The sequence below is a fragment of the Heptranchias perlo genome, chromosome 5, assembly GCF_035084215.1.
Source record: "Heptranchias perlo isolate sHepPer1 chromosome 5, sHepPer1.hap1, whole genome shotgun sequence".
NCBI classification, from domain to species: domain Eukaryota; kingdom Metazoa; phylum Chordata; class Chondrichthyes; order Hexanchiformes; family Hexanchidae; genus Heptranchias; species Heptranchias perlo.
This window is the reverse complement of record NC_090329.1, coordinates 46,170,285-46,297,628: the sequence shown is the minus strand read 5'-3', so window position 1 is coordinate 46,297,628 and position 127,344 is coordinate 46,170,285. Positions and strand designations below refer to the sequence as shown.

Genomic DNA, 127,344 nt, shown 5'->3' with positions numbered 1-127,344 from the left:
ATTTTTGAATGGAGAGAAAGCTGCTGCAAGGCTCTCTCCCTTCATGGCAGCCCCAGGAAGCAGCAGTAAGTGGGGTGAATGTGAGTGAAATCTTCTGGTGATTCAGACCCAGACCTTGACCCCTCATCATCTGTGGCTGTCCAGATGAGGGCAGGTTGAGGAAATCCCAGTTGGAGCGATGAGTTGGTGATAGGCCTCACGGTCCAAATTTCCATCATTCTCTGCCACAATCTGGCCCACAAATAGAGATGACGACGACGACGACGACAATGACGACGACAACAACAACAATAACTCGCATTTATATAGCACCTTTAATGTAGTAAAATGTCCCAAGGCGCTTCACTGGAGCGATTATCAAACCAAATTTGACACAGAGCCACATAAGAAGATATTAGGACAGGTGACCAAAAGCATGGTCAAAGAGGCAGGTTTTAAGGAGCGTCTTAAAGGAGGAGAGAGAGGTAGAGAGACGTAGAGGTTTAAGGCAGCTGGAGGCACGGCTGCCAATGGTGGAGCAATTAAAATCTGGGATGTGCAAGAGGCAAGAATTGGAGAAGCGCAGAGATCTTGGAGGATTGTAGGGCTGGAGGAGGTAACAGAGATAAGGAGGGGCGAGGCCATGGAGGGATTTGAAAACAAGGATGATAATTTCAAAATCGAGGCATTCCCGGACTGGGAGCCAATGTAGGTCAGTGAGCATAAGGGTGATGGGTGAACGGACTTGGTGCGAGTTAGAATATGGGCAGCAGAATTTTGGATGAGCTCAAGCTAATGGAAGGTGGAAGATGGGAGGCTGGCCAGGAGAGCATTTGAATAGTCAAGTCTAGACGTAACTAGGGCATGGATGAGGGTTTCAGCAGCAGATGAGCTGAAGTAGAGGCGGAGACAGGCGATGTTACGAAGGTGGAAGTTGGCAGTCTTGGGGATGGAGCGGGTATGTGGTCGTTAGCTCATCTCTGGGTCGAGTAGGATGTCAAAGTTGTGAATGGTCTAGTTCAGTCTCAAACAGTGGCCAGGGAGAGGGATGGAGACGATGGCTAGGGAACAGAGCTTGTGGCTGGGACCGACGATAATGGCTTCGGTCTTCCCAATATTTAGTTGGAGGAAATTTTTGCTCATCCTGTACTGGATGTCAGGCAAGCAGTGTGACAAATCAGAGACAGTGGAGGGGTCGAGAGAGGTGGTGGTGAGGTAGAGCTGGGCGTTGTCAGCGTACATGTGGAACCAGACATTGTGTTTTGGGATGATCTCGCCGAGGGGCAGCATATAGATGAGAAATAGAAGGGGGCCAAGGAATGATCCTTGGGGGACTCCAGAGGTAATGGTGCGGGAGCAGGACGAGGACATAACTACATAAGAAATAGGAGCAGGGGTAGGCCATATAGCCCCTCGAGCCTGCTCCGCCATTCAATAAGATCATGGATGATCTTCGACCTCAACTCCACTTTCCTGCCCGATCCCCATATTCCTTGATTCCCTTAGTGTCCAATAATTTATTGATCTCAGTCTTGAATACACTCAACGACTGAGCATCCACAGCCCTTTGGGGTAGAGAATTCCAAATACTCTCAACCCTCTGAGTGAAGAAATTCCTCCTCATCTCAGTCCGACCTCTTATCCTGAGACTATGTCTCCTAGTACTAGACTCTTCAGCCAGGGGAAACATCCTCTCAACATCTACCCTGTCAAGCCCTCTTAGAATCTTAATTCTTCTAAACTGCAGAGAGTATAGGCCCATTCTACTCAATCTTTCCTCATTGGACCACCCTCTCATCCCAGGAATTAATCTAGTGAACCTTTGTTGCACCGCCTCTAAGGCAAGTATATCCTTCCTTAGGTAAGGAAACCAAAATTGCACACAATACTCTAGGTGTGGTCTCACCAAAGCCCTGTACAATTGCAGCAAGACTTCCTTATTCTTGTACTCCAACCCCATTGCAATAAAGGCCAACATACCATTTGCCTTCCTAATTGCTTGCTGTACCTGCATGGTAACTTTCTGTGTTTCGTGTATAAGGACACCCAAATCTCTCTGAATACCAACATTTAATAGTTTTTCACCATTTAAAAAATATTCTGTTTTTCTATTTTTCCTACCAAAATGAATAACCTCACATTTCCCCACATTTTACTCCATCTGCCACTTTCTTGCCCACTCACTTAACCTGTCGATATCCCTTTGCAGACTCCTTGTGTCCTCACAGCTTACTTTCCCACCTAGCTTTGTATCATCAGCAAATCTGGATACATTATACTCGGTCCCTTCAATTAAGTCATTGATATAGATTGTAAATAGCTGAGGCCCAAGCACCGATCCCTGCAGCACCCCACTAGTTACAATCTGCCAACCTGAAAATGACCCATTTATTTCTACTCTCTTTTCTGACCGTTAACCAATCCTCAACCCATGTTAATATATTACCCCCAATCCCATGAGCTCTAATCTTGTGTAATCTTATGTGGCAACTTATCGAATGCCTTTTAAAAATCCAAATATACTACATCCACTAGTTCCCCCTTATCTACTCTGTTAGTTACACCCTCAAAAACTCGAATAGATTTGTCAAACATGATTTCCCTTTCATAAAACCGTGTTGACTCTGCCTAAGCATATTATGATTTTTTAAGTGCCCTGTTACTATGTCCTTAGTAATAGATTCTAGCATTTTTCCTACTACTGATATCAGGCTAACTGACCTCTCGTTCCCTGTTTTCTCTCTCCCTCCTTTCTTGAATAGTGGGGTTACATTTGCTACCTTCTAATCCATGGGGACTGTTCTAGAATCTAGGAAATTCTAGAAGATCAAAACCAATGCATCCACTATCTTTACAGCCACCTCTTTTAAAACCCTATGATTTTAAAAGAGGTGGCCATCAGGTCTGGGGGATTTGTTGGCTTTTAGTCCCATTAATTTCTCCAGTACTTTTTCTTTACTAATCTTAATTACTTTAAGTTGCTCCCTCTCATTAGACCCTTGGTTCCCACTGTTTTTTGTGTCTTCAACTGTGAAGACAGATACGAAATATTTGTTTAACATCTCTGCCATTTCCTTATTCCCCATTATAACTTCTCCTGTCTCTGCCTCTAAGGGACCCACAATCACTTTTGCTAATCTCTTCTTTTTTATATAATTGTAGATGCTCTTACAATCTGTTTTTATATATCTTGCTAGTTTACTCTCATATTCAATCTTCCCTCTCTTTCTCAATTTCTTGGTTATCCTTTGCTGATTTCTAAAACCCTCCCAATCCTCAAGCTTACTACTCTTTTTGGCAACATTGTATGCCTCTTCTTTTAATCTAACACTATCCCTAACTTCTCTAATTAGCCACAGTAGGATCACCTTTCCTGTAGAGTTTTTATTCATCAAGGGTATGTATATTCACTGTGAATTATGAATTATTTCTTTAAATGTTTGCCATTGCCTTTCTACCATCATATCTTTTAAACTAATTTCCTAATCTACCTAGCCAACTCGCCCCTCACACCTACATAATTGGCCTTGTTTAAATTTAAGACCCTAGTTGCGGACTTAACTACATCACTCTCAAAATCAATATGAAATTCTATCATATTATGATCACTCTTCCCCAGAGGATCCTTTATTATACAATTACTAATTAATCCTGTCTCATTACACAATACTAGATCTAAAATAGTCTGTTCCCTGGTTGGTTCCTTGACATATTGTTCTAGAAAACTGTCTCGGATGCATTCCATGAACTCATCCTCCAAACTACTTTTGCCAGTATGTAAAAAGAAAAAGATTAGTGAAGACAAATGTAGGTCCCTAATAGTCAGAAATGGGAGAATTTATAATGGGGAACAAGGAAATGGCAGAGCAATTAAATAAATACTTTGGTTCTGTCTTCACGGAAGAGAACACAAATAACATCCCAGAAATGCTAGGGAACCAAGGGACTAGTGAGAAGTAGGAATTAAAGGAAATTAACATTAGTAAAAAAAAGTGCTGGAGAAATTATTGGGACTGAAAGCCGATAAATCCCCAGGGCCTGATAATCTGCATCTCAGAGTACTAAAAAAGGTAGCCATGGAAATAGTGGATGCATTAGTTGTCATCTTCCAAAATTCTATAGATTATGCAACAGTTCCTACAGATTGGAGGGTGGCAAATGTAACCCCACTATTTAAAAAAGGAGGGAGAAAGAAAACAGGGAACTACAGACCGGTTAGCCTAACATCAGTAGCAGAGAAAATGCTAGAGTCTATTATAAAGAACATAAGAAATGGGAGCAGGAGTAGGCCAGTCGGCCCTTCGAGCCTGCTCCGCCATTTAATAAGATCATGGCTGATCTGATCCTAACCTCAAATCTAAATTATAAGAACATAAGAAATAGGAGCAGGATGTGATAACGGGACACTTAGAAAATATCAATGGGATTACACAAAGTTAACATGGATTTATGAAAGGGAAATCATGTTTGACAAACCTACTGGAGTTTTTTGAGGATGTAACTGGTAGAATAGATAAGGGAGAATCAGTGGTTGTGGTTTATTTGGATTTTCAGAAGGCCTTTGATGAAGTCCCACATAGGAGGTTAGTATGCAAAATTAAAATACATGGGATTGGGGGTAATATACTGGCATGGATTGAAAATTGGTTAACAGACAGGAAACAGAGAGTAGGAATAAATGGGTCTTAATGGGGTATCGCAGGGATCAGTGCTTGGGCCCCAGCTATTCACAATATATATCAATGATTTGGATGAGGGAACAAATGTATTATTTCCAAGTTTACTGACGACACAAAACTAGGTGGGATCGTGAGTTGTGAGGAGGATGCAAAGAGGCTTCAAGGCGATTCAGACAACTTGAGTGAGTGGGCAAATACATGGCAGATGCAGTATAATGTGGATAAATGTGAAGTTATCCACTTTGGAAGGAAAAACAGAAAGGCAGAGTATTATTTAAATGGTGATAGATTGGGGAATGTTGATGTACGAAGGGACCTGGTACACCAGTCACTGAAAGCAAACATGCAGGTGCAGCAAGCGGTTAGGAAGGCAAATGGTATGTTGCCTTCATTGCAAGAGGATTTGAGTATAGGAGCAAGGATGTCTTACTGCAGTTATACAGAGCCTTGGTGAGACCACACCTGGAGTGTTGTGTGCAGTTTTGGTCTCCTTACCTAAGAAAGGATATACTTGTCATAGAGGGAGTGCAGCGAAGGTTCACCAGACTCATTCCTGGGATGGCAGGACTGTAATATGAGGCGAGATTGGGGATTGGCCTATACTCTCTCGAGTTTAGAAGAATGAGAGGGGATCTCATTGAAACATTTAAAATTCTGACAGGGCTAGACAGACTAGATGCAGGGAGGATGTTTCCCCTGGCAGGAGGGTCCAGAACGAGGGGTCACAGTCTCAGGATACAGGGTAGGGCATTTAGGACTGAGATGAGGAGAAATTTCTTCACTCAGAGGGTGGTGAACCTGTGGAATTCTCTACCACAGAAGGCTGTGGAGGCCAAGTTACTGAATGTATTTAAGAGGGAGCTAGATAGATTTCTAGACATAAAAGGCATCAAGGGGTATGGGGAGAGAGTGGGAATATGGTATTGAGGTAGAGAATCAGCCATGATCATATTGAATGACGGAGCAAGCTCGAAGGGCTGAATGACCTACTCCCGCTCCTATTTTCTATGTTTCTATTACCTTTAAGGTTCTGCTTTTTAATCTGGTCCATAGCTCCTCAAATTCCCTCAGCAGAACCTCATTCCTAGTTTTACCTATCTTGTAGAGATAGCCATTGCAGGTGAAGAGAAGCAATTGTAGGTGATTAGCTATGACTGGATAGATAAGAATGGAACCAGGCGAGCACTGTCCCACCCACCTGGATGACGGAGGAGATGCGTTGGAGGAGGATGGTGTGGTCAACCATGTCAAAGGCTGCAGACAGGTCAAGAAGGATGAGGAGGGATAGTTTACCATGGTCACACTCACATAGGATGTCATTTGCGACTCTGCTAAGAGCAATTCCTCCGGAATATAATAATAGCAACTAATTTTATTAAATGGGTGCTCAACCCTTTTAAAATAGGCAACCAGAGAGAAAAATCAAAAAAATTTGTGTGTTTTTTTCATTTCCTTTGAATATTTTCATTTTTACTTATAAAAATATTGGAGATGGGGGAAAGGGCTGTTTGACTAACAGTGACGAATCATCCAATCGGGTAAAAAAGAGTTTGTTCTAATTAGTGTGGGAAGACGATGTGAATTGACGATGAATATGTCGGGCAACCAATGGCAGGAAGCGGTTGGAGGTGGGAGGTCATGTGATGAAAGTTCTTGAAATATGTCCAACCAGAGTTGACAACCCTGTTAGGGTGAAATGGAAGTAGTGCCCAAGTACTCTTGAAAGTAGTTAACGTAACACCAATCTTTAAAAAGAGGCAGAGCAACAACCCAAAGACTTAGAGGCCAGTGATCTTAATAACTGTTGTGGATAAAATATTAAAAGTTATTCTTAAAAGGGGATAATCAAATACCTAGATGGGAATGGCCTGGTAAGATGGAGTCAGCATGGGTTTATGGGAAGGCAATCTTGACTGATAAATTTACTAGAATTCTCAGAGGAAATAATGGACTCTTGATGACAACTGAAATTCTGCGGATGTGATATACGTTGGGGTCGATTTTAACCCTACCTTCCCAGTGGAAACCGGGCGTGTAAGCAGTTAAAATCAAGTGTGTGACTTACCCCCAAAAGGCTGTTGAGACTAGGCCAATTGAAGACTTCAAAACTGAGATTGATAGACTTTTGTTAGGCAAAGGTATTACGGGTTACGGAACCAAGGCAGGTAGAGTTAAGATACATTTAACCATGACCTAACTGAATGGTGGAACAGGCTCGAGAGGCTGAATGGTCTACTCCTGTTCCTATGTCCCACCTATGTCCCACCTGGTTCCAGCTGTTTTCAATTTTAACCTGCTCGTCTCAGCAGATGGCAAAGGCACATCAAATGTTAAGCCTTCCCTGCCCTGGCCTCCTCCCTCTCTTCGCGTACCGTGAGATCCCCGGAATCCTGGTCCCCACACTTAACCTGCTGCCTGAATTTCCACAGGCTGGCAGTCACTTCCCGTCTGTTCCGGCCAGGAAATAAGCCGGTGGCATGTTAATGAGGCCCGGCGGTTATAATCGACGTGGCCTTATTCTGCCGTGGGCAAGTGGGAATTTAAATGTAACCAGCAACTGGAAACCTGCTGGCTGTGAAAATCCTCCCCTTTGATTTCAGTAAGGCTTTTGATACTATGCCACACACATAATTAGTCCACAAAATAGAAAAGCACCAAATAGAAATTATGCTTTTGATATGGGTTAAAAATGGGCTAAACTAGAGTTTGGGTTTTATGCAAAGGATTAGCTCAGTTCTTAAAGTTGAAATCTTTTTATTATTTTGTCTACTTGAAGAGTTAGATAATAGACTTTCTACTGTAAATATATAACTATTACATGACTCTTACTTATTTGCTTGTTTATCTTTTGTTAAATAAATTTGCTAATGGTTTTAAACTTAAAAGAACATCTGAAGGTGTGATGCTCTATTTGTTTATTGAAGATGAGCAAGATCCTATAAAAACTGAGGCTAAATCCAGTAGCTAAAAGCAATTAACAGAGAAGGAGGCCGATAACCCTTGGGACTTTCATCTGCCTGTCAGTGCTGACTCACCTGTGGCCCCAACCTGGAAGTCGACGTGGAAGAAATCTTTAGGCCTACACAAGGTTGCCAAGATAAATGAGACTACATGTGTCAACATCTTCATTGGTTGTTCTGCCAAACTTGATTGCTGCACCTCACTGCAAACCTGGAACATCACAGGGGGAGAATTCAGGGCATGTTCATCCTCTTCTGTTTCACCAGACTATGTTGAAATATCACAGTGCTGTCCATGTTGGTCAATGCATGGGTCAAGTACCAAGCAGCAAGCACAACGTTCTTTACAGTTGAATGCTCAAATAAGATGTGCACTTTGTTCCAACTCTTCTCATAAAGCTCTCTCTTACATATGTCCTTTTATTTCTGCTTGTAAGAAGGCGCCTACACATAATAGGAGACAGTGCTAGCAGACAAGTGGGGAGGTCACCAAAGCTGTGACCCATGACGTCTTGTAAGCATGCAGGCAACTGCGGGGTGAGGGGCTGCATTTGGAAGTCTTCCACCAGCTCATAGCTAATATCCTTTGCTTTTTATTGCTTATCGCCTTACTTACATAACCATTCAGTCTCTCACACATAGATCCACATGTAGGGTGTTTCTGATCATGTGAGGGTCGTTCAGCCTTGCTGGTCACAACCACTTATTTATAGTTGAAGGTCTGGGCTTACCCTTATGAATCAAACTGAAGAATGATGAATAATGCAATTGACACAGGTTTCAGATTTTGAATAGTAAAAGTATGTTTAATATGTACAGCAAATCTCAATGTGGCAAAACTGATGTTAACGTTCCTATATGATTGTGAACAAATAGATTACTTCCCCTTGGACTTCTTAAACTAAGCCGCTCCGTGTTCCCTTACTCACAGCTGTTAACTCCCAACACTACACTGCTAAGGTTTGGTCGGGACATGCAGAGATAACTCTCCACCCGGCTGTGAGTTGAGTATTCTGCAGGCTGTGGTTGAAATGCTCACCCTGCTGACTTTGGCTGCCGGGTCGTGTCTTCTACGATCAAAGTCCTTGGGGCCGTATCCATTCCTTGGGCATGCGACTTCCTTCGGTCCTGGTTGTACAGAGAGCGGCCTGCTCTGATCTTCTGATGTTGTAGAGCTGTGTGGCTGGTGTCCATTTGACATCCACTGTTCGACCCCCTCCTTCCTGAGGCTGCAACAGTTATACTGTTTTCTGGCTGATCTAGTCAGACGGTGCAAAATGCTACGATTGATCCCTGGAGAGAAAGCTTTGTTTGAATGTGTATTATTTTCCCGCCTCCAGTTGGTTTTGGGGGACAATGGGAACTGCTGATCATGCGTACTATATGAGGTGTGAACTGTTTTCAGATGGGTTCAGATGGATAGTGAGGGAACACGGAGTAGTAGCTATCGACGGTGTCTGGTTACGACAGAGTCTATAATTGGGAATTTGGTGAGCGAGGGGATTCGGTGCAGTAAGGGGTGAGGTACATTTGATTAGTCATCGGAGAGGAGCGTACCGAGAGCGGAGAGGAACGTATCGAAAGCGGGTCACAGCAACAACAAAACAAAACTGCAGTGTGACGTCACAGGTAAGGCAGGTAGGTGGTTGGTGGTGAGTATCTCTTCTGTTTTCTTCTTTCTTAGGACTGTGGGCTAAGTAACTTATAGCATAAAACTACATTTTAAAAAAAAACTAAACTTAATTTAGATATAGCAAATAGTGTTTTTTAGTGAATCAAGGTCCCTAGTGTGGTTAACATTCTCTAAATTAAGAGTAATTTAAAGGAGTAAACTCCTTAAAGGGAGTAACTAACGAGCTTAATCTAAGGCAAGTCATGGCAGCAGAGCTCGCACCTGTGATATGCTCCTCCTGCACTAGGTGGGAAGTCATGGACACTACAGGTGTCCCTGGCGACCATGTGTGCAGGAAGTGAGTCCAGTTGCAGCTGCTGGCTAACCGCATTTCGGAGCTGGAGCTGCTGGCGGATTCACTGTGGAGCATCCGCGATACTGAGATTATCGTGGATAGCACGTTCAGTGAGGTGGTCACACCGCAGGTAAAGATTACGCAGGAAGAAAGGAAATGGGTGACCGCCAGGCAGAGTAAAAGGGCTAGGCAGGTAGTGCAGGAGTCCCCTGGGGCCATCTCCCTCTCAAACAGATATTCCGCTTTGGATATTGTTGGGGGAGATGACTTATCAGGGGAATGCAGCAAGAGCCAAGACCATGGCACCACAAGTGACTCAGCTGCACAGGAAGGGAGGAAAAAGAAAGGGAGAGCAATATTGATAGGGGATTCCATCATAGGGGGAACAGATAGGCGTTTCTGCAGCTGCAGATATGACTCCAGGATGGTATGTTGCCTCCCTGGTGTTAGGGTCAAGGATGTCATGGAGCGGCTGCAAGACATTCTGAAGGGGGAGGGTGAACCGCCAGAGGTCGTGGTCTATAACGGTACCAACGACATCAGTAAAAAATGGGATGAGGTCCTGCAAGCAAATATAGGAAGTTAGGAAATAAATTAAAAAGCAGGACCTCTAAGGTAGTAATCTCAGGATTACTCCCAGTGCTACGTGCTAGTGAGAGCAGAAATAGGAACATAGACCAGATGAATGCGTGGCTTGAGAGATGGTGTAGGAGGGAGGGGTTTAAATTTCTGAGGCATTGGGACCGATTCTGGGAAAGGCGGGACCTGTACAAGCTGGACGGGTTGCACCCAAGCAGAACCGGGATAAATATCCTCGCGGGGGCATTTGCTAGTTCTGTTGGGGAGAGTTTAAACTAGTATGGCAGGGGGATGGAAACCAAAGGGCAGGTACAGATAGGACAAATTTAGACCAGGAAACGGGAAGTAGAAAAGCAGTCAGTGAAGTAGTTAGCGATTCAGAAAGGCAAAAGAAACAAAGGTTAAATAGTGTTCAGCACAGGAATTTGATGGGGTTAAAGGATATATACTTCAATGCAAGGAGTATTACAAACAAAGCAGATGAGCTAAGGGCACAGATAGACACATAGCAGCATGATATCATTGTTGTAACGGAAACCTGGCTTAAAGAGGGGGATAATTGGCAGCTCACTATCCCTGGATATAGAGTTTTCAGGCAGGATAGAGTGGGTGATAAAAAAGGAGGGGGGGTAGCATTATTGGTTAAAGAATCAATTACAGTTATGAGAAGGGATGATATGCTAAATGGATCATCAATCGAGGCCATATGGCGTTGAGCTAAGAAATAAAAAAGGGGCAGTCACACCACTAGGAGTGTACTATAGACCCCCAAATAGCGAAAGGGAAGAACGAATATGTAGGCAAATTTCTGAGTGCAAAAATAAGAGGGCAATAATAGTAGGGGACTTCAACTACCCTAACATCAACTGGGATTCAAACAGTGTGTGGGGCACAGAGGGTGCAGAATTCTTGATCGGTGTCCAGGAGAACTTTTTTAGCCAGTACGTGACAAGCCCAACAAGTGGGGATGCAATTCTAGATTTAGTCCTGGGAAATGAAGATGGGCAAATGGGTGAAGAGACAGTGGGTGACCATATTGGGGATAGTGACCACAATTCAGTTAGTTTTAGCATTATTATGGAAAGGGACAGAGTTAAATCAGGAGTAAACATTTTAAATTGGGGGAAGGCAAATTTTACAGAAGTAAGAGGTGATTTGGCAGAAGTGGACCGGACACAACTACTTGAGGAGAAATCAGTGGCAAGCCAGTGGAAGGCACTAAAAAGTGAAATTCTACGGGTACAATGCAGACACATCCCTCAAAGAAAAAGGGTGGCATTGCCAAATTTAGAGCCCTCTGGTTGTCCAGAGAGTAGTAGGTGTATGGAATTTGCTGCCTGAATTGGTGGTATTGGGACCCTCAACTCTTTTAAAAAGTACCTGGACCTGCACCTAAAGTGCTGTAAGCTGCAGGGCTAAGGACCGGGTGCTGGAAGGTGGGATTAGAATGGGCACCTGGTTGCTCTTCGAGCCGGCGCGGACACGATGGGCCAAATGGCCCCCTTCTGTGCTGTATCTTTTCTATGGTTCTATGGTTCTATTGTCCTGACTGATTGACTTAATTATATCAACCTGTGGATTTCATTGTCTCCTTAGCCAACTTGGAGCCGGTGATGATGTAAGGCAATGTCTCTGTTGGGTGGGGTGAGTTTTAGTTCAAAAGCTTGTCCTTTCTGGTCTGTGAACTGTGTTTTAAACAGCCATTTTCCCAAAACTGGGGTTTTCCCCTGGCGAATAAAATCTTGGATTAAAAAGGATAATCCTACACACACTGCAGCATTTCAGTGCAGAACAGTGCGATCTCTTGCTATGTGCAGCTATGTCTCAAGGGGTGAATCACATCGTAAATTGTGTGCTTCTTCTGCTCCCAGCCTAGGCAACTGTGCTGCCTTAACGTAGCACCTCACAGAACCCAGTGTCATCCACTCCTCCAGTGGGTAGCACCAGCACAGATATGTCAGGGATGAAATTGGTTAAAGCGGGCTGATAGATAGAGGCCCATTCAGGTTGCTAGGGAGAAATAAGGCAGCATTCATGGATCCTGACATACACTGGACCCAATGGAGGAAAGCTTTATTTGGCATTGGGACTGAGTACATGTGGCGAACACTGTGATGTATTGTTGGGAAAAGGCTATAAATGAAATATTTATGTTATTGCATTGCAACAGTCTAAGCCATTCCTTCAGCAGGCAATTCTGCTCCGTTCTCCTCAGCCTTACCTTCTTCCTTTTTTCTCCTGTCTTTGCAGGCCAAAGCTGTGGAGGACATGGACAGTAACAATAACCTTACAGGCCTTTTGTAAACAATTTTACAACACCAAGTTATAGTCCAACAAATTTATTTTAAATTAAATTCCACAAGCTTTCGGAGGCTTCCTCCTTCGTCGGGCGGATGGTGGAAATGATATTTTCGAATCCTTCGCATTTGAAAAACATAGAACAATGCCTGGTGATTACTGCCCGTTGCCAAGGCAATCACAGTGAGCAGACAGAAAGGTGTCATCTAAAAGGCCACTGAATATACAACCCCCCAAAAAAAAGAGAGAGAGAGAGAGAGAAGGAAGACAGTCAATGACCCGTTATATTAAAAACAGATAACATTTGTTCGCTGGTGGGGTTACGTGTAGTGTGACATGAACCCAAGATCCCGGTTGAGGCCGTCCTCATGGGTGCGGAACTTGGCTATTAATTTCTGCTCGACGATTTTGCGTTGTCGTGTGTCTCAAAGGCCGCCTTGGAGTATGCTTACCCGAAGGTCGGTGGCTGAATGTCCATGACTGCTGAAGTGTTCCCCGACAGGGAGAGAACCCTCCTGTTTGGCGATTGTTGCGCGGTGTCCGTTCATCCGTTGTTGCAGCGTCTGCATGGTCTTGCCAATGTACCATGCTCTGGGGCATCCTTTCCTGCAACGTATGAGGTAGACAACGTTGGCCGAGTCACAGGAGTATGAACCGTGCACCTGGTGGGTGGTGTCCTCTCGTGTGATGGTGGTATCTGTGTCGATGATCTGGCATGTCTTGCACAGCAGACCAGCTGGTGTATAGTGCCGAGACGTCCATCGTGGTGAGAAGTGTTCCTGGTTCAACAGGTCCGTGGGTACTGAGTTTTTGTAGAAAGTCTGTAGTGTCACGACAGAAGCTGAGGGTTCCCTGCACGATGGGTTTCAGGATGCCCTCGATGTATCCAGAGAGGTTCTCACACAGGGTTCCGTTGCCTGATACGATAGGACGTCCGGGTGTGTTGGCTTTGTGTATCTTTGGGAGGCAGTAGAAGTCTCCCACGCGGGGAGTACGTGGGATGAGAGTGCGTAGGATGTTTTGAAGGTCTGGATCGAAGGTCTTGATCAGTTTGTTGAACTGATGGGTGCGTTCTTTTGTCGGGTCTGTGGGTAACCGTCTGTAGTGTTCCTGGTTGTCCAGTTGTCGGTATGCTTCTTTGCAATAGTCCGTTCTGTTCTGTATGACGATGGCTCCTCCTTTGTCCGCTGGTTTGATGACGATGTTGCGGTTGGTCTTGAGAGCTTTGATGGCGTTGCATTGTGCTCGGGTGACATTCTGGACTGTCTTCCGAGTGCGGCTGATGAATCTGGCATAGACGCATTTCCTGACAGCTTGAGCATACATGTCAAGCTGAGGGCAGCGACCCTCTGGAGGAGTCCAGTGAGACTCTTTCCTCTTCGGTTGCTGTACCGCGGATCCCTCTGTCTGCTGTTCCGGATCGTTGATTGTCTCATTGGGTTCGCTGCTGAAATCTTGGGGTTTGTGGTAGAATTCCCGGAGCCTCATTCTCCTGATGAATTCCTCTGTGTCTGCCGCGAGACTAGTGGGTTCCATTTTGGTAGTGGGGCAGAAATTGAGCCCTCGGCTGAGAACTTCGATTTCGTCTGGTTGAAGGGTGTGGTTCGACAAATTGACGATAGACTTCCCTGTGGTTGCAACCGTGGTACCAGGGGAAGCTTGGTCGATGCTGGTGGTGATGCCGAGTTTCTCAAGCTTCCTGCTCTTGGTTTTCATGTAGGCAGCGTAGTTCCGTTGCCTCGTCTGTTTTGCGGTATATCGTAGCTGGTCTGCTGTGCAAGACATGCCAGATCATCGACACAGATACCACCATCACACGAGAGGACACCACCCACCAGGTGCACAGTTCATACTCCTGTGACTCGGCCAACGTTGTCTACCTCATACGTTGCAGGAAAGGATGCCCCAGAGCATGGTACATTGGCGAGACCATGCAGACGCTGCGACAACGGATGAACGGACACCGCGCAACAATCGCCAAACAGGAGGGTTCTCTCCCTGTCGGGGAACACTTCAGCAGTCATGGACATTCAGCCACCGACCTTCGGGTAAGCATACTCCAAGGCGGCCTTCGAGATACACGACAACGCAAAATCGTCAAGCAGAAATTAATAGCCAAGTTCCGCACCCATGAGGACGGCCTCAACCGGGATCTTGGGTTCATGTCACACTACACGTAACCCCACCAGCGAACAAATGTTATCTGTTTTTAATATAACGGGTCATTGACTGTCTTCCTTCTCTCTCTCTCTCTTTTTTTTGGGGGGTTGTATATTCAGTGGCCTTTTAGATGACACCTTTCTGTCTGCTCACTGTGATTGCCTTGGCAACGGGCAGTAATCACCAGGCATTGTTCTATGTTTTTCAAATGCGAAGGATTCGAAAATATCATTTCCACCATCCGCCCGACGAAGGAGGAAGCCTCCGAAAGTTTGTGGAATTTAATTTAAAATAAATTTGTTGGACTATAACTTGGTGTTGTAAAATTGTTTACAATTGTCAACCCCAGTCCATCACCGGCATCTCCACATCATGACTTACAGGCCTTGACTGGGCTATAGCACAGAACTCCCTCTGAATGGTCCAAGCACTGGGATTACTGTTTGAGGAAGCTAAAGGTATGTCCCACTATGACCTTGATGGGCCGCAGTGGCCCTTCATGAGCTCTTGGGCCCAGGTAATACACTACTGTCATGAGCCACAGCTGCAGGACATATCCTTGGTCCCCCAAAAACCATGGCCTAAATTTTAACCCCATGAACTGGTGGGTTGGGGGTGGGTGGGAGGTAAAAATTGTATAAAACTAAAACCCGACTCCAACCCGCCTCCAACCCGTACATTTCGGGTTTTAATGGAGGCAGGTCGAGGGGCAGGCGAGCAACCCACTCTTAGGAGGCGGGTCGGTCAGTGAAAGCTTTTAAGGAGGCTGCGGGCCTCCATTTTTTATTTTTAACTCCTGGGGGCCGGGATTCCTGGGCCTTCTGCTTCACGCCATGTGAGAGGAAGCGAGAAGGCCCACAACTGCAGGTGAGTGTCTTTATTGCACTACTTGTGGGCCCGGAGGAGCAAGACTGCTTCCCCCAGGCTCAACAAGGCTACCTGCAGCAATCCCACACACGCGATCGACCAACCCCAACCCCCTCCATGATATCCAACCGTCCGACCTCCCCCACGATCTCCGACCTGCCCGGTGACCCCCGACCCCAATGACCCTCCGATGATCCCCAACCTCAACCCCTCCTCATGACTGACACCCACCCCACCACCCACCCCCACCCATCTAAGACTTACCTGCTCGCATCCACTTCCCACTGCTCTCCCGTCCGACTGACGGCCAGCCTGTCAATCTGGCTGGCCTGTCGGGCAGGAAACCGAAACAAATTTACCCCCATATCTCTGGAGTTTTGTCCTTTCAAATAATGCTGGCACGTACACTGACAACTCTCAGAAACTATTACAAACAAATGCTTTTACTCGGAACCATTTTCATTGAATGTATTTTATTTAGAAAGAATTTTCTGCAAAATGTATAATAAAAGAGGTGACAAATACCAGGTTATTACCTCATTGTTGTTAATCTGCTATTTAGAATATTAAATATCACAAGCATGAAAAATTATTTTTCATTCTAAATATCTGACTATTACTATATGGCTGAAGCACACACTTCTGCACGTACATGATATATCTAAGATAATTTCACTCTGTTTTATATGATATTTTAAAGCTTTTACTTCATTGATTTGAAAAGAGATAGGAACAGTAACAAAGAAAGACTGTTTTCACACCCCAAGTTGTTAAAATCTTCTAGGTTTTTTTTCATAATAGTAACTATATATCGTTTTTGTGTAATCTAAATTCTATACAATTGAAATACCGTGCCAAACTTTGATATGATTTTACTTCCACAATGATGTTTCAATTCAGGTCACGTTTCTTCATTCCGTGCTGCTGATTTGCACCCCTAGAGGGCTGTGGATACTCAGTCATCGAGTACATTCAAGGCTGAGATCGATGGATATTTGGACACTAAGGGAATCAAAGGATTTGGGGATAGGGCGGGAAAGTGGAGTTGAGGTAGAAGATCAGCCATGATCTTATTGAATGGCAGAGCAGGCTCGAGGGGCCATATGGCCTGCCCCTGCTCCTATTTCTTATATGTTGTTATTTGGTTTACTTGTCCCACATTTCACTCTGCTACGGTGACAGACAGATTGAAATTACATTGCTTGTGTGAATTGCAGGGTTGTAGTCAGACCATCCATTGGCACTAAAATAGGTAAAGAAGATTGAAGCTGTCTAGTTGTCTTTTTTACCCAAAACTGAGAAGAACCAATTCAGCGTAGGCTAAGTGGTGATTGAAGTTTTGTGGGCCTCAGATGCCCTCTAGAGACCAAGAATGGAAGTTTTTATTGAATTTTTGCTGAATTTGAGAATTAGCAGAGCTTTGAAAGGAAAATGTTTTATTTTCTATTTTTGTTTAGTTTTTCTTCACTGGTAATAGAATAAGATCCAGTGTTTACTCTTAACTCCATATAACTCCATAAAACTCAAGTCTAATCGTAATAGCTATGAAATCAAGGAGTGAAACAGATTTAATAGAGGGAAGATATTGGTGGATTTTTGTGGTATTATTGAATTGGTCACTGGTCCAACATCACACATTTCAATGCCCCCCCTCAATACCTTCTTTTCCCTCCAGTAAAATAGAACCAAAAATGCAATCCTTTTTCTTACAGTAACAAATAAAAAAACAAAAGTAAATAATTAGAATACAAATTTTAACTCTAACAGATGATTAGACATAGTATAGATAACATATTCTTTAACCCATCAAGAATGGTGTCAGCAGTTTTCCTTCAGTTTATACTTTTGTTTCCATTTACTATTATTAAAGACATTTTCTGTGTGCTCTTTATTCTCATTGAGTTCTAACAGTTAAATAATATGTGTAAGTTGATAAAATAAGTTCACTTCATGTAAAATGCACATGAAAATCCAGTACTCAAAGCTTAAAACTTTAAAATTGGAAACAATAATTATCAAAGAAACGACAAGTGAATTGTAGAATTTCTGGTTTTCCATTCTTAATAATCTGTGGGGAGAAGTGATATATTTAAAATGATGCAGATAATGCATTTTAAGCTATACAGTAATGCAACTCCCAAACCAAATAAAATCTCATTGAAAAAAATTATAGTTGCAAAGGTAAAATACATAAACTAGAAATAAGAATCCATTCTTATGGTACAATGTTACAGGAAGAATGGAATTTATAAAAACTGTACATTTATCCACAATTGCAGTTTATTTATTGCTAATTATTTTATATAAATATTGAATGATTATTTGAAATGTTATAAGGGTGTTGGCAAATTGAAATGTTCTAATTTTCTCAAACTATGACAGTCAAGCTGGAACCAGTTATAAATACTAGCAGAATCCAGAAAATGAATTTCAATCATAAATTCCTGCCACTTATTTGTTTTACACAACAAATAATATACAGGGCTTCAAATCACTGGTCTCTGAATTCCCAAGCACCCAAGTGGCATTGTTGGGCACCTAATTTGTTCAATTACTTGCTGGGCTGATTATTTCCATTCCCCCGAGTCTCCTATCTAATTGGCATACCTTTATGTCCCTCATCCTGACCAATGTGCATCAGGATCTTCTTTCCACTGTGCCTGCAATGAAATAGCTGCTGGTTTCAGAGTGCAAAAGAAGCTTAAGTAGACATATCTTCCACTAGTGAGATCAAGAACAGGAGGGAGCAATACTACTTTATTGGAGGCACCTAGGAAGGTCACATCTTTGGTAGGAGGAGATCTCAGGACTAGGCAGGATACACAAAGAAAAACATGTGAGGGAGTCTTAAAGGAGTGAGAAAGGAGAGAACTGAAGGCAAACAGAGAGAAAGAAAGTGAGGGAAAAATAATTATTCAATGCCATTGTCTATGATTCTCCCCAAGGAATTAAATCACGGGCTCTTTTATGTCTAGCACGTAGACAGGTAAATAATCCCCACTGCCTAAATAGAGCTGTAACAGTGGATCTCACAATATAGTTATGAATGAGAAAGACCATTCAGCCCCTCTAAATTCATCCATCCAGAAAGACCCTAAAGTTCCCCATTGCACATTCCAATTGGTTCTTAAATGCTTTCAAGTTTTTGCTTCTATTATTCTATCTGGAAGTGTTTATGCCATTTTTCCAGGATTACCGCAGATTTTCTAGCGAAGTTACGGTGGTCGAGTGGCAGAGCCCTTGCGGAAATTCACCCCCTAAATTCCCAGTCCTGTTGAAACCTCAGCCACGTCTCCGTTATAGCTACTATATCATTAACCGTCCATAGTTATTAATGCTTCTAACTGTCTAGCTTTATGCGTTCATCTACATACCACTCAATCCAGTTTTCTTCATTTAATTTTTTGGTATCGCTTGTCCCTTATATAACAGTGTTTTATCTCTCACTACCTCATAGCCTTTCTTTCCGTTTCTTTTCTGATAATATTTTCTCAGTATTTATTTCAGAGTAACTTTCTGCTTCTACAACTTTATTAATCTAGCTCTCCCTCTCTGTTCTCAAACCGACATTTTCCCCACCCCTTTCCATATTAGTTTAAATTCTCCCTCACTGCTCTGTCTACCCTCTCCATAAGTATGTTGGTGCTTTTTGGGTTTCCCTTCATTTTTGGGTTTTGCCTTCCTTTATTCCGTAGCTCACTCCTGTACACCAAGAATGTGAACCTTTCTTCCCACATCATGTGGGATGTATTGACTTGCAGCCATGTATTGACTTTCCTGATCTTCCTCTCCTTAGCATGTCCAGCACAGGGAATAGGAAGAAATTCAGACATTACCACCCTTGAGGTCTTCTTTTTAAATCTAGTCCCTAACTCCTTAAACTCTATCTTTAAGACCTCAAATCTATGCCATTGGTTCCAACACAGAGCATGACTTTTGGCTACTTTCCTTTCCTTCCCATTAGATTTCCCACCAATTGTATGATGCCCTTCACCCTGGCACCGGGGTGGCAACATACCATTTTGGATTCCTAGTCATGGCTGCAAAACAGGCTGTCTATTCTCCTGACTATAAATTCTCCCACTACTATTTTTGTCGTCTACCTGCTTCACAACCCCCGTGTAGTCCCTTGCTCCATGTAACATGTTGCTGAGGACCACCTTCCTCTGAGTCTCTGTCTCTGCCCACCTCACACTTGTCCAGCACTATGGGGTCGATCTTGACTTTGTGCAATAGTGTAAAACGGGTAATAGCGAGTCGGCAGTCCATTTTACATCTCTCCTAATTTGCATCTTTCCATTGAAGTTGATGGAAATAAAAATTGGGAGAGATGTAACACGGACTGTTGACACTATCACATAAAGTCACGATTGGACAGTTCCAGTAACTTGGAATTCCTTTCTTCCTTTGCTGCCCCTGCAGATGATCACTCCCATTTCTCTCTTTCTACACTATCCCTGTGTAGCATTCCCTCCTGGATGACCACATTGATAATCCTCTTATGATCTGGAAATCCTTCTTTTACTATAGAGCATGGCCAATTGCTCTTTGAGCACAGTCTCTGTTTCAGAGACTCAATTTTTTGACAAAGTGATACACTGAGGACCCATTATGGCCCACATTGTCACATTCCACAGACTTCTTGAGGGCTCCTTGCATGGCCATTCCTTTATATCTAACTTAAAAAAGTAGACAGAGTTAACCTGAACTACCCCAGCACCAAACTCTCAAGAATCAAACACTCTTTGTCACTTCATACAAGTATTAATTATAGGAAAAACCTGTTCAACTACACCTCAAAAATGAATTTCCTCTAGGGCTGAACTCTACTTTTGTCTGCCCATTAACAATCCACTGGCTTCTTTCAGCTCAAGACTGATCTCTCGCTACTCAGCTCAACTTTTTGCGGTCTTAACTTACACAATAGCCCAGCTGCCACAGAAACAAACTGCCAGTCAGAAAAAAAATAATCACACCTCTTTTGTAACCAATTAATTACCTATTACTGGCTCAAACTGGCCCACAGTTAAGGCACGAAGTAAACACATTTAAACAATTCCTAGCACTGAACAGAATGGGCACTAAATTGGGCTGCATAGCGCCTGTTGTTTCAGTGCTATGCAACGCTCCGGATATCCAAGATGGCGTCTTGGGTGTGCACGCATGCTTCCAGCGTGACGTGCGCCGGGCGCCATCTTAGTAAAGGGTTTAGCACATGCACAAATAACGAACGCCATCATCACATAAAGTGGGGAGAATATGTGTTCGATCAGTGTGCAAGGCTGATTTAAAATGATACACACCATTTTGGCACTTAACGCTTCACTCAACACACTGTCTTAACCGCGACCATCTAAACATGTCTTCGAGTGCATGGAGGACCCCCACCAGCGTTATTTAAAGGGACCATGCAGGATTTACAGGTTAGTTGCTGGATTATTGCTTCAGGCTGCTGATGCATTTGTAACTATTTTTGGAGGTCTCCTATACTTGAACACTAGGACGAGGGCACATAGCCTAACATTTAGAGCCAGGACATGCAGGAGTGAAGTTAGGAAACGTTTCTACATGCAAAGGGTGGGAGAAGTTTGGAACGCTCTTCTGCAAACGACAGTTGTTGCTAGCTCAATTGTGAATTTTAAATCTGAGATTGATAGATGTCTGTGAACCAAGGGTATTAAGGGATATGGGGCTAAGGTGGGTATATGGAGTTAGGTCACAGATCAACCATGCTCTCATTGAATGGCGGAACAGGCTTGAGGGGCCAAATGCCGCTGGCGCTTGCTGCCTCTTGTTAGGTGCCTCCTTCTCCTGCAAGAAAGCGGGACATGTGTCTGGCTGATGTGCCTATCATAGTTGAATAGCTGCCAGTCTGTGTAGCCCGTGAGTTGTGAGTGTGTGGCTTGTAACAGTGGTAATTTGTAAGAATGAGAGGAAGCATCTTATTGGAAGAGTTGCATAATGATGGAAAGAGTTTGTTGGTAGGTGGGTAATGGGGGGTGTAGTGTGTGGAGCAGTGGATGCGACTAATGGTGCAGTTGGTAGGAGACGCCACTTGACAGTTGACCTCACTCACTTTGACCACTCGTGTCAAAGCATTGAACTTCTTCCTGCACTGCATCCATGTCCGTGGTGCTATACGCCTGGCATTGACTTCATCCCCTACTGCCTCCCCCTGCCTTTTGAACATATGTCTGGAGGGCCTCTTGCCGCCACCACCACCCCCCCCACCCCCCCCACCCCCCCACTGCAGATATAGGATGTCCCTCCTTCTGTCCACCTCTTGCATCAAGGCCTCTAGTGCATCAGCAGAGAACCTTGATGCAAGCACTCTCGCAGGCTTGGTACAAACTCAGATCGGCAGATTGGTGAGTTCTGGCATGCAGATTGGAGGATGTGGGATTTAGTAGTGCGCAACCTTTATTCAGTGTTTTAAAATAACTCAACAGTTTTAAACATAGCAACGAGACCCGTACCTGTGTTTTATGTGTGCGATGTCTGGTCTCCGTTCGGACTCCGTGCAGACCCGTACCTTATTTTTAGCAAATAACAGGTCCCGGCTACCTTTAAGAGATGCAGCCTGCCTGTCAGAGGTACAGCCTGCCTTTAAGAGATTCGGGCTCCCCCTGCTTGTGGAAAGTGCGAATGTCATTGAATCCTCATGTCAATGCTGGTTTGGAAAGCATGGTTTAGGTGAGTGTTCAGGCAGGACGCATGCTTCGTCCTGCCTGCAATGGAAGCACCAGGTGCAGGTTAATCCTGAATCCGCGGTTAACCCGCGCCCGATTTTGGGGGTTAAACAATTTAAGTAACTTAAAGTAAATTGAACACAAAATACTGTAAAATAAATAAATGAAAATGTCAGTACCTATATCCCAATCACACTCTTCTGGCCTATCATACTCCATTGGCCTTCAACAGCCGGAAACCAGGAAATCACATAGGATAATTTATATGTAATTTAACTCAATTTCCATATTATAATAACGCTCTTGCACTGAATATTAAATTAATAACAGAATATGCAAGAGCATTTTAGGCCATCTGAAAAAAATGCATGCAGTACAGATCAAGTGGGCTCTGGCAAAACAGATCTCCATCCAATTTCCTTGCCCTTCCATGCCCATTCTGTCTTAGTGGGAGTGATCCTACCTGTTGGAAACTCCACCCCTATATCTGCATGATCCCTACAAACAGTGATCTCTAAAAGCGGAATCCACCCTAAATGGGTTTGATATGTGGGTTGTACGTGGGCCAGTTGGAGGAACAGGCCTGATGGGCCAAATGTCCTTTTCTCATTCTGTGCTTCTATCGTGTTCCTTATACTGAGGTGCTGTTCTCACCAGCATTACTCACCTCATTTTGTAAATGCATGAGTCGATGCTTTTGAGTAGGTGTTCTCAGACATAGTTTGCCAGGTCTGAAAAAAATGTAAAAGCACATAGCATCACTTACAATATGATCTTATTGATTGTTTTAAAAAGCATGGAAGAGTCATGTTTTAAAAGACAGGTCATCAGATGACTCCTCCAGATTTTTCTAGAGAGCCTATAGTTATTTTTTAAAAATCTCTGTGCTTTAATTTCTTTGCCACCATACCACTTAAAAACTCAAAATCTTTTCTATATTTCTTCTCCATTTATGACATTGTGCCATCTATTTTGTTTCCTAGGGGTTTGAAATTTGTCTTGGACAGTAGCACTAACTCCGCGGACCGTATGGCAGTAACCGCCTGTTATACGCCTCGCCCAATATTCTGTTCTGTTGAAGTCAGTGGAATTGAATATCGGACGGGGAGTACACTGGGCCGAAGATACGACACCGCTTGTTTTGTGCTACAAGCGAAGACGAATTTCTACCCCCTAGTTATTTAATGGCTTGTATCCAAAACGGTGTGAAGTGTGATATTCTAAGTCATATTTCAAAATGTTATAAGATAGGAAGTATTCAAATGAAATCTCTGGTAAAAGAATGCTAATTCCTATATTTAAAATAGTGCCTGTGTGACTGTTCTCAGAGGCACTGCTAAAATTCTCAGTGATGCCTACAGCAGGAAATTTGAAGACAACAGAGTGAAACATCCTATTTTTAAGCCAATGAGCACTAAATATCGTCAGGGCCAAGTTGTCAATGTCCACTTCTCAAAATGGTATCCATAGTATGAACTATTTGGAAATCTGTAAGTTGGAAGACACAAATCAAAGGAGTGTCCTTTGGGAAATCCTTATTAATAGACTTGATACATTCTGACTATATTGAAATTAAGACTTATTATACCGTCTCCTATTCCAACTCTTTCTTTGCCACATACTCTAAAGTGTGAAACTCTTTATCTCTATCAGTCTTCCCTTCCACCTACAATCTTTTAAACATAGAAACTTAAGAAATCTGAGAAACAGGCCATTGGATTCAACACACCCACCCCACGCTTGGCATCTTCCATCCATCAATTCTTCACTTGTCTTCTCTCCTACTGTCCCACACTATATGCCTCAGCCTTTCAGTCAGAAACATTAGCCTGTGATTTAGCATATAAATATTCCAACTGCACGGGGGGCGCAATTGTTCAGCATTAAACACAGTCAGAAATATTACACTATGAATAAACAGAGTGGGCCTGTATATCTTGATCCTTCACACCCACCAATGATCCATGAGCCTGACCCTGTCGCCTTTCCTGGGGTGAGGCAATTTGATGACTTATCAGCAGGACCCCACCAGTATCGGCACTGCTGGGCTGCCCGCTAGGTTTGGGGGGTGCCGCGGGCCTGAAAGAAATGTGGTGCTGGCCACCCCCTTGTCTGCAAAACCAGAATGTCCGGCTGGAAAATCTTTTTAAAAACTGGAAATAGGCTCGTTTACTGGATTTCTCCAGGGATTTGTGTGCTTCTTCAGTGTTCCAGGCCATGCAGTCAGCTTGGAAAACTTTTGCGGGCTCCACTTCTGCTTCAGGAAGCTAATGCATGCCTGCCTCTTACAAACATAGATTGGGGCCACAGAGAGCGGGAACTTCACCAGGACACTCCATTTGCCAGTACCATCTCCACAGGAAATTTCAGTTTCAGTTTCTTTGGGGTGAACATCTGGTGCTACTGGACCCTTTCCCATTTTCTATCCTTGCTTGTCCTTGCCCACCCCGATCCTCAAGGAAATTCGGGCCTACGTAATTTCCATTGAATATGTGTGAAATTATGCATTTATATCATTTTACTGATACTTCTGTTCCATGCCTTTTATCAAGGCAATAGTTCTACTAGTATATATTATTGCTTATGATATGATTTCAGGTTTTGAAATGAGACGTACCGTTGACTTAACCTGCTTTATGAAGGCTTTTCGTACCTACAATTCACAAAAAAGTGACATTTAAAATTAATTGTGGACTAAAGAAGCAACAATGCTGAAATTAACAAAATGCAGCTCAAATATTTTCACCTTGCTCTCCGTGAAAGTGGCCGTTATTAAAATAAACAAACCCTTGAAGAGAAATGGTAATATGTTACAATACATTGTCATCTTAAGTCAAAATTGATATCATTTTCAAACACTACAGTACTCTGCCATATATTTAGCTTACCTGAATTGAGTTTAAGGAAACAAATGCATAATGGACAAAATCAGGAGAACGCTCATCCATTGTAGCAAATCCAATGATCCAGGTCAATCCAAAAACAGGAGTGAGAATAAGGACGGCTTTAATGATTTTCTTAATTGTTTCTTTGTCCTCCTTCTTTTTTCCTTCTGAAACAGATGGTCTCATCAGTTTCACAATGACCACAGTCAGGATTAACATATTGATGCCAATAATGCATCCGAGTGGTACAACGAATGTATGAAATGCAGTGAATTCTCCAAGCGGCATGGCATTTAGCCAACAGTTATTTTTCCTCGTATAGTTGCCTTTGTTTACGAAGCTCGTGGTTGCACCAATTACTATTGCCAGGGGGCAAGCATAGCCAACGATAAGAGCAAATGACATAAAGACAGACTTTCTCAGATGATGGAAAACAAAAATAAGCTGGTGGAGGAGCGTTAGACTTTGGGTAAGTGTCCAGAAGAATACAGAAAGGAAGAAAAAATGAGTGAAAATCGTAGCAATTATGCACAACGTTTCATTGGTTTTAACAGAATGAATTGAACCAATTAGAAAGGAAGACTGGGCAAATAGCAAAGCAATAGCAGTATTGATCAGTGTAGTGTGACGGAAATGGGCGATGCTGCTTTTGACAACTGTGTTCCACACTATAATTTCAACAGTGATACAAAGTATCAATGATACAATGGAAATGCCTAATCCTATTTTGGTAATTTCCTCAAGATACGGAACATGTCTTGGCTTCCGTGACATTAGTACACCAAAGGATGTCAAGTGCTCACAAATGCAGATAGTTCCATTCTCATTGACAGTTGTTGTACAACCAGCAGTCGACCAGCCACCTTCTCCCTCAAAGAGTTCAAAATTCCAAAAAACGCATGTTGCAGTTTCCAGAATAGCTGATTGACTTTTTGAGGAGAAAACCATTGTGATGTTAATGTTTTGGTTCTTCTCTACGTTCTTATCATTGGCCACTTTCAATGAAGTTGATTGAACCAGGCTGTTTAGAAAGTAGTTTTCTTGGAATTCCTTTGATTCAATGTTTTTTTGGGGTAAAATGTCACCTATTTTTGAATACAGGATGCTTGATATTTTAAAAGTGTAGTTATTTTTCATCATAGCTTTCAAACTTTCACTGTCTATCTCTGCTGTAACGGTATAAGGCCCCGAAAAATTCTGAAAATAATCGATTGTGGAATTAGGATCAAACTCTTTTCCTTTTAGTTTAATAGTTGGAAATGCTACACTGAATTCTTTCCCAGGAGGCAGAAGTGCTTGGCTGAATTGTTCAACTGACTTCATTAATGTACTTGAATGGGAGTAGTCCGTTCTTCCTTTCTCTGAATTTGACTGTGTTACATTGCTTGCTATCGAAAGGAAATCCTGTAAGGAAATAAAAGTAATACAATAATATTACACAAGGAAAAGTCTTTATCAAATTAGGGGTAGAATGGTAAATCATAGAGTAAAAACATTATCTGTAATACTTCATCAAAGTGCCGTGTTTAAATAGGAAATCAACCCCAGTTAATACGGGCTATTTACCATTTTATGACTGAATACCTCTTGTATGGCTATTCCAATTTTAGTTAAAATTGTTCATTTTTTGGGAACCTTTGTCCTCATCGAGATAGGGTTATCAATGTTAGGGATGGAAAACTTTTACTTTTTTTTAAGCCCGCTGTCAGAACATTGCACTTCCAGGGCAGGTATAAACAGGTTAGAGGCAGGGTAAAGCTCCTTCTACTATTTGCCAGCAGCAAGCTTCAACCCTTGCCTCACAAGAGTCCTCCCATCACCCCATGGCAACATTTCCATTTACCATTTCCTTTTATCCTCTCTGAGTCAGATTTAGTATCATTTAGTACCAAATTAGAACAGTTCTGTGCTGTGTGACCATGGTCACTAAAAGACCGAGGTTAGGAATTGCCAAACTTATTTGATATAGACGATTGTACCCAAAAGACACCAGCCTAGTCTTAATTTGAATCTAGGCACTGGAGATGAAAGAACAGTGTGTTAAATCACTGCTTCACCTTGTTAAACTTGTTCATTTTTGATGGCAGCATAATTAAAATATTTCTAATGTCACATTTCTAAGATTAAGTAAATGTTTTTTCTGATAGTATTCCAAATGTACTTTTCTCTCTCAGTAAGAGGGGTTACAGTTGCATGTCATTTGATATCCACCCCTGACAGGTGCCACCAAAAAATGTATGTTTAAAAAAAATACTAACCTTAATCTGGAGCCAGGAAGAGCCAAGAGTGCTCCACCCAACTCCGCATCCCCTGCCCGATTGGCTCCCCCCTCCCAGACTCATCTTAGGCCCTGGGCCGCTGTCCCAGTGGATGATCTTGCTACCCAGCCCTCCTGTTCCCCCCCCCCCCCGCCCCACCCCGCCACAGCCATCCTCCACTCCCATCCCTGCTGTGACTGGCGAGTTGTGTCTGTTGTGTCTGGGGCTGTGGCTGGCAGCCGCATCTGCTGGTACTATCCTAATGAGGCCAGTGGACAAATTTTGTTGGTAATATGGACCTCCAGAAATCGTTTGATAAGGTTGCACACAAGAGAATATTAGCAAAAAATGAAAGCGCATGGAATTGGAGATAACCTTGCTGTACGGGTGGTAATTGGTTCAGAGGCAGGAGACAGAGAGTAGGGATATAGGGAATATACTCTGATTGGTGGGATGTGACAGGTGGTGTTCCCCAGGGATCTACACTGGGCCTCAGCTTTTCACCATCTATATCAATGACTTGGGTGAAGGAATAGAGAGTTGTATATCTAAGTTTGCAGATGACACTGCTAGGAGGCACAGTAAATTGTGTAGATGGAACCAGAAAGTTACAAATGGAAACAGACTAAGGCAAAATATGGCAGATTCAGGGTGAGGTAATCTACTTTGGATCCAAGAAAGAAAAAACAGATTATTTTTTTAATAGTGAGAGACTAGGAATTGTGGAGGAGCAAAGGCAGTTGAGCTACAATCAGCCATGATCTAATTGAATGGCAGAACAAGCTCGAAGGGATGAATAGCCTACTCCTGTTCCTATCTTCCTATGTACTGTGGCCTAGGAATAGGGCCGGGACCATTTTCGGGTGTGCTGGGGGGGGGGGGGGGGAGGAGGGAGGGCGTAGATCCCATCCCCCACTCCTGAATGATGAGGCCCAAAGCTCTCCAGATATGAGGCCTCGGGCCTCATTTCAATATTGACAGCAATGTGTGGGAGAGGTGGCGATCGGGGGGGACCGGGAGAGGTGGCGATCGGGGGGGACCGGGAGAGGTGGCGATCGGGGGGGACCGGGAGAGGTGGCGATCGGGGGGGACCGGGAGAGGTGGCGATCGGGGGGGACCGGGAGAGGTGGCGATCGGGGGGGACCGGGAGAGGTGGCGATCGGGGGGGACCGGGAGAGGTGGCGATCGGGGGGGACCGGGAGAGGTGGCGATCGGGGGGGACCGGGAGAGGTGGCGATCGGGGGGGACCGGGAGAGGTGGCGATCGGGGGGGACCGGGAGAGGTGGCGATCGGGGGGGACCGGGAGAGGTGGCGATCGGGGGGGACCGGGAGAGGTGGCGATCGGGGGGGACCGGGAGAGGTGGCGATCGGGGGGGACCGGGAGAGGTGGCGATCGGGGGGGACCGGGAGAGGTGGCGATCGGGGGGGACCGGGAGAGGTGGCGATCGGGGGGGACCGGGAGAGGTGGCGATCGGGGGGGGGACCGGGAGAGGTGGCGATCGGGGGGGGGACCGGGAGAGGTGGCGATCGGGGGGGACCGGGAGAGGTGGCGATCGGGGGGGACCGGGAGAGGTGGCGATCGGGGGGGACCGGGAGAGGTGGCGATCGGGGGGGACCGGGAGAGGTGGCGATCGGGGGGGACCGGGAGAGGTGGCGATCGGGGGGGACCGGGAGAGGTGGCGATCGGGGGGGACCGGGAGAGGTGGCGATCGGGGGGGACCGGGAGAGGTGGCGATCGGGGGGGATCGGGAGAGGTGGCGATCGGGGGGGACCGGGAGAGGTGGCGATCGGGGGGGACCGGGAGAGGTGGCGATCGGGGGGGACCGGGAGAGGTGGCGATCGGGGGGGACCGGGAGAGGTGGCGATCGGGGGGGACCGGGAGAGGTGGCGATCGGGGGGGATCGGGAGAGGTGGCGATCGGGGGGGATCGGGAGAGGTGGCGATCAGGGGGGATCGGGAGAGGTGGCGATCGGGGGGACCGGGAGAGGTGGCGATCGGGGGGATCGGGAGTGGAGATTGGGTCCTTCAATGTGGGATCGGGAAGATCACTCCTCCACCTCCCATCTTCTCACTTAGGTAAACTACTTACCTTCTTTGTTGCAGGCGACCCCTAGGGCTGGTTTCCTTGATTATAATTATTTTTTTAAAATTTCTTTACGGAGTACTAAATACCTCTATTTTCCTCCCATTCCTCTTGTAATAAGAACATAAGAAATAGAAGCAGGAGTAGGCCAATCGGCCCCTCGAGCCTGCTCCGCCATTCAATAAGATCATGGCTGATCTGATCCTAACCTCAAATCTAAATTCATGTCCAATTTCCTGCCCGCTCCCCGTAACCCCTAATTCCCTTTACTTCTAGGAAACTGTCTATTTCTGTTTTAAATTTATTTAATGATGTAGCTTCCACAGCTTCCTGGGGCAGCAAATTCCACAGACCTACCACCCTCTGAGTGAAGAAGTTTCTCCTCATCTCAGTTTTGAAGGAGCAGCCCCTTATTCTAAGATTATGCCCCCTAGTTCTAGTTTCACCCATCCTTGGGAACATCCTTACCGCATCCACCCGATCAAGCCCCTTCACAATCTTATATGTTTCAATAAGATCGCCTCTCATTCTTCTGAACTCCAATGAGTAGAGTCCCAATCTACTCAACCTCTCCTCATATGTCCGCCCCCTCATCCCCGCGATTAACCGAGCGAACCTTCTTTGTACTGCCTCGAGAGCAAGTATGTCTTTTCTTATCTATGGGACGTGCGCCAGTTGTGGATCAATTGCTTGAGAGTGACCGGGGATAACCCTTCCTCTAACTTTCCTTCCCCTCGGGTGTCTGAGATGAGGAACCCAGAGGTGTCAGTGATCAAGTCTTCACCCACCCTCGAGGGGTACTGAACCAACCCCCTACCCCAGGACACAGCTAAACTACATTAAATAATAAGATATGATCAGACACGATTGGCTAAAAATATTGGTGGAGCAATTATCCTAAAATAGAGATGTTGGGCCCGATTTTAGCACCCGCTACCGGGTGCGTTCTCGGCGGGGGGGGGGGCCCCGAAAATCCCGAAATCCAGGTGCGGGACCGGATCGGGCCTCGATCCCAACCACTTCCGGGTTCCCCGATGACGCGCCGGCGTGCGCGCGCAGCCCCCACTGGTGGGAATTCCGCAGGCAATTAAAGCCAGCGGGATGCCACTTGAGAGTATTTACTTTGCTTGTTCAGGTCATTAACTGACCTGATTAAGGGACTGTGTGTGATTTTGGATAAACATGGGACTGTTTCCCACACTGGGGGAAACACTCCCAGTTGAAATGGACGTGTTGCAGCTGTCAGCCTGTGGCAGCTGCAAAGGTCCATTTGACAGGTGGTGGTGGGGGAGGGGGGGGGGGGGGGGGGGAGACCCTCACTCATTGCAGGAGGCCACTCCGTCACTTGGGAAAAAAGTTTGGCCTCCACCACCCTCCTCCTGATGGTTGAAGTCCCCAACCTGCACACTTACCCCGGGGTCCAGACACATGTACCTACCTTGCGGACCCCCTCAGATGTACATCTTGCGGATGGGGGCCGCCGTAGCTGCAGTCATGACCTCCTCGGAGGGCGAACAGCATCACCAGCCTCACCAGCCTCGCCATCCACGCCGTCCACCTCTGACACGTGGAACTCCACAACACAGTGCTGCGACACATCCACCTGTACAGCAGGAGGGAGGGCTACCGCAGAGAGAGATGCGTCGCAGAGGGCACTACCCTCGCCACAGGGTCCACAGACCGAGGCTCAGCCTCCTGGACCTCTCTGAGCAGCAGTGCACACGGAGGCTCAGAGTCACTCGACATGTAGCCGTGGACATCTGCAGCCTCCTTCATGCCGACCTGCTCCTGGCTGGCCCGTGCACCATCTTCCTACCTGTCGCTGTCAAAGTCACCACTGCCCTCCCGAACTTCTGCTCCACAGCCTTCCAGGCTGCAACCGGGGACATCCCCGATGTCTCTCAGTCGTCTGCGCAGAAGAGCCCTGCAAATACACCTACACCCACTCTGCAGTGACACACTGAGTGGCATCAGTGGTGGGTCCTCATAGGGATACCCAGGAGCGGGCATTATTGCACAAACCGGACAGGATTCGCGAAGACATGGCAGTAGTGGTGCCAATATAATGTGTGATGTGAGTTGTTCTTTAATTCAATAGAAGTAAGAACCATGACAAACCCTCAAACACCCTTGTGCATCCCCTTCATGCTCACGACACGTTTGCCTTACGCTGCCTACTGCACATATGTGATGCATGCCCTGTGGCTGCAGCACAGGTGGTGGCAGGTTGAGTGAGGCTGGCCGTGAGAGAGATGCACGAGAGGGTGAGTATGGGATAGAGCCATGAGATTGTATGAGGATTGGGTTGCGTGGTAGTGGCGGGGTGAGTACTCGCGAGGTGAGTAGGTGCAGGTGAGATGAGGATGAGGTTTGAGTGGGTATGAGGGGTGATGTGACAGAGTAGTGTTGGCAGTGCCGAAGGAGATGTGGAGTGGGGGCAGTGTTGTGGCAGACGGAGTGTAGGGGAAAGACTACGTGTTCTCACTGTGGCTGACCTACTGAGGTCATTGGAGCGCCTCCTGCACTGTATGCAGGTGGGCGATATGTTGGTGGCGCTGGTGACCTCCTCTGCCACCTTGAGCCAGGCCTTCTTGGTGGCAGAGGCAGGCCGCTTCCTCCCGCCCGCCGGGTGGAAGATCTCTGTCCTCTCCCTCCTCCTCACCCCATCTAATGATACCTTGGGTGAGACATCATTAAACTGGGAGCAGCCTTCCCTCTGGGCTGCTCCATGCTGTAATTTTTGCTGTTTGTGGCAGTATCTGTCAGTGGAGGACTGCCCCTTTAAATAGAGCGCCTCCAGCTGACAGATCTTACTGCGCATGCGCAGCCCGCCCGACGCACAGATCAGCAGCGGGGAACCCGGAGGAGCAGGTAAGTGGATCCAATTAGTGCGTTGCGTGCTATGATCGCGCGGACAACCCACTAATTTCACTGGGCGTGTTTTCAACACGCCCGCTGGCCCACCCGCCGAGAACCCGCGCCCCTGGTAAAAACGGGCCCGTTAACTTAGAACCAAAATGCTTTTACTCAATGTACCACTATATCAAATCCAGAAGGGTTTAGATTAGCTTTGATCTCCTTGGAGATGAAGGAAAATGACTTACTGACACAATTGATGTATTAAATGAAGATTTTGAATTAATTGCAGCATTGGAAAGTGTTTCCAGAATATTAATTGAAGCATCAGTATCTGCAGTATTGCTGTCGCTCTCATACGCCTGGTTAAAGACAGATAGATTACGCAATACTGCAGGCAGCTTTTGGGACACTGCACCACGGCCTTCCACTAGTTCCTGAAAGACAACGTAAACCAGTTAAATCACAAAAACTCAGCTTCCTATAACCTTTTTATTCTTTTCTGACCGCCCTGCTATAGTCCACATCCAAGTTTAGGCTTTTTTCTTGGACGATCTCTTGTGACATTTCTCAGGGGTAGTTCTATAATAATAATGGTGTTTGGGTCAGGGTGGTAAGGGATGACATCAAGGCCACTGATTTACAGTGACTAAATAAGTCAAATTCCATTTTTATTAAATGGCATTCTGTCTTTTTTAACTCATGCTTTGGTGACTAAATTCCACAGCTCCGTACATTATTCCATGCAAACTGTAAATTAGTAGCCTTTATTAATATACCAGCTGATCTCTTGTGGCATTACACACATGGGGTATGATTTTATCTGGGAGCCGGGAAGGGGATGGTGGGGGGGGGGGGGTGGTAGTGGAATTCCTGACGGGAAACTCGGAAGTATGGGTTTCCTGGACGTCCTTATGATTTTGACGTAAGGACGTCTTTTTTGTGTATGTTTCTCACCCGATAGGCTAGCCTGATTGACAGGCTGGCTCTCAGTTGGACGGGAGAGCAGCCAGCAAGAGGACGTGAAAAGGTAAGTGTTAGATGGGGCGGGGGGTGTCGGGGGTCATCGGGGGGGGGGGGGGCCTCAGGCATCGGGGGCCATCAGGTCGGAGGTCACCAGGGGGTCAGTCATTGGAGGGGGGGGGGGGGGGGAGAGTCAGTCCTCGGAGGGGGTGTCAGTCATCGGGGGGGGAAGGGGTGTCAGTCATCAGTTGGGTTGGGGTCGAGGGTCATCGCGGGGTCAGAGATCGTGGGGGAGTCGGTCGATTGCGTTTGTAGGGTCGCTGCAAATAGGCTTGTTGGGCCTGGGGGAAGCAACTCCTGCTCTTCCGGGCCCACACCACTGTGCTATAAAAGCACATACCTGCAGTTTTGGGCCTTCTCGCCTTCTCTCATGTGGCATGAAGGAGAAGGCCCGGGAATCCCGGCCCCCAGGTGTTAAAAGCAAAAAAACTCTAAAAATGGAGGCCCGCAGCCTCCTTGAAAGCTTTCAGTGACCGACCCGCCTCCTAAGAGCAGGTTGGTCACCCACCCCTCCGTTAAAACCGGAAGTGGGTGGGTTGGGGGCAGGTTTTAGATTTTTAAAATTTTTACCGCCCACACCCACCTGTTTTTCCCATTTAAAATCATGCCCATGGAGTCAAGGTCAAGTGCTGTATTCAGGTTAAGGGGAGGTGGAGGGTGGAGATAATTGGACCCAAGCAGGGGAGGGGGTGAAGGTGCAATGGAAGGAGGGAGGGGAGGGTTGGGGGAGACGAGTATGAAAGGGCGATTGGGAGTGAAATGAGAAAGAGGATAAGAGAGTAAGAGGAGAAGAGTGGTTGAGGAGGAGAAACAGGAGTATCGGGGGGAGGGGGGGGGGGCAAATGAGAAGGACCGCAGGAAAAGAGGAGGATGTAGGGAAAGGAGAAGAGGCGGAGGATAGGCGGGAGGAAGTACAGAGCCTTGGTCAGATCCCATCTGGAGTTGGGCATTGAAACCCAGGAAAGATATATTGGCCTTGGAGGGGTAGAGTATAGATTCACCAGAATGAACCCGGGGCTTACTAGGCTATATTATGAGGACAGGTTGCATAAACTTGGTTTGTATTCCCTTGAGTTTAGACGATTGAGGGATGATCTAATCCAGGTGTTTATAATGATAAAGGGATTCGATAGGGTATATACAGAGAAACTATTTCCTTTGGTGGAGGAATCAGAAACAAGAGGGCATAATCTTAAAATTAGAGCTAGGCCATTTAGGAATGAAATCAGGAAGCCCTATTTCAAACAAAGGGTAGTGGAAATCTGGAACTCTCTCCCCCAAAAGGCTGTGGATGCTGGGTCAATTGAAATTTTCAGGGCTGAGATAGATGCATTTTTATTAGGGTAATGAGGGGTATGGAACAAAGTCGGGTGAATGAAGGTGAGGTACAGACGAGCCATGATCTAATTGAATAGCGGAACAGGCTCGAGAGGCTGAATGGCCTACTCCTGGTCCTGTGGGGGTAATTTTAACCCGCAGGACAGTGGGGGGGGGTTTAAAAATTTTAAAATGGGAAACCCGTCTCCAACCTACCTCCAAGGTGCCCAATTCCAGTTTTAACGGAGGTGGATTGGGGAGTGGGCTACTAACCTGCCCTCCGGACTCGGGCCCGACATTTAAATATTTTAGCGGGGCTGCGTGCCTCTCATTTTTGCTCTCTTTCAAATTTAATGCTGGCCGACCGAGTTTCTCAGGCCTCGGGAAACCCGACAGCCGAAGGGAGGTGAGAACGGCTGCACGGTACAGGTAAGTGCCTTTCCAGCACTGCTTGTGGGCCAGGAGGAGCCAGAGTGCTTCCCCCGGCCCCCCAAGCTAACCTGCTCCCCCCCACCGTGATTGGCCGACCCCCACACCCACCCACGATTGGACCCCCTCCCGCAATCGCCCTCCCCAGGATCTCTGACCGCCCCCACCCGATGTCTGACCCGCAATCTGACCCCACCTGGTGTCTGACCGGCGATCTCTCCCTCCGTTCCTCCCTCCCTCCGCTCTGCTCCCTGGCTGTGGCCTGGTGCCGCAGGCCTATGCGCCCGACAGTCAGTCAGCCTCTCAATCTGTCTTGCAGTGGTTGGGAAATTGATACAAAAAATGTAAAACTTGTCCTGCTGTTAATTTCGACAGGACCTCCTAGAAACCTCCCCCCTGCTCCCTCCCCACTCCCCGTAAATATTGGGGCTGTAGTGTTTCTCGAAGAGGGGAGGAGAGACGAGGATTCAGGGAGGATTCAGAGGTTGACCGGGTGGTCCAAAGGGGAAGATGTAGGAGACAGGGTCATTTTAATATTACACCACTCCTCCCCCCTCTAAACCTCCTCCTATCCTCCCCTTCCCCTTGTCTCCCTCCCTCTCCTTCAGCTGCACTCCCCCTCCTCCCCCCTCTAAACCTCCTCCTATCCTCCCCTTCCCCTTGTCTCCCTCCCTCTCCTTCCACTGCACTCCCCCTCCTCCCCCCTCTAAACCTCCTTTATCCTCTCCTTCCACTGCACTCCACCTCCTCGCCCCCTCTAAACCTCCTCCTATCTTCCCCTTCTCTCCCTCCCTCTCCTTCAGCTGCACTCCCCCCTCCTCCCCCCTCTAAACCTCCTTTATCCTCCCCTTCCCCTCCTCTCCCTCCCTCTCCTTCAGCTGCACTCCTCCTCCTCCCCCCTCTAAACCTCCTCCTATCCTCCCCTTCCCCTCCACTTCCTCCCTCTCCTTCCACTGCACTCCCCCTCCTCTCCCCCTCTAAACCACCTCCTATCCTCCCCTTCCCCTCCTCTCCTTCCACTGCACTCCCCCTCCTGCCACCCTCTCCCCCTTCTCTCCATTCTCCACCTTTCCTCTCACCCCTTCTCATCCCCTCCTCTCCTCCTCTCTCTCCCATCGGCTCACCACTTGTTCTCTTCTTCTCCCTTTGTCCCATCTCCTCCCTCTCAAAATTGAAAAGCTGACTCGGTGGGAGGGAGATCCTGAAGTTATACCAATGCTTGTGGTGGTGAGGGGGGTGGGGGCAGGGGGGAGGTAAGAGATGCTTGAGGATTGCTCATTGAAATGCTGTACATTGGGGGAGGGATTTGGAAATGGTACTCGGTGGGAAAGGTGGGGTTGGGATTGGGAGATACTACGCAGTAGGAGAGGACAAACGTCGGGGATAGGGATTCTGTCTGGATGAGGGGCACAGGCTACAATTTCTTATCAGTATGGGGAGTAAAGCCTTGTGAGCGGGTGAGCAGAACCAATTTTGTTTTCAGCGGGTGGTCGTTCTCAGTCGTGATGGTGAAAATATCAAGGTGGAGGGAAGGTGGAGTAGATTTTCACCTTCACCGCCAGGGAGGTGATCTGGCAAAGTGGACACCCACCTTTTATATAATCCATCCAATTTTCATTGCCTTGGTTTCAATGGTAATGAAAACCAGGCGAATTCTATAATGGGTGGGTGATTTGCCCCACTAGTTTATCGCCCAAGTGGTGATGGTGAAAATCATCCCAATAAGTCAGATTATGTGCCCCTCGCAGTGCCACCTAAGGGGGCAATACCATTAGAATGTGGCGACCCCTCGCCATTCTTAATATGTAATAGCTATTCCTCCATCTATGTATTTAATTTTTATCCCTTTAAAGCTAAGAACGCACAGATGAATTAGTTGCTGCTATGGATCTGGGACCTGAAATCCCTGGGGAGGTCTGGTGGTGGGGGATTGTGGATCAGGAGCAGAGTGGAACTTCTGCCCACCACTTGCCTGCAATTTTAAACCTACCTGAAATCCTAGGGTCATGGTCGTTTAAATGCTTAAATGCTTTGGGCAGCCCCCTGCACGGTTTCTGGCACAAATGGGGCATCCGCCCAATTTGCTGCGTGGCGCATCTTCTGATTTCAGAACGCAGAATGAGACATGCTGTAGGCACGTGTGAGCCTCATCAGCACGGAATATTTATTTCAATTTGGTCCTACGCTGAAATTCATGTCTTTGATTGAGGCTCCTCTTACCGCGAGATTTCTCACCTATATTAAATTGAGTCACGGGACTTACCCTGGGCACCTTAAAGGGAAATTGCTATTTGATTTGCTGTTAAAAATGTTTGTTTTATTTACATTTACAAATACATTTTGCTGCATTTTGCTCTGTGCGTTTGTTGGTTTTGTGGTGCAGTCAGCCATGTTTCCATTTTTTGGGTTTTTATCTCTAGTACTTTCCTATATTTTTCTTGGTTGCAGCTGCCATGTAAATTGCACCATACAAAGTGGGGAGGATAGGAATTCCTTTGGAATTCCCATAGCACTGCATGGTTTAAATGAGGAAAATTGGTTCTGAATAAAGCTAGGTGCGATGGCATATTTTGTCTGCACCTTTCACTACCCTGGCACCCATGTTTATAGACCCCTCCATGTGTATTTGGACCTGTCTTTGCCTCCTTCACTTTACAAGCCAAGCTCTTACAGAATGATGCCATCAGTTGCAGGATGACCTGCAGACAACATCTGGAACAAGGACAGATCTTCCAGGAGAAGTTAAGGCCACCACAGCTTGAAGCTTTCATGCTAGCAGACCCTTCCAAGGGAGCATATACTACATCAAACAGTCTGCAGTGTCCAATGTATTAAGAAAGTGACAAACGCCATAGCGCCGATTTTAACTTATGCTGGACTCGTGCGGACAAGGGCCAAGGAGGACCACAAACCATTCGGCCCTTCGCAGTGCGAGGCTCTGGAGATTTTAATTCCTGAAAATAACAGGAAGCATCTGGTTGGAAGAGTTAAGTACAGATGGAAAGAGTGAGTTTGTTGGTATGTGGGGGTTGGGGGGTGTGGTGTGTGGTGCAGTTGGTAGGAGACGCCACTTGACAGTTGACCTCACTCAGCTTGACCACTCGTGTCAAAGCATTAAACTTCTTCCTGCACTGCATCCATGTTCATGATGCTATGCACCTGGCATTGACTTCGTCCCCCGATGCCTCCCACTGCCTTTTGGATATATGTCTGGAGGGCCTCTTGCCTCCCCCCACCCCCCCTGCGGATATAGGATGTCCCATCTTCTGTCCACCTCTTGCACCAAGGTCTCTAGTGCATCATCAGAGAACCTTGGTGCCTGGTACCAACTCAGATCAGCAGATTGGTGAGGTCTGGTGTGCAGATTGGAGGATGTGGGATTTAGTAGTGCGCAACCTTTATTCAATATTTTAACAAAACTCATCAGTGTGTAAACACAGGGATGGGATCTGCTTCTGTGTCTTATGTGTGCGATGTCCGACCTCCGTTCGGACTCCGTGCAGACAGCTGACTGTTATTTTCAGCAAATAACAGGTACCAGCTACCTTTAAGAGATTTCGAAGAAACATCCTCCCTTTAAGAGATTGTGCTCCCTCTGGTGGTGGAAAGTGCAAATTGCATTGATTCCACGTGCTAGGCCTGGAATGGAACGCTGATTGCAGGTGAGTCCTCGGGTGGGTTCAAACTTGCATCCTGCCTGTGCAGGGGCCATTGGGCCTGGGGTAATAGCACATCACGCTTCCTGCTCCCAAAAATGGCCCCATCCAATTTCTTCCCCCATAGAGATTAAAATGAAACAGAAAAAGGAGGCTTCTGACAAATGTAAGGTTCATAATACAGTAGAGATCAAGCTGAATACAGAAAGTACAGAGGAAATCTAAAAAAGGAAATAAGAAGGGCAAAGAGAGAGTATGAGAATAGATTAACGGCTAACATAAAAGGGAACCCAAAAGTCTTTTCTAAACATATAAATAATAAAAGGGTAGTCAAAGGAAGAATGGGATAGATTAGGGACAAAAAAGGAGATCTTGTGGAGGCAGAGGGCATAGCTGAGGTAGTAAATGAGTACTTCACATCCATCTTCATTAGAGGAGAGGATGCTGCCGTTGTACCAGTAAAGGAGGAGGTAGTAATGGTATTGGATAGGATAAAAATAGATAAAGGGGAGGTACTTAAAAGATTGGCAGTACTCAAAGTAGAAAAGTCACTCGGTCCAGATGAAATGCATTTTAGGTTACTGAGGGACGTAAGGCTGGAAATTGCAAAGGCTCTGGCCACAATCTTCCAATCCTCCTTAGATGTGGGGGTGGTGCCAGAGAACTGGAGGATTGCAAATGTTACACCCCTGTTCAAAAAAGGGGAGAGGGACAAACCCGGTAATTACAGGCCAGTCAGCCTAACGTCGGTGGTGGGAAACTTTTAGAGATAGTAATCTGGGACAAAACTAACTGGCACTTGGAAAAGTATGGGCTAATAAATGAAAGTCAGCACGGATTTGTTAAAGGAAAATCGTGTTTGACTAACTTGATTGAGTTCTTTGATGAAGTAACGGAGAGGGTTGATGAGGGTAGTGCGGGTTGATGTTGTGTAACTGGATGTTCAAAAAGCATTTGATAAAGTACCAAATAATAGACTTGTAAGCAAGATTAAAGCCTGTGGGATTAAAGGGACAGTGGCAGTGTGGATACAAAATTGGCTAGGCAACAGAAAGCAGAGAGTAGTGGTGAACGGTTGTTTTTCAAACTGGAGGGAATTTTACAGTGGTGCCCCCCAAAGGTTGGTATTAGGACCATTGCTCTTTTTGCGATATATTAATGACCTGGACTTGGGTATAGACGGTATAATTCCAAAATTTGCAGATGACATGAAACTTGGAAATGTAGTAAACAATGTGGAGGATAGTAACAGACTTCAGGAGGACATAGACAGACTGGTGAAATGGGCAGACATATGACAGATGAAATTTAAAGCAGAGAAGTGTGAAGTGATGCATTATGGTAGGAAAAATGAGGAGAGGCAATATAAAGTAAATGGTACAATTTTAAAGGGGGCACAGGAACAGAGAGACCTGGGGGTGTATGTACACAAATCTTTGAAGGTGGCAGGACAAGTTGAGAAGGCTGTAAAAGAGCATATGGGATTCTAGGCTTTATTAGTAGAGGCATAGAGTACAAAAGCAAGGAAGTTATGCTAAACATTTATAAAACATTGGTTAGGCCGTAGCTGGAGTATTGTGTACTGGAAGGATGTCAAGGCCTTAGCGAGGGTGCAGAGGAGATTTACTAGAATGGTACCAGGGATGAGGGACTTCAGTTATGTGGAGAAACTGGAGAATCTGGGGTTGTTCTCCTCAGAACAGAGAAGGTTAAGGGGAGATTTGATAGAGGTGTTCAAAATCATGAATGGTTTTGATAGACTCAATAAGGAGAAACCGTTTCCAGTGGCAGAAAGGTCAGTAACCAGAGGACACAGATTTAAGGTGATTGGCAAAAGAGCCAGAGGCGGCATGAGGAAACATTATTTAAGCAGTGAGTTGTAATAATCTGGAATGCACTGCCCGAAAGGGTGGTGGAAGCAGATTCAGTAGTAACTTTCAAAGGGAATTTAATAAATATTTGAAAGGAAAAAATGTACAGGGTTATGGGGAAACAGCTAGTAAATAAAATATTTACTAGCTGTTCTCAATTCCTAATACTGTGTTAATGGGTTCCCTTCTGCTGCACCTGGAATCCATTTCTGTTAGGATGTAAGGAGGAAGGCTTGAATGCTTAGGTGGGTGGGAGTGGGACTGGGAGGGAGGAGTTAAGGAGAATCCTTCTGTAAAAGATTTTAAAAATGGACATAGCTTTCCACTACAATTCTAGACAGCCCTATTTTATTGAAATGGAACACAGTGCTTTTCAGATAATACAGGCTTTCCAAAGTGTGGGAAACCCTGCAGGGAATCTTGCCCCGCATTAATAATCCCCATTGTGAGTGGAAACTGCCTCTAATTTCTCTGAATGCTTCCATAAACTTTAATGGGCTGGATTTTGCTGTAAGCGGCAAACTAACAGCGCCAGCCGTTCATTAGACTTGTACTTACCCATAGACTTTATGAGCTTTTGCACGGCAAGTTACTGTGAGTTAGAGATCCATTTAGCGCAGTGGGATCTGGGACAGGGCAAGCAGCTATGTCTCCTTAACCAATCAGATTAAGGAATCATTAATGAGCAGCGCAGAGTCTGAACAAGGTAGTGTAAGTTAGAATAGTGAATTCAATGTCAAATCAGGTACAGAAAGAGAAATAAAAAGAGGAAAAGAAAGATTGCTTTAAGAGCAGAGGTAAAAGAAACAGAAAGAAAAAGAAAACATTTTTTTTAAATGTCTAACAAAAGCTGAAGGAATGAGACTCCACATTTGTAAAAGTTAATTTTCAGTGCCAGAGAGGTTGTTTGGTAGTAATTAAGACTTACCACGCCGTTAAAGGGATATTCAGACTGGAACGGACAAGCCCTAACATTTTGAGGCGCATTTAGTCCATATCTATGGTTTCAGTACAGGAACTTCACGCTGTTCAATTCATTTGAATGGGGAGCCAGACAGCGAGATGCCGTTTTTGCGCAGATTTTGGAGGAGCAGGGTATCTTGGACAGCAACTTCCCGATTTCGGCGTTTAACTGCACATGTGTGCTCACCAGAGGTTACTGTTCAAATTGCGCATAAAGAGCGGAGAGTGCTGTTAGCCTTACCGTTATTTTTACAGCAAAATCCAGCCCAATGTTTTTAAAAGTATTTGCTTAAAGCAAAAAACCCAGCTTTTGTTAGCACGGGACCAGGGCTTGGGTCAGTTCGGCTGAGGGTGCGTTGTGGGCGTCCAGTGAGGAGTTGGGGTAATGGGGGGGAACCAATCAGGACATGGAGTCCTGTCACGGGCACAGTGAGTGGGCAGTGATAGTGGACCTATAGGGAATCCCTCCTCTGCCATTAGAAAAACTGGATTTTCACTGTAAGCCTTGGAGATGCAGCTAGGAGATGTAAATGGAAGGTGAGTATAAAAGTAAAGTAGAGACATGATAGCCAGGTATGACAAGAATAGTATGACAGAAATAATGTGTTAGAAGGGAGTAATTAAGGGTTACTAAACAGGAAGTGTGCGTGGTACATTAGATTTTTAACATTATATAGATTGTGCTGTATCACTTTCAGATTTCAAACTTCCCAATATTTTCACATATTTCTGTTACTTATGAACAGATAGCACAGCAATACAATGTGCAGCAACTTAGATTAAAATGCCAAATTATTAATGTAGAAATTACATGCACTAACCTTTACAAAAAAGAATATTAGTTAACTTTTGTGTACAGAGCCAAAAAGTATGTCAATAGATTTATTAGTGATTGCAATCAATACTGCTGTTCAGTACTTCACATTCATAGAATCATAGAATCATAGAAGTTACAACATGGAAACAGGCCCTTCGGCCCAACATGTCCATGTCGCCCAGTTTATACCACTAAGCTAGTCCCAATTGCCTGCACTTGGCCCATATCCCTCGATACCCATCTTCCCCATGTAACTGTCCAAATGCTTTTTAAAAGACAAAATTGTACCCGCCTCTACTACTGCCTCTGGCAGCTCGTTCCAGACATTGTGGCAGTTATTATCTAAGTTTTATAAATGTGCCTTTGTTGATGCTGAGAAGATTTGTAAGTACTATGGACTGCAACAGTGGTAAAATGACCATATTTCTGTGATCTGCTATTAAAGTAAGTCACATCCTGAAACACAGGTTGGACACGACCCGTGGGGAGGGTCGCTCTGGCCGCCTGCCTCTCTTCCGTGGCCTTGTCTGCACCATGGAGAATGAGCATGCAGTGTCCGCCAGTTCACTTGAGGCCTTCCGTGACTGGTGGGAACTGCAGGGACTGGAGGACATATTGGACACGGTTGGCATCATTATTATTTAATTTGATAACTTTCCTTTGTTTTTTATGATTTAATTTTCTATTAGGTGTGCTTCTCTAAAAAGGGGGCACCTTTGTTGGGTTTTTTTGTTTGATGACACTGGGGCAACACAGTATCTCCTTATAATTAATTAAAGAAAAGGCATCCTGAAATATAATGACAGAATGTTTACTGTGTAGTTGGCAACAGTGACTTCTATTGCTCCAGGGTCAATAAAACGGCTTCCTGTAAATAATCGTCTATAGTCAGCAAATACTTCTATAGCATATTGTAGCTCCCCAACCCCAGGTGATTTAGTCAGAAACAATGTTGAGCTAAATGAAAGGAAAGGGTATTAGAATTAAAACCAAAGGAACTTGGCAGTGGGAACAGGACCTACATCAAAATAAGAGTAGTACCATGAAGTAGCCCATTCAGTAAGAGTTGAAACACCCAATCCAGCCTTCTTTAACCACTAAATTAAAATTAAGACCATGATAACAAAAATAATACCTGAGCAAGATTTAGTAATTCCACCAAAACTTTTTGTGTACAGTTGATAAACACTTTGCCCCATTGGCCATCCTTGTCACAATGTCTTATTATTTTTCCAACTCTATCTGTTCCACAGCTGACATTGGTTTCAGCATCTAAGCCAGCTCTTGTAGTAATCCAATCATAACCTTCACTCTCTTCAGGTTTGCATGACTTGTCATTCTCTGAACAAAAATTAAAAAGGAAAATAACAGACATCAATGCGTAATCAACAAATGGTTTAAGAAAGACCACTGACTGCACTGGATCTTCTCTGCAACAATTGGTCCAGCAAATCAAAGAGTAGGACTATTTTATTTTCTCTTCTCACTAAGTTATGTAAGGAACATTTTACTGAATGCGGAGATAAAGGTTTTACTTACCACTTAGGACAACAATAGATATATTTTTAGATTTCCTTTGGTATACTGAATTTGTAAATGTGCAACTATAATTAGCACTGTGTACAAATTTCCTACTTATTTCATATGTCCAACACCATAAGTCATTGTCAGCTGACAGAATTTTATTCGAAATTAATTTTACTCCATCTGAAAATAGGAAAATATAATTAATACCTTGCATTAGTGATACACCACTACTCAAATGAATACAGTTGTAGAATGTTTGTTCACAGTTCCAATTCCCTCACATGACGAGTTACCATTCTCAACTTTCACATCGGGCGGCAAGTGGACACTAAGCATTTCCCACAATGTGGCAAACAAAATGAGAAGATGCTGTTCTTACACATCTGTATCTAAGGTACCAAGAATTATAAAGGCCTGGAAGGAGTTAACTGCAGGCTTGCGCCTCTGAGAAATGGAATGTGGCGGCTGGGTAACCATGGCAACAAAAATATTTTTGCATTTGATTTTCAATATTTTATTATATGCCAGCAGATATCCAATGACGTTGCCGATTCTGAATCAGAAGATAGGCTGTATTATAAAAAAGGAGCGCTATACCACGTAACACACAATGAATTACATAATACAGTTGATTTCCTCTGGTATTAGTAATGGACACAAGAAATTGGCCTCGAAATCCCTTGGAGACTGGGGTGCACTCCCATTATAAATCAGCTGGGAGTGCAACACAGAGCGAAGAAAGTTGTGTGGCACCTGAAAACACCAGATCTCTGCTCAGAAGACCGTCGGAGGCCAGTTTTACTCCCCCATTCGCTGAGGATGTGACCGGGCCCGTTCTAACCTGGACAGGGGCGGCACACTGTATACTCAGTGGTCCCGGTCCTGATCTTGGCCTGGGCTCCCAGGTGGGCCCCTGAGTGTCGAAGGTCAGGGAGATATTCCTGCATGGACTAGGTACCTATGAAGGATCATGGAATTGGAACTCTTGATGTAGGATATTCTTGTCTCTGCATCCCACCCCACCCCGACACCGATGGCCATGTTTGGGATGGGTTGGAAGCTTCAACCCAAACAGGCCATTTTGGAATCCCTGAATTAAGACTAGCATAACTGGCCTGGTTTCCGGCTAAAATGGGCGCGGATTTTTGGTATCAATAAATTTGGTGATACGAGGTAAACGGGCTAAGCAACTGAGAATCAAACTTTGCCAACCAAATTCACACAGGCAAACAATTAACACCCACTTTTAAAGTGCACCATTGTCCACAATAGTGCTTATTAGCAGTAAGAAGATTGAAAACTATGAATAGCCGAAGACTTTCATGATTAAGATGTGACATTTAGTGATCGCAAAATATAAGACTTTTAACATTTTCATTTAAGGTGAGAAATCAGAATATTACAGAGGTGTGAAAAGTATAAATATAGCTATTAATATTTTGACTGTAAAGAAATGTTACTAAAAACATAAAATAGTGTATTTGCACCTGAGCTGCTGTTTGCTTCCAATGTTATATTATAGTTTTCTCCATCATTCTTGATGCAACATTTAACTTCAGCAGGCAAATTCGAAATTGATTTACTCAGTGTGTATTGTGACGGAATTGTTGTAATCTCCTCAGGTAGAAGATAAATGTTTGGATCTCCACAGGCTTTATGCAGGATTGATTGGTTTTCAAAACCAAAATAACAGCAATAGTTACCTGCACAATGCAGTATAAAACAAAAACACACCTTCAGTAAAACTACGGAATGAATGATACATACCCATCAATTATGATCTTCCTTTAGGAATAACTTACTCTTTTAATTTTGTGACCCTCAGGTAAGTTTGATTGTAACATAAAAATTCTGCTGATACCACACAATTGTGAAACAAATGTATAGGGAAATTATGGGACTTCGAAATTTGGCTGTGTAGCGCCTGATTATTGGGTGCCAACAGGCCTACTAAGGCTCCAAAATAGTGGGCAGGAAGCACGCATACATTTCCGGCCAGAAGTGTGCCGCCGCCATATTGGGAAAGGAGATAAAATCATTGTGCAGTGCCCACTCCTGAAACATGCGTTAGGCTCTTTGCGTCTGCAAATAAGGGGCCGAATGCCTGTTTGAGGCCCCCGTTGCAAGACTTGGTTTTCCTCAGGAAAACCAGACCTTGGGGCTACCTGTTACCAACAAGATAAGTTTTAGAAATATACTTACTCGAATGTGGAGCTGGAAGAAGCCGCACTCCCCAATTGCCGCTTTTTCCCCTGACCCGGCTTCCATCTGCCCCCACAGCCTCCTATCTCCTCTCTCCCTTGGCCTCCTACCTCCGTCCCCACCCCCGGTCTCCTATCTCGCACTCCCGGCCTCCTGTCTCCCCCTAACCGCGGCCTCCTGTCTCCCCTAACCGCGGCCTCCTGTCTCCCCCGCCCACCCCTCCCGGCCTCCTGTCTTCCCCCCACCCCGGCCTCCTATCTCTACACCCCCCTGACCTTTCTATTGCCCTTTCCCAGCCTCCTATCTCCTCTCTCCCCTGGCCTCCTACCTCCGTCCCCACCCCCACTCCCGGCCACCTATCTCCCCCCTAACCCCGGCCTCCTATCTCCCCCCTAACCCCGGCCTCCTATCTCCCCCCTAACCCCGGCCTCCTATCTCCCCCCTAACCCCGGCCTCCTATCTCCCCCCTAACCCCGGCCTCCTATCTCCCCCCTAACCCCGGCCTCCTATCTCCCCCCTAACCCCGGCCTCCTATCTCCCCCCTAACCCCGGCCTCCTATCTCCCCCCTAACCCCGGCCTCCTATCTCCCCCCTAACCCCGGCCTCCTATCTCCCCCCTAACCCCGGCCTCCTATCTCCCCCCTAACCCCGGCCTCCTATCTCCCCCCTAACCCCGGCCTCCTATCTCCCCCCTAACCCCGGCCTCCTATCTCCCCCCTAACCCCGGCCTCCTATCTCCCCCCCTAACCCCGGCCTCCTATCTCCCCACTAACCCCGGCCTCCTATCTCCCCAACCCCTGGCCTCCTACCTCCCCCGCCCCCACCACTCCCGGCCTCCTGTCTTCCCCCCACCCCGGCCTCCTATCTCTACACCCCCCTGACCGTTCTATTGCCCTTTCCCAGCCTCTTAACTCTCTCTCCCGGTCTCCTATCTCCCTACCCTGGCCTCCTATCTCTCTCTTCCGGCCTCCTATGTCTCCGATCTTACCCTCCAGCCCTCAGGCTCAGGGATCTCTCCCTGCTACCCCCATCATGCTCAAAAATGGGTGCGCCCAAATTCCCACCCCTAAGGGAGGGGCAGGACTGGCAGCTCAATGTTCCAGGGTACAGATGCTATAGGAAAGATAGAGCAGGAGGTAAGAGAGGAGGGGGAGTTGCGTTCTTGATAAGGGAGAACATCACGGCAGTAGTGAGAGGGGATATATCCGAGGGTTCGCCCACTGAGTCTATATGGGTAGAACTGAAAAATAAGAAGGGAGAGATCACTTTGATAGGATTGTACTACAGACCCCCAAATAGTCAACGGGAAATTGAGGAGCAAATATGTAAGGAGATTACAGACAGCTGCAAGAAAAATAGGGTGGTAATAGTAGGGGACTTTAACTTTCCCAACATTGACTGGGACAGCCATAGCATTAGGGGCTTGGATGGAGAGAAATTTGTTGAGTGTATTCAGGAGGAATTTCTCATTCAGTATGTGGATGGCCCGACTAGAGAGGGGGCAAAACTTGACCTCCTCTTGGGAAATAAGGAAGGGCAGGTGACAGACGTGTTAGTGAGGGATCACTTTGGGACCAGTGATCATAATTCCATTAGTTTTAAGATAGCTATGGAGAAGGATAGGTCTGGCCCAAAAGTTAAAATTCTAAATTGGGGAAAGGTCAATTTTGATGGTATTAGACAGGAACTTTCAGAAGTTGATTGGGAGAGTCTGTTGGCAGGCAAAGGGACGTCTGGTAAGTGGGAGGCTTTCAAAAGTGTGTTAACTAGGGTTCAGGGTAAGCACATTCCTTAAAAAGTGAAGGGCAAGGCTGGTAGAAGTAGGGAACCTTGGATGACTCGGGAGATTGAGGCCCTAGTCAAAAAGAAGAAGGAGGCATATGACATGCATAGGCAGCTGGGATCAAGTGGATCCCTTGAAGAGTATAGAGATTGCTGGAGTAGAGTTAAGAGAGAAATCAGGAGGGCAAAAAGGGGACATGAGATTACTTTGGCAGATAAGGCAAAGGAGAATCCAAAGAGCTTCTACAAATACATAAAGGGCAAAAGAGTAACTAGGGAGAGAGTAGGGCCTCTTAAGGATCAACAAGGTCATCTATGTGCGGAACCACAAGAGATGGGTGAGATCCTAAATGAATATTTCACATTGGTATTTACGGTTGAGAAAGGCATGGATGTTAGGGAACTTGGGGAAATAAATAGTGATGTCTTGAGGAGTGTACATATTACAGAGAGGGAGGTGCTGGAAGTCTTAACGTGCATCAAGGTAGATAAATCTCCGGGACCTGATGAAATGTATCCCAGGACGTTATGGGAGGTTAGGGAGGAAATTGCGGGTCCCCTAGCAGAGATATTTGAATCATCGACAGCTACAGGTAAGGTGCCTGAAGATTGGAGGGTAGCAAATGTTGTGCCTTTGTTTAAGAAGGGCGGCAGGGAAAAGCCTGGGAACTACAGACCGGTGAGCCTGACATCTGTAGTGGGTAAGTTGTTAGAGGGTATTCTGAGAGACAGGATCTACAGGCATTTGGAGAGGCAGGGACTGATTAGGAACAGTCAGCATGGCTTTGAGAGAGGAAAATCATGTCTCACGAATTTGATTGAGTTTTTTGAAGGGGTAACCAAGAAGATAGATGAGAGCTGTGCAGTAGACGTGGTCTACATGGACTTTAGCAAAGCCTTTGACAAGGTACCGCATGGTAGGTTGTTACATAAGGTTAAATCTCACGGGATCCAAGGTGAGGTAGCCAATTGGATACAAAATTGGATTGACGACAGGAGACAGAGGGTGGTTGTGGAGGGTTGTTTTTTGGACTGGAGGCCTGTGACCAGTGGTGTGCCTCAGGGATCGGTGCTGTGTCCCCTGTTATTTGTTATTTATATTAATGATTTGGATGAGAATTTAGGAGGCATGGTTAGTAAGTTTGCAGATGACACCAAGATTGGTGGCATTGTGGACAGTGAAGAAGGTTATCTGGGATTGCAACGGGATCTTGATCAATTGGGCCAGTGGGCTGATGAATGGCAGATGGAGTTTAATTTAGATAAATGTGAGGTGATGCATTTTGGTAGATCGAATCGGGCCAGGACCTACTCCGTTAATGGTAGGGCGTTGGGGAGAGTTATAGAACAAAGAGATCTAGGAGTACAGGTTCATAGCTCCTTGAAAGTGGAGTCACAGGTGGATAGGGTGGTGAAGAAGGCATTCAGCATGCTTGGTTTCATTGGTCAGAACATTGAATACAGGAGTTGGGATGTCTTGTTGAAGTTGTACAAGACATTAGTAAGGCCACACTTGGAATACTGTGTACAGTTCTGGTCACCCTATTATAGAAAGGATATTATTAAACTAGAAAGAGTGCAGAAAAGATTTACTAGGATGCTACCGGGACTTGATGGTTTGACTTATAGGGAGAGGTTGGATGACTGAGACTTTTTTCCCTGGAGAGTAGGAGGTTTAGGGGTGATCTTATAGAAGTCTATAAAATAATGAGGGGCATAGATAAGGTAGATAGTCAAAATCTTTTCCCAAAGGTAGGTGAGTCTATAACGAGGGGGCATAGATTTAAGGTGAGAGGGGAGAGATACAAAAGGGTCCAGAGGGGCAATTTTTTCACTCAAAGGGTGGTGAGTGTCTGGAACGAGCTGCCAGAGGCAGTAGTAGAGGCGGGTACAATTTTGTCTTTTAAAAAGCATTTGGACAGTTACATGGGTAAGATGGGTATAGAGGGATATGGGCAATTGGGACTAGCTTAGTGGTATAAACTGGGTGACATGGACATGTTGGGCCGACGGGCCTGTTTCCATGTTGTAAACTTCTTTGATTCTATGATTCTAGGTATTCTGGATGCATGGGAAATTTAAAAGCGCTAATCCCAGCATGCTGAGAAATCCTAGACACAAACAAAAAAAATCATACAAACTAGTATTACCAAATGTTTCCAACTGAGTCCCTCATGCTAACTTGAACTGGGCCAGACCAAAGTTACAGACCAACATACTGCATCCAACGCCACTCCTCCATTGTCTACTCAGTGGGACTTCCCTTGTTTGGTTCCATTCTTGCCTACTTAATTGTAGCCAAAACAATTTATATCTTCAGCATATATCTTCTCTTCCCATCCCTGCACCATTATCTCTGGAGTCCCCATAGGATGTTTCTTCCCTCCTCATTTATGTGCTGCCTTTTAACAGCATCATCCGAAGAGGTTGGGGTCAGAATCCATACATACACCAACGACACCCATCTCTACCTCTCCACCATCACTCTCGACCCTTCCACTGCCTTTGTGTTTTCAGGCTGCTTGTCCAACATCCTGTCCTGGATGAACCACAGTTTCCTCCAGTTAAACATTGGGAAGACTGAAGTCATCACCTAAGCTCCCTTGCAACCAATTCCACCCCCATCCCCAGCCACTATCTCAGATTGAACCAGATCGTTTGTTACCTCAGATTACTATTTGACCCCGAGCTGAGCTTCTGACCCCATATCCTCTCCATCACAAAGACCCCTGCCTCAGCCTGTCTGCTGCTGAAGCCCTTATCCATGGCTTTGTCACCTCCGGACTCAACAATTCCAATGCTCTCCTGGCTGGCCTCCTATCCTCCACCCTCCACAAACTTACATTCATCCAAAGCCCTGCTGCCCTTGTCCTATCCCGCACTAAGTCCCGCTCACCTATCAGTCCTTACCCTTCCCTAGCTTTCTCTAGCTCTACAACTCTCTTAAATTTCTGCATTCCTCCAAATCTGGCCTTTTATGCATTCCTCACTCCTTTAACCCCAATATTGGTGGCCATGCCTTCAGCTGTCCAGGTTCAACGCTCTGCAATGTCATCCCTAAACCTCATCGCCTCTCCACATTCCTCTCCCCCTTTAAAACCCTGTTAAAACCAACCTCTTTGACCAGTTACCTCACCTAATATCTCACTCTTTGGCTCAGCATCTATTTTTGTCTGATTACGCTTCTCTGAAGCACTTTAGGATGCTTTCCTACGTTAAAGGCACTATATAAATGCAAGTTGTGTTGTTGTTGTAATGTGATACAGTCCTTGGATAGATAAGGTTAGCAACTTAGAAAGAGTCTTGAACAATCCTTAAATCAGAAAGGGGGGGAAAAGAGAGGGAGGGGTAGAATTGAAGGGTGGCAAAGAGGAGGGGAGGATGAAGTGGAGGAAGGGAAGGAAATGGGAAGGGAATGAGAATAAGGCAAAGGGCGAAGAAGTGAAAATCAGGGTGGAAGTGGAAGGGAGAAAGTGGAGGGGAATTAAAAAGGGAAATGGAAGAGACAAAAAAAACAGGAGCAACAATTCAGGGAGAGTAAGTAAAAAGAAGACTAGAGTGGAAAAGGGGAGAAGCTGGGACTGGTGCTTTGGGAAGAAACTGGGAGTGGCTCTTTGTGGGGCAGGGAGGTCTTGGAGTAGCGTTTTGGGAACAAGAGGGGAGAAGCCAGGAGCATCAGCGGCGGTTGGTTGTGGAGCTGTCCTGGGGTTCTGTGCCTGGATCGTGGCCTGCACCTCAAAGAGGAAGCAGATTTTTTATATTTCATCCTTCTTCCAGTGGGTTCCTGGCAACCCCTTGGACACAGCAGTTGGACTTTCCAGCACATTGGGAGTGGTGGGCACCCTAGATAGGTTAATGTTTTAATCCAGCAAGGGAAGCCCCTTTATGGCATTTTGTCAAGAAGAAGGGTTGCACCTGATATATTGGCCGTGAATTTCCTTGGAGCTATTCCTGCTCTGCTGCCATAATTTCACCAGTAGTGCATCAGAAACCCTGTTTACTCAGTACTTTTAGTTTTATTTGAGATTTCCAGAATTTGTTTTTCATTTTGCTTTTACCTCATCTCTATTTACTACCTAGCTTTCTGAGTCTGAGAAGGGAACCTTGTTGACTTGCAGGAATTTTCTGCTAAGATTCAAAAACAATCTTAAAATGAACATCTTACAAAAATGACAGACAAAATATCTGTTAAATCAAAATAGCATTCAGCATTCAAAAGCTACAAAAGATGGAACAATGTCAGAAAAGTTTTGCATGGGATCTTGGAGACATCAGTTGTGTATCAATGGTGTGATTACTGATTTATACCTTGCTGTAATCTTGTTGCAATTGGGCTTACCTTTCCAAATTGAAGTTGCATTTATTTTAAGTTTGGATTCAGATAGATGATCACTTGATATAAAGTTATAATGACGTTCAGAAATGAGAGCTTCCTCATCATCTTTAGGTGCTTTGATGAACCATAGTGCCTCTTCTACATTGTCTTTAATGGTACATTTTATAGTCACAGGTTTCTTATAATAAATCTTTCCAGGAGAGATTTGCATCTCCACAAATCCTAAAGGAAATTTGACATTTGTTAAAAGGATGAATATTTTAGCACTTTTTTTAAACTACTACATCAAAAACTATTGTTTCTCAGCATCACCACAATCATAATTGTGGAGGCATTTGCCTTTCTAATAAAGCATTAAAGAATATTGGTTTATTTGCACATCACATGCCATAAAAGAGCTAAGAAAGAATATGCATTTATATTGCAGCTTATCACATCCTCAGGATGCCACAATGTGTTTTGCAACTAATTGGCTGCCACGTTTGACTGCACTTTTTTCACTACACTGACTTTAGTAGTCACTGGTGTAGGCAAGCACAGCAGCCAATTTACACACAGTAAGGTCCTACACAAAATAAATGAATGAATGCCGAGATTATTTGTTTCTGATGGTGTTGGTTGAGGGAGAAATGGTCACCAAGACATGGGAGATCTCCTTGCCATAAGATCTTTTACATCCACCTCAGCTGGCAGACATGGCCTGAATTTAATGTCTCAACCGAAAGCTGGCACCTCCAATAATGCTACACTGTCAGAACTGCACTGAAATGCCAATGTAGTTTATGTGCTCAAGTTCAAAGTGCTTGAACCCAGAACCTTCTGATTCGGAAGTGAGGGTGTTACCAACTGAGCCAAGCTCACACTGGACCTCAAATACATCGAGTTACATCGAAACTACAGCACAGAAACAGGCCATTTGGCCCAAGTGGTCTATACTGGTGTTTATGCTCCACATGAGCCTCCTCCCTCCCTACTTCACCTAACCCTATCAGCATGCCCTTCTATTCCTTTTTCCCTCATGTGCTGATCTAGTTTCTCCTTAAATGTATCTATGCTATTTGCCTCAACTACTCCCTGTGGTAGCGTGTTCCGTATTACCACCACTCTTTGGGTAAAGAAGTTTCTCCTGAATTCCCTATTGGATTTATTAGCGACTATTTTATATTTATGATCTCTAGTTTTGGACTCCCTAACAAGTGGAAACGTTTTCTCTATGTCTGCCCTATCAAACCCTTCCATTATCTTAAAGACCTCCATCAGGTCGCCCCTCAGCCTTCTCTTTTCTAGACAAAAGAGCCCCAGCCTGTTCAGCCTTTCCTGATAAGTATATCCTCTCAGTTCTGGTATCATCCTTGTGAAACTTTATTGCACCTTCTCCAATGCCTCTATATCATTTCTATAATATGGAGACCAGAACTGTGCACAGTACTCCAAGTGTGGTCTAACCAAGCTTCTGTACAAGTTTAACATAACTTCTCTGCTTTTCAATTCTATCCCTCTTGAAATGAACCCCATTGCTTGATTTGCCTTTTTTACGGCCTTATTAACCTGCGTCGCTACTTTTAGTGCTTTGTGTATCTGTACCCCTAGATCCCTTTGCTCCTCTATCCCATTTAGACTCTTATTATCCAAGCAGTATGTGGCCTCCTTATTCTTCCTACCAAAATGCACCACCTCACACTTGCCTATATTGAAATTAATTTGCCAATTACCCGCCCATTCTGCAAGTTTATTAATGTCCTCTTGCATTTTGACGCATTCTTCCTTTGTATTAACTACACCCTCCAATCTGGTGTTGTCCGCCAATTTTGAAATTGTACTTAAGATTCCCGAGTCCAAATCGTTGATGTAAATTATGAACAACAGTGGTCCCAGCACCGATCCCTGTGGAACGCCACTTCACATCTTTTGACAGTCTGAGTAGCCATCCTTAACTCCTACTCTCTTTTCTGTTTTGTAGCCAACTTGCTATCCATTGTGCTACTTGTCCCCTGAATCCACATGCTCTGACCTTAGTCATGAGTCAACAACGCGGCACCTTATCGATGGCCTTTTGAAAATCCAAATATCTTACATCTATTACCCTTGTCTACTCTTTCTGTTACTTCTTCAAAGAATTCAATAAGGTTGGTTAAGCATGATTTTCCCTTCTGAAATCCGTGCTGACTATTATTTATTATATTTTCTTTCTCTCGATGTTTTTCTATTACATCTTTGACTAAAGATTCTATTATCTTTCCTACCACTGAAGTTAAGCTAATTGGTCTATAGTTCCATGGACTTGTTCTATCTCCCTTTTTAAATATAGGAATAACATTAGCTGTCCTCCAGTCTTCTGGCACTATTCCTTTTTCTAATGAATTTATATAGATTTGTAATAGTGCCTCTGCTATCTCCTGCCTAACTTCTTTTAATATTCGCGGATGCAATTCATCCGGAGCAGGGGCTTTATCCTCTCTAAGTTTGATTAGTTTATCAATTATCTCCCTCATTTCTATCTTAAATGTTTTAATGTCGTTTTTGATCTTTACTTCTAATGTCATGCCCATCTTGTTAGTCTCCCTGGTAAATACTGAGGCAAAGTAACTATTCAATATTTCTGTCATTTCGCTCTCATTACCTGTGAGTTTTTCATGTGCGTCCCCTAGTGGCCCTATCACTATTCTGATTTTTCTTTCTTTATTTCTTGTCTGTAAAATACTTTACTATTTCTTTTTATATTCCTTGATAATTCAATTTCATAGTTTTTGTTTGCTTTCCTAATTTTTTTTGACTTCTTTCCTAACCTCTTCATATTCCTTTTTGTCATCCTCTCTTTTACTGTCTATATACTTAGAATATGCCTTTTTCTTTAGTTTTAATTTTACCTTTATCTCTTTATTCATCCATGGTGATTCATTATTGGTTAGTTTGTTCTTGCTTTTAGAGGAATATATTTCTCCTGATCTCTATTGATCACTGTTTTAAATATTTCCCACTGCTGTTCTATCTCTATCATTTTTTTTTCCAGTTTACCTTCCTTAGTTCCATTCTCATCGCCTCTAAATCAGCCTTTTTCCAATTTATTACTTTGGTCTTTATCTTACTTATGTCTTTCTCAATCAATATTTTAATCCTTATTATATTATGATCGCTATTGCCTAGATGTTCCCCTTACTTCTCTTACCTACCTAAAAGTGTAAAAAGTACTTCTAATATATAAGATTTTCTAGGTCAGAGAAGAAGCAAATCTGAAGAGTAAGAAACATAAAGAGTAAAGAGAAGCTGATGTTCATAGAATTTGGGTTGTTTATGTCCAGAATTAACAGATATAATGAAAACTGAATATAGGGGAGAAGAGAGGTTTACTGCTACAAATGAAAACAAGTGGTGCAACTCTAGTAGATGTGGATGAGTTATCAACAAAGGTTGGGAATAGAAAATGAGGACTCCAAGAGGATGAATTGACGTGGGGGTTCTCGTGCTTGACCACTGGAAATTGGGTGGAACAGCTGAGGAACCCCTGGAAGAATGTGGAAATGCAGTGCAGGTATCCTGGGTTGCCTGAGAATACATGCATCATAACTATTCCCTGGGTAGCATCCATTGACATGCATACTGAGGTGGCTAGCAGCACTCATAATCTGGACATTCAAGAAATAAAATATCTTCCTGTTGATGAAAGTTATGTGACTTTCAGATGTAGCCTTTATAGGCACATTAGTGGCATCAATGGCACTCTGCACTTGTGGGAATCCAGCCACTCAGAAGAAGTTGATGGTCCTCTCTCTGCTTTGCTCGGTCATGTGGAAATGATAAACTCAGAGGCATGTCCGAAAATGGCATCTATGATGTGTCTAATGCAGTGATGAACTGCTGACTGACAAGTCTCATCAGAGGCTGCTTGGAAGCACCAGATGCATAAAAGTTAAGTGCTTTTGTCACCTTCACAGCCACAGATATGGTGATGCCCTGGTGGAAAGAGGCTGCAAGTTAGGTTCCAACAGCTGGCATATCTCCATCATTGTGTTGGGGAAAAATGCAACCTTCTCAGATACTGCCTAGAAGAAAAACCCAGATAGGCCCTCCTGCAGGTGAGGTGTTGCCTCCATCCATGCTGACTTCTATCCTTTACTCCTTTATGTCCTAATCATCCTCCTCTTCCTCAAAGCATAGAAACAATGGAATCCCCAGAAGGAAATCCATTATTTCACAAGGCAGAGCTCACTTTAAATTCTCAGCAGTTTCACAAACTACCTTTAAATGCTTAGACACTGCAACTTCAAAATAGTAGCAAAGGTTTTATTCTCGTGCTTGTATAAATCTTAGTGGAAAAAATTGATGGGTTATCTGAAAAGAACAGTTAGACAACATCTGCTGATTACTTGCGAGTAGCAATTTTCGATGTTACGGTTCTGTTTTTCAATATTTGTAATATAAGGTGCTTACCTTCTGTCGTCACTTGTGAAAAATTTAAATCCAAATTGTAAGTCTGATTGATTAGATTATTTGCATCTTTGATGTGGCTTTTGAGAAGTTTTGAGCTTAATTCTCCACTGACTGTAAGCTCATAGTCCACTACAATGCTTCCTTTTCTAGTTCAATATAAAATGCAAATCATGAATGTCTTTTCAACCAAAAGTACCTAAGATTAAGAGAATATAAGTGGGGGGGGAAATTTTAACTCCCTCTGCCTGCCGGTAACTGGGCAGAACTGGAGTTAAAATCCCGTGGCTGTTTTAACAATGGGAAGCTAGTGCCCACCGGGCTCAGGCGAACACCACATGAATATATGATATCGGGGTCCTATTGCTCAGATAGGATCCTGAGGCAATTTTAACAGTCCACTGGCTGGAGCATCCGTCGTGGACGCTCTGGCTAGTAAAACTGGTCGGAGCAGAAGCCAAGCTAAGCACTTGAGGTAAATACCAAACTTCTCATAGGGTGCCAGGGGCAACAGGAGTGCTCCTCCGGGCCCCGGGAGGAAAATTTAGGCCTTTAAAAATGGCTGGGCCTCCCATGGCAACCCCCAAGGCGAGATGTTTGGTACCTCTCCCCTGCATTAGCCTGGGAGTTAAAACCCCTGCTATAGAATACAAAATGTCATAAAATTAGAACTGCTGCCCGTTTTTTAAGCATGCTATATTTGATTTTTAAGGGTAGAAAAAAAATCATTTTTTTGAAGATCCCCCCCCCCCACCACAAGAATTGAGAGGTTTATGGTAAAATATCAAAACCGGACCGAGTCAAATTATTCCAATGGCTGCAAACCACTAGGGTCTTAAAATTAAGCTCAGTGCTACCAGCAAGAAGATCAGGTAAAGAAAGGAAGACTTGTATTTACATAGCACCTTTCACAACCTCAGGACGTCCCAAACCGCTTTAGAGCCCATGAAGTACTTTTGAGGTGTAGTCACTGTTGTAATGTAGGAAATGTGACAGCCAATTTGCTAACAACAAGGTCTCACAAACACCAATGCGAAAATGACCAGATTATTTTAATGATATTTTAATGATGTTGGTTGAGGTATAAATATTGGTCAGGACAATGAGAGAATTCCCCTGCTCTTCTTTGAAATAGTACCATGGGGTCTTTTACATCAACCTGAGAGGGCAGAAAGGTCCTTGGTTTAACGTCTTATCCAAATGACTGCGCCTTTGACAATGCAACATTCCCTCAGTACTGCACTGGAGTGTCAGCTTAGATTATGTGCTCAAGTCCTTGGAGTGGGACTTGAACCCACAACCTTCTAACTCAGAGGCAAGAGTGCTACCACTGAGGCACAGCTGACACATAGCCTCTGATATTTACGGGAAGGCGGGGAGGGGACACGTGTTTGCGGCCGGGAAACCCCAAAATGCCGGCAATGTGGAGGTCCTGATGAATTTAACGGCAGGACCTCATTATTATTTTGAGAGGCTGGCCGGCTGCCAGGCGGGAAAGCCTACAGTAGAAGGCCACACCCGGGGACCCTTGGGGACAGCCCCTGGCAATCGGAAAAGATGCATGGTGGGGGAGTGGAGTGGGGGGACACTCAGATCGTGACAGCGAGGAGGGAGGAAGGGAAAGATTGGGACATAGTGGTGGAGATACACGGATTGTGGCGGGGTCGGTCGATCGTGGGGCTGTCGGCAGATCGCAGGGGGGGTCGGAAGATCGTGGGGGGGGTGGAAGATCGCGGGGGGGGCAGGGTGCTCAGGGGTTGAATGATTGTGGGGTTATTGGAAGATCGTAGGGTGTGGTCGGAAGATCACGGGGTTGGGGGGGGGGGGGGGGGGGGTGGTCAGCAGATAGCAGCAGAAAATTTGCTTGAGGGGCCAGGGGGAAGCACTCCTGCTGTACCTGGCCCACAAGCAGCGCTCTAAAAAGCCCTTACCTGCTGGAGCTGGCTGTTCCTGCCTCCCTTTAGTTGCCGGGTTTCCCAAGCCCCTCCAGAGCGGGTTACTCGGACCCAGTCAAGTTACTCGGACGCCCCCAAACCCATCGTGGTAAAACCAAAAATAGGCACGTTTGCGGCAGGTTGGGATCGGGTTTCACATATTTACCAATATAACCACCCCCCATGACCCTCTCCTGCCTGTCGTGTGGTAGTTAAAATTACCCCCATAGTTACATCTATAAAATTGTAAAGTTAGAAAGAGAGAGAGAGAGAGAGAGAGAGAGAGCGAGGGAGATTAGTATATAAATACTAAACAATAATAAGGAACTAGGGACACTGCTACGGAACTGCATCATCTAAAGAAAGAACTGCTGAAGAGGCAGGAGCTATAAAATCTTGCAACTGTCAAGGAGGCATTACATTGGAATAATTGAATTCTTTGTACCAGTTAACTTTAATTCAATCCAGTAAACCCTTACCGAAACTGAAGTATCCTGACGCACTGGAACCCAGTCAAGTTACTGTAAGAATTGGCAAGCTACAAAGAGTACAAATAAATGAAAGTTATTTTCAGGAATATCATTCAAAATTTTCTTTATAATAGGATATTCTTTAGTGTTAGTAACACAAGCCCATTGTTTAAAACAAAATCTTTTTAATGTAAAATATGAACACACATAGAATAATGCAAAGTTTTCCAAACCTCATATATACCCACTTTGGAGTTTCTATTGGTCCTTTCATTTGTATTTTAAATTAGCATTTTGGTGGGAAGAATGAGGAGAGGCAATATAAATTGAATGGTTTAATTTTAAAGGGGGTGTAGGAACAAAAAGACCTGGGGTTTCACAGACACAATTCTTTGAAGGTGGCAGGATAAGTTGATAAGGCTGTTAAAAAAGCATACAGGACCCTGAGCTTTATTAATAGAGGCATAGAATATGATATTTACCTGGGGCCAGGAACCCAGCAGGTGGGTAGATAATCGTGTGGGAAAGCCAAAAGTCAAATGAGCGGGTCGGGATCTGCAATCGTGACTCAATCAAAGGCACTTAATTTTACTTCCGGGTTTTGTGTCTCCAAGCTGCGCAGCGGGCGTACTGCGCTCCCATATGACGCGATCTGAGGTGCACTATTTAAAGGGACAATGCAAAAATGGATTTTGGAGGAAAAAGGAGGAAAAATACAAATGGCTTCTAGGAGAGTAAAGGCAGCACCCAGGTTTACTGATGCTTCGCTGGAAGTACTGCTGGATGCAGTGAGAACGAGGAGGGAGGTGTTATAGCCAGATGAAAGGAAAAAACCTGGTTCTGCCACCAAGAAGGCGTGGCTGGAGGTGGCGGGAGAGGTGAGCAGCAGGAACAATGTAGCCTGGTCTTGGCTGCAGTGCAGAAAGTGCTTTAATGACCTAAGCAGGTCAGGAAAATTGAGTGCATTTGCTGATTCGCCCAGAACCTGTGGTGTATAACACTACCACCCCCCCCATCTTCTCACTCTGTCTTGACAAGCCAACTCCATCACAATATTCCTCATACCCACTTAAGTGTCACCAGCAACCATCCTTCACTTTCCATGCAGTTGCTCAGCTCCCCATTTGTGCACCCACCACTGCCACTCACCCCAATACTTATGCAATGTGATGCATCTGTCTGATAGTCACCCCGATTCATCTGTCTGATAGTCACCCTCACCTAATACACTGCATCCATCGGGTGAATACTTGACCTTCAGTCACTGACAGGTCTGTTCTGTCGCCCCTTGTAGGAGAATAGAGTGCAAAACGCAAAGAAGAGGGGGAGGACAGGAGGTGGCCCTCCACAAATTGTGCAGCTGACTGATGCAGAGGTGGAAGCCATGGAGAAAAATGGGACAGCTGCCTCCCTCTCAATCGGAGATGGAGAGACTAGGAACCCGCAGATGTCTGGTGAGAGAACTTAACATCTTTCACATCCAGGATGACTTTACTTCATCAATGAGTGAACTATGAGAAACCTGAATATGGTCATTGGCAAGATTGTTACATTGCCATGAGTAATTTATATCGCCTTCTATTTTCTTCCAGGGTCTTCACGCATAGAAGAAGAATTTGGCGAGCTGGATGACATTGATTCCTTACAGGACCTCATTCCTTCTGAGGGTGCACCGTCATAGGACATACATCCATGTACCAGAGCAGACATTCGCACTTCAGTGGGTCCTGTTAGACAGACAGTCGGGTTGTCACCTGGTGAATCACAAGTCAGAAGTGAGCACGAGCAGACACTGTTGGCAGGGACAACTGTGGAAAGTCTGCATCGAAGGGCCCATTCCTCTCCAAGCTCTGCTCAGCTGGACACAGATGCTGAACCCCAGGGGCCATTGATGAGAAGGAGAATGATTGAGATACAGCTGTAACTTTGCGAGGTACTGGAAAATGTGACATTCACATTCTCCACAATAGCAGAGGGGATGGAGGATTCCAAGTCCAGCATTAGTGGAGTGCTGTCGCAGTTAAGTGTGGGAATGTCTACCGTGGAGAGAGTGGCCGTCTCCATTGAGCTTCAAGTAGAACTCTCAAATGAGTCTATGCAGGCATGACCACGGCCGTGCAGACTTTGGATGCCAACATGTCTGCCGCCTTAAACTGGATGACAGATACCTTATCGTGGCTTTACAATCCATCATTGAACTGCAGCAAGCTGCTCTCCAACAGAGTGGTAGGAGTGATGTGGCACAGTCCTAGGAGAGGGATGATGGCAAAAGAGGTCATGGAAGTGGGGACTCCACTCAAAGCGCTCCCGTGTCTCACCCGTTGCATCCCCCCCACCTCAACCAGTACCCGAAATGCTGTTTCCTCTCCCGATGGCCAAGTCTGCCCCTGCACAGGTGCAGGTGGAGCAGTCTTTGGCGGGGCCCTCGCGGGCTCCAAAACCCAGAGATTGTAGGCCAAAAGGATCTCAGCAGTCAGGGCAGGGATCTGAGCAGCCTGCCTCTACCTCTGCTGAAGTCACAGGGGATGCACCATGTGGAAGCAGTAGAAAACGTAAATGTAAGCAATTTTAGTTCACCAAGGGTATGTACAAGGGTGTTCAAAGAAATGTTATGTTAATAATTTTGCTTTTTTCTTATATTGGCACATAAAATTTATTGATTGTCACTACTTCCACATCTTGGCTATTATTGTGCCCCGAGTGTTAAGTTACCCTTTCATTTGCTTCATCATGAATGTCAATACATGACGGGACCCATTGGGCGGATGTGCAATGGGTGTATGCATGGTCGAAGGTCTGTTTCGTGCAAAGTGGGGAGGGGGCAGGGGTTGGTGGTGGTGATGGTGGTTGTTGTGACAGGCGGCCTTAGTATCTCCATTTCTTTATTTTGTAACTCTCAATATGAGAACCTGTGAGAGATGAGGGCATCCTTGGCATCCCATGCAGCAATTTGCGCGGATGGTTTGACGATGGGTGCCTCATCTTCATTTTCCTCCTCTTCCTTGTCCTCCTCATCCTCTTCCTCTTCAATGTTGCCACCAACAGATGATGATTGATGAGCGCCTTCATCCTCCTTATTCTGGCCACCCTCGCTGGCAAGTGCTGAAGAGCTCCTCCAGATCCATCCAGGCACCCGAAGCGCATCTTCAACATGCTAATGGCTTGCTCAATGACACACCATGTGGCCATGTGGCTCTGGTTGTATCACTCTTGTGCCTCGTTGGTGGGGTTTCTCACAGGTGTCATGAGCCTTGTTTGCAGGAGGTATCCCTTGTCTCCAACGAGCCAGTCCGTAAGTCCGTCTCCTGTCTGGAAGAGGTCTGGAATGTTGGACTGGTGCAATATTAATGAATCATGACAGCTGCAGAAATCTCTTCCGGTGGTTGCACACTAGCTGTGCATTGATGGAGTGAAGACTCCTGGCTTATGTGGTGGTCCTCAGATTGCCACATGTGAACGATCGATTGCGCCCTGCGCCCATGGGAAGTCAGCCAGAGAGGCGAAACCCAGTACCTGCTCATTCTGGCTGATGTTGTCATGGGGGAAGTTCACATATTCATGTACCCTGGCAAACAACCTATCCGTCACCTGCGTTTTGCACTTGTGCGCAGACGATTGACAAACCCTGGAGATGTCACTGGTGGCGCCTCGGAAGGGCCCAGAGGCAGAGAAATTGAGGGCAGTCGTTGCTTTTACTGCGACGGGCAATGCGTGGCCATCAGGTCCAGCAGTTTTTCCTCAAGGAGGCTGCCGATGTCTACGACCATCTGCCGACTCAATTTGAGCTTGTGTAGGCTCTGCTCTTCAGATAGGTCCAGGAACCTGAGTCTCTGCCTGTAGACCCTCTCACATGGGTAATGCCTCCTGTGACCTCAGCCCCTTTGTTGCTCCTCTCTCTGCTGTTCTGCAGGTCCTTGTTGCACACCTCTGCCTTGTGCACCAGCAGATCCCAACACAGCACGACGTGGCTGCAGTGCATAGTCATTATTCTCCTCCTCAGATGTCCTCTGGAATACAACTGTTGCACCCGGCCCCCTCCCCAGCCCCCCCCCCCCCACCCCACCATCCTGATCTTGTCAGTTTGAGAAGCTCCAAAGACTTCCTATAGTTGTCATAACAAAGAACTCTCAGTCTCAACACAAGAAGTACTCTCAGCCAAACGTTTGCCTGAGAGAACAGAAAGACCAGCTGCAATGCCTGAGCTTTTATGGAGATGTATCAATCACAGGTTTAAAGGGCCAAATCAACTTCTGCAAGAATCTCGCCTCTGTTTCAATGGCGAGATTGAGAAGCCATGGGAAACCCGTGCAGGTGAGGTTAAATTTGTTTCAGACTTAAAAATAAAAAATGAAGTACCCCCTTTAACAATCCGCCTGCCGGCATTAAGTGGGGATGGGACTTTCGGGTTTCGGGTGGCCGTGCATCCTAACACGCCGTAGTTAAATCCGGAAGTGGAACTGAGTTGTGGTTGTGCTTCAAAAAGCTGTTATTTTAACCTCTCACCTGCCCCCAACCCACCCGTTCTTTGGAGGTAAAATTACCCAAAAGCAAGGAAGTTATGCTAAATCTTTATAAATCACTGGTTAGGCCTCAGCTGGATTATTGTATCCAATTCTGGGCAACACATTTTAGGAAGGATGTTAAGGTGCAGGTGCAGAAGGGATTTACCAGGATGATACCAGGGATGAGGGACTTCAGTTATGTAGAGAGATTGGAGAAACTGGGATTGTCCTCCTTAGAGCAGAGAATGTTAAAGGGAAATGTAATAGAGATATTCAAAATTATTCGGGGTTTTGATAGAGTAGATAGGGAGAAATTGTTTCCACTGGCAGGAAGGTCGGTAACCAGAGGATGGAGATTTAAGATAATTGGCAAAAGAACCAGGTAGTGATGAGGAGAATTTTTTTTATGCAGCGAGTTATTATGATCTGAAATGCACTGCTTGAAAGGGTGGTGGAAGCAGATTCAATAGTAAATTTCAAAAGGGAATTCGGTATATACTTGAAAAGGAAAACATTTCAGGGCTTTGGGAAAGAACAGGGGGTGGGACTAATTGGATAGCTCTTTCAAAGAGCCAACACAGGCACGATGGGTTGAATGTCCTCCTTTGTGTTGTATAATTCTATGGAATAGTTTGTAGCATGTGTCCAAATTTCCGATATGTACTTTCGGTGCTGAAGCTGTTTGCTAGGAGTATAAAATTATTCCCATAATTTCTAATTACTATATTTAGGGAAGCCCTGTACAGCAATCATACAGCATAATTTTTGAATGTAGTTTTAAATTAATAATAGGTATCGCAAAGATTGTAAAGGTTATCTGAATCAATTAACTTCAAGAATGTTTGCAGCAACAATTGAAAACAAAAATGCAGATTAAAAACATGTCTTGTTAAGGAAAACATTCTACTGTTCATATTGTAACATTGAGCATAGCACAGATTTGTAACATTTCTATTTTAATTGCTTCAGCCTAACTATAGAATTGCTGAATAATTCAATGCAGAATCACATCATATGACCTGTCATTTAGAGTCAGTGTTTTTCTCCTCATGAGCCACCTAAATCTAATCCCACTCTTCCAATCAGAAACTTGAGGTACTGGTAGAAACATTTGTGCTGCTTTCTTATGTTGTCTAAATAGTATACTAAATTGGTGATCTTTTAAAAAAAATATAATGCCCTTATTGACAATTTATGCACTAGAGAATATCTTGTCAACAAAAGTCATAGGAATTGGTTATACTTACTTTTCAGAACTGTAGCTATTATATTCTGTTGTGTAATACATACCATTGCTGTCAGTTTCTTCTCCTGGTTTTTATCTAGAAGTTTTTCATTGAAATCTTCATTGATTTTAAATGAACCTGTTATAATACCTGGAAGGAAACATAGGAACAGATATATACCTTTGGCTGTGACAGCGTTTGCTTCCGAACAGAATGCAGGTATCAAGACATTTTAGGGCCTTAAATTCTAGGCTCCATTCCACCTTCGGAGGTGCAGTGGAGCAGGTGCGAGCAACCTTCGCTCCTGGCCTTCCCATCAGAGAATCTGTGATCAGAGCAGGGCCGGGTAATTTAAACACCGGCGGCAAGTGCCAGCACCACTGTGGGTACATCTTGGGTGATCACGTGAATGGGGGGTGGGGGAGAGGTGCACAAAAACAATGCTGGAAGCTACTCTTTTAGAAGCCGGTGTCACTGGCTAAGGGCATTTTTTTCTCAGGCAGATGTCAATAATGCAGTCAGCATTTTTAGGGCCAGAAGCCAGGCCTTGATCTCCAAATGGGACCCCACTTGCACCCCTGAGCAAGTCTGTACACTCGAGTTCATCCCCATGTCCAAGTTGCTCAGCAGTAGTGAGGCTGGGGCCAAGGAAATTTGCACCATTGAGAATTTCTTCCCATTAGCTCATCCTCTCTGACATCAGGGAGCCATCTTCTGCTCTCCTCAGATCCCTGCACAAATTCCCGTCTGTGCTGCAGAAGCAGAACTGGGGCCAAGGAAGTTCAGCCCCTTTGTGTGTAGAACAATGTTACACCATAGTACAAACTACTTTAATTGAGCACCAAACAACATTCAAATTAATCAATCCTGAATTCCCAAACTTTTTTTAAAAATGCTTTACTCATGCTTCTGCAAATCGTAGAGTAGAATCATAGGGGGCTAATTTCCGCAAGGGTCCTCCTGCTCATCTACCGTGACTTCGGGGTTTACGCTGTATTTTCTGGGGTTTCTGAGGCTCTTCTGCCGAAGTTAAGGTGGACGCGCAGGAGAACTGCCACAGAAATTCATCACCCACAGAATTTTACAGCACAGAAGGAGGCCACTTGGCTCATCGCACCTGTACAATTCCCTGAAAACGCGATATACTTAGTCCCACTCACCTGCTGTTATCCTATTTATCGGTTATTTTTTCAAATATTTCCATTAACCCTTTGAAAGTTATCATGGTTTCTGTTTTAACCACTGTTACTGGTAACAACCTTCCAAATATAACATTTAAAAAAAATGTCTCCCTTTGTTCGTCTGGTGAATCTTAGATATATCTTACGATTCAGTACTTGATTAGGCATATGCATTATCCTGTCAGATTACCATGTATATGATAAAGGTTTCACAAGTGTCGTACAATTGCTGTGGCCTGAGGCTAGCTCTGGATGTAAAGGATATGAATGCCTTTCAGTGCTTTGCCATCGTCTTTCACTACATTTGCAGTTAAAGAGCATTTTGCATACTCCTAAGTTATTGTTTAAGAGATAATTGTGTATTGAAAGATCCAGAAAAAAAATGTTCTATATTGAAATTCAAAGTAGATTTGAAAGATTGGTGGAAATTTCTGAGACCACGCACCATCGAATGTTGATTAACTGTTTGAGAGTGCAAATCAAAAGAATTGAATGATAAATTCTCCAGTGTCATAGGCAGAGGAACACAGGTTCAAACCCCCAGAGTCAGGACTAGCGAGACATTGATTTAATCCCCAGGTCCAGGGAGCAGCAGATAAAGGTTTACTTCACTAGGCCCAGGGAATGGAGGAACACAATCAATTTTCAGTGCCTGAGAACAGAGACACAGATGGTGGAGCAAAGGGCGGAGGGGATGCATAGCATGCGAGAGTCGGAAGACCGATTGGCACAGACTAGGACGTCAGCCTGGAGGTTTTTGCAGAGGTAGGGAGTAGTGAAGCCATGCAGCGATTTGTGGACAAGTACAAGGGTCTTGAAGGCGGAGGACAGGAAGACAATGGAGGTTGGTAAGTGATGGGGAAACGAGGCTTGGGACAGGATGCAGATGTCAGAGAGTGGATTCTGGGAGGCCAACATGGAAAGCATTGGAGAAGTTGAACCTGGAGATAAATAAAGCATGGATAAAGATTTCAGCAGTGATAGGAGTGAAGTAACTGTAGAAATGGGCAACATTTTAGCAGTTAAAGTAAGTGGTCTAGAAGATGGATATGGGTCTGAAGCTCAGGTCAGGGTCATACAGGACACTGAGGCTGGTTCCACCTGAGTGAGCAGCCAGGGAGGGAGGTGAAGTTCAGGCAAGGGAACATAGTTTTTTTGTGGGAAAAAAATAACTTGCATTTGTACAGTGCCTCTCATGTCCTCGGGATGTCCCAAAGTGCTTTGCAGCTAACTAATTATTTTTGAACTGTGGTCACTGTTGTAATGTAGGCAAATTTGGCAGCCAATTTTCGCACAGCAATTTCCCACAGACAGCAAATGACCAGGTCCAAGTTGTATTGGTTAAGGGATAAATGTTAGCCAGGTTACCAGTGGACAAGGTGCTTCAGTCTTCCCACTGATCAATTGGAGAAAATTCTGGCTCATCCACGATTTAATGTTGGACAACACAGAGGTGCCTGTAGAGTTGAGGCTGGTGGAGAGGTAGAGCTGGGTGTCATCAGCTTGCATACAGAAACTACAGGTAAGGTTGCCAAAGAGCAACATTTAAATGAGAAAAAAGGAGTAAAGGATGGAACTTTGGGATATTCTGGATAGATAGGGATCTTTAATAAGAAGGCCAAAAGAAAATCTTTGGGGTGACAGTGAGAAAGTCAGAATAAAAGGAACCAGATCAAAGGCAACACAAATGTGACATTGAAGAAGAAAGAAAGGAATATAATGAGAGAAACTCAAAAAGTTGAGAACTTTGGGAGAAAAAAAGAGGTATGAGTGGCAGTACACATTACAAGCTTCTAATTTTATTCCCAATTTATTCAGTCGTGTAAAAAACTTTCTCCCCATATCATTAACTTTGGTGCCTTTAGGCATGGAGTACCCACCTTGGTTTCCCAAAAAGACAATGTGGATGGGTCGTCTTTTATACTACTGATTTGTATGCTTTGGGTTGACACAAACATTTTGCAGATAATTTTAATGTGACAACTTGTGAAGGTCAATATTTTTCAAAAATTTGGCCACATCATAAAATGCCTGCGTGACTTCATTTCCATACATCAGCTGGCAGCATCGAGTTATTTTTTATTTATTTAGAACAACAATTTCTAATAATCCATAGGACTCGTGTTAGATAACAGGATGTTCTTGTTATGTTTTACATTATTTGCATCTTAGAAACATTTGCATTAAAGAGTGTAAACCAGCACTGTCATTATGGCAAACATTTCTCTAGATTAATTAGGGCAGCTGACACCAAGTGCCTCAGGGCAAATCAATACGGCAGGCAGCATAATTAATTAAAATATCATCTACGTAGATCATTGTACTGAGGCAGTTCATAATGCCAAAGGTTAGATGGTTTGATAAAATACAAATTTTACAGACTGTCCATAATAAGTCTATACATTGTTCTCTGAGTATAAAAGACGACCCATCCACGTTGTCTTTTTGGGAAACCAAGGTGGGTACTCCAAGCCTAAAGGCACCAAAGTTAATGATATGGGAGAATTTTTTTTACGCAACTGAATAAATTAGGAATAAAATTAGAAGCTTGTAATGTGTACTGCCCCGACAACATCCTGCCTGTAGTGCTGAAGACTTGTGCTACAGAACTAGCCGCGCCTCTAGCCAAACTGTTCCAATACAACTACAACACTGGCATCTAACCGACAATGTGGAAAATTGCCCAGGTATGTCCTGTCCACAAAAAGCAGGATAAATCCAATCCGGACAATTACCGCCCCATCAGTCTACTCTCAATCATCAAAGTGATGGAAGGTGTCATCAACAGTGCTATCAAGCGGCACTTGCTCACCAATAACCTGCTCACCGACGCTCAGTTTGGGTTCTACCAGAACCACTCAGCTCCAGACCTTATTACAGCCTTGGTCCAAACATGGACAAAAGAGCTGAATTCCAGAGGTGAGGTGAGAGTGACTGCCCTTGTCATCAAGGCAGCATTTGACCGAGTGTGGCACCAAGGAGCCCTAGAAAAATTGAAGTCAATGGGAATCAGAGGGATAACTCTCCAGTGGCTGGAGTCATACATAGCACAAAGGAAGATGGTAGTGGTTGTTGGAGGCCAATCATCTCAACCCCAGGACATTGCTGCAGGAGTTCCTCAGGGCAGTGTCCTAGGCCCAACCATCTTAAGCTGCTTCATCAATGACCTTCCCTCCATTATAAGGTCAGAAATGGGGATGTTCGTTGATGATTGCACAGTGTTCAGTTCCATTCGCAACCCCTCAGATAATGAAGCAGTCCAGGCCAGCATGCAGCAAAACCTGGACAACATCCAGGCTTGGGCTCATAAGTGGCAAGTAACATTCGCGTCAGACAAGTGCCAGGCAATGACCATCTCCAACAAGAGAGTCTAACCACCTCCCCTTGACATTCAACGGCATTACCATCACCGAATTCCCCCATCAACATCCTGGGGGTCACCATTGACCAGAAACTTAACTGGACCAGCCACATGGCTACAAGAGCAGGTCAGAGGCTCGGTATTCTGCGGCAAGTGACTCACCTACTGACTCCCCAAAGTCTTTCCACCATCCACAAGGCACAAGTCAGGAGTGTGATGGAATACTCTCCACTTGCCTGGATGAGTGCAGCTCCAACAACACTCAAGAAGCTCGACACCATCCAGGACAAAGCAGCCTGCTTGATTGGTGTCCCATCCACCACCCTAAACATTCACTCCCTTCATCACTGGCGCACCATAGCTGGAGTGTGTACCATCCACAGGATGCACTGCAGCAACTCGCCAAGGCTTCTTCGACAGCATCTCCCATACCCGCAACCTCTATTACCTAGAAGTTCAAGGGCAGCAGGCACATGGGAACAACACAACCTGCACGTTCCCCTCCAAGTCATGCACCATCCCGACTTGGAAATAAATCGCCGTTCCTTCATCATCGCTGGGTCAAAATCCTGGAACTCCCTACCTAACAGCACTGTGGGAGAACCTTCATGACACGGACTGCAGCGATTCAAGAAGGTGGCTCACCACCACCTTCTCAAGGGCAATTAGGGATGGGCACTAAATGCTGGCCTTGCCAGCGATGCCCACATCCCATGAACGAATAAACAAACCTGAACTCCCCGCCCCCTGACCAACCAACATCTTCAAAGCTTTTGCTTTGCATATTTTGCATACAGACATACTGTTGTTACAATTTCGACATTGTAGCTGCTAATAAGTTTACTGAATGGTATTTACTTTTCAGCTATTTTGTAATTGTTGTTGCAGCCTTTTGCTGTTATGCTGGTGATTACTTAAATTGAGACACCTAATGTAAAGTACCATTAAGGTTAAAAGTAAGTCAGAAGAAGAAGCAAATCAAGAAATAGCGCTTAGGTGTTGCTGAGCTTCAATTTGAAAAGTTTTTATATTGTCGGAGAAAGGGAAGACTGAGCGACCGATTTTCACTTGGTAAAATCGGTGTTAATGGGGCAGTGAGGGCCTAAAAATGGGGTTGGAAGCCTTAACCCCGATGATCAGCTGATGCCATTTTGATGATTGGTGGCCGAAGCACCTGCCTGAAACAAGCGGTAGACTTTTTTAATATGCAATTCAGGGACCTATGACGTACATAGGACCCCGATTGCCATTTTAGTAGTGAGCTGGTCGGACTGTACATCATGCACTCTCTGATCAGTTCCATGGGCTATAGTGCCAAAGAGGCCCAGTTTCTGAAGAGCCCTTTTGTGAGGCCAGAAGAAGTACGAGTGCTTTTCCAGGCCCCACAAAAATAATCCGGTCAGCTGCTGCTTTGGGACACTCCCCCTGTTGGCGATCGTGATCGTGGCCCCCACCACATTTCCCTTTCTTCTGGGTGGAATATTGGCCTAATATATGTCTCCAAGCAAAGAGGAATCGATCATCGGGCAGCAGCAGCCCTCAGGTAAGTGGTCAAAGGGAATGAGGAAAGGGGAACATTGGGAAGGGTGGTGACCGGGAAAGGGGGCAATTGGGGTGGTCAGGTTGGGAGGGTAGCGGTGGTCGGGAGGGAGGATAGAGGTGATTGGGGAGGGCAGAAGCCGGAATGGGGGGGGGGGGGGGGGGGGGGAGTAGCAACGGCAATCTGGGGAGGCGCAACGGAAGCCATCAGTGGCCCACGTGGGCGGTCCGCCTAGAATACACGCCCAAAGATGCCGGCCCAAGGCACTTTGAAAATCAGGACTTATCTACATAAAACTGGTGAGCTGCAGACGCAATTAGGCGGGAGGGGGGCAAGTCCGGGCCAGCAGCGGACTGTATTGCTGAGCAGCCAGGAGGAGCTCTTGCTTGCAAAGCTTTTGCAATGCCTTCGTAGATAAAGGCAACGTGTAACTAAACCTCTGAGTCAGAAGGTTGTGGATTCAACATCATGCATTTATATAGCGACTTTAACATTGTAAAATGTCCCATGGAGCTTCACAGGAGCGTCATCAGACAAAATTTGACATCAAGCCAAATAAAGAGATATTAGGGCAGGTGACCAACAGTTTTAAGGAGCGCCTTAAAGGAGGAGAGAGAGGCGGAGAGGTTTAGGGAGGGAATTCCAGTGCTTAGGGCTTAGGCAGCTGAAGGTACGGACTATGGAAATTGGGGGTGCACGAGAGGCCAGAATAGGAGGAGCGTGGAGGTGTCGGAGGGTTGTGGGGCTGGAGGAGGCTACTGAGATAGGGAGGGGCAAAGCCATCGAGGGATTTGAACACAAGGATGAGAATGGAGGGATTTGAACACAAGGATAAGAATTTTCAATTCAAAGCACTGCCTGCCGGACCGGGAGCCAATGTAGTTCAGCGAGCACGGGGGTAATGGATGAACGGGACTTGATGCGAGTTAGAATACTGGCAGCAGAGTTTTGGATGAGCTGAAGTTTACGGAAAGTGGAAGGTGGGAGGCCGGCCAAGAGAGCATTGGAATAGTTGAGTCTAGAGGTAACAAAAGCAGCCAGGACTTGGGCACATAATCTAGGCTGGCACTTCAGTGCAATATTGTTGGGGATACTGTCTTTCAGATGAGATATTAAATGCACATTGATCTATTACCTATGTATTTACATTCTAAACAAATACAATAAACAAAAGATCCATTATTAAAGCTAAAACATTATTTAAAACATTAAATAGTTGTTACAAAACTATATTTTCTATTAGTCTACATATTTATGACAATATAACATTTTATCAGAAATATCTTCATATAGTTATTGGATTTTTGTTCTTTTTTTCCACTTTTAAATTATTTTCTTCAAGTGGATGTAAAAGAGAAAGCAGTAAATCATTGAGCTTTTACTGAGAAAGAAAAAACAGAACTAATGTATGCTGAATTCTACAGTAAAAGAATAACTCGATTTAAAGACAAGTATTTTCCATTTAAAATGTTATTCCTTGCTGTTAAGAGAATTGAGTGAATTACCTTTCATAGTTAGACTTGTGACATGTTCTGGATAGAATCCTATTTCATCTATATACATTTGGCTACAGATACAGGGGGGCAATGTTGAGCGCTGGCTTGAAGATTCTACACTGCACTCAGAATTGCTCTGGGTAGTTTCATTCCAAAAGATGCACATTGCTCCATTGCCCAGGTATTTACATTCTAAACAAATGTAATAAACAAATAATCAGTTATTACAACTGTAAAGTATGCTTTAAAACATATTACATTGAAAAGTATATTATCTATTAGTATGCATACTTATTGCAATATAACATTCTATCAGAAATATCTTCATATAGTTATGTTATTTTTTCTTCTTTTTTCCACTTTTAAATTATTTTCTCTAAGTTATCCCTTCCTCTCCAACTTTCCAAATTACGAGGGAATCTGTCAGTGAATCAGTGAATAGGAAAAGTATAAGAATACTATAGGTTGACTTGGCCTCTTTTTTAAATTTATATTTTTTAAGGGGTTTTTTGTGCCCATCAAGGTGAAAAATGCTGATGCTGGGAAATGGAGCCTTATTCCATATTTGGCATCCACGGCTTGATTCTACAATGGTGGCGAGTTGGCGGCCGGGGTGGGGGCGTGGGGGGTGGTTGTGAAGGTGCGTGTGGCAAACCCGCAGGAACAAAACTTACCGTTTCCGACGTAATTGCACGTTGATTGATGGTGATTAACTTCCCCTCCGGGTTTCGAGCCCGGCAGCCAGCCTGATCGACAGGTCGAGAAAGAGAGAGAGCGAGACATCACCCAGGACTGGAACGGAAGATCGGTGCGGGGAGTGGGGGGGGGGGGGGCGAATGGAAGATCTGGTGCTGGAACGGAAGATCGGTGCGGGGGGCGGGGGGCGAATGGAAGATCTGGTGCTGGACTGGAAGCCCGGGGGGTGGGGGAAGAGGGGAAGATCGGGGGGAGAGGGGCGGAGAATGGAAGATCCGGCGCTGGACTGGAAGACCGGGGGGGGGGGGGGGGTGGTGGTGAAGGGGATGACCAGGGGTGGGGGGGAGGGAAAGATTGGGGGGGAGAGGATAAGATTGTGAGAACATCGGGGGAAGATCGGGGGTTGAAGAGGGGGACATCGGGGGAACATCGGGGAAACATCAGGAGGGTGAAGAGGGGGACATCGGAATGGGAAACATCGGACACTGGAGCAGGTTTCAAAGATAGGTTCGTTTAGTGTTTTCACTCCCTTCCATGGTTTTTTATTTAATTTATTTAGTTTCTTGTTCCCTGATCCAGCCCTCCAGGCGTGAATCAGAAGCTGTGGGCAAGCCTCCCAGGTAAGTTAAAAATCTTTCGAAGTACTTAATCGGTCACAGGTAAAGTGCCTTAAGTACCTCAATGAGGTACATTTGGCTCTTTAACTGTCGGCTTTAATTGCCGGCGGGACTTCAGTTTTCGGGTTGCCCGCGCGCACACAGATGGGTCCCTGGGAAACTCGGAAGTCGGCGGGCTGGAGCCGGCTTCCAAACCCGAACGGGATTTCTGTGATTTTCGGAGCCCCCCCACTCCCAATGCACCTGCAATTGCCTCCTAAAATCACCCCCCCAGTGTCTGCATCAATGTTTCCCAGCTCAGGCATCAGATTAAGCTCCTCCTACTCTGTGTTGGTGCGCTGTTTCTAGCATGCTGCTTAATACATTTGTGCCAAGACCTTCTGTCTGCTATTTTAACTAAGTCATGAACCCTTTTATAAGTTGACTGTTAAAATAGACTACATAGGAATTTAACACAAATGTGTTAAGTGGTGTATTAGAGAGGCACATAGAGATTTTATGAGTTTGCCAGTTTAGTATCACTTTTTACTGCAGTGCAGGAAGTTTTTGTGTTATGTTTCCATGCCACAAGAAACCAAATGACACTGTTCAATCACATTTTGGGTAGGACTTTTACAGCTGGGAGAGCGCAGAGTCTTTCATCTTTTTATGCAAGCTGGATTTGAAGCCCGGTTCATAGAGGTGAAACAACAGGGTGCTAACCTAACTCGTCACTTCATCCCTCTCACTTCAACTGTTTTATTCAATCCCAACACCCATCCCCCACTTCACTTCCCGCCACCCCCCTGCCTTCCCAAGGGTTGCACTCAATCTCTCTGGTAAAGTGATTTGCCTTCATTTGGCGCATCCCATGCCTGGCCTAGAGCAAGAAATCACATATTTAGGGGACTATGTGTGAGAGTGCATGTCCTCCTGTTCCAATAGTGAAGCATGTCAGTGGATGAACACTCTGTGCCGTAAGGCTATTCAAAACAGTTTACAATTTAGTGATTTTATAAAAAAAAGTACACAGCACTTTCAGTGGTCTTTTTATATTGATTAAGGTAGCCCCGCAGTAATGGCAAAATGTTTGGTTCATGCATGCAGAGTTGGTATAGATTATACCAAAATCGAGATTAAAATAGTAACATAGTAACAGTTTCAGGCAGGAGAAGACCTTTGCACCCTCTAGTTGTGAATGGTGGTGGATAATTAAGCAACTAATGGGAGAAGAAGGCTCCATGAACCTTCCCATCGTCAATGATAGTGAAGCCCAGCATGAGAGTGCAAAAGACAAGGCTGAAGCGTTCACAACCCTCTTCAGCCAGAAGTGCCGAGTAGATGATCCTTCTCAGCCTCCTCCTGAGGTCCCCACCATCACAGATGCCAGTCTTCAGCCAATTCGATTCATTCCACATGACATCAAGAAATGCCGGACACAGCACTGCTGCACTGGACAGAGCAAAGGCTATGGGCCCTTCAAGATCTGAGGGGTAGTGCTGAAAATCTGTACTCCAGAACATGCTGCACCCCTAGTCAAGCTATTCCAGTTCAGGTACAACCCTGGCATCTACCTGATAATGTGGAAAATTGCTCAATTATGTCTTGTCTACAAAAGGCAGGACAAATGCAACCCAGCCAATTGCTGCCCTATCAGCCTACTCCCGATCATCAGCCAGCTGATGGAAGGAGTCATCAGTGCTATCAAGCGGCACTTATTCACCAATAACCTGCTCACCGATGCTCAGTTTCGATTTAGCTGCTCCAGAAATGAGGCCCGGGGTATTTTAACCGCGAACCTACTTTCCACCTTTTCCGAGCGGGAAGTTGGTGGGAAGCAGCGGAAAATCTCATGGCCCGTAGACCAGCCCCGAGACTTGGTAAACAGTGGGATTGGCTGTTGATACCATCCTGCGAGGATCTGGCAGTTGGGAAAGGGGGGCAGAGGAGACTAAGCTTTCCCTTGTGGGGCCCAGAGGAGCACTCCTGATTCTCCTGACCCTACAAGGAAAATAAAAAACACTTACTTCTCACCCCGATCCACTTCCCCACCAGCAGTAAACTCAATGCAGCTTCCTGCTCATTCCGCTGAGTTAAACAGTCGGGTTCCGATGATGTCATTGGGACAACATGCATATGTAAAAAAGGACCTCGCCGGATTTGGGCAGGTATCCTTGCTGCCTGCTCAGTCGAGCAGGTTAAAATCACAACTGGTCAGCTCCTGGTGACTCCAGGGCGGGTAAGTAATTTTTTTTTTTATTCGTTCACGGGATGTGGGCGTCGCTGGCAAGGCCGGCATTTATTGCCCATCCCTAATTGCCCTCGAGAAGGTGGTGGTGAGCCGCCTTCTTGAACTGCTGCAGTCTGTGTGGTGAAGGTTCTCCCACAGTGCTGTTAGGAAGGGAGTTCCAGGATTTTGACCCAGCGACGATGAAGGAACGGCGATATATTTCCAAGTCGGGATGGTGTGTGACTTGGAGGAGAACGTGCAGGTGGTGTTGTTCCCATGCGCCTGCTGCCCTTGTCCTTCTAGGTGGTAGAGGTTGCGAGTTTGGGAGGTGCTGTCGAAGAAGCCTTGGCGAGTTGCTGCAGTGCATCCTGTGGATGGTGCACACTGCAGCCACAGTGCGCCGGTGGTGAAGGGAGTGAATGTTTAGGGTGGTGGATGGGGTGCCAATCAAGCGGGCTGCTTTATCTTGGATGGTGTTGAGCTTCTTGAGTGTTGTTGGAGCTGCACTCATCCAGGCAAGTGGAGAGTATTCCATCACACTCCTGACTTGTGCCTTGTGGATGGTGGAAAGGCTTTGGGGAGTCAGGAGGTGAGTCACTCGCCGCAGAATACCCAGCCTCTGACCTGCTCTCGTAGCCACAGTATTTATATGGCTGGTCCAGTTAAGTTTCTGGTCAATGGTGACCCCCAGGATGTTGATGGTGGGGGATTCGGCGATGGTAATGCCGTTAAATGTCAAGGGGAGGTGGTTAGACTCTCTCTTGTTGGATATGGTCATTGCCTGGCACTTATCTGGCGTGAATGTTACTTGCCACTTATCAGCCCAAGCCTGGATGTTGTCCAGGTCTTGCTGCATGCAGGCTCGGACTGCTTCATTATCTGAGGGGTTGCGAATGGAACTGAACACTGTGCAGTCATCAGCGAACATCCCCATTTCTGACCTTATGATGGAGGGAAGGTCATTGATGAAGCAGCTGAAGATGGTTGGGCCTAGGACACTGCCCTGAGGAACTCCTGCAGCAATGCCCTGGGGCTGAGATGATTGGCCTCCAACAACCACTACCATCTTCCTTTGTGCTAGGTATGACTCCAGCCACTGGAGAGTTTTCCCCCTGATTCCCATTGACTTCAATTTTACTAGGGCTCCTTGGTGCCACACTCGGTCAAATGCTGCCTTGATGTCAAGGGCAGTCACTCTCACCTCACCTCTGGAATTCAGCTCTTTTGTCCATGTTTGGACCAAGGCTGTAATGAGGTCTGGAGCCGAGTGGTCCTGGCGGAACCCAAACTGAGCATCGGTGAGCAGGTTATTGGTGAGTAAGTGCCGCTTGATAGCACTGTCGACGACACCTTCCATCACTTTGCTGATGATTGAGAGTAGACTGATGGGGCGGTAATTGGCCGGATTGGATTTGTCCTGCTTTTTGTGGACAGGACATACCTGGGCAATTTTCCACATTGTCGGGTGGATGCCAGTGTTGTAGCTGTACTGGAACAGCTTGGCTAGAGGCGCAGCTAGTTCTGGAGCACAAGTCTTCAGCTGGGATGTTGTCAGGGCCCATAGCCTTTGCTGTATCCAGTGCACTCAGCCGTTTCTTGATATCACGTGGAGTGAATCGAATTGGCCGAAGACTGGCTTCCGTGATGGTGGGGATATCGGGAGGAGGCTGAGATGGATTATCCACTCGGCACTTTTGGCTGAAGATGGTTGCAAACGCTTCAGCCTTGTCTTTTGCACTCACGTGCTGGACTCCGCCATCATTGAGAATGGGGATGTTTGCAGAGCCTCCTCCTCCCGTTAGTTGTTTAATTGTCCACCACCATTCACGACTGGATGTGGCAGGACTGCATAGCTTTGATCTGATCCGTTGGTTGTGGAATCGCTTAGCTCTGTCTATAGCATGTTGCTTCCGCTGTTTAGCGTGCATGTAGTCCTGAGTTGCAGCTTCACCAGGTTGGCACCTCATTTTTAGGTACGCCTGGTGCTGCTCCTGGCATGCTCTTCTGCACTCCTCATTGAACCAGGGTTGATCCCCTGGCTTGTTGGTAATGGTGGAGTGAGGAATATGCCGGGCCATGAGGTGACAGATTGTGCTGGCATACAATTCTGCTGCTGCTGATGGCCCACAGCGCCTCATGGATGCCCAGTTTTGAGCTGCTAGATCTGTTCTGAATCTATCCCATTTAGCACGGTGGTCGTGCCACACAACACGTTGGATGGTGTCCTCAGTGCGAAGACGGGATTTCATCTCCACGAGGACTGTGCGGTGGTCACTCCTACCAATACTGTCATGGACAGATGCATCTGCGACAGGTAGATTGGTGAGGACGAGGTCAAGTAAGTTTTTCCCTCGTGTTGGTTCGCTCACCACCTGCCGCAGGCCCAGTCTGGCAGCTATGTCCTTCAGGACTCGGCCAGTAGTGGTGCTACCGAGCCACTCTTGGTGATGGACATTGAAGTCCCCCACCCAGAGTACATTTTGTGCCCTTGCTACCCTCAGTGCTTCCTCCAAGTGGTGTTCAACATGGAGGAGGACTGATTCATCAGCAGGAGGTTTCCTTGCCCATGTTTGACCTGATGCCATGAGATTTCATGGGGTCCAAAGTCAATGTTGAGGACTCCCAGGGCCACTCCCTCCTGACTGTATATCACTGTACCGCCACCTCTGGTGGGTCTGTCCTGCCGGTGGGACAGGACATACCCAGGGATGGTGATGGAAGAGTCTGGGACGTTGGCTGAAAGATATGATTCTGTGAGTATGGCTATGTCAGGCTGTTGCTTGACTAGTCTGTGGGACAGCTCTCCCAATTTTGGCACAAGTCCCCAGATGTTAGTAAGGAGGACCTTGCAGGGTTGACTGGGCTTGGTGTTTTGCCGTTGTCCTGTCTGGTGCCGAGTGGTCCGATGCCGGGTGGTCCGTCCGGTTTTATTCTTCTTATGACTTTTCGTAGCGAGATTTTACAACTGAGTGGCTTGCTCGGCCATTTCAGTGGGCAATTAAGAATCAACCACATTGCTGTGGGTCTGGAGTCACATATCGGCCAGACCGGGTAAGGGCGGCAGGCTTCCTTCCCTAAAGGACATTAGTGAACCAGATGGGTTTTTACGACAATCCGGTAGTTTCATGGCCATCATTACTGATACTAGTATTTTAATTCCAGATTTTTATTTAATTAATTGAATTAAATTAATTAATTGAATTTAAATTCGCCAGCTGCCATGGCAGGATTTGAACTCATGACTCTGGATTTTAGTCCAGGCATCTGGATTACTAGCCCAGTAACATAACCACTATGCTACCCTACCCAGGTAGGGTTAAATTTGCCCCATAAATAAAGTTAACAAATTAGCTAAATTGTAATATCTTACTCAAATATTAACATCTTTGTGTAGCAGTAATAACTTACCATTTATGATGTTAAAATTGAAGATAGTGAGAGTACCACTTGTTCCAGGGATATTAACAACAACAGGAAACACTATTCTTTGCACATATGCAGCAACAGTCTTAAATTGAGTCCTTTCCAAATTCAAATCTGCATGGTAAAATCTTTTTACACCTTGGTTATCTGAAGTATGAAGGCATGCAAAGAATGTGTTACTCAATGTACAGGTATTACACAAAGAAAATGGGGGTGAAATTTATCTTGGGAGTTAGTACAAAACATGCCATAACGAATTGGCTGCCTGTTTTACACTCCACCTCATTTTCTTTTCCATTGAAGTCAATTGAAAAGTCAATTGAGTGTAAAACGGACTGTGATTTATGAGCTGGTGTTAGGTACTGTCAGATACCATCTTTTGGATGAGGCATTCAACCAAGGCTCCAGCTGCTGCTCAAGTAAAAGATCCCATGGCACTATTTGAAGAAGAGCTGGGGAGCTCTTGTGGTGTCCTGGAACAAAATTTATCCCTTAACCAACACTTTCTTAAAACAGATTACCTGGTCTTTTACCTCATTGCTGTTTGTGGGACGTTGCAGTACACAAATTACCTGCCATGTTTGCTTATATTGCAACAGTATATAAATGCAAGTTCTTCCTTGTTTCAATGAATAATTTTCAAGTTTCTTTAATAATAATTAGCTATCATTGATTTGTTTATGAAACATCGAATATGCAAACAATTTTTTAAAATAGTTGTTTGTAGTTTTTACCACAATTATTGAACAGAAACCCTTTGCAATGTCCATTACTGCATTTTGTGTTATTTATTATCTGGCAGTGATATATTTTTTAAAAATCCCTAGTCATTAGGCAGCATGAAATTAGAGATGTAATCTATTCTTACCATTTATTGTGCTCTTGTTTCCGTCAAGCTGTGAATAAAGGGAGACCTACAAATTCGACAGACAGATAACGACAAGAATTAAGGGTATGATTTTCAAAGGTTTATCATTCTACTATAGCTTTGCTGTGGCTTCATGTTCAATGAAAAGGATCTACAACTTTTCATGTCTAATGTTTAAGTTTCTTGTAACAACATAACCTTGGAAACTCAGGTGGCACCTAGAGGAAGTTCATGTATAGCAAAAGATTTAAAGGCACATGCAGAGCAAAGGGAAAGTACGATGGTGAAGACAAAGGAACTTCTGTGACATATCACACATGTTAATGTAATAAATCGGAGGAACGCTATTTTGCTACTTTTATTCGACAACAATAACTTACATTTATATAGTGCCTTTAACATAGTAAAATGTCTCAGAGCGCTTCACAGGAGTGTTGTTTGACACCAAGCCACATAAGGAGTTATTAGGATAGGTGACCAAAAGCTTGGTCAAAGAGGTAGGTTTTAAGGAGCGTCTTAAAGAAGGAGTGAGATGGTAGAGAGGTGGAGAGGTTTAGGGAGTGAATTCCAGAGCTTAGGGCCTAGGCAGCTGAAGGCACTACCACCAATGTTGGAGCGATTAAAATCAGGCCCCAAGAGGCCAGAATTAGAGGAACGCAAAGATCTCAGACGGTTGTAGGGCTGGAGGAGGTTACAGAGATAGGGAGAGGAGAGGCCATGGAGGGATTTTTTTTATTCGTTCATGGGATATGGGTGTCGCTGGCAAGGCCAGCATTTATTGCCCATCCCTAATTGCCCTTGAAATGGTGGTGGTGAGCCGCCTTCTTGAACCACTGCAGTCCGTGTGGTGAAGGTTCTCTCACAGCGCTGTTAGGAAGAGAGTTCCAGGTTTTTGACCCAGCGACGATGAAGGAATGGCGATATATTTCCAAGTCAGGATGATGTGTGACTTGGAGGGGAACGTGCAGGCGGTGTTGTTCCCATGTGCCTGCTCTCTTGTCCTTCTAGGTGGTAGAGGTCATGGGTTTGGGAGGTGCTGTCGAAGATGCCTTGGCGAGTTGCTGCAGTGCATCCTGTGGATGGTACACACTGAAGTCACAGTGTGCTGGTGGTGTAGGGAGTGAATGTTTAGGGTGGTGGATGGAGTGCCAATCAAGTGGGCTGCTTTGTCCTGGATGGTGTTGAGCTTCTTGAGTGTTGTTGGAGCTGCACTCATCCAGGCAAGTGGAGAGTATTCCATCACATTCCTAACTTGTGCCTTATAGATGGTGGAAAGGCTTTGGGGAGTCAGGAGGTGAGTCACTCGCCGCAGAATACCCAGCCTCTGACCTGCTCTTGCAGCCACAGTATTTATGTGGCTGGCCCAGTTCAGTTTCTGGTCAGTGGTGACCCCCAGGATGTTGATGGTGGGGGATTCGGCGATGGTAATGCCGTTGAATGTCAAGGGGAGGTGGTTAGACTCTCTCATGTTTGGAGATGGTCATTGCCTGGCACTTGTCTGGCGCGAATGTTACTTGTCACTTATGAGCCCAAGGCTGGATGTTGTCCAGGTCTTGCTGCATGCAGGCTCGGACTGCTTCATTATCTGAGGGTTTGCGAATGGAACTGAATACTGAGCAATCATCAGCGAACATCCCCATTTCTGACCTTATGATGGAAGGAAGGTCAATGATGAAGCAGCTGAAGATGGTTGGGCCTAGGACACTGCCCTGAGGAACTCCTGCAGCAATGTCCTGGGGCTGAGATGATTGGCCTCCAACAACCACTACCATCTTTGTGCTAGGTATGACTTTTTATGATTTAAAAACAAGGATGAGAATTTTAAAATCAAGGTGCTCCCGGACTGGGAGCCAATGTAGATCAGTTGATAATGATGAGTCTTTGGGGAAAGGGGGATGATGCTGTGTTCTGTTACTGGGAACTTCCAAGAAATGGAAAAGCTGACTCTTCAATGTTGTAAGGAGGTGTATCTGAGTTAGATATGGGGGTTTGGGTTTATTCTTGAATACCCCTCAGGTTAGGTAGTGGTTTAGATTTGGTTAGTGGTCAGGGACAGGAGGATGTGACTGCGAGTCAGGCAGGTAAGGGAACCCCCCAGATGCAGTGGTGGTGGAGCCTCAGCCTTTGCCCTTCACCAACAGGTATGAGGTACTTGTTACCTGTGTGGATGAGAACAAAGACTGCTGGGAGAATGGGCAAATTGACCACGGCACAGTGGTACAGGAGGCCATTCAAGTGGGAGGAATGAAAAGGAATGTGGTAGTGCTAGGGGATAGTATAGTCAGGGGGATAGATACTGTTCCCTGCAGCCGTGACCGGGAGTCCCGAAGGCTGTGTTGCCTGCCCTGTGCCAGGGTTAAAGACGTCTCCTCACAGCTGGAGAAGAACTTGAAGCAGGAGGGGAAGGATCCAGTTGTTGTAGTCCACGTAGGAACCAACGACATAGGTAGAACTAGGAATGAGATTCTGCTGAGGGAATTTGAAGAGCTAGGGTCTAAATTAATAAGAAGAACCTCAAAGGTAATAAATAATCTCTGGATTACTACCTGAGCCACGCGCAAATTGGCATAGAGACAAACAGATTAGATGCTTAAATGTGTGGCTGAAAGAGTGGTGTGGGAAGCAGGGGTTTCAATTCATGGGGCATTGGCACCAGTACTGGGGAAAGAGGGAGCTGTTCCACTGGGACGGGCTCCACTTAAATCGGGCTGCGACCAGTGTCCTGATGAATCGAATAACCAGGGTGGTAGGTAGGACTTTAAACTAATAAGAGGGGGGAGGGAGGGTTCAGGTAAGAGTAAATTTATAAGCCTAAAGAGAAAAGTCAAGGCTGTAGAGCAGAGTAGCAATTTGGGTAAAAACAAGCAGAGTGTGCCTGGAAGGGACAGAGAGTTTAACAAAGGTAATAAGGCATTAATGATTAAAGTCACATCAGGGAAAGATAGCAAAAAGTTAAAATTAAAGGTGCTAAATCTGAATGCACGAAGCATTCGTAACAAGATAAATGAATTAATGGCACAAATAGAGATAAATGGGTTTGATCTGTAGCCATTACTGAGACATGGTTGCAGGGTGACCAAGGTTGGCAATTAAATATTCCAGGGTACTTCACTTTAAGAAAAGATAGGCAAAATGGAAAAAGAGAGGTGGGGGGGTAGCCCTGAAAATAAAGGATGAAATAAAGACAGTAGTGAGAAGGGATCTTAGCTCAGAAAATCAGGATGTCGAATCAGTATGGGTGGAGCTAAGAAATAACAAGGGGCAGAAAACACTGGTGTGAGTAGTTTACAGGCCCCCTGACAGTAGTTATAGTGTTGGACAGAGTATAAATCAGGAAATTAGAAGAGCATTTAACAAGGATAATGCAATAATCATGGGGGACTTTTATCTTCATATAGACTGGGCAAAGCAAATTGGCTAAAGTAGTTTGGAGGACGAGTTCATGGAATGCATTCAAGGCAGCTTTCTAGAACAATATGTTGAGGACCAACTAGGGAACAGGCTATTTTAGATCTGTGTGGTATTGTATAATGAGTCTGGATTAATTAGTAATTTTATAGTTAAGGATCCTCTGGGAAAAGTGATCATAATACGATAGAATTTCATATTGAATTTGAGGGTGATGTAGTTAAGTCCGAAACTAGGGTCTCAAATTTAAACAAAGCAATTACATAGGTATGTGGGGCGAATTGGCTAAGGTAGATTAGGAAATTAGATTAAAGATATGATGGTAGATAAGCAATGGTGAACATTTAAAGAAATAATTCATCACATTCAACGAATATACATTCCCTTGAGGAATAAAAACTCTATGGGAAAAATGATCCAACCGTGGCTAACTAGAGAAGTTAAAGTTAGTATTAGATTAAAAGTAGAGGCTTACAATGTTGCCAAAAAGAGTAGTAAGCCTGAGGTTTGGGAGGGTTTTAGAAATCAGCTATGGATGACCAAGAAATTGATAAAGAGGGAGAAAATTGAATACGAGAGTAAACTAGCAAGAAATATAAAAACAGATTGTAAGAGCTTGTACAAGTATGTAAAAAGTAAGAGATTAGCGAAGGTAAACGTGGGTCCCTTAGAGGCAGAGACAGGAGAAATTATAATGGGGAATAAGGAAATGGCAGAGACGTTAAACAAATATTTTGTATCTGTCTTCACAATAGAAGACACTAAAAACATACCAGAAATAGTGGGGAATCAAGGGTCTAATGAGAGTGAGGAACTTAAAGTAATTAAGACAAGCAAAGAAAAAGTACTGGAGAAATTAATGGGACTAAAAGCTGACAAATTCCCTGGATCTAATGACCTACATCCTAGAGTTTTAAAAGAGGTGGCTGCAGAGATGGTTTTGATCTTCCAGAATTCCCTAGATTCTAGGACCGTCCCTGTAGATTGGGAGGTAGCAAATGTAACTCTGCTATTCAAGAAAGGAGGGAGAGAGAAAATAGGGAATTATAGGCCAGTTAGCCTGACATCAATAGTAGGGAAAATGCTAGAATTTATTATTAAGGACGTAGTAGCAGGGCACTTAGAAAATCATAATATGATTAGGCAGAGTCAATACAATTTTATGGAAGGGAAATCGTGTTTGACAAATTTATTAGAGCTTTTTGAGAGTGTAACTAGCAGGGTAGGTAAGGGAGAACCAGTGGATATAGTATATTTGGATTTTTAAATGGCATTTGATAAGGTGTCACTCAAGAGGTTGTTACACAAGATTACGCCTCATGGGATTGGGGATAATACATTAACATGGATTGAGGATTGGTTAACAGACAGAAAATGGAGAGTAGGGATAAATGGGTCATTTTTGGGGTTGGCAGGTTGTAACTAGTGGGGTGAGGTAAGGATCAGTGCTTGGGCCACAGCTGTTAAATATATATCAATGACTTAGATGAGGGGACCGAGTGTAATGTATCCAAGTTTGCTGATGATAAAAGCTAGTTGGGAAAGTAAGCTGTGAGGAGGTTGCAAAGAGACTGCAAAGGGATATAGACAAGTAAAGTGAGTGGGTGAGAAGGAGGCAGATGGGAAATGTGAAATTATCCACTTTGGTAGGAAGAATAGAAAAACAGAATATTTTTTAAAAGGTGAGAGCCTAAGAAATGTTGGTATTCAGAGGGATTTGGTTGTTCTTGTACATGAATCAGTGAAAGTTAACATGCAGGTACAGCAAACAATTAGGAAGGCAAATGGTATAAGAACATAAGAACATAAGAAATAGGAGCAGGAGTAGGCCAATCGGCCCTTCGAGCCTGCTCCGCCATTTAATAAGATCATGGCTGATCTGATCCTAACCTCAAATCTAAATTAATGTTAGCCTTTATTGCAAGGGGGTTGGAGTATAAGAGTAAGGAGGTCTTGCTGCAATTATATAGGGCTCTGATGAGACCACAGCTGGAATACTGTGTACAGTTTTGTTTTCCTTACCTAAGGAAGGATGCACTTGCCTTAGAGGAGATGCAGCAAAGGTTCTCTAGATTGATTTCTGGGATGAGAGGGTTGCCCTGTGAGGAAAGATTGAGTAGAATGGGCCTACGTTCTCTGGAGTTTAGAAGAATGAGAGGTGATCTCATTGAAACATATAAAATTCTTAGAGAGCTTGACAGGGTAGATGCTGAGAGACTGTTTCCCCTGGCTGGAGAATCTAGAACTAGGAGACATAGCCTCAAAACAAGGGGTTGGCCATTTAGGACCGAAATGAAGAAAAATTTCTTCGCTCAAAGGCTTGTGAATCTTTGGAATTCTCTACCCCAGAGGACTGTGGATGCTCAGTCATTGAGAATATTCAAGACTGTGATCAATAGATTATTGGACCCTAGGGGAATCAAGGGATATGGGGATAGGACGGGAAAGCGGTGTTGACGTTGAAGATCAGCCATGGTCTGATTGAATTTTGGAGCAGGCTCGAGGGACCATATAGCCTACTCCTACTCCTATTTCTTATGTTCTTATAACTTACTTATTTTCATTAGAAAGTTGTGTGGATTCGCTCCCACAATCCTGCCTGCCTCATGCAAATGCTGGCAGGGGATGGGGCCAGGTCCCCAGCCCATTTCCTTCCTGTCCACCCCAGTTTCCGTCACTTCCTGGAACGACAGGTGGTTGTGGTGGTTGGCCCGGGGTAGTGGGGGTAAAGGCCCCAGGGTCAGGTAATGGAGGGAGAGGCCCAGCCGGGCCCATCTCCTCCCATTCGACCCTATTCCCACCAAACTGTTGACTGCCCAACTTCTCTTCCTGGCCCCCATGTTAACTGACATTGTGAACGGTTCCCTCTCCTCAGGTACTGTCCCCCTCTCCTTCAAATCTGCCGTCGTCACACCCCCTCCTCAAAAAAACCACCCTTGACCCCCTCTGTTCTTGCAAACTACTGCCCCATCTCCAACTTCCCTTTCCTCTCCAAAGTCTTTGAATGTGTTGTCGACTCCCAAATCCGTGCCCATCTTTCCTGCAGCTCCATGTTTGAACCCCCCAATCAAATTTCCGCCCCTGCCACAGCTCTGAAATGGCCTTTATTAAAATCACAAATGACATCCTATGTGACTGTGACCATGGCAAACCATCCCTCCTCATCCTTCCCGACCTGTCTGCAACCTTTGACACGGTTGACCACACTATCCTCCTCCAACACCTCTCCTCTGTTGTGCAGCTGAGGGGGACTGCACTCACCTGGTTCCAATCTTATCTAGCCAGTCGTAGCCAGAGAATCACCTGCAATAGCTTCTCTTCCCTCTCCCGCACTGTCACCCCTGGAGTCCCCCAAGGATCTTTCCTTGGCCCTCTCCTATTTCTCGTCTACTTGCTGCTCCTCGGCGACATCATTCGAAAACACAACGTCGGGCTCCACACATACGCTGAGGATACCCAGCTCTACCTCACCATCATGTCTCTCGAACTATCCACTACCTCTGATTTGTCACGCTGCTTGTCCGACATCTAGTATTGGATGACCAGACATTTCCTCCAATTAAATATTGGAAAGACCAATGCCATTGTCTTTGGTCCCCACCGCAAACTCCGTTCCCTAGCCACTGACTCCATCCCTCTCCCTGGCCACTGTCTGAGGCCGAACCAGACCGTTCACAATCTTGGTGTCCTATTTGACCCTGAGCTGAAATTCCAACCCCATATCCTCTCCATCACCAAGACTGCCCACTTCCTTCTCCATAACATCGCTGTCTCCGCCCCAGCCTCAGCTCATCTGCTGCTGAAACCCTTATCCAAGTCTTCGTTATCTCTAGACTCGACTATTCCAAAGCTCTTCTGGCCAGTCTCCCAACTTGCACCCTCAGTAAACTTGAGCTCATCCAAAACTCTGCTGCCCATAATCCTAACTCGCACCAAGTCCTGTTCACCTATCACCCCTGTGCTTGCTGACCTACTTTGGCTCCCAGTCCGGTAACGCATCGATTTTAAAACTCTCATCTTTTTATCCAAATCTCTCCATGGCCTTGCCCCTCCCTAACTCTGTAACCTCCTCCAGCCCTACGACCTTTTGAGATCTTTGCACTCCTTCAATTCTTGCCTCTTGCGCATCCTCAATTCATTTTGCCTCATCATTGGCGGCTGTGCCTTCAGCTGCCTAGGATATAAGCTCTGGGATTCCCTCCGTAAACCTCTCCACTTCTCTACCTCTCTCTCCTCCTTTAAGACGTTCCTTAACTAAGCTTCTGGCCACCTGTCCTAATATGGCTCGGTGTCAAACTTTGTTTGATAATTGCTCCTGTGAAGTGCCTTGGGACGTTTTGCTACATTAAAGGTGCAATATAAAAGCAAGCTGTTGTTGTCATTGTTGTATTATATATATATATATATATATATATATATATATTTATCTAACTTTCCTCAGTGTTGGTATCCAGAAACACTCTAACAGTCATACTGGAAATATATATTTTAAAAGAGTGATCTCTTACACTTGAATTCTGTGCTGAGCAATACAGATTTGCTTCAAACTTTGAACTGGAAAGGGGCAGCAAAAGACAGTAAACCACGGTCACCAGGAACATCATCTCCACAGTTTTGTTCATTGTCTGGAATAAAGAGAAACATTAAAATGAATAATCTGAAGCTGAGTTAATAAGTTGAGTTTAGTTTCTTGTTGCATGATGTTAGTATTGTAACTGCTGGGTATCAAGGCAGCTATTGCCTTATTTCATACCAGTAGATCTCACACATCATCTAGGGTCTGGGAAATGAAACATAGGAGAGGAGCAAGGCAGTCGGATAGAAGTGCAACATTGGGCCAGAAAGTGCAAAAGCTTGGTGACAGGATGCCTGGGGTGTACATAGGGCCCAAGTTGAAGCAAGGTTAAGCCCTGGAGTGGGGGTATTTTTAGGCTGAAACTGGGGCAGATCTATTCTTGGGGCAGGGCTGGAGTGCTACGAAGTTTGTGTTTGCACATATCAGGAAGGGCTGGCGATGCCAGGCCTTTCGGAATGGGTCCTCATTTGCTATGCAAGGTGAGCTACCGGCCTGGATTGGGCATGAAAAGGGAGCTCACCAAAGCAGGGTGGCAAGAAATAGTACATGTCATCAGTCCTTAAAGGAATGCCTGTGGGGTCAACGTTCTTTTTCAGCCTTTCCAACACCTGTATGGGGCAAAAGATGTGGCTGGCAAACAAATGTGGAGGCAGGAAATGGAATCTTTGGGCAAGTGCTGGAGTGGTGCAGCACCTGAACCCTTAGTTTTATGGCCAGTGAAGTGGAGTTGCTGCTGCATGAGCAAGGTATAGGGAGGGTTGCCCAGTTTAATACTCTAGGGTTCCCTTCTGTGAGAACAGCAGTGTAGCATGGCTGCTTCATTACTCATAACGAAAGCCAGCAAAATAATCCTCCTTGTTGGGCTTGTAACATACTGTAGGTATGTTACATACAGGAGGTGGTAGTCAGGGACGAGAGCAATGTGCTGACATTGGCAGCCATGTCATGCTCCTGTTACTATAACTGGGAAGGGGGATGAAATTGCTGATCATGCTGACTGATCAGTCACCTGTTTCATACATATATGCTCAAAACATTGCAGATTATTCCAATGTTAAAACTGGAAGAGGTGAAGGTAGAAAAATTGAAGGCAGTGGTGCACCTGACTGCCATCCTGAGCTGCAGGTGTCCTTGCAGAAGATAGCATAGCCCTCCTGCCCCAGAGCTTGCAGAAGCAGTTGTCCTTGGTTATTGCTAGATTGTGTGCCAATGCCTATAAACGTGGTGGTGGACAGTCTGGTTCTTGTGCCTACTGATTTCCTTTGGCATGCCTTTAATTTTTAAAATTTGTTCTTTTGATGTGGGCAACACCGTCAAGGCCACATGTGTTGTCCTTCCCTAGTTACCCTGAGAAGGTGGTGGTGGGCTTTCTCATTCAACTGTTGCAGTCCTTGTGGTGATGGTGCTACCACAACAGTGTTAGGTATGGAATTCCAGGATATTGCCCAGCGATGATGAAGGATTGGCAAGTTATGCCCAAATCAGGATGGCGTGTGACTTGGAGAAAAACTTGGAGGTAGTGATGTTACTACCACACTGCTGCATTTGTTCTTAGAGGTCGCAGGGGAGGGAGGTGATACCAAAGTAACCGTATCAAGTTGCTGCAGTGCATCATAGAAACATAGAAAATAGGAGCAGGACTAGGCCCTTCGGCCCTTCGAGCCTGCTCCGCCATTCAATATGATCATGGCTGATCCTCTATCTCAATACCATATTCCCACTCTCTCCCCATAACCTTTGATGCCTTTTGTGTCTAGAAATCTATCTAGCTCCTTCTTAAATATATTCAGTGACTTGTCCTCCACAGCCTTCTGTGGTAGTGGCACCCTGTAGATCATACATACTACAGCCACAGTGCAGCAGTGATGGAGGGGGTGGATATGGAGTCCATGGCAGGGGCATGAATTATGTGAACTGCTCTGTACTGGATAATATCAAGGTTCTTGAATGTTGTTGCAGTTGCACCCATAATGTGAGTGGTGAATATTCCAATACACTCCTCACTGGAGCCTTTTAAGATGATGGAGAGGCTTTGAGGGGTGAGGAGGTAAGCCATTCATCACAGAGCACCCAGCCTCTGCCATGCTATTATAGCCATGGTGTTGTTACGGCTGGTTCAGTTAAGCTTGTGGTCAATAATGATCCACAAAATATGATAAATAATTTGAATAATGACTCCATAGCTGAACAGGGTAAGCTACAGGAGGATTTGAATATATTTGGAAACTGGGCAGATCGGTTGTAGATGAAGTTCAAAGTAAAGAAATGCAATATGCTTCACATGGAGACAAAATATCCAGCAAGGGACTATTACTTAAATGAAAATAATAACGTGCATGGAAAATAAACGAGATCTGTGTGTCCTGATTGACAATAAATTGAAGCTATCGCAACAACGCTCAGTGGCAGTGAGTAAAGCAAATCAGATCTATTAAAAGTTCACTATTGAGTAGAAATAATGAATTAATCCTGCCACTTTATAAATCATTGGTGCGACTGCATTTAGAATACTGGGTACAGTTCTGGTGACCACAGTACAAAAAGGATATATAAAAAGTATCTACTCTTTTAAGAGTTCCACCACATGGAGGCAGAAGGGAAATCAGTTTGTGACTAACTTACATTAATTTGAATTGATTCAAATATTTTAAGCAGGCCCTTGCACAGACCCACCAGAGGTGGGAGCACAGTGGCTTACAGACGGGGGAGGGGTGGGGGAGTGGCCCTGGGAATTGTTGACCGGAGGTCACCGCTTACGGTTACTGGCTTAGTACACAGAGGAGAAGAGCCAATTCTCTCTTAACTCTCAATTCACTTTATTCACGCTGTTAGATCATATACATACAGCTTATACGTCTGGTTAGATATAGGCATGCAGTTTACACCAGGTCATCAGATCTCCTTTTCGGGTATTATCCTTTATATTCTGTGACCACTCAGGGAGTGTCAGAGAAACCTAGTGGGTGTGCGTTTAGATCTTAGTTTGGGTATAAAACTGTATAACATGGTGTATTCTCCTCTGTGTACTAAGCCAGTAACCGTAACCGGTGACCTCCGGTCAACAGAATACTGATGCGGATCCCATGAAATCTCATGGATTCAGGTCAAACATGGGAAAGGAAAGCTCCTGCTGATTATCACCTACTGCGCTCCCTCAGCTGATGAATCAGTCCTCCTCCATGTTGAACACCACTTGGAGGAAGTACTGAGGGTAGTAAGGACACACACGGTACTCTGGGTGGGGGACTTCAATGTATGACCACTGACCGAGCTGGCTGAGTCCTGAAGGACATAACTCCCAGACTGGGCCTGCGGCAGGTGGTGAATAACCTACTTGACCTCATCCTCACCAATCTACCAGTTGCAGATGCATCTGTCCATGACGGTATTGGTAGGAGTGACCACCGCACAGTCCTTGTGGAGACCAAGTCACATCTTTACACTGAGGAAACCCTCCATCGTGTCATGTGGCACTACTGCCATGCTAAGTGACATAGATTAAGAACAGACCAAGCAGCTTAAAATTGGGCATCCATGAGGCACTGTGGGCCATCAGCATCAGCAGAATTGTCTACCACCACAATCTGTAACCTCATGAACTGGCATATCCCTCAATCCTCCATCACCACTGAGCCAGATGACCAACTCTGGTTCAATGAGGAGCATAGAAGAGCCAGGAGCAATACTAGATGTACCAGAAAATGAGGTGCCAACCTAGTGAAGCTACAACGCAAGACCACATGCATGAAACAGCAGAAGCAGCATGTAATAAACGCAGCTAAGTGATCCTACAACCAATGGATCTGGTCAAAGCTCTGCAGTCCTGCCACATCCAGTCGCGAATGGTGGTGGACAATTAAGCAACTAACAGGAGCAGGAGGGTCCATGAACATCCCCATCCTCAATGATGGTGGAGTCCAGCATGTGATTGCAAAAGACAAGGCTGAAGTGTTTGAAACTATCGTCAGCCAGAAGTGCCAAGGGGATGATCCATCTTGGCCTCCTCCCAAGATCCTCACCATCGCAGAAGCCTGTCTTCAGCCAATTTGATTCACTCCATGTGATATCAAGAAATGGCTGAGTGCACTGAGAGACTACGAACAATATCCCGGCAGTAGTGCTGAAGACTTGTGCTCCAGAACTAGCTCTGCCTTTAGCTAAGCTGTTCCAGTACAGCTACAACTCTGGCACGTGCCCGACAATGTGGAAAATTGCCCAGGTATGTCCTCCCAACAAAAAGCAGGCCAAATCCAACCCAGCCAATTAATGGGAGGAGTCAGCCACAGTGCTATCCAGTGGCACTTACTCACCAATAACATGCTCACCGATGCTCAGTTAAAGGATGAAATAGAGACAGTAGTGAGAAGGGATCTTAGCTCAGAAAATCAGGATGTCGAATCAGTATGGGTGGAGCTAAGAAATAACAAGGGACTGAAAACACTGGTGGGCGTAGTTTACAGGCCCCCTACCAGCATTGGATAGAGTATAAATCAGGAAATTAGAGGAGCATGTAACAAGGGTAATGCAATAATCATGGGGGACTTTAATATTCATATAGACTGGACAAACCAAATTGGCAAAAGTAGTTTGGAGGACAAGTTCATGGAATGCATCTGAGACAGTTTTCTAGAACAATATGTCAAGAAACCAACTAGGGAACAGGCTATTTTAGGTTTAATATTGTGTAATGAGACAGGGTTAATTAGTAATCTTATAATAAAGGATCCTCTGGGGAAGAGTGATCATAAATATGATAGAATTTCATATTGAGTTTGAGAGTGATGTAGTGAAGTCTGAAACTAGGGTCTTAAATTTAAACAAGGCCAATTATGTAGGTATGAGGGGCGAGTTGACTAAGTTAGATTGGGAAAATAGATTAAATGATATGACGGTAGATAAGGAATGGCGAACATTTAAAAAAATAATTCATAATTCCCAACGAATATACATACCCTTGAGGAATAAAATTTTTGGACTCAAAGGGAATTAAGGGATATGGGAATTGGGTGGGAAAATGGAGTTAAGGTCGAAGATCAGCCTTGATCTGATTGAATGGCGGAACAGGCTCGAGGGGCCTTATGGCCTACTCCTGCTTCTATTTCTTATGTTCTTATATTTATGTTCAGTTTGGGTTCCATCAGAACCATTCTTGGCTGTGCAGGTGGTGTGCCATAACTGCATCATGTGGGAGTTTGTGGAGAGCATCTCGATCCCAAGCAACCACATCTGCAGTAAGTGTTTGCAACTCCAAGAACTTCGGCTCAAAGTTGTTGAGCTGGAGTCTGAGGTGCAGACATTGCGATGCATCAAGGAGGGGGAGAATTACCTGGACACATTGAACCAGGTGGCAGTCATACCTCTCAGGTTAGTTGGTGGTTTAGATTTGATTATTGGTCAGGGACAGAAGGATGTGATTGAGAGTCAGGCAGGTAAGGGGACCCAGGAGGCAGTGGTGGAGAAGTCTCAAGCCTTTGCCCTTGTCCAACAGGTACAAGGCACTTGCTACCTGTATGGATGAGAACAAAGACTGCAGGGAGGCTAGGCAAATTGACCACGCAAAGTGGGAAAGGAGGCCATGCAAGTGGGAGGAGCGAAAAGGAATGTGGTAGCGTGAGAGGATAGTAGAGTCATGGGGATAGATATTGTTCTCTGCAGCCACGACTGGGGGTACAAATGCTGCGTTGCCTGCCCGCTGCCAGGGTTAAGGACATCTCCTTGTGGCTGGAGAAGAACTTTGAAGCAGGAGGGGGAGAATCCAGTTGCCGTGGTTCATGTAGGAACCAACAGCATTGGTAGAACTAGGAATGAGGTTCTGCTGAGAGAGTTTGAGGAGCTAGGGTCCAAATCAAAAAGCAGAACCTCAGAGGTAATAATCTCTGGATTACTACCTGAGCCATGCACAAATTGGCATAGGGAAAAATAGATTAGATGTTTAAACGCGTGGCTGGAAGAGTGGTGTGGGAAGCAGTGGTTTTAATTCATGGAGCACTGGCACCAGTACTGGGGAAGGAAGGAGCTGTTCCGTTGGGACGGGCTCCACTTAAACAGGGCTGGGAGCAGTGTCCTGGAGAATCGAATAACTAGGGCGGTATATAGGGCTTTTAATTAATAGGAGGGGGGAAGGGTTCAGGTAAGGGTAAATTTATCAGTCTAAAGAGAAAAGTCAAGGCTGTAGAGCAGAGTAGCGATTTGGGTAAAAACAAGCAGATTGTGTCAGGAAGGGACAGAGAGTTTAACAAAGGTAATAGAGCATTAATGACTAAGGTCACATCAGGGAAAAATAGTAAAAAGTTAAAATTAAAGATGCTACATCTGAACGCACAGAACATTCGTAACAAGATAGATGAATTAATGGCACAAATAGAGATAAATGGGTTTGATCTAGTAGCCATTACAGAGACTTGGTTGCAGGGTGACCAAAGTTGGGAACTAAATATTCGAGGGTACTGGACTTTTAGAAAAGATAGGCAAAATGGAAAAGGAGAGGGGTAGCTCTGATAATAAGGGGTGAGATAAAAGCAGTAGTGAGAAAGGATCTTAGCTCAGAAAATCAGGATGTAGAATCAGTATGGGTGGAGCTAAGAAATAACAAGGGCCAGAAAACACTGATGGGAATAGTTTATAGGCCCCTTAACAGTAGTTATACTGTTGGACAAAGTATAAATCAGGAAATTAGAGCAGCTTGTAACAAGAGTAATGCAATAATCGTGGGGGACTTTAATCTTCATATAAACTGGGCAAATCAAATTGGCAAAAGTAGTTTGGAGGACGAGTTCGTGGAATGCATTCGAGATAGTTTTCTAGACCAATATGTCAAGGAACCAACTAGGGAACAGGCCATTTTAGATCTAGGGCGCTAAATTGGGCCATGCAGCGCCCATTGTTTTGGCGCTACACGGCTTCTCTGACATCCAAGATGGCGTCTTGGATGCGCACGCACGTTTCCAGTGTGGTATAGGAGTTAGCGCATGCGCAAAAAACGAACGCTGGAAGCATGTAAAGTAGGGAGAAAATCCGTGCAATCAGTGTGCAACACTGATTTAAAATAGTAGACACCATTTTGGACCTTAACGCTCAACTCAACGCGCAGTCTTAACCCCAACCATCTGAACGTGTCTTACAGTGCCTGAAAGACCTCCCACCAATGCTGTTTAAAGGAGCCATGCAGGTGTTGTACATTAATTGTTGGATTATTGCTTCTGGCTGTTGGTGGAGTAGGAAGTGTTTTTTGAAGCTCCCTATTCTTACTGAGAGTTCCTGGACTACATTTGAGAGTGTTTTGGCAGGTACTGCCTTATGGTTCGGAAAGTTAAAACCGTGGTTGAACAACATTCCTGCCAACCATGGGCGGTCTGCTAGGGCTCACGCTGGGCATTGAGCACGACTGGGAGCATGCAGAGAGGCCACGCATAGCAGGTCAAGCTGTGAGGAGACGGAGGACGAGGAGGCGCAGGGCACTGAGCAGGAGGCCCTATGCAATGAGGGCCTTCTGGGACCAATTCCTTTACCTCAACATGACCGAGGAGGATTGCATCGACGCCTGAGGTTCACCAAGGAAGCCGTGACCAAGATCTGTCAACTGGTGCGGCTACAATTGCAGCCTCAGAGCAGGGCGAGGACAGCATTGCCTGTGGCTGTGAAGGTCACCGTGGCGCTGAATTTCTACGGCTCAGGAGCATTTCAGGCCTCTGCTGGCGACATGTGCAACATCTCGCAGTATGCAGTGCACTGCTGCATAAGGGAGGTTACAGACCAACTGTACCAGATGAGGAACAGGTTCATCACCTTCCCTTTCCACAGAGACAAGCAGAACGAGCGAGCACAGGGGTTCGCTTGCATTGCTGGCTTCCCCATAGTGCAGGGTGCCATTGACTGCACGCATATTGCCCTGCATGCCCCGCATATCAACTCAGCCGTCTTCATCAACTGAAAGGACTTCCACTCCCTCAACGTGCAGCTGGTGTGCGACCACACGCATCGAATCATGGAGGTCGATGCCCGCTACCCTGGGAGCAGTCACGACGCCTTCATCATGCGGCAGTACAACGTGCCAGCTATCTTTCACCCGCCTCAGCAAATCAAAGGCTGGCTACAGGGTAACAAGGGCTATCCCCTCACGCCGTGGCTCATGACACCGGTCAGGAACCCACGCATATGTGCACAGCAGGCCTATAATGAGAGCCATGCTGCCACACGCAACATTGTGGAGCGCACCATAGGCCTCCTCAAACAACACTTCCGCTGCCTGGACCGGTCTGGGGGAGCACTGCAGTACTCCCCTGAGCAGGTGGGTAGATTTGTGTGGTATGCTGCATGCTGCACAACCTCGCCATCATGAGGGACCAGCCTTTGCCACCAATGATTGGAGCAGAGGGATCTGGGGGTACATACCAATAAAAGTAGCGATGCAGGTTAATAAGGCCATAAAAAAAAAGCAAACCAAGCACTGGGAATAGTTTCTACAGGGATAGAATTGAAAAGCAGAGAAGTTATGTTAAACTTGATTAGAAACTTGTTTAGACCACACTTGGAATACTGTCAACTGTTTTGGTCTCCATATTATAAGAAGGATATAGAGGCACTGGAGAAGGTGCAAAAAAGATTTACTAGGATGATACCAGAACTGGGAGGTTATACCTATCAGGAAAGATTGAGCAGGCTGCGGCTCTTTTCTCTAGAAAAGAAAAGACTGAGGGGTGAACTGATAGAGGCCTTCAAGCTAATGAAAGGATTTGATAGGGTAGAAGTAGAGTAGATTGTTTCTACTTGCGGGGGAGACCAGAACTAGGGGCAATAAATCTAAGATAGCCACTAATAAATCCAATAGGGAATTCAGGAGAATTTTCTTTACCCAGAGAGAGTTGGAACGTGGAATTCGTTACCACAAGGAGCAGTTGCGGTGATTAGCATAGATGAATTTAAGGGGAAGCTAGATAAGCACATGAAAGAGAAAGGAATAGAAGGATATGTTGATCGGGTTAGATGAAGTAGGGAGGGAGGGAGGGAGCATGGACCTCTTGGGCCGAATGGCCTGTTTCTGTGCTGTACATTCTATGTAATTCTATGTAATGTACTGACAATAACACTAGTGGTTTTTAATTTTTTTAGGACTCTTTACCCGCTAATGTTTCCCCTTTTTACCCTACCCAGGCTACGGATCTCATGTAACCTGCTCTCAGGGAACGGACAGTGACACTCTCCCCAGGTCTCACTTTCAGAGATGGGAAGGCACTCATCTTCCAATCTGAGCTATTGATGTCGCTAAGATCAGTGTGGGGGAGGTTGAGCTTGTGTTCTCTATTCTATGGCAGCAGGTGTTGGTGCTGCAGTGCGTTGTGTCACATTGCTCTCACATGAGCACTTCCAGAAATAACTGGCAACTTTCTGAGACCTTTTCAAGGGGAGCCTGTTACATTCAGAAAAATGTAAAATGCATTGAGATTTACGAGCAATAAGTTTATGCTACTGAAACTCACAGTATTTTACCTTTTTCTTAATACAACCGAAATGAATCCAGGCGATGTTTGATGATAAGCTCTATTTATAAATACAAGCTACACCCATTTTAGGGGTCAAAAATTACAGTACAGAACTTGCAATGGTGGGGTTTTTGGTTTAGGAAACTTCTGGCAGAACTAATCTGGAATTACAGAAGAATGTACTTGAGGATTTGTACTTTTAAAATAATAAAACAATTGAACTGTGAGCATTGTCAACAAAATTGTGAAGACATTGGTTATTTGACCCAAGAAAACAATCTTCCTGCTTCATTACGTTCATTAAATTTTAGAAATATTTAACAGAACATTATTTGATCCAATTTTTAAAAAGCCAATAATTTTTACTCACATTTTTTGCAAAGGCTTCAGATCTTCTTGACGGTCTTTTCTGTTCAGTTAAAATAGGTCGAGAGATTCATGATTCTCCATTCACTGTATATACTAAAATGACCGAGGCTTTAACCAACCCACTGCTCTTTCCAGCTATGGGTGATAACAGTTACGTAGTGTTTAATATGATGTTCTGAGTTTCCAGGTGAACAATTGGACTTTGTGCTCACATCCTGTAATAAGCTCATGTAAAGCATTGGCTGTAATGATTTTGAGAGATGGATGGAAGAATGACACATTTGCATGCTGAAATTATACTTGCAAATGTTGGCCCAGAATTTGCTGGAGCGTGTTATCTCATGGCGTGCGCCGTTAGTTAGACTTCCTCCCTCACCCTTCAGCTTGAAAAATTTTTGCCCGTTAAGTTGCTGGAAGTGCGAGCTGAAAACAGCGCAATGAGGACATGTGGGACCTTAGTGAACGACGGGACCAACGGTCTATTTCCTTAACCAATGAGATTTAAGATTTGAGAAATAAACAGAAACGATGGAGAAGGAGGGTGAAATAGAGTCAAATCAGGTACAGGAAGAGAAATAAAGAGAGGGAAAAAAGATTGGATTAAGAGTGAGAGAAAAATGAGACAGAAAGGAAAATTAAGAAAAAAAAATTAAAATTTATAATATTACATTTTAAAAATCTCTAACAACAATTCACTACCTGTAGGAATGAGACTCCACAGTTTAAATTGTTCCCTTTCTGGAATGGAGAGGTTGATTGGCATTTCAGGAATATAAATCTCATTAAAAAGGTACTTATACTGTTAAGTACCAGTCCTAACTTTGTACAGTGAGTTTAATTGGCAATGAATGCATAAATTCATCAACTTCATGCAATTCACGGGAGGTTGAGGGTGAGCTGCCATTTTCATAAGGCTAACAACAGAACGGCACAAATTGTCTCGCAACTTGTGACAATTCACAGGGTATCTTCCTTCCTCACCACAAATTGCTGGACGATTTACACATTAATAACGGCGAGTGCCATTAAACTCACTGTTATTTTGACAACAAGTTCTAGGCTGTCGTGTTTGAGGAGGTTTTAACTCAATAAGAGTTTTGTGCCATAGATGATGTCCAGAAGTATTTGTGGACCACACGTGCCAAAATATAAGCATTTGCGCATAAATCCCTCTGTCCATGAATAATAACGAATTCCATTCAATGACCATTCAGATGGTTTGTAATGCTCAGAAGTATCTATCAAATATCAGGGTCAATACTGTTTCAATACATTGTGCCAGAATGTTTGAGAAAGACAGCAAATTATGGAGGTGTTAAATACTGGGACATTTGCATTCGAAATTAAGTCAGTGTGGGACTACACAATCCACAAATTTGTGAAGAACACAAATATAAAAAGGTACAGGGGTAAAATTCTTGCCAATTTAATGATTCTGCAATTTTTCTACACTGACTTATTTAAGATACATTTAGGTGGTATTATTCTGGTTTGGGAATTCCAACATAGATTTAATACGGTCGTTAAATATTTATGCCAATGGCCTGAAACCAAAATGTAGCCAATTGCTGGGCAGCAAATCCAATTAACTAAAGAAATGATGTAAGTTCCAAATAGTGGTGCACTCAGCTGAAGTTATAAACCACACTCAAACAAAGCCTGAAGTTAAGCCTGCAGAATAAAATCAATGGGGGCAAAATTCAACATCGGCGGAAGTGCATAACAGGCAGTAGCATTGGAACATAGGAACAGAAGTAGGCCATTTAGCCCCTCGAGCTTGATCTACCATTCAATGAGATCATGGCTGATCTGTGACCTAACTCCATATACCCGCTTTAGCCCCATATTCCTTAATACTTTTGGTTAACAAAAATCTATCAATCTCAGATTTAAAATTAAGAATTAAGCTAGCATCAACTGCCGTTTGCAGAAGAGAGTTCCAAACTTCAACCACCCTTTGTGTGTAGAAGTATTTCCTAACTTCACTCCTGAAAGTCCTGGCTTTATTTTTTAGGCTATGTCCCCTAGTCCTAGACTCCCCAACCAGCGGAAATAGTTTCTCTCTATCTACCCTATCAGTTCCCCTTAAAAGCTTGAAAACTTCAATCAAATCATCCCTTAATCTTCTAAATTCCAGGGAATACAACTTTAGTTTGTGTAATCTCTCCTTGTAATTTAACCGTTGGAGTCCAGGTATCATTCTAGTAAATCTATGCTGCACTCCCTCCAAGGCCAATATATCCTTCCTAAGTTGCAGTGCCCAGAACTGAACACAGTACTCCAGGTGTGGTCAAACCAGGGCTTTGTATAGCTGTAGCATAACTTCTACCCTCTTGTATTCCAGTCCTCTAGATATAAAGGCCAACATTCCACTAACCTTTTTGATTATTTTCTGCACCTGTCAGCAGATCAGCCACCCGTTATACACCCCGCCCATTATACACCCCCCATTATTCACCCCCCCGTTATACACCCCGCCCATTATACACCCCCCATTATTCACCCCCCCCCGTTTTACACCCCGCCTATTATACACCGCGCCCATTATAAACCCCCCCATTATACACACTGCCCATTATACACCCCGCCCGTTATACACCCCCCCGTTATACACCCCCCCATTATACACCCCCCATTATACACACTGCCCATTATACACCCCCCCCGTTATACACCCCCCCATTATACACCCCGCCCATTATACACCCCGCCCGTTATACACCCCGCCCGTTATACACCCCCCCCGTTATACACCCCCCATTATACACCCCGCCCATTATACACCCCGCCCATTATACACCCCGCCCATTATACACCCCGCCCGTTATACACCCCCCATTATACACCCCGCCCATTATACACCCCGCCCGTTATACACCCCCCATTATACACCCCGCCCATTATACACACCGCCCATTATACACCCCGCCCATTATACACCCCGCCCGTTATACACCCCCCATTATACACCCCGCCCATTATACACCCCCCGTTATACACCCCCCCCGTTATACACCCCGCCCATTATACACCCCGCCCATTATACACCCCGCCCGTTATACACCCCCGTTATACACCCCCGTTATACACCCCCCCCGTTATACACCCCGCCCGTTATACACCCCGCCCATTATACACCCTGCCCATTATACACCCCCCCGTTATACACCCCCCCATTATACACCCCGCCCGTTATACACCCCGCCCGTTATACACCCCGCCCGTTATACACCCCGCCCGTTATACACCCCCCATTATACACCCCGCCCATTATACACCCCCCGTTATACACCACCCCATTATACACCCCGCCCGTTATACACCCCGCCTGTTATACACCCCCCGTTATACACCCCCCATTATACACCCCGCCCGTTATACACCCCGCCCATTATACACCCCGCCCGTTATACACCCCCCCATTATACACCCCGCCCATTATACACCCCGCCCGTTATACACCCCGCCCATTATACACCCCGCCCGTTATACACCCCCCCGTTATACACCCCCCCATTATACACCCCCCCATTACACACCCCGCCCATTATACACCCTGCCCGTTATACACCCCGCCCGTTATACACCCCGCCCGTTATACACCCCCCCATTATACGCCCCCCATTATACACCCCCCATTATACACCCCCCATTATACACACCCCATTATACACCCCCCCAATTATACACCCCCCATTATAGACCCCCCCATTATACACTCCCCCATTATACACCCCCCATTATACACCCCCCCGTTATACACCCCCCATTATACCCCGCCCGTTATACACCCCGCCCATTATACACCCCGCCCATTATACGCACTGCCTATTATACACCCCCCCATTATACACCCCGCCCATTATACACCCCCCCATTATACACCCCCCCCATTATACACCCCATCCATTATACACCCCGCCCGTTATACACCTCCTCATTATACACACCGCCCATTATACACCCCCCATTATACACACCGCCCGTTATACACTCCCGCATTATACACCCCCCCATTATACACCCTGCCCATTATACACCCCGCCCATTATACACCCCCCATTATACACCCCGCCCGTTATACACCCCCCCATTATACACCCTGCCCATTATACACCCCCCATTATACACCCCGCCCGTTATACACTCCCCATTATACACCCCCCCATTATACACCCTGCCCATTATACACCCCACCCATTATACACCCCCCATTATACACCCCCCATTATACACTCCCCCATTATACACCCCACCCATTATACACCCCCCCATTATACACCCCCCATTATACCCCGCCCGTTATACACCCCGCCCGTTATACACCCCGCCCATTATACACACCGCATATTATACACCCCCATTATACACCCCGCCCGTTATACACCCCCCATTATACACCCCGCCCATTATACACCCCCCGTTATACACCCCCCATTATACCCCGCCCGTTATACACCCCGCCCGTTATACACACCGCCCATTATACACACCGCCCATTATACGCACTGCCTATTATACACCCCCCCATTATACACCCCGCCCGTTATACACCCCGCCCGTTATACACCCCCCCATTATACACCCCGCCCGTTATACACCCCCCATTATACACCCCCCCATTATACCCCGCCCGTTATACACCCTGCCCATTATACACCCCTCCCATTATAAACCCCGCCCGTTATACACCCCGCCCATTATACACACTGCCTATTATACACCCCCCCATTATACACCCCATCCATTATACACCCCGCCCGTTATACACCTCCTCATTATACACACCGCCCATTATACACACCGCCCATTATACACCCCCCCATTATACACCCCGCCCATTATACACCCCACCCGTTATACACATCGCCCGTTATACACCCCATCCATTATACACCCCGCCCGTTATACACCTCCTCATTATCCACACCGCCCATTATACACACCACCTATTATACACCCCGCCCGTTATACACTCCCCCGTTATACACCCCGCCCATTATACACCCCCCATTATACATCCCGTCCGTTATACACTCCCTCATTATACACCCTGCCCATTATACACTCCCCCATTATATACCCCACCCATTATACACCCCACCCGTTATACACATCGCCCGTTATATACCCCGCCCATTATACACATCGCCCGTTATATACCCCGCCCGTTATACACATCGCCTGTTATACACCCCCCTGTTATACACCCCGCCCATTATACACCCCCCATTATACACTCCCCCATTATACACCACGCCCATTATACACTCCCCCATTATACACCCCGCCCATTATGCACTCCCCCATTATATACCCCACCCATTATACACCCCACCCATTATACACATCACCCGTTATATACCCCGCCCGTTATACACATCGCCCGTTATATACCCCGCCCGTTATACACATCGCCCGTTATATACCCCGCCCGTTATACACATCGCCCGTTATATACACCGCCCGTTATACACATCGCCCGTTATATACCCCGCCCGTTATACACATCGCCCGTTATATACCCCGCACGTTATACACATCGCCCGTTATATACCCCGCCCGTTATACACATCGCCCGTTATATACCCCGCCCGTTATACACACCGCCCGTTATATACACCGCCCGTTATACACATCGCCTGTTATATACCCCGCCCATTATACGCCCCACCCGTTATACACCCCACCTGATCTTCCTTTCTATTGACTGTATTTGAAATTAGTTTTGTTTGATATATTTAAGGTAATTGGCAAAAGAATCAAAGGGGAGTTGTTATGATCTGGAAGGGTGGTAGAAGCAGATTCAATAGTAACTTTCAAAAGGGAATTGAAGGGGAAAAATTTGCTGAGCTGTGGAGAAGGGACAAGGGTGTGGGACTAATTGCATAGCTCTTTTAAAGAGCTGGCACAGGCACGATGGGCTGAATGGCCTCCTTCTGTGCTGTATCATTCTATGATTCTATGATTCAATGTATCAGATTGCATCAGCTAAAATGAGTGTGCCTGTCATATTGACATATGTGCAGGCAGTGTACACTGACATTGACAATTTCACCCTACACTGGTCCACATGATAATATAGAATTATAGAATCAGAATGGTTACAGCACAGAAGGAGGCTATTCGGCCCATCGAGCCCATGCCAGCTCTTTGTAAGAACAATCCAGTTAGTCCCATTCCCCCATCCTTTCCCTGTAGTCCTGCAATTTTTTCCCTTCAAGTATTTATCCAATTCCTTTTTGAAGCCACGATTGAATCTGCTTCCACCACCCTTTCAGATCATAACTACTCGCTGTGTAAAAAAGATTTTCCTCATGTCACCTTTGGTTCTTTTTCCAATCACCTTAAATCTGTGTCTGGTTCTTGACCCTACTGCCAATGGGAACAGTTTCTCTTTATTTACTTTATCTAAATTCCTCATGATTTTGAACACTTCTATCAAATCTCCTCTCAACCTTCTCTGTCTAAGGAGAACAACCCCAGCCTCTCCAGTCTATCCGCATAACTGAAGTCCATCATCCCTGGAACCATTCTAGTAAATCTTTTCTGCACTCTCTATAAGGCCTTCACATCCTTCCCAAAGTGCGGTGCCTAGAATTGGACCCAATATTCCAGTTGTGGTCAAACCAGTGTTTTATAAAGGTTCAAGATAACTTCCTTGCTTTTGTACTCTATGCCTATATTTATAAAGCCCAGGATCCCGCATGCTTTTTTAATAGCTTTCTCCAACCTGTCCTGCCACCTTCAAAGATTTATGCACATATACCCCCCAGGTCTCTCTGTTCCTGCACCCCCCTTCAGAATTGTATCATTTAGTTTGTATTTGCTCTCCTCATTCTTCCACCTAAAATGTATCACTTCGCACTTCTCTCTGTTAAATTCCATCTGCCATGTGTCCGCCCATTCCACCAGCCTGACTGTGTCCTCTTGAAGTCTATTACTATCTTCCTCACTATTTACTACACTTCCAAGTTTTGTGTCATCTGCAAATTTTGAAATTGTGCCCTGTACACTCAAATCCAAGTCCTTAATATATATCAAAAAAAGCAGTGGTCCCAGCACCAACCCCTGTGGATCACTATCGTACACCTTCCACCAGTCTGAAAAACAACCGTTCACCACTACTCTCTGTTTCCTGTCACTTAGCCAATTTTGTATCCATGCTGCTACTACCCCTTTTATTCCATGGGCTTCAATTTTGCTAACAAGCCTATTATGTGACACTTTATCAAACGCCTTTTGAAAGTCCACATACACTACATCAACCGCATTGCCCTCATCAATCTTCTCTGTTACCTCATCAAAAAACAAGTTAGCTAAACACGATTTGCCTTTAACAAATCCGTGCTGGCTTTCCTTTATTAATCCACACTTGTCCAAGTGACTATTATTTTTGTCCCGGATTATCGTTTCTAAAAGCTTCCACACCACTGAGGTTAAACCAACTGGCTTGTAGGTGCTGGGTTTATCCTTACACACTTTTTTGAACAAGGGTGTAACAATTGCAATTCTCCATATATATAATGAAACCACATAACATCGCAGTGAATTACCTCATTAGCTTGACAGGTATGGTAATGTACTGGTTATGTCATTGGACCAGTACTACACAGATTGTGACTTCTTTATCCTAGGATAGTAAATTGTATAATTGAATTTAATAATTCAGGTAATTTGTGGCTTAGGACCTGAAAAAAATAAAAACCAAACTGGTTCACTAATATTCTTGAGGGAAAGGACTTATCACCCCTCCCCAGCCTGGCCTGCATATGATTCCAGTCCCCACAATATGTGGTTTAACATTTGAAGCATTAAGGAAAAGATCTCAACCTCGTTATGTGTGCATGTATGTGTACATATATTTGCATACTGTTCGAAAGAGACCAGGTTGTTGCCTGTAAACACTATGGTGATGATTCTGAAATAAACTCTTCTGCTAGAACTTACATAATGTTAGGGGCTGTGGCCATATCTAATTTGGATCCACTAAGCTGTTTATTTAGAACTCCACGGGGGTTATATTGGATAACCCCCGAAAACGGACGCTGAGATCACGGTGCATGATTAACCCGCACCTGTTTGTTACGATGCAGGCAGCAGGTAAAATTTATGCTGCCTGCTGATTTAATTGTTTGTTCTTTACAACAAACACTACCTGTGCTGTTCATTGCCTGGACTCATCAGCAGGGGTTCCAACATGCTTTCCTGTTTATGAGTAAAAGCTATGGTGTGTTTTACATTAACACCGACTAGTCAATCAATAAACTGACATAGCCCATCAGTTGCTGAACACTGCATTGCACTATGAATGATGGATGTGCGGTTTGAATCAAGAGATATGTGTATTTCTCCACTTAATCCACGAACAAACCACTGAACCACACAATGGAAACAGTTCAAATCAAATCTGCTATCTTGCACTTTATGTATGATAATTTATGAGTATAATTGGGGAAGGAGGAAATAGGCTGCGTCCCAAGATCTTTCCAAACATACCACTCCACAAATACCTGGAATATACAAAGCTAGCGCTACTTGAAAGCAGCCTGCATCTCTTAAAGGGGTGGTGCACTGTGGCTGATGGAATTGGTGTCAGGAAGTGGATTGCTTTGGAAGACATTTTGTGAAGATCACAGAATCATAGAATCATAGAATGGTTACAGCTCAGAAGGAGACCATTCGCCCCATCGAACCTATTCCAGCTCTTTGTAAGAGCAATCCAGTTAGTCCCATTTCCCTGCTCTTTCCCTGTAGCCCTGCAAACTTTTTCCCTTCAAGTATTTATCCAATTCCTTTTAGAAATCCACAATTGAACCTGTTTCCACCACCCCTTCAGCAGCGCATTCCAGATCATAACCACTCGCTGCGTTAAAACATATTTCCTCATGTCGCCTTTGGTTCTTTTGCCAATCACCTTAAATCTGTGTCCTCTGGTTTTCGACCCTTCCACCATTGGGAACAGTTTCTCTTTATTTACTTCATCTAAACCCTGATTTTGAATACTTCTATTAAATCTCCTCTTAACTTCCTCTGCTCCAAGGAGTAGAACCCCAGCTTCTCCAGTCTGACCGTGTAACTGAAGTCCCTCATTCCTAGAACCATTCTAGTAAATCTTTACTGCACCCTCTCTAAGGCCTTCACATCTTTCCTAAAGTGTGGTGCCCAGAATTGGACACAACACTCCAGTTGTGGCCGAACCAATATCATATAAAGGTTCAACATAACTTCCTTGCTTTTGTACTCTATGCCTCTATTTATAAAGTTCATGATCCCATTTGCTTTTTTAACTGCTTTCTCAACCTGTCCTGCCACCTTCAAAGATTTGTGCACAGAAACCCTCAGTTCGCTCTGTTCCTGCACCCCTTTTTGAATTGTACCATTTAGTTTATATTTCCTCTCCTCATTCTTCCTGTCAAAATGTATCAGTTCACACTTCTCTGCGTTAAGTTCCTTCTTCAATGGGTCCACCCATTCCACCAGTCTGTCTATGTCCTCTTGAAGTCTATTACTATCCTCCTCACTATTTACTACACTTCCAAGTTTTGTGTCATCTGCAAATTTTGAAATTGTGCCCTGCACACCCAAGTCCAAATCATTAATATATATAAAAAAAAACAGTGGTCCTAGTATCGACCCCTGAGGAACACCACTGTATATCTTCCCCCAGTCCGAAAAACAACCATTCACCACTAATCTGTTTCCTGTGACTTAGCCAATTTTGTTTCCATGCTGCCACTGCCCCTTTTATTCCATGGGCTTCAATTTTGCTGACAAGCTGATTTTGTGGCACTTTATTAAATGCCTTTTGAAAGTCCATATACACAACATCAACCGCATTGCCCTCATCAACCCTCTCTGCTACCTCATCAAAAATCTCAATCACGTAAGTTAAACACGATTAGCCTTTAACAAATGAGTGCTGGCTTTCCTTTATTAATCCACATTTGTCCAAGTGACTATTAATTTTGTCCCAGATTATCGTTTCTAAAAACTTCCCCACCACCGAGGTTAAACTGACTGGCCTGTAGTTGCCAGATTTATCCTTACACCCTTTTTTAATTCTCCAGTCCTCTGGCATCAAACCAATATCTAGGGAGGATTGGATATTATGGCCAGCACCTCTGCAATTTTCACCCTTACTTCTCTCAGCAACCTAGCATGCATCCCATCCAGACCCGATGACTTACCTAGGTTAAATAGAGCCAGCCTTTCTAGTACCTCCTCTTGATCAATTTTTAGCCCGTCCTGTATTTCAACTACCTCCTCTTTTACTCATTTAGTACCTCAGCGATACCCTCTGCCTCCATGCGTAGATCTCCTTTTTGGTCCCTAATCGGCACCACCCCTCCTCTTACCACCTGTTTACTATTTATATGCCTATAGAAGACTTTAGTATTCCCCTTTATGTTAGCCGCCAATCTATTCTCATATTCTCTTTTTGCCCCCCTTATTTCCTTTTTCACTTCTCCTCTATACTTTCTATATTCAGCCTGGTTCTCACTTGTATTATCAACCTGCCATCTGTCATACTTTTTCTGCTTCATCTTACTCTCTATCTCTTTCTTCATCCAGGGAGCTCTGGCTTTGGTTGCCCTACCTTTCCCCCTCGTGGGAATGTACCTAGACTGTACCCAAACAATCTCCTCTTTAAAGGCTGCCCATTGTTCGATTACAGTTTTGCCTGTCAATCTTTGATTCCAATTTACCCGGGCCAGATCTGTTCTCAACCCACTGAAATTGGCCCCCCTCCAATTAAGTATTGTTACTCTAGACTGCTCCTTGTCCTTTTCCATAATTAATCTAAACCTTATGATATGATCACTGTTCCCTAAATGTTCCCCCTTTGACACTTGCTCCACTTGACCCACCTCATTTCCTAGAACTAGATCCAGCAATGTCTCCTTCCTCGTTGGGCCGGAAACATACTGATCAAAAAAGTTCTCCTGAACACACTTCAGAATTCCTCCCCCTCTCTGCCCTTTACACTATTACTATCCAAGTTTATATTAGGTTAGTTGAAGTCCCCCATTATCACCATTCTATAGTTTTTGCACTTCTCTCTAATTTCCCTGCAAATTTGCTTCTCTATATCATTCCCACTAGTTGGTGGCTTATCGAATACACCCAGAAGTGTAATGGCGCCTCAATTGTTTCTTAACTCTAACCAAATAGATTCTGTCCCTGACCCCTCATGGACATCCTCTCTTTCCAGCAATGCAATATTCTCCTTAATCAATACTGCCACTCCCCCCACCTCCTTTTTTTCCTTCCCTATCTTTCTTGAACTACTTGGGCACTAAATTGGGCCATATAGCACCCGTTGTTTCGGCGCTACACGGCCTCTCTGACATCCAAGCTGGCGTCTTGGATGCGCACGCATGTTTCAAGCGTGAAGTGCGCCGGATGCCATCTTGGTATAGGCAAATATCGAACGCTGGAAGCATGCAAAGTAGGGAGAAAATGTGTGCAATCATTGTGCATCGCTGATTTAAAGTGATAGACACCATTTTGGACCTTAAAGCTCAACTCATCGCACAGACTTAACTCCGACCATCTGAACATGTCTTACAGTGCCTGAAGGACCCCCCCACCAGCACTATTTAAAGGGGCCATGCAGGTGTTGCAGGTTATTTGCTGGATTATTGCTTTTGGCTGCTGGTGGAGTAGGAAGTGTTTTTTGAAGCTCCCTATTCTTACTGAGAGTTCCTAGACTACATTTGAGAGTGTTTTGGCAGGTACTGCCTTACGGTTCAGAAAGTTAAAACCGTGGTTGAACAACATTCCTACCAACCATGGGTGGTCTGCTAGGGCTTCCGCTGGGCATTGAGCATAACTGGGAGAATGCAGAGAGGCCACGCAGAGCAGGTCAAGGAGACAGAGGACAAGGAGGCACAGGGCACTGAGCAGGAGGCCCTATCCAATGATGGCCTTCCAGGACCAATTCCCTTACCTCAACATGACCGAGGAGGATTGCAGCTGATGCCTGAGGTTCACCAAGGAAGCCATGACCGAGATCCGTCAACTGCAGCCTCAGAGCAGGGCAAGGACAGCATTGCCTGTGGCTGTGAAGGTCACCGTGGTGCTGAATTTCTACGGCTCAGGGTCATTTCAGGCCTCTGCTGGCGACATGTGCCACAACTCGCAGTATGCAGTGCACTGCTGCATAAGGGAGGTCACAGACCCACTGTACCAGATGAGGAACAGGTTCATCACCTTCCCTCTCCACAGAGACAAGCAGAACGAATGAGAATGGGGGTTCGTTCACATTGCTGGCTTCCCCATGGTGCAGGGTACCATTGACTGCACGCATATCGCCCTGCGTGCTCCGTATATCAACCCGGCCATCTTCGTCAACTGAAAGAGCTTCCACTCCCTCAACTTGCAGCTGATGTGCGACCACACGCATCGAATCATGGAGGTCGATGCCCGCTACCCTTGGAGCAGTCACGACACCTTCGTCATGTGACAGTCCAACGTGCCAGCTATCTTTCATCTGTCTCGTCAAGTCAAAAGCTGGTTATTGGGCAACAAGGGCTATCCCCTCACGCCATGGCTCATGACACTGCCCGCTATCAATAATCTGAACTACATACACCCGCTCCCCACTTTTCTGCTCCCACAAGACAATGAAATCGCCCTCCATCTGATTACACATTGGTTTCCCTCTCAGCTCATTGCATAAATAAAAACCACCACCAAATGCAAAATCGAAGTCTCATTTGTTAATGAATAAATGAAATTATGCAAACATAACAGAACTATTCACCCTTGTGCATTCCCTTAGTGCCTGTTGTCCGTGTGCCTTTACCAATCCTAGTGTTCCTACGAGGTGCTTCCCAAGTGGCTGGAGCATGGGTGGTGGGAGGCTGCTGGCCTTCAATGGAGGATTGTGCAGATGGCCTTGGAGGACGACCTCGAGCAGCTCTGGGCTGGGAGGACCCGGCTTCAGACTGCACCATCTCAGCATGGGCTGCAGCAGCCTGGCCTGGCTGGCTGATAGGCAACAACAGGGGCACTGGCGGAGTGGCAGGGGTGGGAGCAGGAAGGCTGTCGTCCTGAGAGAGTACAGCAGGTCCGATTGCCATGACGCCACTCCCACTCTCCCGGGGCGGCGCCTCAGCAATCCCGGTGATCCACTGGAGAACTATTTGCTGGAGTGCTGTGATGCCTTGGAAGCCCCGTTCCACAGTGGTGCCCAGAGCCACGATAGCAGCAGTCTGAGCTGAAAATGCAGCAGTCATGGATGGCAGATGTTTGTGCTGCAATGGAAGCTGAGACATCAGTTATCAGACGTTGCATCATGGTGGATTCCACAGGTGTGCTGATGGAGGTGACCACCCGTTCCATACTAGAAAGGATGGGCTCCAAGCTCTGCGCAAAGCCCTGTGCCAAGTTGGAGCTGGACTCCACCATGCCCCTTCTCATTGTGCTCAGGCTTTCTGGCAGGCTTTCCAGTGCCCCAAGCATTTGGTCGTATATACCCATCTTCTGTAGCCTGGCCCATTGAAGTCCTCATCTGACTCCTCTGCAGCAGAACTAGTGAGCGACCTCGTCCTCCGAGCTGGCACCTGCGGTATCCGTTCCCTCCGCCCTGTCTCCTGCGCACTTATGCTTGGTGTCTCAGTGTCAGTCTCTGAGCTGGTGGAAGCAAGTGTCAGATCGAGTGACGGTGTGGCTTCAGTGTCCTCCTCCTCCTCAGAGGGTGCCGTCACATGTTCTTGGGTATCTGCAATGACAAAGGGAAACAGGTTGAGTTGTGGAGTGGGGAGAGGAGCAACTAAGACGTGCGTGCTGACAGCATCTGCAGCACGTGAGTCAGAAAAGATTATGGGAGGAGGGAGATGTGGAAAAGGAGAAGGAGCATTAGATATGCAGAGACCCCCTTCATCGGGACCTCCAGCGCGGCATGTTGTCATGGCTAAAGCGACGCCCCACCCAAGCGCAGTCTCCACTAGGGGGGTGAGGATGTGTAAGCCTGCCCATCCACCTCAGGTTCCTCCTGCTGCCGGCTGTTATGCTCCAACTTCTCCTGCAAGACAGAGGAAAGTGTGTCAGTGAGCATCCCGCAAGGCGTGTGGATGATGTGCCAGTCGTGGTCGAATAGCTGCCAGTTTGTGTGACCTGTGAGTGGTGGTTATGTGGCCTGCAAGTGTGGTACTATGTGCGGGTGAGTTGGAGCATGCCGAGTGCAGCATTGCGTATGGATGGGCAGTGTTTGATGGTGGGTGGGTGACGGAGAGTGTGATGCGTGGAGCAGTGGTGCAGTTGGTTGGATGTGACACTTGACATTTGCATTCACTCACCTTGACCACTCGTGTCAAATCATTGAACTTCTTTCGACACTGCACTCACTGCGTGGTGCAATGCTCCTCACGTTGACATATGCACCACAGCCTGCCAATGCCTGCGGAGCTGCAGTCTGGAGGGTCTCCGGCCACCCTGCAGGTACATGTTGGCCCTCCTTTCATCCACCCCTTCCACGAGGGCCTCCAGAGCATCATCGGAGAAGCGTGGAGCCCTCTCTCGTGCCAATCCAACTATTCTCGTGGCCATAGAAACATAGAAACATAGAAAATAGGAGCAAGAGTAGGCCATTCGGCCCTTTGGGCCTGCTCCGGCATTAAAAATGATCATGGCTGATCATGTAACTCAGTACCCTGTTCCCGCTTTTTCCCCATAACCCTTGATCCCTTTAACATCAAGAAATATATCTATCTCCTTCTTGAATACATCTAATGACTTGGACTCCACTGCCTTCTGTGGTTGAGAATTCCACAGGTTCACCACCCTGAGTGAAGAAATTTCTCCTCATCTCGGTTCTAAATGGCATACCCCGTATCTTGAGACTGTGACCTCTGGTTCTGGACTCCCCAGCCATCGGGAACATCCTCCCTGCATCTAGTCTGTCTAGTCTTGTTAGAATTTTATATGTTTCGATGAGATCACCTCTCATTCTTCTAAACTCTAGTGAATATAGGCCTTGTTGACCCAATCTCTCCTTATACGTCAGTCCTGCCATCCCAGGAATCAGTCTGGTAAACCTTCGTTGCACTCCCTCCATGGCAAGGACATCCTTCCTCAGATAAGTATACCAAAACTGCACACAATACTCCAGATGTTGTCTCACCAAGGCCCTGTATAACTGCAGTAAGACATCCCTGCTCCTGTACTCAAATCCTCTTGCAATGAAGGCCAACATACCATTCGCCTTCCTAACTGCTTGCTGCACCTGAATGCTCGCTTTCAGCGACTGGTGTACAAAGACATCCAGGTCCCGTTGCACCTCCCCTTTTCCCAATCTATCACCATTCAGATAATAATCTGCCTATCTGTTTTTACAACCAAAGTGGATAACCTCACATTTATCTGCGTTATACTGCATCTGCCATGTTCTTGCTAACTCACCCAACTTGTCTAAATCACATTGGAGCCTCTTTGCATCCTCCTCACAGCTCACATTCCACCCCAGTTTTGTGTCATCTGCAAACTTGGAAATGTTACATTTAGTTCCCTCATCCAAATCATTGATATATATTGTGAATAGTTGGGGCCCAAGCACTGATCCCTGCGGTACCCCACTAGTCACTGCCTGCCACCCAGTAAAAGACCCGTTTGTTCCTACTCTCTGTTTCCTGTCTGTCAACCAATTCTCAATGTATGCCAGTATATTCCCCCCAATCCCATGTGCTTTAATTTTGCACACTAACCTCTTGTGTGGAACCTTATCGAAAGCCTTCTGAAAATCCAAGTACACCACATCCACTGGTTCTCCCCTATCTATTCTACTAGTTACATCCTCAAAAAACTCCAGTAGATTTGTTAAGCATGATTTCCCTTTCATAGACCCATGCTGACTTTGTCCAATCCCATTAATGCCCTCCAAGTGTTCTGTTGTCACATCTTTTATAATAGACTCTAGCTAACTGGTATGTAATTCCCTGTTTTTTCTCTCCCTCCTTTTTTAAATAGTGGGGTTACATTTGCCACCCTCCAATCTGTAGGAACTGTCCCAGAGTCTATAGAATTTTGGAAGATGATCACCAATACATCCACTATTTCCAGGGCCACTTCCTTTAGTACTCTGGGATGTAGATTAAACGGCCCTGGGGATTTGTCAGCCTTTAGCCCCATTAATTTCCCTAGCACTTTTTTTTTTACTAATACTGATTTCCTTCAGTTCCTCCCTCTCACTAGACCCTTGGTTCCCTAACATTTCTGGGAGGTTATTTGTGTCCTCCTTTGTGAAGACAGAACCAAAGTATGTGTTTAATTGTTCTGCCATTTCGTTGTTCCCCATTATAATTTCCCCCATTTCTGACTGTAAGGGACCTACATTTGTCTTCACTAATCTTTTTCTCTTGACATATTTATAGAAGCTTTTATAGTCAGTTTTTATGTTCCCTGCTAGTTTACTCTCATACTCCCTTTTCCCCCTCTTAATCATTCTCTTTGTCCTCCTTTGCTGAATTCTAAACTGTCCCAATCCTCAGGCTTGCCGCTTTTTCTGGCAATCTTATATGTCTCCTCTTTGAATCTAATGCTATCCCTAATTTCTTTTGTAAGCCACGGTTGAGCCACCTTTCCTGTTTTATTTTTGAGCCAGACAGGATGAATAATTGATGTAATTCCTGCACACGATCTTTAAATATTAGCCATTGCCTATCCACCGTCATACCTTTTAGTAAAGTTCCCCAATCTATCATAGCCAACTCACACCTCATAGTTCCGTAATTTCCTTTATTTAGATTCAGGACCCTAGTTTCGGATTCAACTACATCACTCTCCATCTTAATGAGGAATTCTATCATGTTATGGTCGCTCTTCCCTAAGGGACCCCGCACAACAAGATTGTTAATTAATCCTTTCTCATTGAACAATACGCAGTCTAGGATCGCCTGTTCTCTAGTTGATTCCTCAACGTATTGGTCTAGAAAACCATCACGTACACACTCCAAGAATTTCTCCCCCACAGTATTATTGCTAATTTGGTTTGACAAATCTATATATAGATTAAAATCACCCATGATTATAGTTGTACCCTTCTTGCATGCGTCTCTAATTTCCTATTTAATGCCAGCTGGTTTGTGACCACAGGCAGCGCATCATGCAGGTCTGTGCCCAGTTTCCTGGCAGCGGGCATGACTCATTCACCCTTCCATTGATCTGAGCTTCCATTGAGGAGACTTCAGATGGCAGCAGTGGGCGACCCCGAGCAACTCTGGGCCTTGATAGCCCGGCTGCAAATTGCAGCATCTTGGTGTAGGACAGGACAGTCTAGCCCAGCTGGTTGTGTGGCACCAACAAGGGCACTGGGGAATGGGTAGCAGGGGAGCAGGCATGCTGTCATCCTGAGAGAGGATAGGAGGCGACTCTCCCCTGAAGCCAAGGCCACTCTCCTGGGACAGCACCTCAGCACTCCTACTGCTCTACACGAGAATAGAGTGCAGGAGTGATGTGGCGCTCTGGCAGCCCCTATAAACACTGGCCCCCAAAGCTAAGATGGCAGCTGTCTGAGCTTCCATGGCAGCTGTCAGAGTTGTTAGTAGAGGCTCCATCACGGTAAGAGTAAGAGAGCAGTATTATTGCCTTGACAGCCTGGTGAGGTCATTGATCTTCTGGTGGCATTGCAGCCATATCCTGGGAGCTTAGCTCCTGGCATTGACCAGCTCTGTGACCTTTTCCCACTGGCGGCGAAGGCATTGCCTGGAGGGCATTCTGCCCTCCTTCTATCCATCGCCAGCACCAGGGCAGCATCAGAGAACACTGTCTGGACCTCTTGCAGCCATTTTTCACCTTACAAAGCTTCCCTGCTGTCTGCAGCCAGAGTGCACCTCCCCTTTAAGAAGGGCCGGCTGCCTTTAAGTGGTGTCAGAGACACCGATTTCCAACACTCTCAAACAAACGTGCAGCCAATGAATAGCGCGGATATTGCTGGCTGCATGTCTGAATCATTTTAATGAGGTCCCAGCATGAATTTAACATGCTGCCTGGGACTAGGTGAACAGGAGCATGCAGTAAGTGGCCCACTCTCCCTGAATGCCTGTTTCCGAGCGCGATTGAATTTCTAGGCTTGGGACTCACACTTCAGACCAGCAACACAATAGAATTTGTTATTCGGCCACTGACTGACGTCAACAATCCTTCAGAGATTTTTTTTTGTCCTTTTCTGATTTACTGTAGCTGAGTGGAGCACAAACCAGGCCAAGGGAGCAGGTTCTGCAGCCAAGGTGGAAAATTGTGGAGAAGCTTTTATAGAAAGTTTCATAAGAAGTGCTTTTTTAAAAGTTTTGCATTTTTTAGCTTAGATCCGTTCATGAAGAATAAATTTGCAATCTGTTTTAAACATTTTATCGTTCTGGTTTGGGCATTTACATTGAGTTACATCGAGTTACATCGAAACTACAGCACTGAAGCATTCCATTCAGCCTAACTGGTCTATGCCGACATTTATGCTCCACACGGGCCTCCTCCCTCCCTACTTGATCAAATTCTAGCAGGTGCCCTTCTATTCCTTTCTCTCTCAGGTGTTTATCTAGCTTCCCCTTAAATGCATCGATACGATTTGCCTCAAAGAAGTTTCTCCTGAATTCCCTATTGGATTTATTAGTAGCTATTTTATATTTATGACCTCTAGTTTTGGACTCCCCCACAAGTGCAAACATTTTCTTTACGTCTACACTATCAAAGCCTTTCACTATCTTAAAGATCTCCATCAGGTCACTCCTCAGCCTCTCTTTTCGAGAGGAAAGAGCCCCAGCCTGTTCAGCCTTTCCTGATAAGGGTATCCTCTCAGTTCTGGTATCATCCATGTGAATCTTTTTTGCACTTTCTCCAGTGCCTCTATATCCTTTCTATAATATGGAGACCAGAACTGAGCACAGTACTCCAAGTGTGGTCTGACCAAGGTGCTATACAAGTTTAATATAACTTCTCTGCTTTTCAATTCTATCCCTCCAGAAAAGAACCCCTGTGTTTGCTTTGCCTTTTTTACGGCCTTATTAACCTGTGTCACTACTTTTCGTGATTTGTGTATCCGTACCCCTAGATCCCTTTGCTCCTCTATCCCATTTAGTCTCTTATTATCCAAGCAGTATGTGGCCTTCTTATTCTTCCTACCAAAATGTACCACCTCACACTTATTTATATTGAAATTCATTTGCCAATTACACGCCCATTCTACAAATTTATTAAAGTCCTTTTGCATTTTGACGCATTCTTCCTTTGTATTGACTACAACCCCCAATTTGGTGTCGTCCACAGATTTTGAAATTCTGCTTTCGATTCCCGAATCCAAATCGTTAATGTAAATTGTGAACAACGGTGTTCCCAGCATTGATCCCTGTGGAACACCACTTCACACATTTTGCCAATCTGAGTAGCTACCCTTAACCCCTACTCTCTGTTTTCTGTTTTGTAGCCAACTTGCTATCCATTCTGCTACCTGTCCCCTGACTCCACATGCTCTGACCTTAGTCATGAGTTTACAATGCAGTACCTTATCGAAGGCCTTTCGAAAATCCAGATATATTACATTTACTACATTACTCTTGTCTACTCTTACTGTTACTTCTTCAAAGAATTCAATGAGATTGGTCAAGCATGTTCCCTTCTGAAATCTGTGCTGACTCTTTATTATATTTTCTTTCTCTAGATGTTTTTCTATTATATCTTTGACTAAAGATTCCATTATCTTTCCTACTACTGACGTTAAGCTAATTGGTCTATAGTTCCCTGGACTGCTCTATCTCCTTTTTAAAATATAGGAATAACATTTGCTGTCCATCTGTCCTCTGGTACCATTCTCTTTTCTAATGATTTTTTTATATATATGTAATAGTGCCTCTGCTCTCTCCTCCCTAACTTCTTTTAATATTCATGGATGCAATCCATCCAGAGCTGAGGTTTTGTCCTCTCTAAGTTTGATTAGTTTATCAATTATCTCCCCCATTTCTAAAATGTTTTTATATCGTTTTTGATCTCTTCTTCTAATGTCATACCTATCTTGCTAGTTCCCCTGGTAAATACTGAGGCAAAGGTACTATTCAATATTTCTGCTATTTCGCTGTCGTTACCTGTGAGTTTATTTTGTGCATCACTAAGTGGCCCTATCCCTAATCTGATTTTTCTTTTGTTATTTCTGTGTCTGTGGTACCACTTTACTATTTCTTTTATATTCTTTGATAATTTAATTTCGTAGTTCCTGTTTGCCTTCCTAATTGTTTTCTTTGACATCCTTCCTAACTTTTTTTTATTCCCTTTTGTCATCCTCTCCTTTATTGTCTTTATACTTAGAATATGCCTTTTTCTTTATTTTCAGTTTTATCTTTATCTCTTTATTCATCCATGTGTTTCATTATTGGCTAGTTTGATCTTGTTTATTAGAGGAATATATTTCTCCTGAACTCTATTGATCAGCATTTTAAATATTTCCCACTGCTGTTCTATCTCTTTGTCTGGCAATTTTTTTCCCCAGTTTACCTTCCCTAGTTCCAGTCTCATCCCCTCAAAATTAGCTTTTTTCCCATCTATTACTTTGGTCTTTGTCTTACTTATGTCTTTCTCAATCATTATTTTAAACCTTACTATGTTATGATCGCTATTGCCTAGATGTTCCCCTACGCTTACTTCTCTTATCTGTTCTGGTTCATTTCCCATTATTCAATCCAGCAGTGATTCCTCTCTTGTTGGGCTTCTCACATACTGGGTAAGAAAGGAGTCCTGTGCACACTGTAAAAACTCCATTCCCCTTTGCCCCTTTCCCTACCTCTTGCCAGTTTATTTGGGGTAGTTGAAATATCCCATGATTATTATTCGATTATTTAGAAATGAGTTGCCAATTATTTTTCTTAAGTTTTAGATTCGTGTGTTATATTTTGTTGGAATGTTATTGTGTAACTCTAAGCAGTTGAGCTTGCAAACAAATTACTCCAATGGGAGTAAATTGGGCTAATTTCAAAATAGCAACAGCAAAATTAATGGAGGGAATTTTAATCCTTCCACAATGGGCGGGACAGTGGCTGAGGGGCTGAGGGGGGTAGGTTAAAATTTCAAAAGTCTGAAACCTGACCCCAGCCCACCATGAATGTGCCCACTTCTGGTTTATGCGGGTTTGGACGCAGCCGAGCAACCCGCTCTCTTGAGGCAGGACAGTAATTATAATATGTCAATGAGGGTCCTTGAGACTCAAGAAACTCGGCAGTAAAACGGAGGCGAGATTGAGCTCCATGGGGATGGCTAAAGGTCAGGTGTCCCGATGTGAATAAAGGCTCAGTGCTCACAGCTGCTTTCTCAGTTCCCTCTGGGAAACGGTTTGGTGAGAGTTCATGTTGGCACAGTTTGGAGGTGTTCGCACATAGAACATAGAATGATAGAGTGATACAACACAGAAGGAGATCATTTGGCCCATCATGCTTATGCCAGCTCTTTGAAAGAGCTATCAAATTAATGGGTGTGGGGCACCATGGCAGCTTTAGATTGGACTTTGGATGAGGAAGACAATCACCATCCACAGCAGCATGGTTGTGGTGGGTACTGCAGGTGGACAGCAAAGAGGTGGACAACATAAAGGTGGACAACAGAGAGATGGACAACAGAGAGGTGGACAACAGAGAGATGGACAACAGAGAGGGGAACAACAGAGAGATGGACAACATAAAGGTGGACAACAGAGAGATGGACAACAGAGAGGTGGACAACAAAGAGATGGACAACAGAGAGGTGGACAACAGAGAGATGGACAACAGAGAGGGGAACATCAGAGAGATGGACAACATAAAGGTGGACAACAGAGAGGGGAACAACAGAGAGGGGAACAACAGAGAGGGGAACAACAGAGAAGGGAGCAACAGGGGGGGTCGGGTTTGCAGGAGGCACTACCCACCTAACAGGACGTACGAATAGAGGCTCATATTCTTTGACCTCTCTTGGAAGACCAATGCTTCCGGAGGCTCAGATTATCATGTCAGGTAGCCACAGACATCTGTAGCCTCCTAGAAGAAGACCTGCTCCCTGCTAGACATGGTGGCCATGCATTGCCAGTGGCTGTGAAAGTCTCCACCGCCCTCAATTTTTTTGCCTCTGGTTCCTTCCAGGACGCTACCAGAGACATATCGAGGGTCTTCCAGTCAGCTGCTCATAAGTACATACGGCAGGTGACGAATGGATTGTTTACCAGGGCTGGGAGGTATGTAAACCTCCCCTGCGACGACAATAACCAGAACGAGCGGGCACTCAGATCCCCGTCTCTGGCTGGCTTCCCACAGGTACAGGGCACCATCGATTACACATATTTGGCAATCTGAGCACCATCAGATCAACCAGGAGTGATCGTCAACCGCAAGGGATTTCATTCCATCAATGTTCAGCTGGTGTGTAACCATAGAAAAAGGTTCATGCAGGTCTGCACCAGATTCCCTGGGAGCTGCCGTGGTGCTGTCATCCTGCGGCAGCCCAACATCCCCGACCTGTTCAGACCTGGAACCAGCCTTAAGGGGTGGCTGCTAGGCGACAAGGGACACCTCCTTCAAACCTGGCCCAATGACACCTCTGGGAAGCCTCACCAATGAACAACAAGAGCGCTACAACGACAGCCATATGTCAACCAAGCCATTGACATACTCAAGATGCACTTCAGGTGCCTGGATAGGTCTGGTGGCACTTTTCAGTACTCGCCAATGAGGGTCTCTAGAATAATCGTAGTGTGCTGTGTTCTGCACAACATAGCACAGCAGCGTGGATTAGAGGTGGCGGAGGAATGAGCTGCTCATCACGCATCAACTGATGATGATTCCAATGTGAAGGAGGAGGACGAGGAGGAGGAAGAGGAGGAAGATGAAGATAGGGCACCCAAAGCCAAACCAGCCGCACACATTGCTGCTCGGGATGCCAGGAATGCCCTAATAGCTCGAAGGTTCTGTTAGTCACTCACGCTGGACCAAAGTAACTATCACATCCCTTGCCCACTCCCCCCCAACTGACACAAAGCAATCCTGTAACTAACCATCCACCCATTGCATATGCATCAATTGGTCTCTGTCAATTCATGTCTTTACATTCATCACCAAGCAACTGAAAAGGTGAGTTGACACCCGGCATGCAAGGAGGACAACACAGGGCAGTGGTGCAAATTAATACATTTTATGTGAAGTGATAAAAAAAAGGAAACTTAATAACATAAGATTTTCACAAACACCCATGTGCATACCTTTGGTGAACTACAATGTTTTTCTTTTCCTTTGCCTACCGCTCTTACGTGGTGAAGCCCCTGTGGCTTCAGCAGAGATAGAGGCAGGCTGTTCAGATCCTTGCTCTGACTATTGAGATGCTCTCAACCGACAACCTCTGGGTGTTGGAGCCCGCGAGGGACCAGCCAAAGACTACTCCACTGGCACCTGGGGAGAGGAGGCAGCATGTTGGGTACTGGGTGAGGGGTGGACAATGGGTGAGACATGGGAGTGCTTTGAGTAGAGTTCCTATTTCCAAGACACCTTTTGCCATCATCCCTCTCCTGGGCTAGCGGCAGATCACACCTACCTTTCTGCGGGGGAGCAGCTTAGTGCAGATCACTGACACCTTGTAAGGACACGGCTAAGGTATCTGTCATCTTGTTTCAGACAGCAGACATGTTGGCATCCATAGTTTGCATGGCCCGTGGTCAGGCCCTGCATGGACTGATTGATTGCCGTAATTGAAGTTCTACGTAGGAGGCCACTCTATCCATGGACGACATTCTCGCAAAGTTTTAGAAAAAATAATGGGACTGAAAGTTGACAAATTCCCTGGGCCTGATGGCCTACATCATAGAGTTTTAAAAGTGGTGGCTGCATTAGTTGTGATCTTCCAGAATTCCCTAGATTCTAGAATAGTCCCCATGGATTGGAAGGTAGCAAATGTAACCCTGCTATTCAAGAAAGGAGGTAGAGAGAAAACAGGGAACTATAGGCCAGTTAGCCTGACATCAGTAGTAGGGAAAATGCTAGAATCTATTATTAAGGACATAGTAACAGGGCATTTAGAAAATCATAATAGGATTAGGCAGAGTCAACATGGTTTTATGAAAGGGAAATCGTGTTTGGCAAATCCATTAGAGTTTTCTGAGGGTGTAACTAACAGGGTAGATAAAGGGGAACCAGTGGATGTAGTATATTTGGTTTTTCAAAAGGCATTCGAGAAGGTGCCCTATTAGAGGTTGTTACACAAGATTAGGGCTCATGGGACTGGGGGTAATATATTAGCATGGATTGAGGATTGATTAACGACAGAAAACAGGGAGTAGGAATGAATGGGTCATTTTCGGGCTGACAGGTTATAACTAGTGGGGTCGGTGCTTGGACCTCAGCTATTTACAGTCTATATTAATGATTTAGATGAAGGGACCGAGTGTAATGTATCCAAGTTTACTGACGATACAAAGCTATGTGGGAAAATAAGTTGTGAGGTGGACGCAAAGGGATATCGACAGGTCAAGTGAGTGGGCAAGAAAGTGGCACATGGAGTGCAATATGGGGAAATATGAGATTATTCACTTTGGTAGGAAGAATAGAAAAACAAATATTTTTTAAATGGTGAGAAACTAGTAAATGATGGTTTCAGAAGGATTTGTACATGAAACACAGAAAGTTAACATGCAGGTACAGCAAGCAATTAGGAAGGCAAATAGTGCATTGGCCCTTATTGCAAGGGTGCTTGAGTACAAGAGTAAGCAGGTCTTGCTGCAATTGTACAGGGCTTTGGTGAGACCTCACATGGAGTACTGTGTGCAGTTTTGTTCTCTTTACCTAAGGAAGGATATACTGGCCTTAGAGGCAGTGCAATGAAGGTTCACTAGATTGATTCCTGGGATGAGAGGGTTCCTATGAGGAAAGATTGAGTAGAACGGGCTTATATTCTCTGGAGTTTAGAAGAATGAGAGGTGATCTCATTGAAACATATAAGATTCTAAGAGGGCTTGACAAGGTAGATGGTGTGAGGATGTTTCCCCTGGCTGGAGAGTCTAGAACTGGGGGACGTGGGGAGCTAAATTGGGCTGTCTAATGCCCGTTGTTTCGGCACTACGTGACCTCCTGAATATCCAAGATGGCATCTTGTATGTGCAAGCACGCTTCTAGTGTGACGTGCGACAGATGCCATCTTGGTAAAGGGTTTAGTGCATGCGCCGATAACGAACACCCTCTAATTTAAAGTGAAAGACATCATTTTGGGACTTAACGCTCCAGTCAACGCACAGTCTTAACCACGACCAAATAAACATGTCTTAGAGTGCCTTGAGGACTCCCCACTAGTGCTATTTAAAGGGACCATTTGCTGGAATATTTCTTCTGGCTCCTGATGCATTTATACCTGTTTTTGGAGGTCTCCTATACTTGAATACTTGGACTCGGGGACGTAGCCTAACATATAAAGCCAGGATGTGCAGAAGTGAAGTTAAGAAATGCTTCCACATGCAAAGGTGGGAGATGTTTGGAACTTTATTTTGCAAACGGCAGTTGATGCTAGCTCAATTGTGAATTTTAAGTCTGAGATTGACAGATTTCTGTGGACCAAGGGTATTAAGTGATATGGGGCTAAGGTGGGTATATGGAGTTAGGACACAGATCAGCCATGATCTCACTGAATGACGGAACAGGCTTGAGGGGCTAAATGCCACTGCCACTTGCTGCCTTCTGTTATGTGCCACCGTCTCCTGCAAGAAAGCGAGAAGTGTGTCAGTGAGTGTCCTGCAAGATGTCTGGATGGTGTGACTGTCATGATTGTAGACCTGCCAGTGTGTGTGGCCTGTGAGTTGTGGGTGGGCGGCTTGCAACAGTGGTAATGTGTGAGGGTGAAAGGAAGGATCTGATTGGAGAAGTTGAGTACTGATGGAAAGAGTTTGTTGGTAGATGGGTGATGGGGGTGTAGTGTGTGGAGCAGTGGATGCGGCTAGTGGTGTAGTTGGTGGGAGATGCCACTTGACAGTTGACTTCACTGACCTTGACCACTCGTGTCAAAGCTTTGAACTTCTTCCTGCACTGCAGCCATGTTCGTGGTGCTATGCGCCGGGCAATGACTGCGCCCCCTACTGCCTCCCACAGCCTCTTGAGCATATGTCTGGAGGGCCTCTTTCCCCCCGCCCCCACTCCCAACCTGCAGATATAGGATGCCCTTCTTTCTGTCCACCCCTTGCACCAAGGCCTCTAGTGCATCAGCAGAGAACTTTGGTGCACGCTCTCTCGCAGGCCTGGTGCCAACTCGAATTGGCAGATTGGTGAGGTCTGGTATGCCGATTGAAGAATGTGGGATTTAGTGGTGCGCAACCTATATTCAACGGTTTAACACAACTCAACAGTTTGTAAACTTGGGTCGGGACCTGCATCTGTGTCTTACGTGTACAATGCCTGATCTGTGTTCAGACTCCATGCAGACCGATCTTATTTTTAGCAAATAACAGATGTCGGCTACCTTTAAGAGTTACAGGCTGCCTGTCAGATATGCAGCCTGCCTTTAAGAGATTCGGGCTCCCCCTGCTGGTGGAACGTGCGAATGTCATGGAATCCTCGTGTCATGGCCTGTTTTTTCCGTATGCACGAGATTTGTTCTCTGGTAGCACGAATGTCTTGAGCTACCTGCGACGGGTCGACCAGGCGTGTGTTAATCACACAATCCGATGTCCGCGCCCGTTTTTGGGGGTTAACCAATTTAACTCCCATAGTCTCAGGATAAGGGGTCGGACATTCAGGACTGAGACGAGGAGGAATTTCTTCACTCAGAGGGTCGTGACAATTTGGAAATCTCTATCCCAGAGGACTGTGGCTGCTAAGTCGCTGAGTATATTCAAGACTGAGATTGATAGATTTTTCTACTCTAAGGGAATCAAGGGATATGGGAATTGGGTGGGAAAGTGGAGTTGAGTTCAAAGGTCAGCCATAATCTGATTGAATGGCGGAGCAGCCTCGAAGGGCCGCATGGCCTACTCCTGCTCCTATTTCTTATGTTCTCATGTTCTTAATGGCCTGCAACATCAATCCACAAAAGTTTGAGCTGGACTCCTCCATCCTTTCTGCTATTGTGGACAGTGTGCGTGGCATGTCTGCCAGTACCTCACAAATTTGCTGCTGACCCTCAGTGATTCTCCTTTTCATCAATGGCCCCCAGGGTTCAGCATCTGTGTCCAGCTGAGCAGAGCTTGGAGGGGAGTGAGCCCCCCCCACCCCGACGCGGACTCTCCACAACTGTCCCGTGCTCATGCTCACTTGTGAATTGTGACTCACCAAGTGAAAACCCAGCTAGCTGTCTAACAGGACCCAATGAGGTGCATGTATCTGCACTGGTGCCTGGCTGTGTGTCCTGTGATGGTAAACTCTCAGAAGGAATCAGCTCCTCTGAGGAAATGTTGTCTAGAAAGTCGAATGGCGGAATATTGTCATCTTATTTATCTAAGTGCCAGTACCAATTCATATCCCTCTCTTCTCTCCTCAAGGGCCTTTGTGTGGTGGCCCTTGAGGAGAGAAGAGACAGATATGAATTGGTATTGGCACTTAGATAATTAAGATGACCATATTTCACTCGTTGGTGAAATCAAGTCAATGTGATTGAGTCTTGTATGAGATGTGGGTCAGAGATATTTAATTCTGTCACCAGGAAGCTACAAAGTCCCAGGGGGTTATATTGGATAACACCCGAAACCGGGCGTTGGGGTCATTTGTGCTGCCTGGTGATTTACCAGATTGCTTGGTGCAGCCAGCACTACCTGCGCTGTTGAGTGGCTGCTGAACAGCAGGGGGCCCAGATATTCTGCTGAGGGAGTTTGAGCAGCTAGGGACTAAATTAAAAAGCAGAACCACAAAGGTGATAATCTTCAGATTAGTACCTGAGCCACAAGCAAATTGGCACAGGGTAAATCAGATCAGAGAGATGAATGCGTGGCTCAAAGATTGGTGTGGGAGAAGTGGGTTTCGATTTATGGGGCACTGGCACCAGTACTGGGGAAAGAGGGAGCTGTTCCGTTGGGACGGGCTTCACCTGTACCATGCTGGGACCAGAGTTCTGGCAAACCGAATAACTAGGGCAGTAGAGAAGGCTTTAAACTAAATAGAGGGGGGGAGGGCTCAGGTGGGGCGAAGTTTAGATTGATAAAGAGAAAAGACAAGAAAGTAGTACAGGAAAGTGATGGGGCTAATGATAAACAGAGTGTGTCAGGAAGGGACAGAGCGTACAAACATAAGAGTGCACTAGGAAATGGGGCCGGGGTAGGAAAGAATGGTAAAAACACAAAATTAAAGGTTCTTCATCTGAATGCGTGCAGCATTCGTAATAAGATAGTTGAATTGATGGCACAAATAGAAACAAATGGGTATGATCTCGTGACCATTACAGAGACGTGGTTGCAGGGTGACCAAGGTTGGGAGCTAAATATTCAGGGTTATTTAACATTTCGGAAGGATAGGAAAAAAGGTAAAGGTGGTGGGGTAGCTCTGTTAATAAAGGATGAAATTGGTATAATAATGAGAAATGATCTTTGCTCAGAAGATCAAGATGTCGAATTAATGTAGGTGGAGGTAAGAAATAGCAAGGGAAAGAAATCACTGGTGGGAGTAGTCTACAGGCCCTCTAACAGTAGTTACACTGTAGGGCAAAATATTAATCAGGAAATAAGGGGGGTTGTAAAAAAGGTAATGCAATAATCATGGGCAATTTTAACTTTCACAAAGATTGGAGAAATCAAATTGGCAAAAATAGCCCTGAGGAGGGGTTCATAGAGTGTATTAGGGACTGTTTCTTAGACCAATACGTCTGGGAACCAACCAGGGAACAGGCCATTTTGGATCTGGTAACAGGTAACGAAACAGGATTAATTAATGATCTCAAAGTAAAGGATCCCTTGGGAAGCAGTCATCATAACATGATAGAATTTCACATCCAGTTTGAGAGCGAGGATCTTGGGTCTGAAACTACTGTATTAAACTTAAATAAGGGCAATTATAAAGGAATGAGGGCAGAATTGGCTAAAGTGGACTGGGTAAACAGATTAGATGGTATGATAGTGGATAAGCAATGGCAAACATTTAAAAAGATATCCCTGAGGAGGAAAGACTCCACAAGAAGGGTGAACCAACCATGGCTAACTAAGGAAGTAAAGGATGGTATCAGGTTAAAAGAAAAAGCATACAATATACAATATAAAAACTGACAGTAAAAACTTCTACAAGTATATAAAAAGGAAAAGGGTAGCTAAAGTAAACATTGGTCCCTTAGAGGATGAGACTGGGGAAATAATAATGGAAAACAAGGAAATGGCAGAGGAATTGAACAGATATTTTGTATCTGTCTTCACAGTTGAAGACACTAATAATATACCAATAAAAGTAGAAAATCAAGGGGCAAAGGGGAGGGAGGAACTAAAA

General features: G+C 45.3%; 1 protein-coding gene across 1 annotated transcript; it reads right to left on the bottom strand.

Annotated features, from left to right (window-relative positions):
- Positions 1–22,846: 22,846 nt before the first annotated feature.
- Positions 22,847–123,982, bottom strand: LOC137322151 (adhesion G-protein coupled receptor F3-like). The gene is made up of 20 exons (XM_067985265.1): positions 123,934–123,982; positions 111,448–111,692; positions 110,232–110,459; positions 88,048–88,164; positions 80,132–80,159; positions 79,249–79,410; positions 72,328–72,510; positions 64,762–64,890; positions 62,526–62,707; positions 59,022–59,080; positions 56,612–56,757; positions 52,187–52,405; positions 45,351–45,566; positions 43,876–44,043; positions 43,472–43,677; positions 32,509–32,697; positions 25,067–26,467; positions 24,925–24,966; positions 24,796–24,831; positions 22,847–22,909 (listed from the first exon to the last, which is right to left on the bottom strand). Exons 1-20 carry the CDS (start codon positions 123,980–123,982, stop codon positions 22,847–22,849), a joined length of 4,068 nt encoding a protein of 1,355 aa, XP_067841366.1.
- Positions 123,983–127,344: the final 3,362 nt, after the last annotated feature.

What these genes read in the sequence shown, in the direction of transcription:
- LOC137322151 (XM_067985265.1), bottom strand. Translation starts at nt 123,982, where the DNA reads ATGGCTGCAGTGCAGGAAGAAGTTCAAAGCTTTGACACGAGTGGTCAA. An exon ending in CTTTGACACGAGTGGTCAAG is followed by an intron (nt 111,693 to 123,933) that starts GTCAGTGAAGTC and finishes TTGTCATTGCAG; the next exon opens with ATACCCAAGAACATGTGACG. An exon ending in TTAATACATCAATTGTGTCA is followed by an intron (nt 26,468 to 32,508) that starts GTAAGTCATTTT and finishes ATTTCCTTACAG; the next exon opens with GATTTCCTTTCGATAGCAAG.